Here is a 144,179-nt window from a genome sequence, read left to right on the forward strand (position 1 = left end):
TTCAAAGTGATGGATATTAAACACCGGACCTTCTAAAGCCATCTGTAGGAATTTTCAAATGGTTCAATTGCCTCTAAGCATTATTGGACTTAACATCTGAGGTCATCAGTCCCTTAGACTTAGAACTACTTAAACCTAACTAACCTAAGGATATGCTCGAGGCGGGATTCGAACCTGCGACAGTAGCAGCAGCGTAGTTCCGGACTGAAGCGCCTAGAACCGCTCGACCACAGCGGCCGGCTGTAAGAATTTTAGCTCAGCATTTGTAGGATTATATTCTGAGAGGAGTACACATTGCAGGTTATAGCGCCTTATACTCTGTTCACCTGGTGTTGGAATTACACAAAGTGAACTGAAAGTATCTGCACACTGTCTACAATGAGTGTCTGTGACACAGGTATGACAGGAAACACATTGTCGTAACACGCACTGATCTGGAGACAATAATTGGTAGCTACGCGAAAATCGCGGTTTTCAAGCACGGCCACGTATCAGTTGTTATCAGTGTAAGATGACGGTAGAGGGGATTCAACTGTCCCAAATATATCCATTTGGTCTCCGTCAAACGTGACGTGATGCATAATATAAATTCTGATTTCCTTAGAGAACTCGAAGGCTGTAACATGTCTGTAAACATTATGGCACCTCCTCACCAAATAATTCAGACTTTGTATTTATATACTCTTAAGATTATCAGTTTTACACATGAAAATCATTTTCAACATATTTACTTCCTGTAAACTGTACATCACAGAAAGTAAGCCACACTTCTCACTCAACCGTCAATCACGTAGTACAGAGGCTTGCTGAAAACCGATAGTGTTCATTTTACTGTGATGAATAAGTTTATGCACAGAGCTTTGGGGAATACCAAATGCAGGGCGTTACCAACCAACAAAACTCCTACAATAATAGTCATATGTTCCGTAGATCATTTGAGCGACATCTTTTATCGAAATGATGTGGAACTAAGCAGTTAACAGGATATGTATACGTGATTATTGTTAACACTAAGGAACATATTTAGTCCTATTCATGTAACTACGCTTAAAAACTAGATTCTTTTGCAGGCTATCAGTTTTTAAATAAATTTGGAAATTTGTGGTAAAGACTATGGGCCAGACTGTTGAGATCATCGTTCCCTACGCTTACACTCTACGTAATCTAACTTAAACTAACTTACGCTGAGGACAACACAAAACCCCCTTGCCCGCGGTAGGACTCGTACCTCCGACGGGGGGAGCCGAGCGAACCGTGGCAAAGCGCCCTGGAACCCACTGCTACCCCGCGCGGCTAGCTTTTAAATAAATATATGTTCTTGATGACGATGAATCATAAGGGCTCGGGTTCGATTCTCGGCTGGGTCGGATATTTTCTCCGCTCAGGGACTAGGTGTTGTGTTGACCTAATCACTATCATTTCATCCCCATCGACGCGCAAGTCGCCGAAGTGGGGTCAAATCGAAAGACTTGCACCCTGCGAACGGTCTACCCGACGGGAGGCCCTAGTCACACAATACGACGAATGACGATCTACATCTACATCTACATCCATACTCCGCAAGCCACCTGACGGTGTGTGGCGGAGGATACCTTCAGTACCTCTATCGGTTCTCCCTTCTATTCCAGTCTCGTATTGTTCGTGGAAAGAAGGAGTGTCGGTATGCCTCTGTGTGGGCTCTAATCTCTCTGATTTTATCCTCATGGTCTCTTCGCGAGATATACGTAGGAGGGAGCAATATACTGCTTGACTGTTCGGTAAAGGTATGTTCTCGAAACTTTGACAAAAGCCCGTACCGAGCTACTGAGCGTCTCTCCTGCAGAGTCTTCCACTGGAGTTTATCTATCATCTCCGTAACGCTTTCGCGATTACTAAATGATCCCGTAACGAAGCGCGCTGCTCTCCGTTGGATCTTCTCTATATCCTCTATCAACCCTATCTGGTACGGATCCCACACTGCTGAGCAGTATTCAAGCAGTGGGCGAACAAGCGTACTGTAACCTACTTCCTTTGTTTTCGGATTGCATTTCCTTAGGATTCTTCCAATGAATCTCAGTCTGGCATCTGCTTTACCGACGATCAACATTACATGATAATTCCATTTTAAATCACTCCTAATGCCCACTCCCAGATAATTTATGGTATTAACTGCTTCCAGCTGCTGATCTGCTATTTTGTAGCTAAATGACAAAGGATCTATCTTCCTGTGTATTCGCAGCACATTACACTTGTCTACATTGACATTCAATTGCCATTCCCTGCACCATGCGTCAATTCGCTGCAGATCCTCCTGCATTTCAGTACAATTTTCCATTGTTACAACCTCTCGATATACCACAGCATCATCTGCAAAAAGCCTCAGTGAACTTCCGATGTCATCCACAAGGTCATTTATGTATATTGTGAATAGCAACGGTCCTATGACACTCCCCTGCGGCACACCTGAAATCGTGTGTAGGTACGGGATAAAGACAAAAGAAAGAGAAGAAGAATGGAAAAACACAGTGGTTCTATTTTAGATGGCTTTGAGACATCGTTACTCTACGTGAAAATCTCGCTTCCTTTACCTTCATCCCATATTAGGGAGTTTGCTTTTTTCCTAATTTGTAAAAATTTATTTAACTCGAACATTAAATGGGGAATATGTTACACTGTTACTGAACGCCCCTCCGGCCGGAGGTTTGAGTCCTCCCTCTCGCATGGACCATGGACGTGTGTGTTGTTCTTAGCATAAGTTAAAGTAGTGTATAAGTCTAGGGACCGAAGACCTCAGCAGTTTGGTCCCTTAATCCACAAACATTTTTACTGAACCATCGTAAATTGTAGTAGGGGAGCCTGTGGCATGCTGACCAATGTTTCCTTTGACTTTTTCCAGCTTGTATTTTAAATGTTTGTGTTAATCTTTTTATGTGGAAACATTCATATATTGTTTCAGCACCTTCATAACTAAGTAATTACGTCGTCTCCCTGCTTGTCCGTTCATAAAAGATATTTGGTACAGTAATGCTACCTGGGCCAAGCTACCCCACCTACATGGCAAGCCGGCTCAGTTGTCGGGACTAATTGGCGGTGTCATTTTGTCATTTAATTTCGTTACGGCATTAGTTTTTTTAACTGAAAATATATCGAATTTAACTTTCAAAGTTTATTTTAATACAAATTCCTACAGTTTTATGACGAAAACTACAACCATAAATTGTGTTATAATCGTTATAATAAGAGATGAAAGTACGTCAAGACTAATTTTAGCAGTCTTCGCCTGAATGCGCAACAGGATTTTCAGAGTTAAAACATTCATAAAAAAGTTATTCAACGTCATTTCTAACGCCTGAATCCATACACACCTGTACTGGTGTGCGAAAGTGATTGAAGGCACCTACGTCACAGGGCATCCACATCCTCATCTTCTTCAGCTTGAAAAATCTTCTTAGGAAAGCCTACTTCCCTTCTGAGTTTCATTTGAGGAATCTTTTTTTTTTTTTACATCTGTATTTTTCTCTAAAATGCTTTCTTTCCTGTCTGTCTGTCAGCACTGTTGAAGTTCTTTTTCGTTTGTTTTTACCTTCCTTGCTATTTATCAAATGGTCTGACTTCTTCAGGTGCTGTTAGGCTCGGTTGGTCAGGTGATGTGACGTTTAACTGAAAAGGCAGTGTCACTGACAGTATAGGCACATCATCGTGTTCGTGAGCAGTTGAAGAGCCCGCATTAGGGTAAAGGTATCGGTGAAACTAAAAGAATTATAAAGTAGAGCGACGTAGGGTTACTGCTTTAAAATTAATGCAGGACACAATTTGCAGAAGTAAAAATTGTATGTGGTATGATCTAGACTTTGACGTTGGATAAATTGAAGTAAATAAGATTACTTACAAAGTACAGAGGGTCATGTTGGCCACGTGCAACAACCTGCTTCTACCTAAGTGTGCCGTTGTACCCCATCACCACACTGAAATTATTTTAGATCGTTTTCGGAAACGTTTTAAACATTCATCGCTGTATTAAGTGCCAAAATCATCCTTAATCTATGGACTTAAAGCCTTGTACTTACTTGTTAACTAACACCGTTGTCTTCTCATGCACTACGAAGTATCTTCCACTAACAAGAAAATATAGAATGCATGCCTTTCTTCGCTCGACATCTAACTGCACACATGGGTTTGCGGAAAGGCTATGGTGTCGTTGACGCCAGTTTAATGAAATAATACCACTTAGCCATCATGCACCTACGGCCAATATGTCCTGGTCTTCCATACTTCATATTTTATTCAAAGGATGTCATTACTTACAGTTTATGCACTAGTTCATTAAAATCATAATGTTCCATAATATGTCACATTGAAATAAGTACAACATGTTCCGTTTTACTCCCTATACTGAGAATACCACATTAGTGGGAACCGCGAATCCGTACCAACTGCAATCGTAAATTTTACGATGGTTTAGTAGTCTATGGTTACCTGAAGAACAGAAGTCATGTGCGCCATCTGTGTGAAATTCGTGTAAACATTTTTCTTAGCGTTATCATGTTATAACCATTGGGCTGTCGCATGTTACACGAATCGGAAATTTGCGACACATCAAAATTTCCGCACTGTCACCTTAGGAACAAAATACACGTATTCTTTTTCACGTACACATGTCACAGAACAAAATTTACACGGTTCACGCGACATTCACACCGCCGGTTAAGTCATTAGGTTAGATATCCAGCGAGGAGATCCTCATGGAAGCAGTAAATATAAAAAATGAATATATGAAACCTATTTACAACAAAAAGAAGAAATATATTATGTTCCTTTCACAGATCCCAAGTTAAATTGTGGTATATCACAAAAAATCTTAAATAAGAGGGTTGTCCAGAAAGTAAGTTCCGATCGGGAACGAAATGGACACCACAGTGAAAACCCGATGAAGCTTTGCACAGATGTATTGGACAGTGTCTCTAATATAACCGTCGATCGCATCAAGACGCTCTTTTCTGTTGTGAGCGCACTGTGAGCGAGTAAAGGTGCGTAGAACAACGATGTCTACGGCCAAGTTGGAGGGGCCGATGAGAGGTTTCGTCTCAATGAATGCAGCCCGCCTAACACAAGTGCCAAGCACTTTCTTCTTCATGGCAGTTCTCAGCCACACTCTGCAGGGGCAGTGAAGACCTTCCTGCAGCCTTTTCGATAGGAAGTGTTCGATCACCCACAACACAGCCCTAATTGGCTCGTCCTGAGTAACATCTCTGTTCACATGAAACGCTCGATACTACGACAACACTTGGGCGCAGACTACGCGCTTTATAACAGCGCAGAGAATTATTGGAAAGCACAGGCGCCTGCCTTCTATGACGATGGTGTTGGAAATTTGGTATAATGCTCCGACAAATGTCGAAGTCAGAGCGGCGACTATGTAGAGAAGTACCTGGAAGGTATAGCTAAATGAGCAAAGAAAATGTTTCTGATTTTCACTATGGTTTCCATTTAGCTACCGATCGGAACTTACTTTCTGGACAACCCTCGTATATTTACATTTAATAGGCGCACAAACCTTTTTACAGACGTAAATTTTACACACCTAGACACACAAGACAATTCTTAGGTTATTGTAGCCACAATCAACTACCGGAATATAGTTTATGACATTTTTACACTGATCAGATTACTGCATTAAGAGTGTGAAATAGTCATTTTTAATACCTCTCTTATTATATTAAATTATTAATAATAGATACATCAGTTGGTTCCACTAAGAAATTCGTCAACGGAGCAGGAAGAGTTGGCCACCAACAAATCCTATAGTGTCGTCTAAATTTTTTATGGCTGGTATCAAGTTGTTAAAAATTTCTGTTCCTGAATAACTGACATCTTCCTGGACTAAAGTGAGTGACTTAAAACCTCTAAGTAGATCATTCTTCCTTCAAGCATTTATTTAATGAACGAAGCTGTTGTTTCGAGAAAAAAATTATGACGAATTCCACCAAGGAATACATACTGAACACCAGTTACCTTTGGGTGCAACAGTGAATGCATCCAATCCAGACACAAATTTAAAATTAACTGTAAAACCGCGAACCAGCGGTTGCCAATCATTAGGGTTGCCACAGATAGCAAAATGGACAAGAACTTTAAAATGATTTTTCACTTTGCAGCGCAGTGTGCGTTGATTTGAAATACCCTGCAGCGTTAAAACTGTGTCGGCCGGGACTCGAGCACGGTTCCTATGTATTACCCAAGCAAGTGCGCTACCAATGAATTATCCAAGCACAACTCACACCCCAGATTCACAAATTTACTTCGGCCAATACCCCATCCCGGTCGTGCGTGGATAGCTCATTTGGTAGAGTGAAAGGTAAAGGTCCCTGGTTCGAAGGAAGAAAAGAAGATTACATGCCCCGGAGACAATGGAGTCATTAGAGACGGAGCTTCAATTTGGATTATGGAAGAATGGGAAAAGAAATCCTCTGTACCCTTTCAGAGAAACCATTGAGACATTTCCCTTAAGAGATATTTGGAAATGACGGAGAACCTGAATCTGTTTAGCTGGACGGGGGTTTGAACCGTCGTCTTCTAAATGTGAGTGCAGTGTGCTAAACACTGAGCCACCTCGATCGGTCCCACTTAAAGTCCCGGTCGGGAAAATAGTTTTAGTACATCAGGATGTTTCATACCAACTCTCACTTAGCTGCACGGCGAGAATCCATTCTGACAACAATTGCCTAAGCTACGATGTCACGCTCCGTAACACAGAAAAACAATAACGAGGATATAACAGGTTTACTGGACAAAAACGTCTGTTTCAACGGTATGGAGATAAAGGAAAAGAACACAATGTAAAGAGAAACACTATAGCTCCAAAAGTACTGGCACAGATACTGGGAAGCAAACTACCGATCCCAATAACGTCAGGCTGAGGTCAGTTGTCGGAGACTAAATTTCGCAGAGAAAATGGTGACGGAATGCTCCTTTCAGAGTTAAACACTGCCTGGAGCCAAGTAGTTTATGCACACTTTTTGAAAGCTACGTTCAGGAATGGTCACTGACTGTATGCTGAGTTCGTAGCCTGTAAGTATGAGCCCGAGAATGATTGTTGTTCTGGATTAGGTTCAATAAGATAGCATTTAGAGTTTGAGGTCGAAGGCAGAACACACTATTCAGAATAACGTCAATAATTATGAACACACTGTGCTGCCGCAGAAGCTAACATTCCTGTACATTAGCCCGCGTGAGAGTCCGGAAGAAGAACCGCCGATAACTTGGGTCCTTAAGGGTGGATCTCGATAGCAATCCTGTGCGAAGGGGAGAGTAGCACTCGTGGCTTGGGCCAGGAGAAGCTCCCGAATCCGATGTGACCGTGCTGTCACGGGGCCAGCTCATATAGCTACCTCCAGCGGAATACTGTTGGAAAGATTTCTGTCATGTAGGGCGTGGACGCGAATAGGTTCGTTGCTGGTGGCTACGTCTGCAGACACCGGTCTCGACGGCGTCGTGTCGTGTCGTACTTGCTATGCTGAGGCATACAGGTGCAATGTTGGCTACCCGCCTGATGTAGCTGCCGGAAGAGTTGCCGATGTATTAGGCGAGAGCCACCGACATGGCATAAGCCATGTCTGCGCATATTCTTTCTTGCAAGAATGCTAGTCTTGCAAGGCACGCAGGAGAACGTCTGTGAAGTTTTGAAAGTAGAAGATGATGTACTGGCGGAAATAGAGCTGTGAGGATAGGGTATGATTTATGCTTAGATGACTCGTCCATAGAGCACCTGCATGTGTAAAGCAAAAGTCCCAGGTTCGAGCACCGGTTCAATTCACTGTTTTAATGTGTCTGGACGTTTCAAGAATAGTAGTTCTGGTTAATTACAAGGGCTGCCTAAAAAGTTCTCGGCATCAACCATAGATTTCAGCATTACTCGTATGAATTTTCCCCCAGTTAATAGATACCACGTAAAATTGGAAGTCACTCCCAGCAGCAGTCAACTGTAGGCAGTTGTCTGAAGCAGTTGTGGTGCATGTGGTGTTGAAATGGAAAAAAGTGGTGACATCTAAAGTGATTAAATTCTTCGTAAAAGAAGGTTTAACAGTGAATTTCATTTGTCGCTTGTACATGTGGATGGCGACTCTTCACCTTCAATATCCAATTGGCGGTCCAGTTTTAATGTGGCTGTGAAAGAGTCCAAGATAATCCACACGAAGGACGTTCAAAACGCGCAAGCACACTGGAAATTATCGACAAAGTGCATGATATGATTTTGATCGGCGTGTAGAGGTGTGTGAAACTGATAATGCCCTAGGGATAGCAAAGGAACGTGTTGGTCTCATCTAGCACCGGGAACTGAGCATGGGAAAGCTTTGTGCAAGATGGATACCGTGTGTGCTCACTGTGGATCACAAACGCATTCGCACGATATTTGCGGAATATAATTTGTGCGTCGATGTTTTGAGGTGCAAAAGGAACTTTGTTGACAGACTATCTTAAAAAGGGTAAAACCATAACTGCAGAATACTACTCCCAATTTCTAACGAAACTTGATGCAATCATTCGTAAAAACAGACCTGGCTTAATGAAGAAAGAACCGTATTCCATCAGGACAATGCATCTGCCCACAGAAGTGTCTTGCTAATGGGAAAATTGAGGGTTTTGTACCATGGAGACTTGAACATCCACACTGTCCCCCCGATTTTTCTCCCTAGGAGTTCAATATATCCTCAAAACTGAAGAAATTCCTCACTGGTCTGCGCTTTTCGTCCAGTCAAGAAACCATTGTCCCTGTAGACGCACCACTTCCGGTGGAGCACTGTACAGATGGCGTAATACCATTGGAACACCGCTGGATGATATGTTTTGGTGTTAGAGGAAATTATGTGGAAAAATAAAATTCTTTGAAAGGATAAATTTTTCGTTTTCACTATGAGGCCGAAAACTGTTCCGTGGGTCCTTTCGCAAAGTACTGGATGAAAGATGCCAGTCTTTCAGTTTGAGACTCATAAATAAAGTTGCTGAAACATCGTCTGCCTCGCAGCTGTAATTGTTTTATCTCGGAAATAAAAAGAAACGAGCTATTCACGTGTGGATACGGACACGAGCAGAAGCGCTTTCGCCTAGAAATACGAATACTGTGCTAGCCAGTGACAAGTGCGCATGAATAAATGCAGCGCTGGAATCCCGCCGCTGTTGTGTGTGGCCTGGCGCGGCGAGCAGCGGCGATGGAAGCTGCTGGCGCCACACCACACGGCGCCCCGTGATGAATGCCCAGGCCGGCGCTCAAAGCCTCAGGGAGCCCACAACACACGACTGCAGCGGCAGGCCCGGCCTCTGCCACAGCTGGGTGGATCCATCACACGACGCACAGAGCCCCTGTTGTCATTCCACGCTGTAACGCATCAATATTATTGCACTTTTCTTTCTCACGTTCCGAAAAACAACTCTTCAACACCATCTGCTACAGCACCATCTGCTCAAAAGATTCATCCGATTCTACACGATTATATCTTATATACCACCTTTTGAAATATCTGTTATGGTTCTGGAGAAATGTAGGAACACACAAGCATACACTGACACTACACACACCAGGCGGCTACACGGGTAGCAGGGGTTGTGTGGCGTGGGCTGGGCGGTTTCTTAGGTTAGATGGCCTCGCGCAAGTACAGAAAGGGCAACGGCCTCAAAGGGTGCGGTGCAAAGTCAGGACATGCGGGGACCAAGCAGCAATCGGTATTGTAATTGTAAGCTGCGTTGGTAAAGTACCGCAACTTCAAGCGCTGTTAGAAACCACCGAAGCTGAAATCGTTATAGGTACAGAAAGCTGGCTGAAGCCAGAGATAAATTCTGTCGAAATTTTTACAAAGGCACAGACGGTGTTTAGAAAGGATAGATTACATGCAACCGGTGGTGGTGGTGTGCTTGTCACTGTTAGTAGTAATTTATCCTGTAGTGAAATATAAGTGGATAGTTCCTGTGAATTATTACCGAGCTAGGTTAATAATTGTCTCCTTTTACCGACCTCCCGACTCAACAGCATTAGTGGCAGAACAACTGAGAGAAAATCTGGAATGTATTTCACATAAATTTCCTCAGCATGTTATAGTCTTAGGTGGAGATTTCAATTTACCAGACATAGACTGGGACACTCAGATGCTTAGGACGGGTGGTAGAGACAGAGCATCGAGTGACATTATACTGAGTGCACTATCCGAAAATTACCTCGAGCAATTAAACAGAGAACCGATTAGTGGCTGGTTCAAATGGCTCTGAGCACTATGGGACTTAACGTCTATGGTCATCAGTCCCCTAGAACTTAGAACTACTTAAACCTAACTAACCTAAGGACAGCACACAACACCCAGCCATCACGAGGCAGAGAAAATCCCTGACCCCGCCGGGAATCGAACCCGGGAACCCGGGCGCGGGAAGCGACGAACCGATTAGTGGAGATAACATCTTGGACCTACTAATAACAAACAGACCCGAACTTTTCGACTCTGTAAGCGCAGAACAGGTAATCAGTGAACATAAGGCCGTTGCAGCATCCCTGAATATGGAAGTAAATAGGAATATTAAAAAAGTGAGGAAAGTTTATCTGTTTAGCAAGAGCAATAGGAGGCAGATTTCAGACTACCGAACAGATCAAAACGAAAATTTCTGTTCCGACACTGACAATGTTGAGAGTTTACCGAAAAAGTTCAAGGCAATCGTAAAATTCGTTTTAGGCAGGTACGTGCCTATTAAAACTGTGAGGGACGGGAAAAACCCACCGTGGTTCGACAACAAAGTTAGGAAACTACTGAAAAAGCAAAGAGAACTTCACTGCAAATTTAAACGCAGCCAAAACCTCTGAGACAAACAGAAGCTAAACGATGTCGTAAGGAGGGCTATGCGTGAAGCGTTCAATGAATTCGAAAATAAATTCTATGTGCCGACTTGACAGAAAATCCTAGGAAGTTCTGGTCTTACGTTAAATCAGTAAGTGGATTGAAACAGCATATCCGGTCACTCTGGGATGATAATGGCATTCAAACAGAGGATGACACGCGTAAAGCTGAAATACCAAACACCTTTTTTCAAAGCTGTTTCACAGAGGAAGACCGCACTGCAGTTACTTCTCTGAATCCTCGCACGAACGAAAAAATGGCTGACATTGAAATAAGTGTCCAAGGAATAGAAAATCAACTGAAATCACTCAACAGAGGAAAGTCCACTGGATCTGACGGGATACCAATTCGATTCTACACATATACGCGAAAGAACTTGCCCCCCTTCTAACAACCGTGTACCGCAAGTCTCTAGACGAACGGACGGTTCCAAATGATTGGAAAAGAGCACAGGTAGTTCCAGTTTTCAAGAAGGGTCGTCGAGCCGATTGCTCAAAACTATAGACCTATATCTCTGACATCGAGCTGTTGTAGAATTTTAGAACATGTTTTTTGCTCACGTATCACGTAATTTCTGGAAACCCAGAATCTACTCTGTAGGAATCAACATGGGTTCCGGAAACAGCGATCGTGTGAGACCCAACTCGCTTTATTTGTTCATGAAGCCCAGAAAATATTAGATACAGGCTCCCAGGTAGATGCCGTTTTCCTTGACTTCCGGAGGGCGTTCAATGCGGTTCCGCACTGTCGCCTGATACACAAAATTAGAGGCTACGGAATATCAGACCAGCTGTGTGGCTGGATTGAAGAGTTTTTAGCAAACAGAACACAGTATGTTGTTCTCAATGGAGAGACGTCTACAGACGTTGAAGTAACCTCTGGCGTGCCATAGAGGAGTGTTATAGGACCATTGATTTTCACAATATATATAAATGACCTAGTAGATAGTGTCGGACGTTCCATATGGTTTTCAGCGGATGATGCTGTAGTATACAGAGAAGTTGCAGCATAAGAAAATTGCAGCGAAATGCAGGAAGATCTGCAGCGGATAGGCACTTGGTGCAGGAAGTGGCAACTGACCCTTAACATAGACAAATATAATTATTGCAAACACATAGAATGAAGGATCCTTCATTGTATGATTATATAATAGCGGAAGAAAGACTGGTAGCAGTTACTTCTGTAAAATATCTGGGAGTATGCGTACGGAACGATTTGAAGTGGAATGATCATATAAAATTAACTGTTGGTAAGGCGGGTACCAGGTTGGGATTCATTGAGAGAGTCATTAGAAAATGTAGTCCATCAACAAAGGAGGTGGCTTACGAAACACTCGTTCGATCTATACTTGAGTATTGCTCATCAGTGTGGGATCCATACCAGGTCGGGTTGACAGAGGAGATAGAGAAGATCCAAAGAAGAGCGGCGCATTTCACCACAGGGATATTTGGTAAGCGTGACAGCGTTACGGAGATGTTTAGTAATCTCAAATGCTAGACTGTGCAAGAGAGGCGCTCTGCACCCAGGTTTCGAGAGGGTGCGTTTCTGCATGAGGTATCGAATATATTGCTTCCCCCTACTTATACCTCCAGAGAAGATCACGAATGTAAAATTAGAGAGATTCGAGCGCGCACGGAGGCTTTCCGGCAGTCGTTCTTCCCGCGAACCAAACGCGACTGGAACAGGAGAGGGAGGGAATGACAATGGCACGTAAAGTGCCCTCCGCCACACACCGGTGGGTGGCTTGCGGAGTATAAATGTAGATATAGATGTTGATGTAGACCTTATGACAACCTTAGAAGATAGGTTGAACAAAAGTAAACCTACGTTATAGCGTTTCTAATTTAGAGAAAGCTTTGGACAGTGTCGACTGGTCTAAACTTTTTGAAACACTGAATCTGGAAGGAATAAAATACAGGGAGCGAAAGGTTGTTTACCTCTATTACGGAACCTAAACTGCCGGACATGAAAGGGAAGCAGTGGTTGTAATGGGAGCTAAGACAGGCTTGTTGCCTATCCCCAGTGTTACCCTAATCTGTACCTGCGGCAAGCAGTAAAGAAAAACAAGAAGAAATTTGGAAATGGGAGAATAAATAAATACTTTCATATTTGTCGATGACAATGCAGTTCTATCAGAAAAGTCTAAGGACATGGGAAAGTAAGAGCGCAGTATCGACAGTGTATTGAAAAGAGACTACAAGTTGAACATCAATACGAGTAAAACAAGTGAAAGTCGTCGAATTAAACCAGGCGATCCAGAAGAAATTATTTTAGGTAATGACACGCTATAAGTGGTTGATCACTTTTTATATTTGGACAGAATACTAACTGATGGTGGCCAAAGTAAAAAGGAAGTGAAATGCAGACTAGCAACAGCAAGAACAGCGTTTCTCAATAATACTAATATAAATAAAAGTGTTAGGCAGTCTTTTCTGAAGATAATGTTCGCGAGTGTAATCTTCAAACAAGAATAGAACTGAAGTATGTGGTGAGAAAGGGGCTGTTCTATTTGCCATAACGATTTTCAGGAAGTTTTTGGGCATAAATGTGAATGAAGTTGCGATACTGATAAATGTACTCAACCTCTGTAGTATCGATATAACCACATTCTTTGTAGGTCTTTGTTTGAGGCGAGAGATGTCGGGCAGAGTAAGTCAGAGAGTGTGCTGTAACAGCGTGTGTTGGGCAGTCTGGAAATGTACTTGGTTTGAGAAGGCTGGAACCTGGCCTGCCATGTAGTGGAGGCAGTATTATTTAAAAAGAATTTTGTAATGATCTGTTTTGAGAAAAGATATTGAGGAAATAAAATTATATAAATGGAAGAGTGATAAAAGGCAACTTTTAACGTAATCTAAGTTTTCATATTTGTAACTGTGTAGCTTCTTATTGTTAGAACATAGTGTATAGTTGAAGTTTGCTACAGAAGTTTTATAATGCAACATAATTTTTTGTCTTATAGTTGAAACGAGTGTCAAGAAAGGCAGCTGTACACAGGAAATATTTTGCTAACTTGTCCAGGGGTGAGAACTTTATGAAAGGTGAACTGTTGTCATGGCTTAATAAACCATAGTTAAACTTGGAGTCTATGTTTTCGTTTAGCAGTCATTAAGATCAGTACCCCATTTTCATTTGCTTCCATGACTCTGTATGCACACTCATAATGCACATCGCGAGTTGTAAACTGAGAAGTATTTTTCATGAAAATTGGTAAGATACCGTCTTGCGTTGCACATCGCAAATATGGCTAGAGAAATTTGATTTTTGACATTAACACCATTATTCCTAATAACAACAAGTTGCAGGGCAGACGAGCATTAATAAACATTTATGTCCAATGTAAGGTACAGTGATTGTCAGAGTGTATTTGTAAAAATAATATCACCTCAGTTCAAACGCTTATTTGTGAATTTTCAATCAGTATTATCGTCAAGTCAGATGTGTTAATTCTTATGTTCATTTGCTGCGTAATTACAATGACAGTTCTGGTACTGTGATTGTTTGCGAGACTATAGATAAACGTTAGCAACATTGGGGGCCTACATTTTAAATTGAGTCATTTGTTTTTCAGTCAGATAGTATATGTAAATTTCACTGAAAACGGATTGCTTTCTGCGGACGATTTGTTTGATGTACTGGCTAGTCTGGATTTTGCATCGTGTTGTGTGACCTCCACATATTTCCCTTAAAAATTAAATTTTCACTTAGTTCTGTTGCGCTACACTGAGATTTATATATTTCGGTATCAGAATAAGTTTTACACGTTTCTCAGATACCAGCTACAAGAAACTACCACTTGGCGTCCCTGGCAGGATGGGTATTTTTATGGTAGTCTGCTGATTTTCCCACTCACATAAGTTTTCCTTTTGCAACGATATACATATTGAAATTTCAGTTGTAGCCTTTGACATTGCAGTTACTTTCAAGATTTGTGACGCAACGCTTGAAGTAATTATACACTGTGAGACCTGAGTTTCTCCTGACGTATACAACTTTCAAATAACTTCCGAGAATTCAGTCAGGTAACACTTCCAGCGAGAACGCCCCGCCATTTTCAAGGCAAACTGCAACGGACAGGCGACGTACATGCAAATTTGAAACGTCGGTTCTCGGACAGGTGCAGGAAAGATAACATACACACTGGACACTAGTGCCACCAAAGATGACCAAGTCAGATATCGATAGTGAGACTACGAACTCGCAGGTAAGGTAGCATTGACTCTGTCCCTCTGTATTTTGACAAGGGAGGGAGCCGGACTCAAAACAGAATTTAAACAAAAACCTCCATCCCTGTTGCTCGCTAATTTAATCTCAACTGCCTCCTTAATAACACTGTCCCAATAGCTGGACGTGCATGCCAATATCTCGGTGTTATTATATAACATGGGGTGACCAGTATCCAAGCAATGTTCGGCAATAGCAGATCTACTTGGCTGCTGTAATCGTGTGTGCCGCCTATGTAGTTTGCCTTTAAAGTGGCTGGGTGTTCTCCCGTCGAAATATCGGCGGTGGCTGAAAGTGTTACTTGGCTGAATTTCCGGAAGTTATTTGATAATTATACACTGTTTGTTTTCAAATTTATTACCAGTCAACACTGTTGATAAATTTTGTGCAGAACAGTTAAGGCTTGCTTGAGCATGAATACACTCTTGTGCATTTTCTGTAATTTTGAACTCCGACCTGTGACATATTTTACAGCGCGTAGTGCAACTCAGATTCTTTCCTTTTCGGGGATTAGTAGAGTTACAGATTGTGCTTAGAATAAATGATTTTGCTATTGATCTTTCCTATTGCTAATGATATATATTGTGTTTGCTGAGTCTTGAAATGTATGGTGAGAAAGATAGTGATGTTTTATGGTATATGCTACTTTGTGTCCTTTACTGAAGTGTATGTATTTCTTTGCACAATGACATTACCACAAGCTTGGATTAGAATTTATTCAATGAATTCTGTCAGTGGTAACTTAAATATTTTCCTGTTTTCATTAATATTCATCGGAAGTAATTTTAGTAGTTGTCTATGTAGTGTAGATGTTCTGTGTCTGAGAGATCTCTTTTCTATTTGCTGCTTCACTATAACTGCATTAAACGTTAAGAGCTAACAGAGCTAGGTCAAACGTTAGAGCTGTAGTTGATACAACTTATGATAATTCTGTGGACAGAGAAGGGACAGCTGAATAGGAATCCTTTCATAATACTGTTTTAACTGAAGCAAACAGGACAATGCGTGAAAGGAATGATCAGGGTACTTTTTCAATATCAAACATGGAACAAGAAAGTGCAGTTGGGGATTCTGCTTCGGATACTGAGCCTGTAGGACGTAATTTAATACAACAGTCAGCCCCTGTGGCGCAAGATTCAGGTTTTCCACCTACAGCTGATAATCAGACTGGGCTAGTCTCTAATCCTTGCGGCAGGACAACGATCTTTTCCAGACATTATTATCAGACTTTCAAAACATTATGGAAGACAATAAAGTTCTTAAAGAAGTGGTTAAAGAAAAGTTAGGGGATATTGCTAGCAATCTAGAACTGAGTAATAAAAAGTTTAGAGAGGAACTTTTGGCCAGTTTAAATGAGAAAAGTAAACAGGTTAAGCAAGATTTACGTGGGGACTTGAAACCCTGTAATAAATTATCTGAAGTCAAGAGTCGAACACGTTGAAATGGCCGAAATTTCACAGTTGAAACAGCGGTGCAGTCAGTTTGAAACCAAGATACAAGGTCTTGAAGAGGAATGTGCATCGCTTAAGGCTAAAGAGGCAGAGTTTGCTACACAAGAACAGTTAAATACAGTTACCAAACAGGTAGACGAACTTTCTGTATCTTTGACCCAACTGACCAGTAATGTAAACAAAAATTCTGATGTTATACACCCTGTTTCCCTTTGTAGAGTCGGAAGAATATCTTTCTCTTCATGTTTTTAAACCGAGACAGATGACCATTAATCAACAGCACAAGTCTGATGTAAGGAAACTAGATGATTGATCTTTACGAACTGAACGGAAAATTCGTCACGAGCATGATGATACCGATACCATAATTCGCGTTTTAATACTCCTGACAAACTTTCTAATTTGTGCCATGTAGGTGAACTGACATGCGAACGCAGTGCGTTTCGCATACAAGATAGTGCGGATGGTTCACAAAGCGCGAAAAGTAATTTGTCCTCCCACCAGAATGATTCATTTGATCACAAACATTTCCTCACTGTTCGAGAGTTTAAGGGTTTTCGAAATTCTCCCAATGACAAGCATCCCAGAGAGTGGGTACAACAATTCCCGTACTGTCTCCCATCTTCATGGCCAATTGGTCATAAACTTGAACATATCTGTGACTGTTCAGAAACCGAACCAGTCGCAAGAATGAGGAAACCACACAAGAATGACAAACGGAAGGTTAATTTTACCACACGTTCTTATCGGCAGACTGGTCTGAAGCAACTCAAGACAGAATCGAAAACAGTATACCATACTAAATAGTTTTTAACAAACATAATTTTCTAGCACGGCAGAGTATTTGTAGCATACGATACGCATACGAATTCGTACAGTCCTTTTTAATCAATAAGAATTTGTTTGACTCAACTACGATACGCTTATGACAAGCTATTTTGACAGGCCGCTGTAAACATGACATTGGGGCTTTTCAAAATTTATTGCAAATAATCGAAGTTGGCAAGGAGGAATTTTACTCGTGAAATTAAAACACAGACGGCAACAGACAAAATTTCCAATCACAACGAATCAGATGATGGGTGTTCTGCGAATCGGAACAAAAATTATGAACAGAATTATCAATTTTATAATAGCCGTGATCTGATCATAACAGGAATCAGTATAATAAAAGTAGTAGTAGCAATGCTTGAAAGACGAAACTTTAATTCAGATCGCGAAACTGAGGACAAGGGTTTCAGGGTATCTGACTATCATTACAATCAAAGTGAGATGGTTCGTGTGATCGTAACAATTACGATGAAAGAAATAATCAGGAGAGGCGAAATAGTAGAAACTTTATAGTGGAACACCGAAGGTACTGAGGTCAGATCACCAAATCCAAGTGACAATGGTAAGGGTGGTGGACCATCACAAAAACGACAGATGGCGCACACGGCAAACGACTCGTTTGCCGACATGGGGAGTCCCTATTCACACCATAAATTTTATATATTGTGATAGTATTAATAGCCGGAATGAGAAAGAGAGGAGGAATGTCTGTTAAAAAAGAGAAAAATCTTGCGAATATCGGGGCTTATGAGGTCAAAGTGCAGAACTTAAAAGAAATTAGTGTATTTCACTGAGTAACTAATTACATGCTTTGGTCAGATGATGACAGTGAATGCGAAACAGATGTGCTTCAGAAGCAATAGGGAACATAACAAATGATGTGGTAGTGAACTTTTGTGACAATTTCGTAGGAAAAACATTTTGTTAGATGAATTCAGAGGAGAGACTGATAAATTATGTTTGATAATATTAGAGACACCTTGTTGACGGAGAAGGTAGACAATCAAAACATCTTAAACTGCCCCATAGCGTCAGTTACTGTTGGAAAAGTTTCTTTATCAGCAATACTGTACTCAGGTAATCTTGTTCCGATTATCAGTGACGCAGCTTTCAGTAAATGCCAGGAATTAACTGTTTGTCCAAAATTTCCATTGCAATGAACCGACATTAAGTTAGTCATCCTGGAAAATTGTACAGGTGGGAAACCAAGCACGTTCGGGTTTCATCTGCCAAGGTCATCAGTTCTCTGCCAATTTCTTAATTGTGCTCCTTCTTACTACACAAATGATATTAGGCGTTGGTTTCTTGATAAATATAAGGCTATTCTAAACTTTAATGAGGCTGAACCGAAAGCTGAAGTCGATGGCAAGGTAGTCTGTTTGCAGTTCGAGGACTGGATTTCATAAGAGGAAGAAGACATCAAATGTTTGAAATTTTTATCTTCGTCAAAATCACGACCTTCCACTGGAGCTAATAGTCATTGATCAAGTACTTTTTAGGAAATGAAACAGTCTTTTGATATCTCTGAAATCACACGTCATAAAATAGACAGAAGATGCTTCTGAAATAGATAGGAAAGAGTTATTCGATATAGTATAGTCACATTCTGGAGTCTTTCTCAAGAAACCTGGTACCATACGAAATTTAAAGTCAAGGAACATATGACGTGAGAATTTGTGATCACGAAGTAGACCCAGTTAAGGAAATCTCCTACCTTGGAAGCAAAATAACCTCTGATGTACGAAGCAAGGAGGACAAAAATAGCAGACTAGCACAGGAAAAAAAAGGACATCCGCGGCCAAGAGAAGTCTACTGGAATCAAATACAGACCTTAATCTGAGGAACAAATAGCTGAGAACATACGTTTGGAGCACAGTACTGCATCATACTGAAGCATGGACGGTTGGAAAACAGGTAGAGAAGATAATCGAAGCGTTTTAGATGTGGTGCTGGAAAATAATGTTGATAAGTAAGTGGACTGATAAGATGCGGAATGAGGAGGTTCTCTGAGAAATCGGCGAAGAAAGGAACATATGGAAAACGCTGACGAGAGGAAGGGACAAGATGATAGGGCTTAGGTCAGGACATCTTGGAACACCCTCCATGTACTAGAGGGAACTGTAGAGGATAAAAACTTTTGGGGAAGGTAGAGATTGGAACAAATTAAACAAATACCTGTGGACGTATAGGTGCAAATACTACTCTAGACGAATAGTTTAACGCAAGAGAGAGGTTCGTAGCGGGCTGTACAAACCAGTCAGAACAATGGCGACTCAAAAAAAAAAATATATATATATATATATATATATATATATATATATATATATACTTGCATGCACAGAAAATCTTGAAGTCCTATTTACTATCACGTTTAAGATCAAAGTTCTCCTTAACTTTCCACAAATACTTATGACAATCATGAAAGGCTTGTGGTAATTGAATTTGTGTAGTTTCAAAGTCGCATGCCCACAAAAAAAAAAAACAAAGACACTCCTCTGGCACGACAAGTAAACTTCTTTGGACATCACACAAAACTCCATCGTATGCGCTTTAAGACATGAGCGAGAACATTGGGGGTACCTGCGGATTTCGCCATACAAAAACAATGAGTGCCTGAAACGGATGGAGTCATCGTAGAATCCGTCAATGACATGAATCGTTGACTTACAACTGGTACTAATGTGAACCCTTAGTTTCCATGCGTAACTCCAACGCCTCAGATCTTGCATCATGACTGTTTTGCTCTCAGTTTCTTTCACATATTTATGACACGGGACATCTAGCACATTTTTTTGGAATCAAACCTATTAGGATTCAACAAGAAATAATTTCATTTTTATATATTTTCATCAATGCAGTAGAAGGAAAGCCTATAACCATGAAGAAGTCTCTCATACTCCGGACCAAAAAAAAAACACCGTCCGAACAGGTCCAAAGGTACCGACCGGCCGCCGTGTCATCCTCACCCTTAGACGTCACTAGATGCGTATACGTAGGGGCATGTGGTCAGTACACCGCTCTCCCAGCCGTTGTCGCTTTTCGTGACCGGCATAGCTCAGACCGTCAGTTGCAAAATTCACTACGTGTATTTCAAGACTCATAATGAGAGTCATGAGAACCGCCTGGATGGCCGCGCTCGTTGTGTCGACGGGACGTTGATCCCTAATCTTACATCGTTCCTTCCTTGCTTCCTTTGCGCCCGTTATTCCGCCGCTTTCGTGTTTCCGTAAGATGCACCGGTCCTTGCTGCAGCCTGCCCACTGAATTAACGATGAGGGCTGGTCTGCTATTCGGTCTGGACGTAGTTTTTAAGCTGTTTTTCAAAACCGACCAGATAAACAACGGGCTGGCACCCACGTCCCGCCTCGCTCACACGATTCCCAAACATTTAGAAAACGCTCACATACTTTCGAATGGGATAACACTAGATACAAACAGACAGAGTACACAAATTCCTTCCGGAGAAACGGGAGGAAGAGCCACAGGAAGATACATGAATTAACGTGCTGACCACGTGAAGTTACGGGCTAAAAGGCAAAAGAAGAAAGAAAAGAAAAATGAAATTAAAGAATTAACAAAGCAGATAAACTAAGATATTTTGTAAATAGCTTCAACTACATCTACTTCTGGATGACTACTCTGCAGTTCACATTTAAGTGCTTGAAAGAGGGTTGATCGAGTCACCTTCTTACTATTTTCTACTATGGCACTCTCGAGAAACGAACACTTGGATCTTTCAGTGTGAGCTTCGATTTATCGCAATTTTTTGCGATGGTCATTCCTCCCTATGTAACTGAGTCCCAATATTCCTCGTAGCAACACTCCATAAGAGGACGAACAAGCGCAGTGTAAGCAGTCTCGTTAGTAGAAAATAAATAAAATTTCTGCTAATCATATGTTGCATTACAGAGCTCCAGCATAATATGTAAGCGCCGGTCTGTAACACAGTAGATCAGGTACTAATGACTGCTGTAGACGCTCTATAGAGAAATTCACTAACAGTTTTGATAACTGGAAGAGGAGGAAACGTTTTAGATACAATACATTGTCAAACCTTTTGTGAAACACTTATTTCAATCATGAACCTTTAGTCACAGATCAGGTCTCTCTAAAGTGTAACCGTCACTTTGGGCGCAATGAAGAAAAAGTCATTCTGAATTTTTCTTAGGTTATATGCTTGACACTTCAACGGGGAAGGAGAACGTTAAGCTCAAATTGATTTTAAAGGTATGGGATCAGTTTACGACTTTTCTGCAGCAGCTGACATATCTATCAACACGAAGTTAAACCGCCTGAGAAGAAACGTGAAGCACCCAGAAGACAAGGTCGGATGTCAAATTAACTTCGTACACGTACACACCATCGACGGGTATGTACATGATTAGAATTGTATTTCTCTTTGACTGGTAGAACGGCCACCAGAATACAGTAGTGTTGTTCATGGTTAAGGTTCTTACCAGACATTGTAGTGAATGAGCCGTGCGCGGCTCGTGTTCGGGCCGTTTATTGCTTGACATCTTGTCTTTGCAGTTCTGCCGTCCCGTTTCTTATTTGATTTACTGGCGTCACTAAGTTGCTGGGTACCTGTCTCACCTCAACTTACTTTTGGGCTACCTTCTCAGGCCGACCCTTGGACCAGTTCCGAGCACCATTAGAGCCATTCTATAATACAGGGTTATTACAAATGATTGAAGCGATTTCACAGCGCTACAATAACTTTATTATTTGAGATATTTTCACAATGCTTTGCACACACATACAAATACTCAAAAAGTTTTTTTAGGCATTCACAAATGTTCGATATGTGCCCCTTTAGTGATTCGGCAGACATCAAGCCGATAATCAAGTTCCTCCCACACTCGGCGCAGCATGTCCCCATCAATGAGTTCGATAGCATCGTTGATGCGAGCTCGCAGTTCTGGCACGTTTCTTGGTAGAGGAGGTTTAAACTCTGAATCTTTCACATAACCCCACAGAAAGAAATCGCATGGGGTTAAGTCGGGAGAGCGTGGAGGCCATGACATGAATTGCTGATCATGATCTCCACCACGACCGATCCATCGGTTTTCCAATCTCCTGTTTAAGAAATGCCGAACATCATGATGGAAGTACGGTGGAGCACCATCCTGTTGAAAGATGAAGTCGGCGCTGTCGGTCTCCATTTGTGGCATGAGCCAATTTTCCAGCATGTCCAGATACACGTGTCCTGTAACGTTTTTTTTCGCAGAAGAAAAAGGGGCCGTAAACTTTAAACCGTGAGATTGCACAAAACACGTTAACTTTTGGTTAATTGCGAATTTGCTGCACGAATGCGTGAGGATTCTCTACCGCCCAGATTCGCATATTGTGTCTGTTCACTTCACCTTTAAGAAAAAATGTTGCTTCATCACTGAAAACAAGTTTCGCACTGAACGCATCCTCTTCCATGAGCTGTTGCAGCCGCGCCGAATATTCAAAGCGTTTGACTTTGTCATCGGGTGTCAGGGCTTGTAGCAATTGTAAACGGTTAGGCTTCTGCTTTAGCCTTTTCCGTAAGATTTTCCAAACCGTCGGCTGTGGTACGTTTAGCTCCCTGCTTGCTTTATTCGTCGACTTCCGCGGGCTTCGCGTGAAACTTGCCCGCATGCGTTCAACCGTTTCTTCGCTCATTGCAGGCCGACCCGTTGATTTCCCCTTACAGAGGCATCCAGAAGCTTTAAACTGCGCATACCATCGCCGAGTAGAGTTAGCAGTTGAACTTCGTCCTGAAGTGTCGTTGCACTGTTATGACTGACTGATGTGAGTGCATTTCAAGCACGACATACGCTTTCTCGGCTCCTGTCGCCATTTTGTCTCACTGCGCTCTTGAGCGCTCTGGCGGCAGAAACCTGAAGTGCGGCTTCAGCCGAACAAAACTTTGAGTTTTTCTACATATCTGTAGTGTGTCGTGACCATATGTCAATGAATGGAGCTACAGTGAATTTACGAAATTGCTTCAATCATTTGCAATAGCCCTGTACAAGAGCACCATATTATACCCGAAACCACATCCGAGGCTATTTCAACGTAAATTGGCTTCCGAATGCCTCACTTGGCACCCATCGTATTGACTGTACAACTGCTGGCCACAGATTGCGTAATGAGCTCTTTCTCTTGTCGCCCATATTGACCGCTAAATCCACCTTTTCCCACGTGCCAAGCCCCTTTCGCAGTGGAGGGGGTTCCCTACACTTTTTCCTTTATATAATACAACTTCCCTAAGTATGGTTCAAATGGCTCTGAGCACTATGGGACGCACTGCTGTGGTCATCAGTCCCCTAGAACTTAGAACTACTTAAATCTAACTAACCTATGGACATCACACACATCCATGCCCGAGGCAGGATTCGAACCTGCGACCGTAGTGGTCGCGCGGTTCCAGACTGTAGTGCCTAGAACCGCTCGGCCACCCCGGCTGGCTATTCAAAGTACAATTTGTCTTTTACGAGCATACATATTTTATGAAGTTTCATTATTTTCAAACATTATTAAATCTTTACAATATATACATCATAAACTTCCACTTTTTCTCTGACAATTCAAAGATCTTAACTAGTACAGAACAATCATTCCATAGTTAAATACACATAATAACACTGTATAAACTACTTACAATCGGTAACGGTGTTACAAGTGGTCACAATAAATTATTTCAACTCATATTTATGTCACGATCAAATCTGTTCTAAGATATTTGTATCTTAAGTGAATTAACATATTGTCAAGGTACACTGCCAAGGTGGTAGTGCGCCATTCTATGACACTGTACAGTTTCGTAGACGTCTTACGGCTGAAAAACTCGGCGCAGAGCGCCAGCTGTGTGAAGGCTCCCAAGCTAACAAAACTCGGCCTGTCTTGGTAATGGGATTACAACTCCGGTGCCCCGTCGTCTGTCAGCATTGACGCGTCTTCGACCGGTAAACTCTTGGGCTGTCGTAATCTCGTCCACTCTTTTCCTCTTTTTCAACAGAGAGGCCTTTCCACAGCGAATACCATTCAAATATTCTTAAAATTTCGCTTATTTAGCGATACAGTCCACAAGGCAGATATGGTGACTACAGACTCGTACTGCGAAAATAAAAACATTGTCCGACTTCTTGCATTTAGTGAAACGGTTCTACAGCAGCACGTACGAGTTATCAGGCTAGCTAGTTGTAGGAACATCGAAGAGCAGACAATATAGTGGACACTGGAGACATAATAAGGAATAGTTACAGTAAGAGGATCTCTGCGCTAACACAGTTCGCTTTCTCCACTGTGTGCTAACCCTGAAGAAAGTTTGGTGCCCTCTCTACAATGACTGTCTGAGCACTGTGACAGGAATTTTCGCATGATTTTGGAGGGGAGGGAGGGGGTTCGGTCTCTAGTCTTCAGCACTAAATGCATCCAGTCATTTCATCGTAATTATTGTGCATTGGCGTATTCCCTGGCCATTCCTCGGGACTCACTTTTCTCCCTACAGCCAAAAATGGCGAAATAATTGACAACTCCTTAGCTTTTCTTCCTTTGAGAGATGTGGATAGTCCTGTACTCCTTCCTATCGTTATGCTTGTGGCCTGCTTAGGCATATTGCTGACCTCGCCACAGTGGCCAGCCCCTTAGGGGCCCGCAACATCATACGGCCTTTGCCTTTGAACGCAGGCGATTCTTGCGTGTAGGGCTGCCCTGGCTACTCGCTAAGCTCGAAGCGTATGCTGGGAGCTCTGTTGGTGGCCATGCGCTTCGAGATGAATTCTTGGCCGAGGTCATCGAATATCCACTAATTATTTCTTGTGAATAAAATGTACTTAAGGGCACGAATACATAGAGTATGGCATATGCAGATCTATATGATGCAGATACACGTCCTGACGAGAAAGCCGGAGATGGATGACTGTTTATCAACACATCGCTTCTCGCATTACCCTGTGGTGTCGCTCGCGGTTTTTAATACTGTAGCTGAGTAATGTGAATTTAGTTGAAATGAAGCAGATAAATTGCGATCGGTAAACATTCCGTGGCCTCACGTCAGAATGGTTCGTCTCATCCCAAACAGAAAACGGCTACGATGAGCGACCACCACAGTATGAGGTGACATCGACCTAACACACACCATGTAGAGCTTTTACTACATATCTCACGAAATGTTCACGACGAGAAAATTGGAGAAATTAGAGCTAATACAGAAGCTTACCGACAATCATTCTGCCCAACTGCCATTCGTGAATGGATCAGGGGAGGAGAGAATAACATAATGATGCCAGAAGTACCCTCTGCAAACACCGTCAGCTGCCTGGCTGACTACAGATGTAGATCACGAATGAACGATTTCCCTATTATTACTTATAAGAGAGGCAGAATTGAAAATACGATATACAGGGTGAGTCACCTAACGTTAACGCTGGATATATTTCGTAAACCACATCAAATACTGACGAATCGATTCCACAGACCGAACGTGAGGAGAGGGGCTAATGTAATTGGTTAATACAAACCATAAAAAAATGCACGGAGCATGTTTTTTAACACAAACCTACGTTTTTTTTAAATGGAACCCCGTTAGTTTTGTTAGCACATCTGAACATATAAACAAATACGTAATCAGTGCCGTTTGTTGCATTGTAAAATGTTAATTACATCCGGAGATATTGTAACCTAAAGTTGACGCTTGAGTATCACTCCTCCGCTGTTCGATCGTGTGTATCGGAGAGCACCGAATTACGTAGGGATCCAAAGGGAACGGTGATGGACCTTAGGTACAGAAGAGACTGGAACAGCACATTACGTCCACATACTAACACCTTTTTATTGGTCTTTTTCACTGACCCACATGTACATTACCACGAGGGGTGAGGCACACGTACTCACGTGGTTTCCGTTTTCAATTACGGAGTGGAATAGAGTGTGTCCCGACATGTCAGGCCAATAGATGTTCAATGTGGTGGCCATCATTTGCTGCACACAATTGCAATCTCTGGCGTAATGAATGTCGTACACGCCGCAGTACATCTGGTATAATGTCGCCGCAGGCTACCACAATACGTTGTTCCATGTCCTCTGGGGCTGTAGGCACATCACGGTACACGTTCTCGTTTAATGTACCCCACAGAAAGAAGTCCAGAGGTGTAAGATCAGGAGAACGGGCTGGCCAATTTATGTGTCCTCCACGTCCTGTCAAGGGTCAGCCTAGTGTTAATTGCGGAATGTGCAGGTGCACCATGATGCTGATACCACATACGTCGAAGCGTTTCCAGTGGGATATTTTCGAGCAACGTTGGCAGATCATTCTGTAGAAACGTGGTGTATGCTGCAGCTGTTTGGGCCCCTGCAATGAAATGAGGACCAATGAGGTGGTCGCCAATGATTCCGCACCATATGATGGCCACCACATTGAACATCTATTGGCCTGACATGTCGGGACACACACTATTCCACTCCGTAATTGAAAACGGAAACCACGTGTGTGCGTGTACCTCACCCCTCATGGTAATGTACATGTGCGTCAGTGAAAAAGACCAATAAAAAGGTGTTAGCATGTGGACGTAATGTGCTGTTCCAGTCTCTTCTGTACCTAAGGTCCATCACCGTTCCCTTTGGATCCCTACGTAATTCGGTGCTCTCCGATACACACGATCGAACAGCGGAGGAGCGGTACTCAACCGTCAACTTTAGGTTACAATATCTCTGGATGTAATTAACATTTTACAATGCAACAAACGGCACTGATTACGTATTTGTTTATATCGTCAGATGTGCTAACAAAACTAACGTGGTTCCTTTTAAAAAAACGTAGGTTTGTGTTAAAAAACATACTTCCGTGCATTTTTTTATGGTTTGTATAAAACAATTACACTAGCCCCTCTCCTCACGTTCGGTCTGTGGAATCGATTCGTCGGTATTTGATGTGGTTTACGAAATATATCCAGCGGTAATGTTAGGTTCAAATGGCTCTGAGCACTATGTGACTTAACTTCTGAGGTCATCAGTCGCCTAGAACTTAGAACTAATTAAACCGAACTAACTTAAGGACATCACACACATCCATGCCCGAGGCAGGATTCGAACCTGTGACCGTAGCAGTCCCGCGGTTCCGGACTGAGCGCCTAGAACCGCTAGACCACCGCGGCCGGCTAATGTTAGGTGACTCACCCTGTATAGTCTCTTAAAAATCTGTCTTTCTGTTGTGGCAGTGATACAAAAGAAATAAATGCAGACTGTCCTGACCTTGGGTGACGAATCATTTCGATAAACAAGGTGGGACTCAGTTACAGGCTTAAAACAAGCTCCATTACTGGTCGTTCACTTTCTGTCTGCCCCGTTTAATTTCTCTACATCTCCATCTGATATCTGAACCTAGACTCCGAATAGCACATCATCTCTGAGGTTACCTGTGATAGCATTATTACTTCCTTCGTCTCCTCTCCCATCCGCAAATAATGGGTGGTGAGAATCGCTGTCGGGAAGCCTCCATCTCAATTACAATTTGCCTCATATTACCGTCGTGCTTCTTTCACAAAAGTATATGGCAGTAAGTAATATGTCACCTCATTCGTATTGGAAAATACTCTCTTGTAACTGCAACCATAAACCTCTTTTCTTCTGTAGCATTAACTTATCTGTTTTACTCGTTGGTGAGCTCTGTGGCTGTGGATTATATTACCTTAAGAAATACAGCAACCAGAACTTTTTACATATTTTCATGTATTTAATGAAAATTACTCCACCTGGTGTCCGGTACTGGTTTCAAGTTTTACATTAGATCAATTTCAAGTGGTTCTGAAAACAATGGCGTTGTTTCTCAACAGCACAACTTTTTCGGGACCACTTGAAAATGACTTAATATAAAGGCTGAAACTGACAGTGTATTCAGTAGAGTTCTCAACAGCAACTCAGGTGGTTTTCCTTGATTGAAGGAATGATTGCCGATTCAGAAAATCCTCTGAACATGTAGAAACGAATATATTTTTATTTATACTAATACTCTTTTCGGACTTTCGTTCATCTTCGGTAGTGGAATGCATTTTTACATCTTCCATTGGCATAAATTTAAGAACATCGATTGCAATCTGGATGCTGCAGCAGCTCTGTGTAAACGATTTTATTAATCCTCTACACTTTGCAAGTTGTATATTTGCAATATATTACTTGTTAGATTTACTTATTTTCTGTTCCACTTGCCCCTATAGTGTATGCTGTCCTGCACGTCAAGCAAATTGTGTGGAAACAGTACCGGTCTGAAAAATCATCCTGCTTTGCAGGGCAGCCTATGTGTCAAGGGTTAAGAAACAATTTTCCATACCATGACATATAGGATGCCCTGCATGACGAATGTGCTGTTTTGCAGTAGTATCAGTCTGCCACATAGGTTTGCTTTGCTTGGCGGCCTGTACATCAGGGGCAAATAAATGATTTTCAAGCTCCTAATAAGGGGCATGTTGTGGGAGTAATGTTGGCCTGTGTTATCTAACTATATTGCTGGGACCACACATGCTGATGAGACTGCCCAGCGAACGGTTGACATGTACAGAGGAGAGGATGTACAGAGCTAGCAGTAGGATGAATTGGACTAAAAGAGAGGTGGAGGGGCAGATGCCTGAGACAAGTGGAAGGTGTAGAAGGGTAGTGGGCTGGTGGAAAAGAAAGAGAGGGAGGTGTAGATGAAAGGAGAGAGAAAGGGAGGAAGATATGGTTAGAGTGAGGGGGAAGAAGATATGGTCAGATGAAGAGGGTGGATGTAATGGACAAAAAGGGGAGTTAGGAGATGGAGAGAGTGGGGAGGAGAAGGCAGACAGATAGAGGTGGGAGAGTGAGGTGGACAGATAGAGGGAGGAGGAGACACTTGCAATATATGTGTCAAACACATACCTGGGTAACGCCACAGAGAAAAGGCTAATACAATACCAGTTAGATGCACTTACTTTTCATTCTCCTTGTTGTTGCTTTTATCTTTCGCATTCACAGGCGTGTATATGTATTACACCAAATGAAATGGACGATAGCTCGAAACATCTGTTGGTGTAAGCACATACATGAAAATGTTTCTGAACATTTGTGTTATGCTCACGCGCTCTTGATCGATTTCTTACCGAATCTCGATGCTCTTCTTTGGATATTCTCTGTTAATTATATCTAGTATTGGTCCTAGACTGACGAGTAATATTCGACAACCAGTCAAACGGAATTTTGAAGATTCTTGCAATGAATCTCATCCTGATTTTCCTACGCCTAGTGTTATGTCGTCGAGCTGAGAAGTTTCCTATGGATTGTTACTCCCGCAAGTTTTACAATTGCTTCTATTACCAGTAACAATGTGATGGAAAAGTGATAAATCCCCCCCCTCCCTCCATTTATGCTCAGTTTGCTACAGCTAATGGCATTGTGCGTTAGCTGCATGTCCCTGCACCAACTGTCGATCGTCTGAAGGTCATTGCTACCCTCTATAGTTTTCCAATGTAGCGATGCTTCAATACGCAAAGGCCTCGCGGAGCTATCGGTGTTATCCACCTGAGTATCTATAGATATCTTGTAAAGAGATCGCCCATAACAATTCCTCGTCATACTCCGTAAGTTGCATTTACATCTACAAATATCGCGCTCTTTAAACACGACATGATAGCTTCTACCTGCTATAACATTCTAAAAGCAGCCACAGTACTGGCCCTGTGTTGTAAAATCTAATATCTTCACTAGGTTACAGTGTGGAACTGTATCGAACGTCTTCCGGAAATCAAGGAACATAGCATCAACCTGGGAGCTGCTTCCTACAGCCTTCTTGATCTCAAGGACGAACAAAATGAGCTAAGATTCAAAAGATTTATGTTTGTGAAACACATATTGATTAATATACAGAGTGCTACTAAAAGGTACGGCCAAACTTTCAGGAAACATTTCTCACACACAAATAAAGAAAAGATGTTATGTGGACATTTCTCCGGAAACGCTTAATTTCCATGTTAGAGCTCATTTTAGTTTCATCAGTATGTACTATACTTCCTCGATTCACTGCCAGTTGGCCCAACTGAAGGAAGGTAATGTTGACTTCGGTGCTTGTGTTGACATGCGACTCATTCCTCTGCAGTACTAGCATCAAGCACATCAGTACGTAGCATCAACAGGTTATTGTTCATCACGAACGTGGTTTTGCAGTCAGTGCAATGTTTACAAATGCGGAGTTGGCAGATGCCCATTTTATGCATGGATTAGCACGGGGCAATAGCCGTGGCGCAAGACGTTGGTATCGAGAGGGATTTCCAGAACGAAGGTGTCCCGACAGGAAGACGTTCGAAGCAATTGATCGACGTCTTAGGGAGCATGGAACATTCCAGCCTATGACTCGCGACTGGGGAAGACCTAGAACGACGAGGACACTTGTAATGGACGAGGCAATTCTTCGTGCAGTTGACGATAACCCTAATGTCAGCGTCAGAGAAGTTGCTGCTGTACAAGGTAACGTTGACCACGTCACTGTACGGAGAGTGCTACGGGAGAACCAGTTGTTTCCGTATCATGTACAGCATGTGCACGCACTATCAGCAGCTGATTGGCCTCCACGGGTACACTTCAGCGAATGGTTCATCCAACAACGTGTCAATCCTCATTTCAGTGCAAATGTTCCCTTTACGGATGAGGCTTCATTCCAACGTGATCAAATTGTAAATTTTCACAATCAACATGTGTGGGGTCACGAGAATCCGCACGCAATTGTGCAATCACGTCATCAACACAGATTTTCTGTGAACGTTTGGGCAGGCATTGTTGATGTCTTGATTGTGCCCCATGTTCTTCCACCTACGCTCAATGGAGCACGTTATCATGATTTCATACGGGATACTCTACCTGTACTACTAGAACATGTGCCTTTACAAGTACGACTCAACATGTGGTTCATGCATGATGGGGCTCCTGCACATTTCAGTCGAAGTGTTCGTACGCTTCTCAACAACAAATTAGGTGACCGATTGATTGGTAGAGGCGGACCAATTCCATGGCCTCCACGCTCTCCTGACCTCAACCCTCTTGACTTTCATTTAGGGGCATTTTAAAGCTCTTGTCTACGCAACCCTGGTACCAAATGTAGAGACTTCGTGCTTGTATTGTGGACGGCTGTGATACAATACGCCATTCTCCAGTGCTGCATCAGCGCATCAGGGATTCCATGCGACGGGAGGTTGATGCATGTATCCTCGCTAACGGAGGACATTTTAAACATTTCCTGTAACAAAGTGTTTGAAGTCACGCTGGTACCTTCTGTTGCTGCGTATTTCCATTCCATGATTAATGTGATTTGAAGAGAAGTAATAAAATGAGCTCTAACATGGAAAGTAAGCGTTTCCGGACCCATGTCCAGATAACATATTTTGTTTCTTTCTTTATTTCCTGAAAGTTTGGCCGTACCTTTTTGTAACACCATGTAGAGAAGATATTCGTTCTCCAAAAATATTATTCTCAACAGGAGCGTCCATAACTGTAACAGTGGTATAATCATGTGCCCCCGTCCAGATGCCCTTCTTGAAAACAGAAGTAACTTACGCCTTTTTGTGCAGTCGCTTAGTACACTTCGTTATGCCTAGAACGGGAGGATAATCTCATTAATCATTTAACTGTGGGCATCCCAAGGGAACCGCTCCACTCGAGTCATCATGTATAAGTGCATACATTTGGTAGGCAAGGAGACAGTCCTTTTCTGGCACGTGTTTGGCAACCTGGGCATCCACATGTGCGCCGCCATGAGATGGTTCCGTTAAGTACAACGACATTGCGCTGCCTCCGTCCCACATGTTGCAGCAGATATATACTAGTGTGAGAAAATCCTCCGAATGCTTGTACAGAGCGGGAGCGGAAGCAGCGATGTCAACCCATGACATTGTGCAAGACTACTGCCATTTCTGTCTCAGTTATCTGGGGAGTTCAGTCTTACATTTTAAATCATTTTAACAAACGAGTAGTTTCGGCTCTACGTCTATCGCCACATGTATAGCACGCATTTAAACATGTCAGTTTGTATTTCCATGCAGTTAAATATCAATCTTTTGTTGTGTCCAGTAGATTACCATTACAGAGAATTTTCTTATATTATTTTACTAAGATGCTTATTATATGAAGACATGCGTGGAAAAACGGGATAACCCTCATATGTAAAACCTCAGAGGTAAGTGTTGACGTATGTTGTTGTGAACGGAAACTATCAAAACTGACATAGGTTTCACAACTAAATGATATTTAGCAATTACACCAATGTCAGTTTTGTAAAAATATTTTTGTTTATTTATAGAAAGAATCACATGTTTATGACACAGTTTATGACTGTGTCATAAACATGTGGTTGTGTCTATAAATAAAGAAAAAAATTTATTCTTTTGTGCACTCCATAGATAAAATAATGTTTTTTCCAATGTCAATTTTGATAGTTACCCTATCCAGCAGCAGATGGCAACACTTATCTCTAATCTTTTATATCTGAGGATTAGCCCTGTTTTCCGTGCCTCATATGAAGCTGATAAATGAATAAATCTTATTTCTGGCTGTATTTCCTGACATTTAGCTACTCTTTTCTTCCACCAGCGCATTTGGATCCAAGCTCTCTAACTGTTCACGATTATTTAAGTACTACGCGCCATGTTAATCATTTCAGTTTAACGCTACGCGTCCTGTGCGTCGCTGCCTTTTTTAAACAAATTAACTTGATATATTTTCCATGTTTATATAAGAAGTTCATTTTCATGTTTCAGTAATTCGTTTGTTTTATTTCTCCCTTCTCCATATGACGATAAATTCAAAATATAAATCGATAGTCAGTTTAAATGAATCTTAATGTGACCAGGCCAGTCAGTTCTTCAGTTTACGAGAAGGAAAATTTGTCAGTTGACTTGTGTAAACGCGAAAATAAAGAAATATATTTTTCTCACAAATACTTCGTGAGGATCAGATAATATTTCTACTCTTTGCAGTCTTTTGTCCCACTTATTTCGGAACAAATTTAGAATGGTAAAGAGAACTTATTGTCCATATCGTTGACATTCATAAATGCAAGAAAGGTGTCTACCGACTCCATGCTGAACTGTTTCTGCTAAGCTTTTCGTATACTCGAAGTTCTGTCTGGAGCGAGTCGGCACGGCGGGCGTGTATTATTCAATAGAAAAACGTCACTGATTGCCACCTGGGTGGAACTGCGCAAGCCAGTGGACGAAATGAGAGACGTGTTGTATAAGCAGCTCCCCAACAAAATTCCTTCAAACTTTGGGCGACCAATTGACGTGGGTCCGGGTGTCCTGCAGGAAGGAAGTTGGGAGCGCGGATTCATGATTCACGGCTGCGCGCTCATGTTATATTCACGGGCGCGCCCTAAACACTGGATCCGGGCAGGGCAGCGGTCTGCGCCTCTGCTACAGCAGCGACAAAGCGCCGCTGGCCGAGCACTCCCCGTCATCCTACCTGCCACCTGCTCAGTCTCGCCACAGCCCATGAGAGCTACTCTGTTACATGCCTTAACACTTACAGTCACAGTGATTCAGTCCGTCTCTATGAAACACAACAATAATGGAATAGTGTTTACAATTGGCAGAACAGGAAGGAGAAAGAGTACTTTCCAACGATTGACAGGAACCTTTCGGGCTGACGCTGATGGTCTATCGGGAAGATTTTGGTCTACTGACACACTGCGGAAAGCTTCCCATGAATACATCTAGTTGTTGCTTTCTATTTATTTATTTGTTGTTACAGCAGATCTTCTTTTCTTTTCATTTTAACTGACGAGGAAAGAATTTGCGTTCGAACGAACATATATATATGATAATTTTGGTTACAGGACCATTACGTATCTGTCAATGTGCTGGTGAGTGTCGCTTTTCTACGAGACTTTGCAGACGTGCTCCAGATGTCACTGAAGATGTTGTAGCAGCCAAACGCAGTGCAGATATCTTAACTATAGATGCAAAAGTGAGGACTTCCAATAAAATGCTGACAGCGTTATGAATGAGTGCAAACTGCACAGTGAAGAAAAATCAGTTGATCACATTGTACAATATCAGTGCTGAACGCAACGTCAGTGGCACTTTTGAAGTAGTCCACAGGTTCACCAATATTGCACCCGGCGTTCTGCACCACGTAACGAAGCGTTGGTCTTCAAACCCCAGCAGATACACTACTGGCCATTAAAATTGCTACACCACGAAGACGACGTGCTACAGACGCAAAATTTAACCTACAGAAAGAAGATGCTGTGATATGCAAATGATTAGCTTTTAAGAGCATTCACACAAGGTTGGCGCCGGTGTCGACGCCTACAACGTGCTGACACGAGGAAAGTTTCCAACCGATTTCTCGTACACAAACAGCAGTTCACCGGTGTTGCCGGGTGAAAAGTTGTGACGCCTCGTGTAAGGAGGAGAAATGCGTACCATCACGTTTCCTACTTTGATAAAGGTCGGATTGTAGTCAATCGCGATTGCTGTTTATCGTATCGCGACACTGCTGCCCGCGATGGTTGAGATCCACTGGCTGTTAGCAGAATATGGAATCGGTGGGTTCAAGAGGGTAATACGGAACGCCGTGCTGGATCCCAACGGCCTCGTATCACTAGCAGTCGAGATGACACGCATCTTATCCGCATCGCTCTAACGGATCGTGCAGCCACGTCTTGCTCCCTGAGTCAGCAGATGGGGACGTTTGCATGACAACAACCATCTGCACGAACAGTTCGACGTCGTTTGCAGTAGAATGGACTATCAGCTCGGAGACCATGGCTGCGGTTACCCTTGACGCTGCATCAGACAGGAGCGCCCGCGATAGTGTATTCAACGACGAACCTGGGTGCACGAATGGCAAAACGTCATTTTTTCGGATGAATCCAGGTTCTGTTTACAGCATCATGATGGTCGCATCCGTATTTGGCGACATCGCGGTGAACGCACATTGGAAGCGTATATTCGTCATCGCCATAATGGCATATCACCCGGCGTGATGGTGCCATTGGTTACACGTCTCGGTCACCTCTTGTTCGCATTGACGGCATTTTGAACAGTGGACGTTAAATTTCAGATGTGTTACAACCCGCGGCTCTACCCTTCATTCGATCCCTGCGAAACCCTACATTTCAGCAGGATAATGCACGACCGCATGTTGCAGGTCCTGTACGGGCCTTTCTGGATAGAGAAAATGTTCGACTGCTGGCCTGGCCAACCCATTCTCCAGACCTCTCACCACTTGAAAACGTCTGGTCAATGGTGGCCGAGCAACTGGCTCGTCACAATACGCCAGTCACTACTCTTGATGAACCGTGGTATCGTGTTGAAACTGCATGGGTAGCTGTACCTATACAGGCCATCTAAGCTCTGTTTGACTCAATGCCCTGGCGTATCAAGGCCGTTATTAAGGCCAGGGTTGGTTATTCTGGCTACTGATTTTTCAGGATCTGTGCACCCAAATTGCGTGAAAATGTAATCACATATAAGTTCTAGTATGATATATTTGTCCAATGAATACCCGTTTATCATCTGCATTTTTTCTTGGTGTAGCAATTTTAATAGCCAGTAGTGTAATTGACTGTAAATGATACAATGCATTTTGATGATACAGAATCTGTCACACAATTTTGTCTGCTTGCTTCTCGAACTTAGTTTAAGGAAATCTGTTATTCTCTTGGCATATATTATATTTTATATTGACGGAAGTAGTACACGTCCATGAGTTACACATGTTTTGCAGTATTACGTGTAACAATTTTAGAAACCACATCTTTTCGTCCAGAGGGTTCCAGCAGCACTTTTTTATCTTCATGTCCAGACCAGGAGTCAGAAATTACTAGTGGCTTTGTCGGTAAATGTGGAATAATAAAACATACAAAACGTCTTCAGGTGTTCGTTCGTCATCTTCCCGCTAACACTCTCACCTATCAAGACATTTGGAAGGTACCGTCTGTCTGTTTGCCTTGACACACGGGGTCCAAATTTTCCATCTAGTTCTAGGAAGCATATATATAGAGAGAGTTGATCTGCCAATCGACCGCCCGCTGATGTATCAGTTTTGATTCTGTAGCGGTGCGTTCCACATTTGATTGATTGCAACGTCGAGACAGCGTTTCTCTCCCCTTTGCAAATATATGATTACCTGGTTCGGTTGACTAGCAACCATCTTCAGTTCTGTGAAAACCGAAAAACATTGGAAATAGCAAAAAACTACCATGCTTAAACTATAACTGGTTCGAAGTATACTGTCAAAGCATGATTGTTTGTGTATACAAGAAGCACGAGACAAATCGCTGAATATGCTTGCCTGCGACCACCACGGTTTGCTAGTTAGAACTGACATACGGTGCACGGGGGCATACACTAACAATTTTGAAAAACTGAAAAGTTATTAACTTTATAATGACACATGTAACAGTGACCCACGTACAAAAACGTACATGAAATTAGTAGTGCTAATATAAAAACAACATTAAAAACACCGTCTCGAGATTACTTATGAACAGACATCAATTGTCAATCAGTAGCTATTAAAACAAAGTGTAAGCCAAAAGCTCGCATCTCGTGGTCGTGCGGTAGCGTTGTCGCTTTTCACGCCCGGGTTCCCGGGTTCGATTCCCGGCGGGGTCAGGGATTTTCTCTGCCTTGTGATGTCTGGGTGTTGCGTGCTGTCCTTAGGTTAGTTAGGTTTAAGTAGTTCTAAGTTCTAGGGGACTTATGACCACAGCAGTTGAGTCCCATAGTGCTCAGAGCCATTTGAACCATTTTTTTTTGTAAACCAAAAAATGGTCTATAATTCGAATAAATGAAAACTCAAGGACAGTGCTTGAATCTAATATTAAAACTGTTCTTGTATGCCAATGATTGTCCACCGTGACAAAGGTGTAGGTGTGTGTGGCAAAACCAAAGTCGAAGTACGAGCACAGTGGGCCATGGGAAGATGGAAAACCTGTGTCAGCAGTATTCCATGTAGAACACATTCCAGATTCGAAATTCCCTGTCTATCGGCACATTAATGGCATTAACACTGAATTTGTCCTATTTAAAGTAGGCCACTGAAAATACTGTATAAATACACTATAGGAGGAAAATTAGTACACCTGGAAAAAAGATCCGATGACGGTATATGCCACCTAGGGAGTAAAAAACGTACTGGTAATGGTTTCAGCGTCGTCCGGCAACTGCGTAGTGGCTTAGCTATCCTAGCGCCATCTGTGTCTATTCTTTAATAGGGAATTCTGACAGACAGAACATTGAGTATGGTGCAGTCTGGCCAACATCTATATATGTTGCGTATAATTAGGGATCAGAGGGTACCAGATTGTCTTAGGCTCCCATGCCCAACCATGAGACCATGAAACTGTAGCAGTTAGGTTGTAGATATTTAAATGGGTTTTCAGATTTTTGGGTTTATTTCCAGGAGGGATTTATTATGGAAGAAGATACTGTTTGAAATAGGTATTTTAGTTCTGTTTCTTGGGGTTAGGTGTTTGTGTTCCTCACACTAGTGTGTAATTGTGAACATAATATTTGAAGCCAGTTGTATTTGGTTACTCAAGGGTTTTGAGAGGAGGGGCTTTTCAGTTCTTGGAGACAGCCTGTCACAAATGATGTGGTTCACGTACAGTTGCTATGGGCCTGTAGTTAGCCTGTACCAGATTGGTTTCACTTTTACCATTAGGTTCTTATATCACGTATGCACCTTTGGCACACATCTATAAACAGTAATGAACATTTTTAGTTGGATTATGTCTGATATTTGACCCCCTTTGTTAAATTTATACCGAGGTACAGTGAGTTGTTTCAATGATTTGCTTTAAAAGGAATGAATCTTGCGTTTTTACATGTTCATTGCTTTTACATATAACGACAGCCGTGTGTTTTAGGTTTATACTGCGTTATGTCATACCGTAAATTCTTATTAATTCCTGTACTAGAGTCGAGATAAAAAGAGGTTTTAACATATACGCTCTATTGGTACTTCGTAGAATCTTACCTTAAAGTTACTTCAACTAATACATTAGAGTACCATTATTTTATATGCTCGCTGCTTTATGATTGTTTAATTTTCAAATATTGGCATTGTATTATTGTTCTTTGGTAAACAGGGCCTGAGGATGGCGGTAATGTGCCGCCAAAACTAGTCGTGTGATAAGATAAAGATACTCAGGATACAGCTGTAATGAAACTTTTTCTCATATACAGGGTGGTCCATTGATCATGAGTGGGCCAAATATCTCACGAAATAAGCGTCAAACGAAAAAACTACAAAGAACGAAAATTGTCTAGCTTGAAGGGGGAAACCAGATGGCGCTATGTTTGGCCCGCTAGATGTCGCTGCCATAAGTCGAACAAATATCAACTGCGTTTTTTAAAACAGGAACTCCTATTTTTTATTACGTATTCGTGTAGTACGTAAAGAAATATGAATGTTTTAGTTGGACCACCTTTTTCGCTTTGTGATAGATGGCGCTGTAATAGTCACAAACGTATAAGTACGTGGTATCACGTAACATTCCGCCAGTGCGGACGGTACTTGCTTCGTGATACATTACCCGTGCTAAAATGGACCGTTTACCAATTGCGGAAAAGGTCGATATCGTGTTGATGTATGGCTATTGCGATCAATATGCCCAACGGGCGTGTGCTATGTATGCTGCTCGGTATCCTGGACGACATCTACGAAATGTCCGGACAGTTCGCCGGATAGTTACGTTATTTACGGAAACAGGAAGTGTTCAGCCACATGTGAAACGTCAACCACGACCTGCAACAAATGATGATGCCCCAGTAAGTGTTTTAGCTACTGTCGCGGTTAATCCGCAAGTCAGTAGCAGACCAACTGCGCGAGAGTCGGGAATCTCAAAAACGTCGGTGTTGAGAATGCTAAATCAACATCAGTTGCACCTGTACCATATCTCTGTGCACTAGGAATTGCATGGCGATGACTTTGAACGTCGTGTACAGTTCTGCCACTGGGCACAAGGGAAATTACGGGACGATGACAGATTTTTTGCACGCGTTCTGTTTAGCGACAAAGCGTCATTCATCAACAGCGGTAACGTAAACCGGCATAATATGCACTATTGGGCAACGGAAAATCTACGTTGGCTGCGACAAGTGGAACATCAGCGACCTTGGTGGGTTAATGCATGGTGCGGCATTAGGGGAGGAGGAGTAATTGGCCCCCATTTTATCGATGGAAATGTAAATGGTGCAATATATGCCGATTTCCTACGTAATGTTCTACCGATGTCATCAAAAGATGTTTCACTGCTTGACAGAATGGCGATATCCTTCCAACATGATGGATGTCCATCAAATAGCTCGCGAGCGGTTGAAGCGGTATTGAATATCATATTTCATGCAGGTGGATTGGTCGTCGAAACACCATACCATGGCACGCACGTCCACCGGATCTGACGTCCCCGGATTTCTTTCTGTGGGGAAAGTTGAAGGATATTTGCTATTGTGATCCACCGACAACGCCTGAGAATGTGCGTCAGCGCATTGTCAATGCATGTGGGAACATTACCGAAGAAGGCGAACTACTCGCTGTTGAGAGGAATGTCGTTACACGAATTGCCAAATGCATTGAGATTGACGGACATCATTTTGAGTATTTATTGCATTAATGTGGCATTGTAAGTAGGCTGTTTAGGTTTTTATATTGGTAACGCCACGTAGCGCTCTGTATGAAAATCACTGGCTGTGCTGTGAGCAGTCTGTGGCTGGTTTGCATTTTTGGAATCTGCTATTGTAGTGTTAGGCAGCTGGCTGTTAACAGCGCATAGCGTTGCGCAGTTGGAGGTGAGCCACCAGCAGTGGTGGATGTGGGGAAGTGAGATGGCGGATTTTTGAGAGCGGATGATCTGGACGTGTGTCCCTCAGAAACAGTACATTTGTAAGAATGGATGTCATGTACCGCTATATACATTATGACTTCTGGACACTAATAAGGTAAATACATTGTTTGTTCTCTATCAAAATCTTTCATTTTCTAACTATGCCTATCAGTAGTTAGTGCCTTCAGTAGTTTGAATTTTTTATTTAGCTGGCAGTAGTGGCGCTCGCTGTATTGCAGTAGTTCGAGTAACGAAGATTTTTGTGAGGTAAGTGATTTGTGAAAGGTATAGGTTAATGTTAGTCAGGGCCATTCCTTTGTAGGGATTATTGAAAGTCAGATTGCGTTGCGGTAAAAATATTGTGTCAGTTTAGTGTTGATCAGAATAAGTAAAGAGAGTAATGTCTGAGTACGTCCAATTTTGTTCAGCAGTTTGAAAATCAAATAAAGTAAAGAGATTTATCAGCACAGTAATTCACCAATTTTTCTAAGGGGACGTTTCAGTATATACAGGTAATCACGCTGTAACACCATGCGTTCTCAGAAATTATAAGTTCACAAAGGTACATGTATCCCATTGGAACAACCGAAATAAAATGTTCAAACGTACCTACGTTCTGTGTTTTAATTTAAAAAACCTACCTGTTACCAAATGTTCGTCTAAAATTGTGAGTCATATGTTTGTGACTACTACAGCGCCATCTATCACAAAGGAAAAAAGTGATCCAATTAAAACATTCATATTTCTTTACGTACTACATGAATATGTAATAAAAATGGGGGTTCCTATTTAAAAAAACGCAGTTTATATCCATTTGACCTATGGCAGCGCCATCTAGCAGGCCAACCATAGCGCCATCTGGTTCCCCCCTTCAAGCTAGTCGAGTTTCGTTCTTTGTAGTTTTTTCGTTTGACGCTTATTTCGTGAGATATTTGGCCCGGTCACGATCAATGGGCCACCCTGTATATCATCAGGTGAAACCCCCCGTCCGTGCAATAGGATGAAATTAACTTCTTACATTGTATAGCATGTTGGCTCTGATAGCTCATAGTGTGTCGCAATTCTCTGCTGAAGAAGGCTTAATAATGGTTACAGTGACTACTTTATTGAGCCCTGACTGCATTAACTAGTGGGCGGTGCGAGAAACAGAGGCGACACCTCCGGCTGCTGACTGAGAGTTCCGCTGCTGGTCCGCTGATGCTGTGTAGACAGGTCCCCGTGTCACATGTTCGCAGTGAGTGTGGATGGCAGCGGCGACCGCAGGGCGTCGGGCTACGTCACTTTCATGGGCTGGGGGCGTAGTGGGATTCTGTTGGTATCCCGGCGAGGGAAGAGGTGGCTGGAAATTCAGTCGAAGCCCCGGAACGGGGGCAGAGCACGGAGCTACCCAATGGCGCCCAGAAGCTTAGGCGGCGGACTGCGAGGCTAGGGGCAAATTGAGACGCGTATAGCGCGTGTGGCGCGACGCAGCGCAGCGGGCGTTTTTGTTGCATCACAGATTCAAATGGGGCCGCGCAAATTGCGACGCGACGCGACTGGCACGCGACACGCGCCTACGCCAGGTCGCGCGGCGTTGTGGTTGAGGCTAGGCGCAAATTGAGAAGCGTACAGCACGTCTGACGTGGCACGACACTACAGCGCGACACGCACGTGCCGCACGGCTCCCGCGGGTGCAGCGCATATTGCGACGCGCACAGTGTACTTCGCACGCGCCGACTGGCGACGCTCTGCGCTGACTGAACCGAAGTGCGCGCAACCTCTTATCTTTCTCAAACGATTTTACAGAAACTATTCTCTGAAAATATGTGATTTTTGCCTTACTTGTACCGTTATATGTCAGCTTCGCGCCCATCACCTCGCTAATGACCATTCTTATTGTGATGTACATATTTTAGTAAGACATTACGCAAAATTCAAAAAGTTTGCAACGACAATTAGGGGCCGCTATGATTTTGCGTTTGGTGCGTATTATACCATATGTTGCTGCGTATGAAATTTAGCTAACATGCTGAACTTTTGTTTAGACTTGGGAGGAGACCTCTATCTGCCTCCGATCTCGAGAAAATGGATCCCATGTAGCGCGCTCACTTCCGATCTCACGCCGCGAGAGTGAAATACTCGCATCATCTCTCATATCTCCTAAACCGCTCGAGACATCGAAACGAAAGTTTGGCGAATGATAGCACACAAATAGGAGAGACTTTTGCCAATTATTAAACACACGGAACTTTCTTATCTATGGCGATATATCACTACTTATACTTCTTTTTTTATTCATTTCACTCCAGTGACTGTAATTTTTTAAGAGTTATCGACAGCTAGCGAAACAAGAGCTTCCTAGTATGAAAATAAACATGAAATTTCTTCTTTTATGTTACTGCAAACCGATACTATGAGGTTTTTCGTAAGGTATTGAGCTCTGTAATTGTCAATTACTTGTCTAATGAGGCCCTACGTTTCGGAATTCTGTCTCAATAGCTGCTGTGAGATGAGTTTGGCAAATTACATTGTGACAAAGAAGGAACAATTAAACCAGTCACCAAGAGAAATGTGGCATATACTCGTAAATGGTGATGCTTCTTCGAATGAGAAAAGGTTAACAACTCACACAAAAACAGATTGGCAACTCTGTTGAAATTTTGGTGGAATCCCCGTAACCCATCGTATTTTTAACACTGAGCGATGGGAACGGAAACTTACCAAAGGATTTTATTCCTTCTCTTGATCTGAGCAGTATTAAAATAATGACGAGCGTTCCTTCAGGCGGAATGATAGGTACATGCCAGATACTGTTTACTCTCCTAGGGCTTGCCAAACTGACAATGCGTGATCGCGAATAAAATAGTTGTTATTGAGAACAATAAACAATTGATCTGTCGCACAACACAATGGTCAGAGCATTGTCAGCAGCGAAGGATAATGTGCGCGACAGGAATGCACAAGTTGGCCAAGTGTGCCTTGTGAGATGGAGTTCGAAAAACATTGTCATCAAAGTAGATCTGCCTTTGTCAGCAGTGCATTTCAACAAATTGATTATATCTAATGATAACACTCTTTTAGGATATTCCTACTTTCGTAATAATACCAAACATTTTCTTCATTTGTATAGCCTGTTGTTGTATAATTAGTTTATTAATGCTGATAATGTACATGCAACAATTGAAATGCTTTTTCTCATCATGGCGAACCAATTAAAACATTGTTATTTGGGACTACTTTTCGACTGTTTCCAGTTTGCAGTGGAAATATGTTGTTCACATGCATGTAGTACAGTGTGTCGTATTACATTATTACATCCATATCAGAGTAATCACAGTGAAACTTCTATACTTCAGAACTTGGACGCTTTTTACCACAAGAACAAAGGGATCACACCTGTGGAGATTATCCCTTTCTAAATTTTTGTAACAGATCGTACAGATACGCTAGCTTACTAGGCAGCGAGAATATAACCTTGCTTTACTTTCCTGCCTTGATTCTTAATCACATGATTTTATAAGATTTTTGCTTCCTTATTCACTACCCTCTGTCCCTTCTTCCGATCTGAAAACATCACGGAGTCATATGGTGCAAATTCCAGCGTCCAATGCCTCATCAGTTACTGAAGTATACATTTTTCTTGACAGAAGAAAAACAAAACAAAACTATGCAGATATAAATAACAGAAAAGTATAACGTGCTAACGAAGAAAGCTGGAGCGTTTAAAAGGCGAAAAACGAAACACTACACAAAGGCAATAAAATTCAGTACACTGTAAGGCAAAATTTATCGTTTGGCAATACTACCACTGCTGATAAGCGTCGTTCCGATGTGAGCATATGGCTGGGCTACTTTTCCGCTCCTCTCCTCAAATTTCCCACGATGCTAGCGAGGCAAGCGCGACGCGCGGCGCGAGAAACTGTGCCTCAACCACAACGCCGCGCGACCTGGCGCAGGCGCGTGTCGCGTCCCAGTCGCGTCGCGTCGCAATTTGCGCGGCCCCATTTGAACCTGCGATGTTACAAAAACGCGCGCTGCGCTGCATCACGCCACACGCGCTATACGCGTCTCAATTTGCGCCTAGCCTGAGGCACAGTTTCTCGCGCCGCGCGTCGCGCTTGCCTTGCTAGCACCGTGGGACATTTGAGGAGGGGACCGGAAAAGTTCCCCGGCCATATGCTCACATCGGAACGGCGCATATCAGCAGTGGTAGTATTGCCAATAAGATAAATTTTGCCTTACTGTGTACTGAATTTTATTGCCCTAGGGTAGTGTTTCGTTTTTCGCCATTTAAACGCTCCAGCTTTCTTCGTTAACGTTATACTTTTCTGTTATTTATATCTGATAGTTTTGTTTTGTTTTTCTTCTGTCAAGAAAAATGTATACTTCAGTAACTGATGAGCCATTGGCCGCTGGAATTGCACCATATGCCTCCGCGATGTTTTCAGATCGCAAGAAGGGACAGAGGGTAGTGAATAAGGAAGCAAGGAATATTATAAAATCATGTGATTAAGAATCAAGGCAGGAAAGTAAAGCAAGGTTATATTCTCGCTGCCTAGTCAGCTAGCGTATCTGTACGATCTGTTAAATAAAAAGGGATAATATCCACAGGTGTGATCCCTTTGTTCTTGTGGTAAAAAGCATCCGAGATCTGAAGTATAGAAGTTTCACTGTGATTACTCTGATATGGATGTAATAATGTAATACGACACACTGTACTACATGCATGTGAACAACATATTTCCACTGCAAACTGGAAACAGTCGAAAAGCAGTACCAAATAACAATGTTTTAATTGGTTCGCTGTGATGAGAAAAAGCATTTCAATTGTTGCATGGACATTATCAGCATTAAAAAACTAGTTATACAACAACAGGCTATACAAATGAAGAAAATGTTTGGTATTATTACGAAAGTAGGAATATCCTAAAAGAGTGTTATCATTAGATATAATTAATTTGTTGAAATGCACTGCTGACAAAGGCAGATTTACTTTCATGACAATGTTTTTCGAACTCCATCTCACAAGGCACACTTGGCTAACTTGTGCATTCCTGTCGCGCGCATTATCCTTCGCTGCTGACAATACACTGACCATTGTGTTGTGCGACAGATCAATTGTTTATTTTTCTCAATAACAACTATTTTATTCGCGATCACGCATTGTCAGTTTGGAAAGCCCTAGGTGAGTAAACAGTATCTGGCATGTGCCTATCATTCCGCCTGAAGGAACGCTCGTCATTATTTTAATACTGCTCAGATCAAGAGAAGGAATAAAATCCTTTGGTAAGTTTCCATTCCTGTCGCTCAGTGTTAAAAATACGATGGGTTACGGGGATTCCACCAAAATTCCAACAGAATTGCCAATCTGCTTTTGTGTGAGTTGTTAACCTTTTCTCATTCGAAGAAGCATCACCATTTACGAGTATATGCCACATTTCTCTTGGTGACTGGTTTAATTGTTCCTTCTTTGTCACAATGTAATTTGCCAAACTCATCTCACAGCAGCTATTGAGACAGAATTCCGAAACGTAGGGCCTCATTAAACAAGTAATTGACAATTACAGAGCTCAATAGCTTACGAAAAACCTCATAGTATCGGTTTGCAGTAACATAAAAGAAGAAATTTCATGTTTATTTTCATACTAGGAAGCTCTTGTTTCGCTAGCTGTTGATAACTCTTACAAAATTACAGTCACTGGAGTGAAATGAATAAAAAAAGAAGTATAAGTAGTGATATATCGCCATAGATAAGAAAGTTCCGTGTGTTTAATAATTGGCAAAAGTCTCTCCTATTTGTGTGCTATCATTCGCCAAACTTTCGTTTCGATGTCTCGAGCGGTTTAGGAGATATGAGAGATGTTGCGAGTATTTCACTCTCGCGGCGTGAGATCGGAAGTGAGCGCGCTACATGGCATCGATTTTCTCGAGATCGGAGGCAGATAGAGGTCTCCTCCCAAGTCTAAACAAAAGTTCAGCATGTTAGCTAAATTTCATACGCAGCAACATATGGTGTATTAAGCACCAAACGCAAAATCATAGCGACCCCTAATTTTCGTTGCAAACTTTTTGAGTTTTGCTTAGTGTCATACTAAAATGTGTACATCATAATAAGAATGGTCATTAGCGAGGTGATGGGCACTTCACCACGAAGCTGACATGTAACGCTACAAGTAAGGCAAAAATCACATATTTTCAGAGAATAGTTTCTGTAAAATCGTTTGAGAAAGATAAGAGGTTGCGCGCGCTTCGGTTCAGTCAGCGCAGAGCGTCGCCAGTCGGGGCGTGCGAACTACGTGTGCGCGTCGCAATATGCGCTGGACCTGCGCGACCCGTGTGGCACGTGCGTGTCGCGCTGTAGTGTCGTGTCACGTCACACGTGCTATACGCTTGTCAATTTGCGCCTAGCCTAATTAGGCTAGTCGCAGATAAAACCGAAGCGCCTGCGTCACAGGCGCGGTGCGAAGTAGCACGTGTTCGACATCACATCACTGTCCAGATGTTCGAGCATGACGGGCTGGTTCGATCGTCTTTATAAACTGCTTCCCATTACTCATTTCTGCTGTTTAGTGCGGTTAGTGTGCCATGACGAACCGTCTGGAACGTGTCGGTGACCTACCAGCTGTTGTATCTGGGCTGCAGTACCCCCGCAGTCTGTCACGCGTTTGCGGCAAGTGTCGCCTGTCGTCACTGCAGTGTTGCGAAGTCACTGACCACGCAGCCCATTTGCCGGCTGCGACGGAATCCGTAGTGGCTTGGTTTCGTCATGATCCTCTTCTGTTGGTTCCAAGACTCGTTTACAGCTTTATCGCTCTACAGTACTGACTAACATGTGTTAAATGTTCGAATCAGTTTCTGGCCTTCCCATTTTTAGCCTCTACCAGTTCCCCTATTTCACTCTTGGGGTGAAGTCATCGAACTGTCACACGGGGCAGCAAGAAATGTGTGAGTGAAATGTGTGACTGGCACGTTGCAGAGAAATTAGTGTAGTATAAACTGTTCTTGGCCCACTTGTCGCGCTCATCATTTTAGCAACTGGGTGTCGCAGAGGTACCGGAATAACACAGATGATGGCGTCTGCGACCAGAGATTACATTATAGCTAACGATGAAGCGTCACTCGCAGCATGTTTGTTTCCGACGAGCACCATTGGACATAAGAATAGTCGCACTGCAGATATCGAGCAAGTCATCGAATTTACTCTGTATATTCATACATAAATTCACTTTTACATATACTGTTTTTGACTGAGACACAATGCCATCGAAATGAATTAATAATAATCTCCATACCCAAGCTCCGAGAAAGGTGAGACGTCCCCTTAGAAAAATTATGAATGACTGTGCTAGTAAACTACATTATTTGATTTTCAAACAGCTGAGCAAAACTCAACGTACTCAAACTGTTTTCTCATTACTTATTCTGATCATCACTAAATTGACACACAATATTTTTAGCGCAACGCAATCTGACTTTCAATAATCCCTACAAAAGAATGGCCCTGACTAACAATAACCTATAGCATACCTTTCATGAATTACTTAGCACACAAAAATCTTCGTTATTCGAACTACTGCAATACAGCGAGCGCCAATACTGCCTGCTAAATAAAAGATTCTAACTACTGAAGGCACTAACTACTGATCGGCATAGTTATGCAAATGAAAGATTTTGATAGGGCACAAACAACGTATTTACCTTAATAATGTTCAAAAGTTATATATATATATATAAATTCCTGACATCCATCTTCATAAATTTCCTTTTTCTGGCGGACACACGTCCAAATCGTCCGCTTGTAGGAACCTCTCAAAACTCTGGCATCTCTCTCCACATCCACCACTGCTGGTGGCTCACCTCCAACTGCACGACGCTACACGCTGCTCACATCCAACTGCCCAACACTACAATAGCGGATATTCCAACCAGCCACAGACTGCACACAGCACAGTCAGCGATTTTCATACAGAGCAATACGTGGCGTTACCAACATAAAAACCTAAACAGCCTACTCACAAAGGCTTTCGGGGTCCTTCGTTTGTTGTAACGATCTGAAGCTGGGATAATGTCCCAGATTAAATATATGGAAGCTTAATATACTTATAGATGTCTTTAGTATGTAGCGTACCGCATGTCGTGATGGAAACACACTGCGAGTATCGTTCCATTGTTGTAGCCAACGCAATCTCTGGTCACAGTGCACACTACTAAAGTTGTGTGATTCGGTATGACAACGCTTATCTCACAAGACTTTCTCCAAACTTGAATTCGTTTTGACGTCCCACGGAATATCGATAATCGATGCGGCAAACGCTATATTCATTGTGGCCCTTCTAGATATTTTGTATTATTACATGCAGTGTGCCGATCGGCGCAATGAAAATTTATCACAAACATGTCACCTATACATTAAACGTTCGTTAATATCCAATCAACGATATAAGCCTTCAAGAGACACTATCAAACCACGACAGGAGGTCACAATCACATGACCAAGGGCTATAGTAATGGATAAAAGTTGATAAATCTAGGTTCGCATTCTGCTACATGTTAATTTTTTTATCTTAGCGTTGCTAACACATTCTGGACCTTTCTTATGAATGTTATACAAGTACGTTCTGCTGTATTGGATGTTATCTGCATTTACGACTTGTAACACTAACGTATTTCACTCTGACGTGAAACACGCTAATGTTACCCTCTGAGAGGATTTCGAAAATTTACTGCGCGAGTGTCTAATGGACAAAGGTATCGGACTATAATTTTGAATTTGGTGAAATTAACAGAAAAATCAAACAGAGTTAATGAAAGTGGTAAAATCATAAATTAATGAAGAAGAAAATAATGAACGGTCATCCAATTAGGCGCATTAATTTCGAAATATATGTTTAAGAAAATTGAATATTAGATACTGAAGTTACTTTCTTTGAGATTTTCCTTTGAAGAGCAAACAGGATACAAACTGACACAGTGCACTCTGAACTGTGTGTACCAGCAGTTACCAATAACGCACACAACAGTAAATTATAGGACGTAATTTTGCAGCAAGTTCATAATAATGACAGCTACACTCATGAGCATTACTTAATAAAATACTGAAATGTTACTGCTTGTAGTGCAGAACTAAATTTGGACATGAAGAGCTTTTATCTTGACTTACTTAAAAAAAGCACACAAAGATGAATAATATAACAAATGCACTGTTAAACTCCTCTACGTATATTAGTTTTCCTTAGCAACAGTAATAGTTCAATTTTTTCCTAATGGGTGGAGAATATGATGGGAGCCCATAAACTAGTATAGTTTCACTAGTCGACGCTCTTTGATTATTACAGTAGAAAAGACTAATTCAAAAAGCTGATCATTCACTTCACTTGGAGTAGTTCATAATTTACTCTGCAAGACAATAAAATACAACACTGGGCTTAATTAACTTTAAAAAAAGGAACCATTCACGATAGACATCAAAATCACATTGATTTGAAAATGAGCGTAACTTATTTGCCTTGTTATCACCTGTAAAGCAGGTATTCTAGACAATAATATTTATACAATGTTGCACTGTAATCCCACAAAACTATATTTTGTAATAAACTGAGAATACTTATCAAAAACTTATCCAACTTCGCTTTTGTGGTTTTAGCTTTAACTTTTACTAAGCCTTTTACATTACACAAAAAATTATTTTTAAACATTTGAATGCAAGAATAGTTCATTTGAATCAGAATACTCGGTTTTAGTAGCACTTAGGTGAGGACCCTGCATAGGTTCGTGATCAGGAAAGAAAATATGGTTCCGGAAACGAAGATATGTTTTTGTGATTGGTACTGAAACAATACACAAATTAACTGGTCCACGCTCATATACATTACTGAATGTATGAAGTTAGAGAAGCAGTGGCGAAGATTGGTGGCAAGTGACATGGCAGCTTACTGTACTCGCGGCTCGTGATGTTTGAATGCTCTATAAAATCTCTACTTGTCGTCGGATTTTCAACATATTAGAGCTATTCCTTTATGCCGAGAATACCAAATAACAGCCAGATCCAAATCCGAGGCAAATCCTTTATAAAGCAGTTTCCAGTTGCCTCTCTTAGCATCGCCGAAGTGTACCGTGCTACAGCTAGCCACATACTGCGTGTCGTTCACACAAAGGAGCCGCCCAGTTCAACCACCAAACCCACATTTTATATCGCGCCATTTCACTTCCGCTGCAGGGGGACTTCCCTACAGCTTTTACATGTTACAAATACAAGTGCCCTCAGCATGAACCAGCTTTAAACAAACCTTTTCTTTCTATGCACATTCTCATACTATAATAATTTATTATTTTAACACATTCTTTTTCTTTTGTCATACATACATTACAAAACTCTAATTTCTTGCCATAGATCAAGGAGTTTAACTAACACAGAATACAAATTTCATAATTGCAAGTACACAGTTACATAATATAAACCTACTTCTAATCGATACAAGTGTTACAGACTTTTTAAGTAATGGAGGATGAGATAATATTTGGCAATTTCCCAGTATTTGGTTAGGCACGAACCTAAGAGGACACCTTTAATTGCGGCGACTGACTCAAGCAGCAATAAAATTCATAATCTCCCTTTCCAGAAATATTTGGCTCCTTATTTCCGAATAAGTGGCGATTTTCGAGTGTGTAGTTAGGCAGGAACCTAAGAGAACAGCTTATTTTTCTGAGATTGAAACGAAGAGTAATAGCATTCATATTCTTCCTTGTCAAAAAGTCGACAGCAGCTCCTACGGTTTTCGATGTTGTATACGACATCAAAACATTTGCAGAGAGTCTTTTGAGATGAGTGTTACACGATTCGATAACTTTCTTCGATAGTCACTTGTTTTCCTGAGAAAGACAACAATTGTTACTGAAGAAAACCGGTATTTCACAGAGAATTAACGCTGAAAGTGCTTCTAAAATTTGTTAACCATTTAGTCATGATAGATTTTGCGATTAAAGTAGTATGGCAAGTTGAGTATCATATCCAAGCGCTCATATCTCGTAGGACGTCAGGGTCCACGTCAACGTTTGTTTATATTTATCATAATCTTCAAGCTAATATCTATAGGTTAAAGAGTAAAAATAGGTGACAAGACTTGAAAGGAAAGAGACCGATCTTGTCTCGGAACTGAACTACTTATCTCGATTGCCGACAATCATAATAATTTGTGTCTTTTGGCTCAAATGGTTCAAATGGCTCTGAGTACTATGGGACTCAACTGCTGAGGTCATTAGTCCCCTAGAACTTAGAACTAGTTAAACCTAACTAACCTAAGGACATCACAAACATCCATGCCCGGGCAGGATTCGAACCTGCGACCGTAGCGGTCTTGCGGTTCCAGACTGCAGCGCCTTTAACCGCACGGCCACTTCGGCCGGCTGTCTTTTGGCACTTTGCACTCTCGTACAACTAAAAGATATTATTGTTTTAACTGGCATTCGTGTCCTACTGCGTCTAAGCTACAAGAACAAAATCAAATAGATGGAAAATCATTTATTACGGACGCTGCAACATTAGTGAAAGCAAGTGTTTACTTCCAGAAATCCGGAGTAGTACTTCACAAACGTTCCTTACAGATGACGTTAAGAAGGGGCAGTAAATTCATCGGTTTTCCTCAATTGTCAGTGTCTCCATTTCTCAAAGAGCAACCGGCTGTAAGAGACAAAGATATCTCACGGGATCTGTTTCGTCTCCCGCTCGAAAAGTTTTGAAGCATCCACTGCAGGTCAATGTAGAGCAGTTGGTAAAGTTTTACAATAACCGTCCTCTCTCTCGTGGCTCAATATATCACGACAGGAGCCCACTGACAGTTTTCAGTTTTCGCGCCACCTGTTGATGCATCAGACATTGAGAGGCGGTCGTGAAAAATGAGCTGTGCTCGCGGCGGAAACCGCAAGGGACACATCGAAGAGGGCCCGGAGTTTAACCCTTGTGTGAGGCGACCCGGATTTGTAATAGTCCTGCATATGTGCCATCAATGGCCAGAATAAAATCGATCCATGCCGCACAGGACTGCCGCTGGCTCAAACAGTGATGGGTTTTTGCGGTTTTGGTCATTGTTGCGCAGTAACGTAAGTCAAGTATCTACCTGATTTGTGGAAAATTTTATATTTTTCTTTTATCTATGTTTTCAGAATAGTCGTATATGTTCTGCTCATATGGATAAAGTTGCATTCTGTCACGTTATAAAAATTCTTTGTTTTGAAATGTTTATCCCCAAAGAAAAACAATCCGAAACTGGTGAATTTTTTAAGCAGTCCGGTCCTTCACTTCAAGATTTTAGAAATGAATGAATAAATGAATGAATTCAAAAGTTCTGCAATTTTCTTGAAATTGTTTCACGTACAGGATCTTCCAAACATAAAGTCAAAGATGGAAATATCGAGGAAGAATGGCACTAGACGACCAACCGTTAAAGGTATATGATAGTATGATTTAGCTAACTGTTTCGGTATATTAGCCCAAAGAGTTAGGTGCATTTTACATGAAGAGCTATGTAGAAGAAATTTTTGAGCAGGGTGGCTGTCGTCTTTCTTATTTGCACACGAGAACCAGAAGGTAAAATAAGCTTTTAGACAATGTGTCGATTGACTAAACATAAGTTCAACTAATTTTATCAGGCTAGTTGTTCCTGCCCCCATGAACCATGGACCTTGCCGTTGGTGGGGAGGCTTGCGTGCCTCACCGATACAGATAGCCGTACCGTAGGTGCAACCACAACGGAGGGGTGTCTGTTGAGAGGTCAGACAAACGTGTGGTTCCTGAAGAGAGGCAGCAGCCTTTTCAGTAGTTGCAGTGGCAACAGTCTGGATGATTGACTGACCTGGCCTTGTAACACTAACCAAAACGGCCTTGCTGTGCTGGTACTGCGAACGGCTGAAAGCAAGGGGAAACTACAGACGTAATTTTTCTCGAGGGCATGCAGCTTTACTGTATGGTTAAATGATGATGGCGTCCTCTTGGGTAAAATATACCGGAGGTAAAATAGTCCCCCATTCGGATCTCCGGGCGGGGACTACTCAAGAGGACGTCGTTATCAGGAGAAAGAAAACTGGCGTTCTATGGATCGGAGCGTGGAATGTCAGATTAATTATTCGGGCAGGTAGGTTAGAAAATTTAAAAAGGGAAATGCATAGGTTAAAGTTAGATATAGTGGGAATTAGTGAAGTTTGGTGGCAGGAGGAACAAGACTTTTGATCAGGTGAATACAGGGTTATAAATACAATATCAAACAGGGGTAATGCAGGAGTAGGTTTAATAATCAATAAAAAAATAGGAGTGCGGGTAAGCTACTACAAACAGCATGGTGAACGTATTATTGTGGCCAAGATAGACACGAATCCCACACCCACTACAGTAGTACAAGTTTATATGCCAACTATCTCTGCAGATGACGAAGAAATTGAAGAAATGTATGATGAGATAAAAGAAATTATTCAGGTAGTGAAGGGAGACGAAAATTTAATAGTCATGGGTGACTGGAATTCGAAAGTAGGAAAAGGGAGAAAAGGAAACATAGTGGGTGAATATGGATTGGGGTAAGAAATGAAAGAGGAAGCCGTCTGGTAGAATTTTGCACAGAGCACAACTTAATCATAGCTAACACTTGGTTCAAGAATCATAAAAGAAGGTTGTATACATGGAAGAATCCTGGAGATACTAAAAGGTATCAGATAGATTATATAATGGTAAGACAGAGATTTAGGAACTAGGTTTTAAATTGTAAGACATTTCCAGGGGCAGATGTGGACTCTGACCACAATCTATTGGTTATGAACTGTAGATTAAAACTGAAGAAATTGCAAAAAGGTGTGAATTTAACGGAGATGGGACCTGGATAAACTGACTAAACCAGAGGTTGTACAGAGTTTCAGGGAGAACATAAGGGAACAATTGACAGGAATGGGGGAAAGAAATACAGTAGCAGAAGAATGGGTAGCTCTGAGGGATGAAGTAGTGAAGGCAGCAGAGGATCAAGTAGGTAAAAAGACGAGGGCTAGTAGAAATCCTTGGGTAACATAACAAATAATGAATTTAATTGATGAAAGGAGAATATATAAAAATGCAGTAAATGAAGCAGGCAAAAAGGAATACAAATGTCTCAAAAATGAGATCGACAGGAAGTGCAAAATGGCTAAGCAGGCATGGCTAGAGGACAAATGTAAGGATGTAGAGGCTTATCTCACTAGGGGTAAGACAGATACTGCCTACAGGAAAATTAAAGATACCTTCGGAGAAAAGACAGCCACTTGTATGAATATCAAGAGCTCAGATGGAAACCCAGTTCTAAGCAAAGAAGGGAAAGCAGAAAGGTGGAAGGAGCATATAGAGGGTCTATATAAGGGCTATGTACTAGAGGACAATATTGTGGAAATGGAAGAGTATGTAGATGAAGATGAAATTGGAGATACGATACTGCGTGAAGAGTTTGACAGAGCACTGAAAGACCTCAGTCAAAACAAGGCCCATGGAGTAGACAACATTCCATTAGAACTACTGACGGCCTTGGGAGAGCCAGTCCTGACAATACTCTACCACGTGGTGAGCAAGTAGTATGAGACAGGCGAAATACCCTCAGACTTCAAGAAGAATATAATAATTCCAATCCCAAAGAAAGCAGGTGTTGACAGATGTGAAAATTACCGAACTATCAGTTTAATAAGTCACAGCTGCAAAATATTAACACGAATTCTTTACAGACGATTGGAAAAACTGGTAGAAGCCGACCTCGTGGAAGATCAGTTTGGATTCTGTAGAAATGTTGGAACACGTGAGCCAATACCGACCTTACGACTTATCTTAGAAGAAAGAGTAAGGAAAGGCAAACCTACGTTTCTAGCATTTGTAGACTTAGAGAAAGCTTTTGTCAATGTTGACTGGAATACTCTCTTTCAAATTCTGAAGGTGGCAGGGGTAAAATACAGGGAGCGAAAGGCTATTTACAATTTGTACAGAAAGCAGATGGCAGTTATAACAGTCGAGGGACATGAAAGGGAAGCAGCGGTTGGGAAGGGAGTGAGACAGGGTTGTAGCCTCTCCCCGATGTTATTCAATCTGTATATTGAGCAAGCTGTAAAGGAAACAAAAGAAAAATTTGGAGTAGGTAGTAAAAGAAATAAAAACTTTGAGGTTCGCCGATGACACTGTAATTCTGTCAGAGACAGCAAAGGACTTGGAAGAGCAGTTGAACGGAATTGACAGTGTCTTGAAAGGAGGATAATGAATAATGGAATGTAGTCGAATTAAGTCGGGTGATGCTGAGGGAATTAGATTAGGAAATAAGACACTTAAAGTAGTAAAGGAGTTTCGCTATTTGGGGAGCAAAATAACTGATGATGGTCGAAGTAGAGAGGATATAAAATATAGACTGACAATGGCAAGGAAAGCGTTTCTGAAGAAAAGAAATTTGTTAACATCGAGTATAGATTTAAGTGTCAGGAAGTTGTTTCTGAAAGTATTTGTATGGAGTGTAGCCAAGTATGGAAGTGAAACATGGACGATAAATAGTTTAGACAAGAAGAGAATTGAAGCTTTCGAAATGTGGTGCTACAGAAGAATGTTGAAGATTAGGTGGGTAGATCACGTAACGAATGAGGAGGTATTCAATAGAATTGGGGAGAAGAGACGTTTGTGGCACAACTTGACAAGAAGAACGGACCGGTTGCCAGGACATGTTTTGAGGCATTAGAGGATCACAAATTTTGCATTGGAGGGCAGCGTGGAGGATAAAAATCGTACAGGGAGACCAAGAGACGAATACACTAAGCAGATTCAGAAGGATGTAGGTTCCAGTAAGTACTGGGAGATGAAGAAGCTTGCACAGGATAGAGTAGCATGGAGAGATGCATCAAACCAGTCTCAGGACTGAAGACCGCAACAACAACAACAAGCTACACTGCAGCCAAGTACAGTCAGAAAGACTTTTCAAAGGTGAAATTTGTATTAATGTTCACATCACACGTGTCTTTTTCGGAAAAGCTTTCTTTCTGTTCCCAGTCTCCAGCCTCCTCTTTACTTCTGACAGTAATTACATTAGTTATGTAATGTAAAAGTAGAAATCGGAATTTGGTTGCAATAATTACACAATATTTTATTCAAAATAATCTCCATTGCTATTTATACACTTCCCCCGCAGCCTCTCCGGCAGGCTATTAATGCCACGCCAAGAAAACTGTTCCTCTTTTGAAAGAAACCAGCCAGCGAGCCATTTTAGTAAATTTTCATACAAATTGAAGTGTTATTCAGTGAGAGGGTGCCCCAGTGATGCAAACAGATGATAATCTGACGGAGCCAAGTCTAGAGAATAAGCCGCATGTCCTAGTAGTTCCCAACTGAACTCCCCGATCGTTTCCCTGACCCGTTTGGCTGTGTTTGGTGGAGCTTTATAATAGAGTCATATGACATTGTATCGTCTTTTTTCATATTCCGGTCGTTCTTCACGTAACACGTGACTTAAATCGATCTTTTACTGTTGGTGGCGATCAGTGTTAACGTTTTCACCAGGTTATAGCAGCTCATAATAGATGACACCCTTCTGATTCCAACAAACACAGAGCATTGTCTTCTTTCCAAAGCGATTTGGTCTGCAGTGGATGTTGATGTTTTGCCTGGATTTACCCACGATTTACGAAGCTTAGTATTCTCAAAATATATCCATTTTCATCACCTGTCACTATTCGATAGAGAAATGTCTTTCCTTTGTATCTGGTGCGCAGCATTTCACCAGTGGTCTTTCGACTTGCTTGCTGCCTTCATTCAGTTCATGCGGAACCCCTTTCCCACTTTTTGCACCTTTCACATAGCTTTCAACCGTCAAGAAGCGGCTTTCTGCGTCACATTCAATTGTTCTGCGAGTTCCTGCTGAGTTTGAGTGTCATCTTCATTCTATGAGATTTTGCTGCAGTTTTCTTCAAAGTCAACAGAAAACCTATGCTATCTGAAAATCGTAGTTCGTAGGTACAAAACTCGACTTGTTTACGCATTTGAAACATATATCGATGTATGGAACTTGGGTTATTGTGTGTTGACATTCGTCTTCAGCCGCTATAGGAATCAGATGACGCTGCAGACGCGGTTTCACGGGCTCTATACTGATGACTAGCACTATCTGTAGGGATATTCCGGTTTCATACTTCTACACCTGGTAATAAAGCAGTTCTACTATTTACAGTATTTCATTTCCTTATCTAATTCACCTTCTTTAATTCAATTATATTCCCCAGTAACAGGAAGAATACCCGGATTTATATTTAACGTGCCAGCGGCGACGTGGTCGTAACAGACAGATGTCTAGAAGGGAAATACAAAGTAACGAAACAGACATTTGTCTTCCACGAGTAAAAGGAAACGTGACAAATCCAAACCCAGCTGCCAGAACTGGAATTCGATCCCCGCGCCTCTAGAATGTGAGATTAGTGCCTCAACTACTGCACCATCTCTCTCTCACTTTATGAACAGTGATTAGCCCTACTGAAGCACTGATCAAAGTACTGGGAACTTTGTACTTGACTGCGATGACGATTTAGAAATAATAACTATTAAAATCCTGAACTGCCCACCATCCTCAAAAATTAACATTTTTCTTTTTTTCTTATTTTCGGAAGCTTGTACATGTCCCATCACACAATGCAGAAAACGTAGTATTCTGTAATCACAATATTATGAGTCATAATCAGAATAAATCAACTCACACAATTATTTGAGTATATGAATTTGTGAGAATATGAAATAGAACGATCACATAGGCTCAACAGTAGGTAAAGTAGGTGGCAGACTGATCCGCACTAGAGAAGGTATAGTCAGTGTACAGACGACAATGCTTACTCGTGCAACTTACCCAAGGATATTAAGTATATGAGATAAATACCAAACACCATACTAACAGGGTATATGGAACATATGCGAATAAGGGAAGCACAGCGGTCGCAAGTTTCACTGACCTGCTGAAGATCGACATGGAGATACTGAAAAACTTAAGTGGCAGACATTTGAAGATAGCTGTCAGTTATCCCATTGAAGCCCACTTACGAGGGTAATCCCAAAAGTAAGGTCTCCTATTTTTTATAAGTACATAGACCTGTTTATTTCTACAATGGTTTCCATCAGTTTACAGCTTGAACATTTAGCTATTTTTCGACATAATCACCATTTCTGTCGATGCATTTTTGTAGACGTTGTGGCAGTTTCTGTATGCCCATGTCATACTAGCTCGCCGCCATGCTGGTCAGAAAGTTATGAAACTCTTCTTTCACCTCGTTCATCAATGTTCAATTTCTGTGTTCTCAAATATTGTTATTCCTGAACTAAGATTTTAAGAAAATTCATTCAAGTTTCATCGGTCTCTAACTGAACCTCTAAGTGTTTTTTTTTTTTAATTATTCTTTGTGGAGGTTCTGTTAAAAGATACTGAACGGGCTTCCATGTTATTGTTTATTTTTGGTAAGTAAACTGACATTCAAAACATTTTTTTATTTAAATTGTGTCCAGCACCATTTCAGTCTAGTATCTAGCTACCTACCGTTTGGTTCAGATTGCAGTGGCTTACAAGCTTAAACTTTTTACATCGCAAAGGCACCGCAGACCTTAATATTAGCCAGGCACGCAGTTCACAGTTAGGGATGTAGATGTAGATGTAGAATACCATGACGTCATCAATTGCAAATTCCCCCAGCACTGCAGTCACCTCTACCGGTAAGTTCACTATCTCACTGTGTGTTCTCTTTAAATCTTGGTTACTAAGGGAGCAATCACTCTTCTTAAGGCTCACTGAGGTATCCATGGCTCATCATTAATCACAAGCCTACTGGATGGCATCCGAGAAGTCGTCTACTCTTCTTTTCCTTTCAAGGCGGCAAACAGTCACTAAATTGGTTGAGATTCATTCGTTGCAAATTCTAACCGAGAAAAACAGCAGAATAAAGATAAAGACTTAAGAGAAATTAGCATCAACTCGCCCACAAGCAATCGGTTTCCAATACTACAACCATTCATAATTGTCCGAAACTGTAAAGAGAGGACACAAGGGAGGAAAAATTGCGGCCGCAGATGCTTAATGTGGAATTCCACTGCGTATTATGTATACATATATATCTGGCGCTCGACAAAATTCCGCAATCCATGGCGGTGTATTCTATACAGAAAATTAATAACGGTGAATAACGACCGGGATTCATAATCGCTTCTGTGCAGATATTTATTTCCCTGCATTATTTGTGAAGCACGCTTAATAACCGGAGAGAAATTGTAGTATTTGTTTCATAGTCGGATGTTTCAGAGTATCTTTCAGATAAATTAGGTCCCAAACCAGGCCACCCTCTTAGGCGTCTACCTCAGCTGCGTACGCCCCGCTGCGACGTTTTACTCTCATTCCTTGTGAAGCGTTACAATAAATTATTTCGGTGCCAGATGTAATATTATGATCTCTGTGGGAAAAAAATGATCACACGCACGGCACAGCGGACACACCAGGAACCGCGTTGTTGGCCGTCGAATGGCGCTAGCTGCGCAGCATTTGTGCACCGCCGCCGTCAGTGTCAGCCAGTTTGCCGTGGCATACGGAGCACCATCGCAGTCTTTAACACTGGTAGCATGCCGCGACAGCGTGGACGTGAACCGTATGTGCAGTTGACGGACTTTGAGCGAGGGCGTATAGTGGGCATGCGGGAGGCCGGGTGGACGTACCGCCGAATTGCTCAACACGTGGGACGTGAGGTCTCCACAGTACATCGATGTTGTCGCCAGTGGTCGGCGGAAGGTGCACGTGCCCGTCGACCTGGGACCGGACCGCAGCGACGCACGGATGCACGCCAAGACCGTAGGATCCTACGCAGTGCCGTAGGGGACCGCACCGCCACTTCCCAGCAAATTAGGGACACTGTTGCTCCTGGGGTATCGGCGAGGACCATTCGCAACCGTCTCCATGAAGCTGGGCTACGGTCCCGCACACCGTTAGGCCGTCTTCCGCTCACGCCCCAACATCGTGCAGCCCGCCTCCAGTGATGTCGCGACAGGCGTGAATGGAGGGACGAATGGAGACGTGTCGTATTCAGCGATGAGAGTCGCTTCTGCCTTGGTGCCAATGATGGTCGTATGCGTGTTTGGCGCCGTGCAGGTGAGCGCCACAATCGGGACTGCATACGACCGAGGCACACAGGGCCAACACCCGGCATCATGCTGTGGGGAGCGATCTCCTACACTGGCCGTACACCACTGGTGATCGTCGAGGGGACACTGAATAGTGCACGGTACATCCAAACCGTCATCGAACCCATCGTTCTACCATTCCTAGACCGGCAAGGGAACTTGCTGTTCCAACAGGACAATGCACGTCCGCATGTATCCCGTGCCACCCAACGTGCTCTAGAAGGTGTAAGTCAACTACCCTGGCCAGCAAGATCTCCGGATCTGTCCCCCATTGAGCATGTTTGGGACTGGATGAAGCGTCGTCTCATGCGGTCTGCTCGTCCAGCACGAACGCTGGTCCAAGTGAGGCGCCAGGTGGAAATGGCATGGCAAGCCGTTCCACAGGACTACATCCAGCATCTCTACGATCGTCTCCAGGGGAGAATAGCAGCCTGCATTGCTGCGAAAGGTGGATATACACTGTACTAGTGCCGACATTGTGCATGCTCTGTTGCCTGTGTCTATGTGCCTGTGGTTCTGTCAGTGTGATCATGTGATGTATCTGACCCCAGGAATGTGTCAATAAAGTTTCCCCTTCCTGGGACGATGAATTCACGGTGTTCTTATTTCAATTTCCAGGAGTGTATTATCGCTGAGCAAATACACCAGTTTCGCCTTATACGACCGAAATAAAAACGTGAACTGCTGTACTTCCCAAAGACCTAGGCCACGAACTGATTAAGGTAGTGTACTCAAATTCGCGTTCAAATCCATGTCGGGACATCAAAATTAGGAATATCATGATGTCTTTAAATGACCTGAGGCGATTGCCGAGATGCATCCTTGAAGAGGTCACTTTGCTACACGAATTTCTACATTTATAATACGTCTATAATTTTACTGATATTTTTCAAGTGAATTACGCCAAAAGTGCAGAGCACGAGTAATTTCGAGAATTAGTGCACTCAAGCGCCATAGTACGGCTTGGTGCGCGGCGGTAGAAGGCAGTATATTACGTCCCGATAAATCTAAAGAAAAGCTGGTCCTGTTGTTGTTTAGCGATGCTGCCCCATATATGATGAAGGCCGGGAACGAAATTAAAACATTTTATCCTCACCTAAGGAATGTTACATGTTTATCCCATGCGCTGCTTGATGTAGCTGAAACATCACTTCTAAAATATGGCAATGTGAATAAACTGATATCCTCACAAGCAAAGTAAATAGACGCACAAAATACTAGGTTTAATAATTGTGGTAGCATTAATTATGTCGTAAGCTGACTTCTTTATTTATTTAAGGTATTCTTAAAAGTTTCTGTCAGTGTTGTCGCATTTAGAAATACACTGGCAGATTTAGTTTCGCCGCCAAAACCCATCTAACCAGATGGCGTAATTGAATAAATCCCGGCATATTTTCTATGATAATTAAATGAAGTTAAGGAATGTCGTAGCGAAGAAAACGCATTGTCATGCACACTTGTATAGAGAGGCGATACTAATTTACGAATATCCCCATAATTTTAACGTAAAGTAAGCTAGTGTACTGTAAAATATGAATACTGAGTTCGCGCTAGGAAAGAAATTCTTACGATCGATTACTTTTACTTGAAAATGATGCCTACCGCTCAGAGGTAAGATAGCACTTGGCATCACGTGACAAATGGTGGTCCTGTTATACGGCTAGTAATAATGTGATTCAGAGCCTCTTGAGCTTTTGATACAGTTGTCAGTTCTATTCCTGAAGATGTCTCCCGCAGATGGAGCGAAACGTCAGTAAATACTGTTATACATGCAGCCCCGAAGTTTTAGCAGAAGTAAATACCGGGCAATGCCTTCATTGCATTGTTAAGTACTAATAAAATTCACAGTTTAGTACACCTTCTTCCTGTTTCGATGCTTAATCTGTGTTCAGTTTTTGACGGGCTATCCACTAAATCGAAGAGGGGTGCGATGGGGAGTTTCCCTTATAATAAATTATGGATTCTGTTGACGTTCCAGGCGTGTCGATGTTGTGACGGCCCGAAATGAATATAGAGGGGCACGTAGGAAAAGTGTCTCACTACCTTACGTGCAGGATTAGGTAGAGATACAATACTACATTTTTTGTCGTATTTTGTTGATTTTGGTTATGTATATATCTTGTAGTGAGTTGTAAATATATTACAGAAGTTAACCAAGGTGAAAGATGTACCACGGTTTAATAAGTGGAGGTGATCTGGAGTAGGCGCCTAGACGCCAGAGAGATGAATGAATAAAATGAAATAAATAGTTCAGAGAAGCTACCCCTCTTCGAGAGCTACACAACAGCCGTATTTTCACTGTCACCCAATGTTAATAAAGGAGAATAATGCTGTTATTTTGCTTCTCCATAGTTATTACACAAGAAGGGATAATCATAGTTCAGATGTTTTTCAGTCCGCTTAGAGTTATCAATTGAAGACACGAAGTCTGTATCTATGTGATCAAGACGGACTTGTGAAAATAAAAGCGCTTAGTTGCCACTAAGGCCTCCCTTCGACGATCGATAATATTGCACAATAATATTGTCAACAATATTGTGCAATAATCCTGCGGTTCGAAATGAGGAACGATCAATACCCCGCCATTGTGATTGTTTCTATACTTTGTTGCATGATAGGAAAAAGTGGATGAAAAAATTCGTTGTAGGTGCGTCAAAGTTCACTCGCGAAAATTGACCGAAGTGAAGTTGAGCAAAAAGGAGATCATCACAACTTTTTGTGTGCTTATGGGTCAATACATACATTACTGGATACATTTGAAACATTACTGGTAACGTTTCTCCCCCCCTCAAACACAGGCATTTGATTTTGATTCCACGTAAACAGATATTACAATTGATGACTTGCGTATGTGTGGAAGGAGGCGCAATATCGGTGAGCAGATACAAAATATTGCTATGTTTCAGCGTAAGCGTGTAGATAACCGCGAGATTTATATTTTACGATATTTCGATTGCTGTAAAACCATAAAAAACCACTTCAGGACAGTGTATTATTGTTAGTTAAATCACTAAATTAACGACTACAAACGAAAGAAACAATAAATTAGACACTTAAGATGACAGTATATACGTAATAGAGATCGATCAAATTATCAAAAAATAAAAAGGTGAAATTAATCTGTTCATAAGGGAAATACGTTAGAAGTTACAAAAGTAACTTATACTGCAAGACCTCATAGGTAAAGAGTTATCTCTGAACGGAGCATAGTCTCGTTCAATTATCAAAGAGATCATTTAAAAGAAAAAGGGGGGGGCTGTCGCGATGTGGAAAAGTAACGCTGAACAATACGTGCGGCAAGAGAAAATTCATTAATTACTTATAATTCCATCTGCTACTGATTTGACGACGTTGGTAGTAGTATATTACGAATAGGGTTGGAATAAAAAGATATTATTCTATTATTATAAAACAACAAAGATTTGATCAGCCTGGTCGGAAAGTTTAAGTAAATCGCACATTATTGACTCCAGGTCAGACCACAATGCATAACAGCACACTTATAGTGTCGCTTTCTTCCAATACTCAATGGTAGTAATTTATCTGGTTTTGCAGAGTTGTGATAAACGGTGGCAACTTGTCATACCTATAGGTTGCTAAATCTTATCTGCAGTCTTCATCACTTTGCTTATGTTCAAATAGTTAATTAGCACCAGCCCAACACGGCGGAGAGTCACGATGTCCATTGATCGAACGCACTTGATTTTATTGCGGGATGCAGGAGGGAAATGAGAGTGGTTAGCCGGTACGCCCTCGTGTTGCTCCAGACATAACGCTCCTGCACTGACGGAGACTCCACTCCGTGAAACAAGTGGAAAAACTTTCCACCATACCTGCCGCCGAGCTTAGTTCCGGTACATCTGTAAAACTTTGCTCGGAGTGAAGCACGCAGTAAATTTTCCACAATCTCTCTGTCCCTGCAGCAGTTCGTGGCAGACAAAATTCAGTCACGAAGTTGTAATTTACTGTGAAACGACTAGTACTTGTTACGTGTGCATTTGAGAGAATTTATGTCTTACGGAGGAATGCTCCCTGCGTATAAAAGGCCAGGGACATGAAAGTATCTTAAAATCTCTACCTAATTTTTTTCCAGACTTCATGGAGTGAAAAATCTGTTACCTCAGCCACAGACTAAAACGATACTTCTGTTACAACAACGCTTTGTCGTTGACAAATCTCCACGCTGTTTAAGGAGTAAAAAATATGAGAATAATTCGTAATATTTCAGAGTATCGGAAGGCACGATATTCCAGGTGGTGAACTTCAGAGAAACGTGTTCTGTTAATCCTTATTGTAGGTTACCAAGTCACCATGAAACTTCCTGTTAACAACATATAAGCATATAATGTTTTATACTGTGAAGATGACCATTTCTAATCAAAGAGATAACAGTTGGTCATTAGTTGTTTATTATATAGGTCAATGTACATTTTTAAATTTGTTTATCCGGTAGCCTGATGAGAGTATTACCGCAATTTCCATTGTTGTCAACCATCTTTTTCCCTACAAAATTAGGAGCTCTTCATAATTCACACATAAGAGTTTTGTGGAGGTTACACGTTTGTATTACGTCATCCTTCAAATGGCAAGCCTCCAAGCCCGATTTTGATCGTTTATGGGTTCCTTCACATACTCAAAGCGAATTCCATGGTGTTTACTTCAACAAAGCGACATTGTAGTCGTTTGCAACTCATCGTCCGGCTACAGCTGAGCTTTACACGTTTTGTCGTATGCAGAGAGTACGCGCTGTTCTTTTTTTTAAGATTCCACTGTACCAATACTTCTATTGCACTGCAGACGTGATCTTTTACGATCAACGCTTACCGGAAAAATTATAATCTTTGTTGGCACCAGAGTTCTTTTATCTTTAGCTTCTTGCCTTATTACCTCACACGCAGATACAGGTAAATTGAAACTGAAACTGGTATGCTGGCGAAAAACAGTGACAACAGTAAAAGGAAAACATAGACATGTGTATTGAGCGATGAGGAGTAAAATACTGAGAAGAAATAAATAAGACTCCTGATCCAGGTTTTTAACTGACTGGAGGAGGAGGAGATTATTGTTTAACGTCCCGTCGACAACGAGGTCATTAGAGACGGAGCGCAAGCTCGGGTGAGGGAAGGATGGGGAAGGAAATCGGCCGTGCCCTTTCAAAGGAACCATCCCGGCATTTGCCTGAAGTGATTTAGGGAAATCACGGAAAACCTAAATCAGGATGGCCGGAGACGGGATTGAACCGTCGTCCTCCCGAATGCGAGTCCAGTGTGCTAACCACTGCGCCACCTCGCTCGGTTTTAAACTGACTGCTTCCTCAATATATACACCAGTATATAATATACCCTATGAATATTTTTGCACAGGAGTAGCGTGTACTACTGAGAATGGATCTTTAGGTTGCCTCTTTCAGTTACAAATTCTAACTGTGTTCTGCAGCCTTCTATTTTGAACTTCTGAAAGCTATGCAATTACGCATTTACGGGGGGGGGGGGGGGGGGGGAGGGGGGGGAGGGGAGAGTTGGAAAATAAGTTTCCACTGTCGACTGTAGTCATAGTTGTGTGATATGGGCGAAAGACGACACGGCGACATTGTGTTCAGCTTGGAACAGTCCGTGCGTTACCATGAATCTGGCAATGACCTCCTATTTCGGATTGTGACGGGGGGTGAAACGTGAGTCCACCATTACACGCCCGAATCGAAGGCCGCATCCATGGAGTGGAAACATCCGTCATCACATGTCCGAAAGAAGTTAAAAACCGCTCAGTCTGCAGGTAAAGTGCTACTCAGCGTTTTCTGGGACGCCAAAGGAGTTTTACTGCTGGACATTCTGGACGATGCAATACAGATATTTAGGAACCAGGTTTTAAATTGTAAGACATGTCCAGGGCAGAGGTGGTTCTGACAACAATTTATTGGTTATGAACTGCAGATGAAAACTGAAGAACCTGTAAAAAGACATGAATTCAAGGAGACGGGGCCTGGATAAACTGAAAGAATCAGAGGTTGTAGGGGGTTTCAGAGGGAGCATTAAGGAACGATTGACAAGAACAGAGTAAAGGAATATAGTAGAAGTACAATGTGTAGCTTTGAGAGATGAAGCAGTGTAGGAAGCAGAGCATCAAGTAGATAAAAAGACGAGAGTAAAAAGACGAGAGCTAGTAAAAATCCTTGGGTAACAAGGAGATACTGAATTTAATCGACGAAAAAAAAGAAAACATAAAAGTGCAATAAATGATCACTAACACCTAAAAAATGAGATCGACAGGAAGTGCAAAATGGCTAAGAAGGAATGGCTGCATGTAGGGATGTAGAAGCATGTGGTCACTAGCGGTAACACAGGCGTCGCCTACAGGAAAATTAAAGAGACCATTGAAGAGAAGAACATCAAGAACTCAAATGGAAAACCAGTCCTAAGCGAAGAAGGGAAAGCAGAAAGGTGGTAAGAGTATGTAGATGGTCTGTGTAAGGGAAACGGAGTTGAGGGCAATATTACGGAAAGGGAAGAGGATGTTGAGGATGATGAGAAGGAAGATATGAATCCGTGTCAAGTATTTGTCAAGGCAGAAAGACAGCAAAGCACTTGCAAGAACACTTGAATGGAACGGACAGTGTCTTAAAAGGAGGATATAAGATGAATATCAACAACAGCAAAGCGATGTTAATGGAATGCAGTCCAATTAACACAGGTGATGCTGAGGGAATTAGATTAGTAAATAAGACACTTAAAGTAGTAGATGAGTTTTGCTATTTGGGCTGAAAAATAACTAATGATAATCAGATTTACATACCCGTCCTGTTTCACAACAGCTGTCTTAAAAACTTCCGTTGCAAAATCCTGCAACGTCATTAGCAAAGAAACAATGTTCAAGAATCCTAAATAAATGTATACATCTGAATATGGGATCGCAGATACCTTAAAATATCACGGAAATACTCTATGTGATCAAAAATATCCAGAACCCCCAAAACATACTAATTCATATTAGGTGCATTCTAGTGTATAGTCATTAGACATCGTGAGAGAGCAGAGTGGGGCGCTCCGCGGAACACACGGACTTCGAACGTAGTCAGGTGATTGGGCGTCACTTGCGTCACACGTCTGTGCGCAAAATTTCCACAGTGCTAAACATACCTAGGTTCACTGTTTCCGTTGTGATAGTAAAGTGGAAACGAAAAGGGACACGTATAGCACATACGCGTACAGGCCGACCTTGTCTGTTGACTGACAGAGACCGCCGACAGTTGAAGAGGGCCATAATGTGTAATCTATCCAGACTATCACACAGGAATTCCAGACTGCATCAAGATCCACTGCAAGTACTGTGACAATTAGGCGGGAGGTGAGAAAACTTGGATTTCATGGTCAAGCGGCTGCTCATAAGCCACACATCACACCGGTAAATGCGAAACGACGCCTCACTTGGTGTAAGGAGCGTAAAGATTGGACGATTGAACAGTGAGAAAACGTTGTCTGGAGTGACAAATCACGGTACACAATGTGGCGATCCGACGGCAGGGTGTGGGTATGGAGAATGCCCGGTGAACCTCTTTAGTCAGCGTGTGTAGTGCCAACAGTAAAATTCGGATGTGCTCGTGTTTTTCATGGAGACGTTCCGCGGGCTGGCCTGCACAGAGTCCTCACCTGAATCCTATAGAACACCTAGTACCTCTTGCTTTGCGTGGCCTACATTGATGTTTTAAGCACCTTCTTGCTTCCCACTGTTGAAGAGCATTTCGGGGATGCCGATTCGATCTTTCAACACGATCGAGCACCTGTTCATAATGCGCGGCCTGTGGTTACATGACAATAACATCCCTATAATGGACTGGTCTGCACAGAGTACTGACCTGAATCCTATGGAAGACCTTTGGGATGTTTTGAAACGGCGACTTTGTGCCAGGCCTCACCGACCGACATCGATACCTCTCCTCAGTGCATCACTCCGTGAAGAATGGGTTGCCTTTCCCCAAGAAACATTCCAGCAACTGATTGAAGGTATGCCTGCGAGAGTGGAAGCTGTCATCAAGGCTAAGGGTGGAGCATTACCGATGGAGGGCGCCACTAACTTGTAAGCCATTTTCAGCCAGGTTTCCGGATACTTTCGATCATATAGTGTATAAGCGCCTATAAAAGCAACGGGTTGCAGCCAACTCATATAAAACGCATTGAGTTTCAGCAGTCGCAGTGTTGTAAGACATCCACAACGGACAATAATATTTACAAATGTTAATAATAGAAAGAACAGAAAGCTGTGTTTCGTAGATACGTCCCTTTTCACATTATATTCCGTCACAACTGATAGTGATTCGTTACACGGTAAGCAAATCGGTTTATTTTTTCTTTATGGTAATGCCATAGATTTTGGGAATAAACTCTGTAAATACGCTAGAAAACACTTACACGAAATTAATCCTACATTACTAAATCGTCGTAAAATTTACTACTGCGGTAGTTCATAAAACAGGACTATCGTACTTAATTTGGAATGTAATACACCATTGGGAATGTAATAATTGTAATTAACCAATGCATAACCTGTAAGTTATAACTTTCTTTGAATAAAATATAGAGTGGTAAACTTTAAGATGGTTTAGAGGCAATCATTTTCCTTCCTTTAATGTTATGAAAATCCTTAAAAGTTTCAGTGGATTGCGGTATGAACTGCAAACACGAGACGAGGCAGCATCGGCGGAAATATCCCAAAACGCGTCCTGGGCAGAGTACAACGCGTACGCCTCGTTCTCTCCCGGAGCTCCTTCCGCGCGCCGAACTGAAACCAATCGCGGCCCGCATCCGGTTGACCGCCCGTGATGTAGAAGATATTGCAGGATACCATACCCCCCACGGACTTTTTTTTTTAACTCGCTGGAACAAGTCGGGACCGGAGATTTAAAATAGCAGAAGTGTGTTAAATCGCAACGTAACTGTAATTTGCCGTTTCGCCAGCATCAGTGAATATGACAGTAGGTGACCAGCGTGATGCGATAGACGGGGGCAAAGGGTGCAGTACTGTGTGTGTGTGTGTGTGTGTGTGTGTGTGTGTTTGTGTGTGTGTGTACAGTATGCCCAAGGTAAGTTGAGCTTCGTTCCGATGTTGTGATAGGTACATATCGGTAACCTCGGCGACGATTGTCTTTTCCTTACGACTGCCTCAGACATCTAAAGTACAACCAAAATACGATGAGCATTACTCCAAAGTTGTGACCGGTACATATTGCCTTTAGTTTACGGCTGCCATCAACCTCTACGACCTAGGAGCCTGGCGATATCTTGTGTTAGGTATGGCAATCAGAAATAAATAACGTACGAAGTGTTGGAAGATGAGCGTTTGTATAATGTGCTTTCACGAAATCTAGTTTCTTCCGTGTCGTGATTTATGCCAAGCTGCTGATCAACTGCGAACACGGCGGGCACGTCTCTGAAATTTGGCGTCCTTTCGAGCCGATACGTGAACATCCTTCTCCTCGAACGTCCCTTTGACCGTGGCGCTCAATGTCTTTTCCTCTCTGCTTGCCCTGTAACGTTATTAGAACATAGATCGACTCTCACTCTGGGTATAAATTACTGCGATCCTACTGATTTTATCTCTTGTGCAGTTGTTTCCGCAGTATATCAGCTCAAATAAGTGATTAGGGGGTCCATAACAAGAAAATTTATCTTTGTAATGGTTAAATTATAAGACGACAAGCACCTGTCTTGCCAGAAATGTCTCTTACTGCATTCTGATGGAAGTGAGTGGATTGTGGCCAGTCAGTCATGATGGTCATATTGTGTGTTTACTGTTAAGAAATTACTTTTTAGAACATACTGAATTTTAACTGAGCTAAAAGTTACGAGCCACTAGTTTTCACTGAGTTCATACTTCAGAGGCTCAAGAAAGAAAGAAAAAAAATTAAATATCGCGAAATTACTTCAGACACAATCAAAAACGAACCGTCTGAGCTAAATTAAGAAAAGCATTTCTGCTATACAATATTGTCTTCATTATGCACTTTATCACTTCGTTATTTTTGACTGTGTATACAGTTCAGAATAATATCCCTACCCCAGGCAAGATTTTACAAGATGCACAGTTCACATTTAGCCACAGCAGGTCCAGGAAGTCTGATGCCCAATAAATAACAGTGCTGATGTAGACTGATGATGTCAGTGGTGTCACAGTTAAGTTCATAGCAGAAAAGTCGGTACTGTAAGCACCCCGATAGGTCGGGAGTACTTCATTGTCATTCGTCGCCAAATGCCTCATTAGTTGATACTAGGCATACGTCCTCCGAACACCAGCAGTGCAACTGTTTGATCACTGCGACTGGCAGCAGTTGAAAACATGACATCAAAGTGACGGAGACTACCAACTGGCGCCGGTATCCATCGAGCAGAAATAGTGAGTAAATGGACACTGCTACGGGGACAGACGAACGAGCCTGTTGTTCAAATTAAATCTTTTGGTTTTATTGTTTTCATTATTACAAATTATGAATTTCAGGACAGTATTTTATAGAAGATGATTTTTCATTGTAAGTTTCTAGAAATGGACACGTGATTTAAATGGATGGGTGGTTAGGGGGGGGGGGGGGGGGGAAGGTGGCGAGAAAGAGGAGAGGTTGTATGGTTGAAGAGGTGCGTTCCGCCACCTAAAATTGTAAAAACTAAGCAGTGAGATATGGCAATGCGAAATTGAGTGAATCTTTTTAAAATATTTGCTGATTCAATGTTGAGAAGGAAAAATGGGGCGCATCTCATTGATTCTCGCTTATTGGGGAGCTTTGTAAGTCTCCCTGATGATGCGCTTCGGTTTGATCGTCAATAGGTTACCTGTAATTCTATGAAGACACTCTCGCCTCGCCTTTTGTTCAGTTGTATCCATTGTTACATATTCCTGACGTTGTCAGTCTAAGGCCTACCTGCAGTGTGTGATAAGTGCACAAAACTTAACACACAATGGTCACTAAATGCTGGTACGCTTTTTACTGCATGACATGTTTTGAAAAAACTCTGCTGTCATCATTTGACCTTATGCTTTAAACTTTTACGACAGTGTTGCTAGTTGCTTCACATTGCCTATCCGTTGCCTACTAACTTGAAAATCACTACACACAGATATATCAGATATTGAAGTATTATGTACAAATTTCTCTTCTTCAGAAACGCTTTCCTTGTCATTGCCAGTCTCGATATAAAATGTAGACTGGCAATGGCAAGGTAAGCGTTTCTGAAGAAGAGAAATTTGTTAACATCGAGTATAGATTTAAGTGTCAGGAAGTCGTTCATGAAAGTATTTGTATGGAGTGTAGCCATGTATGGAAGTGAAACATCGAAGATAAATAGTTTGGACAAGAAGAGAATAGAAGCTTTTGAAATGTGGTGCTACAGAAGAATGCTGAAGATTAGATGGGTAGATCACATAACTAATGACGAGGTATTGAATAGAATTGGAGAGAAGAGAAATTTGTGGCACAACTTTTCTAGAAGAAGGGATCGGTTGGTAGAGCTTATTCTGAGGCATCAAGGGATCACCAATTTAGTATTGTAGGGCAGCGTGGAGGGTAAAAATCGTAGAGGGAGACCAAGAGATGACTACACTAAACAGATTCAGAAGGATGTAGGTTGCAGTAGGTACTGGGAGATGAAGAAGCTTGCACAGGATATAGTAGCATGGAGAGCTGCATCAAACCAGTCTCTCGACTGAAGACTACAACAACAACATGTACAAATATAAACGTAACTACACTGACGGAAAAAATCGCAACACCACAAAGTAACACAATGGAACAAAAAAAAATTTCTCCTGCATAAGTTTACGAAGTCTAATTAGATATATATGATGATGAAGTACTTAGCCTAAAAATTATTTTGTTTCAATAGACTCTGGTTCTCACGATAAACCATTCTACAAAAAATACCGTTTTTTACTAACCTATCCTCATTAACGTGTCTTTTTTGAAGTAAAGTAGCTGTACTCAGTACGGCTTGCGACTCACTTGTCAGTATGGCTTAGTGCCTTTGTCTTGATACAGGAATCCGACAGATGGCACCTCATGCGCATTTGGCAATCTACATTAATTATCTCTGCTTCTCACAGAGATTGCCGTCACAATCAGCAATTTCAAAGGTGAGGTTTTGTTTTTTGCCACTCAGACGTTGTTATTTTGTCCAGGTAAGCTTCTTTCGTTACTCATTCGTTACAATTTTTCTACAAATGTAGTACTGTGCCAGTTATTTCACGCAACTCTCTTGTTTGGACGCTTTTGTTACAGAAAGTGCGGACTCTTTACGGAAGTTTTGTTTCACTAACCCAGACAACTTCTGCTACATGTGTGGCAAATATTGTCAAGAAAAAGCAGCGAAGGAATATAAATGATTTTGTAACACAGAGTTAGCCGGCCGGAGTGGCCGAGCGGTTAAAGGCGCTACAGTCTGGAACCGCACGACCGCTACGGTCGCAGGTTCGAATCCTGCCTCGGGCATGGTTGTGTGTGATGTTCTTAGGTTAGTTAGGTTTAAGTAGTTCTAAGTTCTAGGGGACTTATGACCACAGCAGTTGAGTCCCATAGTGCTCAGAGCCATTTGAACCATTTTTTTAACACAGAGTTATCGGGCATATTTTGGAAAACAACTTAGACAACAAGATAAATCTTGGGCCCCACACAACGACTGTAAAACTTTCGTGGAGTAACTTCTATATTGGAGTCATGGGGGATGAAAGGGGCTTGCTTTTGGAATACCGATGTCATTGACTGAGCCAAGAAACAATCTCTATGACTGCTGCTTTTTTTTGGCTTTGGATGCAAAAGGCATGAATCGATACAAATGCGCTCTTGGCGTTACCCAAAAGTACAATCTTCTAAGTCAGCGATCTTGTATACTGAAGATTTAACAAAACCCGTATTTACTTCCATATCAGACGATTACTGCGATGATGTCGAAATGTTAGACAGTCAGAATAAAAGCGTTAGCGAAAATGAATTTCAAGGATGCATACACTGCAAGGCTTTTCTCAGGGTGAGCTAAATGACCTGATTCGATATTTAAACCAGCTGAGCTTCTTGCATCAACACTAAAAGAAAAACATTGCCTTCAGCCTGGCATACTATCGAACTAGAGAGCGTGACATTCTTCCATATTTTAACGAGACGAATGGCGTCGTATAATGCAGTGATAGTTCTGGGCTTTTAAATTTACCGAATCTTCCAGTACACCAACCAAAAGACTGGCGACTTTTCCTTGAGAGCTCAGAATTTTTTAAATGTGTGTTGCTGCATAACGGAAATAAATTGCCTTCGATTCCGATAGCTCATTCAACTACTCGTAAGGAAGAATATTAAAATGTTAAATTTGTTTTAGAGACAATTTCACTTCATCATCAGTGGTCACTGTGTGTATATTTAAAAATGGTGGCTCTTTTATTGGGTCAGCAAAGTCGATATACTATATATCCCTGTTTCCTTTGTCTGGGGGATATTTGTGCGAAAAATGAACATTGGAGCAGGAAAATCTGGTCGCTGAGAGTGAACCTGACTATAGTAAAAGATAACATGGTTCATGAACCGTTGGTCACTCAGGAAAAAATCATTCTTCCCCAACTACATATTAAAACTGGACTTATGAAACACTTTGTTAAAGCTTTAGATAGGAATGGTGATTGCTTCAAATGTATTTGTCAATATTTCCCAGTCTCAGTCTCAGTACAGAAAAATTAAAGCTGAAATTTTTGATGGGCCACAAATCCGTACTCTTACAAGTTAAACAATGATTATTTCACAAATCACATGATTCAAGTTGAATTGGAAGCATAGACTAGCTTTGTATCAGTCGCCAAAATTTTTTTGGGAATCACAAAGCTGGAGAATATTCCGAAATAGTAGACAAAATACTAGGAGCTAATATGAATGTCAAATTGCATTTTTTGGACAGTCATTTAGATAAATTTCTTGACAACTTGGGCGATTACAGCGAAGAATAAGAGGAACCTTTCCATCAGGACATCAGGATTATGGAATAATCATACCGTTTGGATTGCCTTATGATGGCAGACTACAGCTAGAACTTGCAGAGACACTCTCCGGACCAAAAACACCGAAGAAAATTTCATACAAAACAGTTTTTCTCCTTAGTCTTATTGATATGTTTTTTGTTATGATTAATTTTGTTATTGTTTGTATCATTTATAGCACTTTGTTTGAAATCTTTGCTAACTTTAAACGTTTTAAAAATGTTCTCTTATTTTTATAATTTAATTTCCTGTACAAAAAGATTGCTTTATCTCAAAAAGTACAGTTAACTCAACAAAATGTTATATTCGTATTCAGCATACCAAAATTACCTGAAATCGATTAATAAATCCTACGCCGCAGAATCAATGTTACCCTGTGTAATTACTGTATAGTAATGAAATTTCATGGATATATTTGTCTAGATAACATATTTAAGTGAATAACATTGCAAGATCACAGGTTAATGTAAGTGTGAGACCATCCTTTGCAAATGTAAAATTCTGGTATATTAATAACCGGTGTAACCGCCAGAATGTTGAATGCAAGCAAGCAAGCAAACATGCATGCATTGTGTTGTACAGGTGCCGGATGTCAGCTTTTGGGATGGAGTTCTACACCTGTTGCACTCGGTTTGTCAATACGGGGAGGGCTACTGCTGTTTGTGGATGACGCTGGAATTGTCGTCCGATGATGCCCTATGTCTACACGCTCGACTGGAGACAGGTCTGTTGATCGAACAGTCCAAGACAACATGTCCACACTGTGAAGAGCATGTTGGGTTATCAGCGGTATGTGAGCAAGCGTTATCCTGTTGAAAAACACTCCCTGGAATCCTGCTCATGAGTGGCAGCACAATAGGTCGAATCACCAGATTAATGTACAGTTTTGCAGTCAGAGTGTGTTGGATAACCACGAGACCTCCTTCTCTCATACGAAATCGCACCCAAGACCATAACTCCAGGTGAAGGTCCTGTGTGTCTAGCACGCAGACAACCTACACTGGCGCCGGCCGCGGTGGTCTAGCGGTTCTAGGCGCGCAGTCCGGAACCGCGCGACTGCTACGGTCGCAGGTTCGAATCATGCCTCGGGCATGGATGTGTGTGATGTCCTTAGGTTAGTTAGGTTTAAGTAGTTCTAAGTTCTAGGGGACTGATGACCACAGCAGTTAAGTCCCATAGTGCTCAGAGCCATTTTTTAACCTACAGTGGCATTGAAGAAGAACCAGTTTTCATCAGCAAACATAGCACACCGCCAGCCTGTCCTCGGACGAGATCTCGCTTGACACGACAGACGTCGCAATAGGTGGTGGTTTGGCTTCAGTGGAATGCACGCTGTGGGGAGTGTGGCTCGGATCTATCCTTGAAGTATCCCATTTGTAGATGTTCGTGTGTCACGGTGGCGCAAGCTGCTGCTCATACTGCTGCGGGAGATGCAGTACGATGCAACAGGAGCCGCGCAGGATTAGCCGAGCGGTCTAAGGCGCTGCAGTCACGGACTGTGCGGCTGGTCCCGGCGGAGGTTCGAGTCCTCCCTCGGGCATGGGTGTGTGTGTTTGTCCTTAGGATAATTTAGGTTAAGTAGTGTGTAAGCTTAGGGACTGATGACCTTAGCAGTTAAGTCCCATACGTTTTCACACACATTTGAACTCTTTTTTTTTTTTTTTTTTTTTTTTTTTCGACAGGAGCCGTACACAGAACACGGTGGTCTACACAGAACACGGTGGTCTTCCCTCGCTGTAGTGCCGCGTGAAAGTCCGGAGACCCCTGTTTTCGCGACCGTACGTTCGCGTGGCTACCGCTGCCATCAATCATGTACAGAGGTTACATTCTTGCCAAGCATTTCTGCAGTATCACAGGACGAACATCCAGCTTCTCGCAGCCCTTTTACATGACCTGGTTCAAACTCAGAGAGGTGCTGATAAAGGCGTCTTTGTCGCCTTAAACGCATTCTTGACCAGCATCAACTCACCACGTCCAATCTCAAAGGCACGTACCGCTCACGAGTGTTACAGCAGAAATTTAAAGCAAACCTGACCTGCATACCCACTGTGGCGCTCTTATGCGACTGGTGGGAGATCTGAGTACACACCACCTTTCAGATGTATGTAGAAACACGCCTACCCACTTTCGTTTATGCCGCACAACTTCTTCTTGGTAATGCGATTTCTTTTGTCAGTGTATATTGCCCCGATCACAAGTATTCGTTTCACCACCGGCTGGTGCCATTGTAAACCTTGCTGATATCTTAATTCCAATAAGTTTCCTTTAATTTACGTCTATGGTCACAATCTTTTCTGTTTAACGGATTATCGGTTTCGGTCTTTAATGACCATCATCAGATCTGTCTCATAAATTCAAAGTCCTAATGCACTGCAGCCATAGTGGCATAGTCAACTGTTAAATGCGGAATCAGCACCATCATCGTCAAATACATTTAAATTCTTTTGAATTCTGTCAAAAACTAACATTGTAGTAACTTTAGAGTAACATGAACCAGTCTTCCATTGTAGCGCCCGGCTTCTGCAGGTGCCTGGTCGCAACCAATCCATTACGGCGTGTTCTCGGCCCCGCGCACTCTGCCCGGACAGCACGGCGTAGCCTCGGGCTCGTCCTGAAGAACGGCCGGCACTCGTGCCTTCGCTCGCTGTTTAATGGCTCAATCGGCTGAGCGGCGCCGGCTAGCGGCTGACGCAGGCCGTGTTTTACGCGGGCCGACGTGGCGCGTATTACGCGTGATGTATAGCGGCGGCGGCCGGCATTAAACGCGATTAGCGCAGTAATGAAGGCTCCCTGCGACGGGCAAGGCTGATTGCGTCACGGACGCCATTACGACCTGTTAGCGCGTCCCCGCCGCCCGGCCCTGCTCTTTGCGAGCGCTCGGCTCAGCGCACAGGGCACCAACTGCCCGCTTTGCCGCCACTCGGCCTGCAAAGCGCCCTGCGAAACGGCGTCGCCAAAGGCGGGTTTTCAGGGATGATCAGCCACCGGCTGACTTGAAACTTGTTTTCACATATGATCGACCATCGACGAGGGGTAGCCGTAGAATTTTCATTATTATCTCCAAAAAGCAAGCTGCAGATGTGAAACTCGATGTATTAGATTGGTGCATGTTTTACGTATTGGTATTCCAGTTGCTGTGTGTTTACACTACTGGCCATTAAAATTGCTGCACCACGAAGATGACGTGCTACAGATGCGAAAGTTAACCGACAGGAAGAAGATGCTGTGACATGCAGATGATTAGCTTTTCAGAGCATTCACACAAGATTGGCGCCGGTGACGACACCTACAACGTGCTGACATGAGGAAAGTTTCCAACCGATTTCTCATACACAAACAGCAGTTGACCGGCGTTGCCTGGTGAAACGTTGTTGTGATGACTCGTGTAAGGAGGAGAAATGCGTGCCATCACGTTTCCAACTTTGATAAAGGTCGGATTGTAGGCTATCGCGATTGTGGTTTATCGTATCGCGACATTGCTCCTCGCGTTGGTCGAGACCCAATTACTGTTAGCAGAATATGGAATCGGTGGCTTCAGGAGGGTAATACGAAACGCCGTGCTGGATCCCAACGGTTTCGTATGAGTAGCTGTCGAGACGATACACATCTTATCCGCATGGCTGTAACGGATTGTGCAGCCACGTCTCGATCACTGAGTTAACAGATGGGGACGTTTCCAAGACAACAACCATCTGCACGAACAGTTCGACGACGTTTGCAGCAGCATGGACTATCGTCTCTGAGACCATGGCTGCGGTTGCCCTTGACGCTGCATCACAGTCAGGAGCGCCTGCGATGGTATACTCTACGACGAACCTGGGTGCACGAATGGCAAAACGTCATTTTTTTCGCATGAATCAAGGTTCTGTTTACAGCATCATGATGGTCGCATCCGTGTTTGACGACATCGCGGTGAACGCACGTTGGAAGCGTGTATTTGTCATCGCCATACTGGCGTATCACCCGGCGTGATAGTATGGGATCCCATTGGTTGCACGTCTCGGTCACCTCTGTTCGCATTGACGGCACTTAGAACAGTGGACGTTACATTTCACTTGTGTTACGCTCCGTAGCTCTAACCTTCATTCGATCCCTGCGAAACCCTACATTTCAGCAGGGTAATGCACGACCGCATGTTGCAGGTCACGTCAGTTTTAGTATAATATATTTGTCCCATGAATACCCGTTTATCATCTGCATTTCTTTTTGGTGTAGCAATTTTAATGGCCAGCAGTATGTTTAGCAATTGCCACTTTTTATTTGTAGTTCACTGTTGCAAACTGAGTTTTCATATCGTCATTTGGAGGTTGTGAGTGCAGCTGTGGACGCTATTAATGGGGTCCAACTGGAGAAATCGGAACACTTCTGACATGTTCTTTTGTTTGAGTTCAATTGAAGGGTGACAACAGCGAAGGCAGTCAGAAACTTTTACGCCATGCATGAGGATAATGGCACTGGACGCAGCACTGCAAGTAAATGGTTTTCTCGTTTTAAGGAGGATCGTTCTGACATTAGGGACTCTACAAGTCCAGTAAGCCCTTCGGGGTTTCATGAACATCGTTTACAAGCATTAATCCTCGAAGATCCACGTCAGTGTACTCGAGAACTGCCAAATGTGATGAACTGTGATCATTCCACCTTCGTGTGACATTTGCATGCAATCGGAAAGGTTCAAAAATCGGATGTATAGGTGTTACATGCCCTAAGCCAAACTCACAAAAATGAATGGGTGGCCTTATGTTCGTCTCTGATTGTTCACCATCAATTGCCTTGTGAATAACACCAACCGTTCTTATGCTATACTGTTACTGGTGACGAGAAATGGTGTCTTCACGCCAACGCAAGGAAATAAATGGAATGATCGAGCCAAACCAAAGCAGCAACTCCCATTACAAAGAATTGCGCGCATCCACAAAACAATGTTATGCATCTGGTATAACAGTGACAGTGTGGTGTACTCCGATTTGTTTCCCCTAGCTACAACCATCACTGCTGACGTTTGTTGTCAACAACTGAGAAGTCTTCTAGAGGTAATCCAGGAACAACGACCAGGAAGATTGCGTGAAACGATGCTCCTGCACGATAACAACCAACGGCATTCTGCTAGGCTGACAAAAAACTCAATAGAGGAGTTGGCTTATTCTGCTGATCATACGTCCTCAGATTTTCACCTTTTCCGCTCTCTATCGATCAACCTTCAAGGAATTTCCTTTTCGGACGAGAATGGCCGAAGATGGTTCGACGAGTTGTACGCCTCAAAATCACTTGATTTCTACGGTCGCGGATTCGAAAATTTCCCCATTGGTGGCAGACTGTTGTAAATACTGAAGGACAAAGTATTATTGACAAATTTTTGTACTTTCAACATTACAGCACAGTCAGAAATCGTGATAATATATAAGAAACTATTATTACCGCAATCGAGGCTGATAGTTTCTTATATATTACTGACAAAGTCTCTGTTATGTGTATCTGTTACGCTTAAAACGTAAGGAAAATCGCTACGAACGTATACATCAAGTCAATATACATGCAAACTAAAGTGATGAATGAAAATTTGTACCAAAGTCGAGATTCGAAACTGGATAACCCGTTCAGTGGACAGATGCCTTAACCATCACGCGACACTGGCACAGTGGCATTGCGCAACAGCACGGACTATCCTAGCATGCTTCCCTCCTCAATCCAAATTCCCATTCACGTCTCAGGTGGTCCTGCTACAAAATTTCCATTTGTTGCTTCAGTTTTTATATATATCTGGAACCATATACTTCCATTTGATTAAGGTACCTGTTTGGGTTTCAGGCAGGATCCTCCTGCCTGAACTGCTATTCGAATACAGCTGCAGAACCTCTGAAATGCTGTTCGATTGCAGGGGGAATACCAAATGGGCTGAGGCGCGAATGGGAATTTGGCTTGAGGAAGGAGGTATGCTAGGGTAGCTCATGCCCTTGCGCAAGGCCAGTGTGCCAGGGTGGCGTAGTGGTTAGTGCATCTGCTTCATGAGCCAGAGGCCTAGGTCCAGTCTTGGCTTTGGCACAAATCTTCATTCTTCATTTTAGTTTGCATATGTACATCATAGACGTCTGAGATTTGAGAAGCTACCTGGAACGTTATAGTTCCATTTGATGAAACGTGATGATTCTTGGGTCCTGTCTACATATTCAAAGTTTTTTCCAAATATGGTTGCCTTGAAGGAGACCTTGGTTGTAGAAAATGCTTTTGGCTCTTCAGGAAAAGTTCCACATAGAAAATCATTTCGTCGTCACCAGAATTTCGGAGAACTCATTTGCAGCTCACAGAAGGAAAAATAAGTCTGTCATTTTCGCGTCTGACATTTCAACTGCCGTTCTCCGCTTGTCTCTTGCGACGATGATAGAAGGAATCCTGCCTAATGTGACCTGAACGTACCGTCGTTTTCGTCTGAAATTCGAGAGAGATTTTCAGACGCCTGCGCACAAGACTGTCGTGGTACATGGACGGACAGTAACTTTCCACGACATCTGGAAATTCTTCTGGTCTCTTGTTATCGTGTAAATACACTACTCTGCAAAACTTAAAGACGGGATCAATAAAATTGGGTATTAACTACTCCGTCTAAATGAAGGAAATTGCGGGACCATCTTGGTCCAAGCCTCGTGCACTGGAAGTGTAAACAAGCAGCTACGATGCACTGTGGTTGTGGTCTTCATTACTACATGGACCGGCGACACTAGCTCCACAGGGGGAATATTCATCGGGAACCTGGAAAAAGGACAAAAAGTGTGACAAGTGTAGCACAGAAATGTTTCATGCGCATGCGGAGCATTTCGAACCACAGGCACTGCTGCCCGAAGGGAGCAACTACAGCAGCAGATGACCGCCATATTGTGTAACAGGTAAGAAGAGATGCTTGTCAGACAGCGGGTACAATCGCAACCCCTTTAACAGCACTACAAGGCACGCAATCTCACGCTCCACAGAGGTACGACCACTACATCTGGATGGTTTCGTTGCCCCAAGACGTGTTCTGTTGTCACCCACAAATCGGCAGCACCATTTCCGACATTGCCAAGAGCATAGGGACTGGACCAACAAGGAGTGGGGTTGCATGGTCTTCTCGGATGACAGCAGATTCAGTCTGAGTAATGATTCTGGACGTACCCTCATAGGGGAGGGGTGCAAACACGTGATACACCCAAGACCGTTATGGAACATGATTGTTTTGGAGGTCCAGGTGTTATGGTGTGGTATAAGGCAGCATGGAAGTACTGACCTCTAAAGCTCTAATCACGGTACAGGCAGCTTTGAAAGTCACTGTGATACTGTACTCCTCCCACATGTACGTCTTTTCACAGGTGCATGCCGTCTCATCTTCAGTTTTTTGGATGACAATGAGCGACTGCAACGCACAGCGCAGTTGGAGGGGCTTTTGGGACCACGGATATTCGCGAATGGCCTGACCTGCCCGTTCCCGACAGAAATCCCATCGCGCATGTGTGGAGCGCGTTGGGGAGTCGTTCTGCAGCACGCTCACATGACCAACGACAATCCAGCAGTTGTAAACCACGCTGGTGAAGGAATGGAACGCCCTACCACAAGAACTGATTACCATTCTTGTGCCCAGCATGGGCGCATGTTGCAGAGCAGGCACTACCATCCGTGGTGATTACACACCTTATTAAGAAGCATGTCCTACCATTTGTAGTGTCCATTGGCTCATCATGAATCGCTGTTACCTCAGTGTAATTGCTGTCCTTGAATAAATGCATCATTTCTGTTCGTCGTATTGTGTATTTCTTCCAGTTATATTCCATACTATACCCTTGAAGTTCTTTGTATGTATGGTCCAAGTTTCGTCTACCAATGATCCTTGGCAGTGACAACTCAGGCAAAAATTACTTTCGACCTTATGTTTTTCACACCAGCGCAAGAGTACTATTAGTAGAGTTTATAAAATCGCCAAGAGATCGCTTCATGTTCTGTTTGATTTCACGCCGTGTATTCGCATTTACCACTCTATAACCCTATATTATTGAACTGAATACGAATCCCTACAAAGCTGCTTACTGGCCTGAAATCAAAGCGACAGTCTTCGCTTTATCAAGGCGTATACCTGTGGTATGACTGCTGTGACGAGGAAGTCGTTTACGCTTCTGACACAAGCCACACAATCCTGGAGGTTGCCTCGACTTACCCAGTCAGTTGAATGTACATTGTTAGCTATATGCTTCGGTGCTTTTATCTATGACACTTATCTGACTATAATATGGACTCCAGCAAGAAATTGGTTACATCAGGAAATTTCATCTACTTTCCACGTTGCAGTATTTGACTGGACAGATGAGCCCAGGAAGGATTCGGTGACTGAGTACCACCTCGACGCTTCATAAATGTGTTTCCTGTCAGGCTGAAGTCTATGACAGAGTGAGTGTCATTTATGCTTCATCCACCTGGTAGTTGAAAAGGATCGTCTTAGCTCAAGTACCTTAAAAACTTACAAGGAAAGTATTTAGAGGTCGAAGGAGATTCTTGAGGATGTCTGAATGGGCCCAACTTTTATTTTCAGGTAGGCGGCATGCCCGTTACATTACTCACTGGTAAATATTGTCATCGTAATTGCTTTCAAGTACATGGTGACAGAAATGTGCCACTAGCTTAATTTATTGTATAGGTCCTTAATTCATTGACATTCCACCATAAAATAAGTTCATCTTCCTTTTATTACCCTTTACGCCCTGATTATATGCAGCCTATATTTATGAATTCGTGTAAATTGTAGGATATCCCTATCATTCAATCCATTCTCATAGCTTAAAATAACATCGCTATGAGATACTAGCAGCCTTTCCACAGTTTATTGCCAATTTCCTTCATCTACTTTTCATTCATTGCCTTCAGTTCTCACTTGATGTGCAGAGATAGGTTACGAGGACACATTGCTTATGTCAGTCACTAGTCGAGACAGAGGGACCACAGTAAGTTTTTGTTCTGGTCATAGACTAATTTCTGTGAGTGTACACTTGTACGTACTGATACGTCGTTGTGACGTCAGATAAGTTATTGTGGTTATATAAATCCTCTTTCATTTCATTTCATGAAGCAGGCAGAAAGGAATACAAACGTCTCAAAAATGAGATCGGCAGGAAGTGCAAAATGGCTAAGCAGGCATGGCTAGAGGACAAACGTAAGGATGTAGAGGCTTATCTCACTAGGGGTAAGATAGATACCGCCCACAGGAAAATTAAAGAGGCCTTTGGAGATACCACTTGCATGAACATCAAGAGCTCAGATGGAAACCCAGTTCTAAGCAAAGAAGGGAAAGCAGAAAGGTGGAAGGAGTATATAGAGGGTCTATACAAGGGCGATGTACTTGAGGACAATGTTATGGAAATGGAAGAGGATGTAGATGAAGATGAAATGGGAGATACGATACTGCATGAAGAGTTTTACAGAGCACTGAAAGACCTGAGTCGAAACAAGGCCCCCGGTGTAGACAACATTCCATTGGAACTACTGACGGCCTTGGGAGAGGCAGTCCTGACAAAACTCTACCATCTGGTGAGCAAGATGTATGAAACAGGCAAAATACCCTCAGACTTCGAGAAGAATATAATAATTCCAATCACAAAGAAAGGAGGTGTTGACAGATGTGAAAATTACCGAACTATCAGTTAAATAAGTCACAGCTGCAAAATACTAACGCGAATTCTTTACAGACGAATGGAAAAACTAGTAGAAGCCGACCTCGGGGAAGATCAGTTTGGATTCCGTAGAAATGTTGGGACACGTGAGGCAATACTGACCCTACGACATATCTTAGAAGCTAGATTAAGGAAGGGCAAACCTACGTTCCTAGCATCTGTAGACTTAGAGAAAGCTTTTGACAATGTTGACTGGAATACTCTCTTTCAAATTCTGAAGGTGGCAGGGGTAAAATACAGGGAGCGAAAGGCTATTTGCAATTTGTACAGAAAGCAGATGGCAGTTATAACAGTCGAGGGACATGAAAGGGAAGTAGTGGTTGGGAAGGGAGTGAGACAAGGTTGTAGTCTCTCCCCGATGTTATTCGATCTGTATATTGAGCAAGCAGTGAAGGAAACAAAAGAAAAATTCGGAGTAACTATTAAACTCCATGGAGAAGAAATAAAAACTTTGAGGTTCGCCGATGATATTGTAATTCTGTCAGAGACAGCAAAGGACTTGGAAGAGGAGTTGAACGGAATGGATAGTGTCTTAAAAGGAGGATATAAGATTAACATAAGCAAAAGCAAAACGAGGATAATGGAAGGTAGTCGAATTAAGTCGAGTGATGCTGAGGGAATTAGATTAGGAAATGAGACACTTAAAGTAGTAAAGGAGTTTTGATATTTGGGGAGCAAAATAACTGATGATCGAAGTAGAGAGGATATAAAAAGTAGACTGGCAATGGCAAGGAAAGCATTTCTGAAGAAGAGAAATTTGTTAACATCGAGTATAGATTTAAGTGTCAGGAAGTCATTTATGAAAGTATTTGTATGGAGTGTAGCCATGTATGGAAGTGAAACATGGACGATAAATAGTTTGGACAAGAAGAGAATAGAAGATTTTGAAATGTGGTGCTACAGAAGAATGCTGAAGATTAGATGGGTAGCTTACATAACTAATGAGGAAGTATTGAATAGGATTGGGGAGAAGAGAATTTTTTGGCACAACTTGACTAGAAGAAGGGATCGTTTGGTAGGGCATGTTCTGAGGCGTCAAGGGATCACAAATTTAGTGTTGTACGGCAGCGTGGAGGGTAAAAATCGTAGAGGGAGACCAAGAGATGAATACACAAAGCGGATTCAGAAGTATGTAGGTTGCGGTAGGTACTGGGAGATGAAGAAGCTTGCACAGGATAGAGTAGCATGGAGAGCTGTATCAAACCAGTCTCAGGACTGATGACCACAACATAAAAATGGTTCAAATGGCTCTGAGCACTATGGGACTCAACTGCTGAGGTCATTAGTCCCCTAGAACTTAGAACTAGTTAAACCTAACTAACCTAAGGACATCACAAACATCCATGCCCGAAGCAGGATTCGAACCTGCGACCGTAGCGGTCTTGCGGTTCCAGACTGCAGCGCCTTTAACCGCACGGCCACTTCGGCCGGCTGACCACAACATAAATCCTCTTTCTTCAACAGCACTGAAGTGTGATACAATTAACACTGGCGACGTCGTAAGCGTTTCCTTCTACATGTATTTCCAAATTTTTAATTTTCGATTTGAATATCTTTCTTTCCTCACTGTAAAGTCGACATTTCTGCTCTCAACTTGGCTTTGGCGATAACTGCAAGTTTGAGTAGATGTGTGCCGCGCTGCTTCTTCTCTGCCAGCTTAGTTCACACTTCATGATAACATGTCAACGTTGTATGGTCGCAACTGTGAATGTGTAGCTCCTCCAACGTTTGAGGAGGGAAATCTCTGGTTTAGACGTGTAAATCGTACCTTGATATATTGATGCACTACTCGTGTGCTGAACTTTAGTATGAAATCTGTAGTCTTTGCAGTTCCCAATAAGTTAGTTGCAACAGGGTCCACGGCCGTGACAAACTTCCTGAAAGAAAAAGTTGATGGCTTCGCTCTGTACTAATGTTTGTGTTGTAGCGAATATCATGGCTACAGTGAAACCGACAGACTGCCCATGAAATTATACGACTCTAAATAACCTAATAAATATGTAGCTAACGAGTTAATCATTTTTTAATTGGCCACAAGGCCTAAATATCGTGATAAAAATAAAATAGAAATGAATAATAGGCAATGCTGGAAACTTATTTATTTCCAGCTGCTATTAGGTTTTTTCTCACTTGCTTCACATCAACAGTAACTTTGCATCATCTTCATCTTTTACTTTGCTAACGTTCATCGTAATTATCGTCTTGCGATGACAACAATCTTTACGAACTGCGAGTAGTAAACATCAAATATTTTACTTGCTGTTCGCTTATTTCACCGATTTTGTGATACTACAATTCACTTTCGTACTTTGTAGATGATAGAAATAAACAACTGTTCAGACGTTTTTCCTATTTTTTATAATTACGAATGCGTTTTAAACGTCTGATATTAGCGTTATATTTGTGGTGTCTCTATAGTCTTATTTGGAGAGGTGTACGAGTTCTCTTGTTTGTGTACGTGTTTATGCTTTCTGACTGCCGAATCAAACCACGGGGAATATTTAAATTCGAATAGATGATCCAGCGAGAGAAAGAAAAAACAATGCGTCCAAGCAAATCTCCACATGACTGGATAAGCACAATATTACTGAGGTTCAGAAAGAAAGTTTCAGCTCCTCATCCATTCATCTTCTCACGTGTTCACTTCCTGAAATGTATGTGTGTATTTATCCAACATTGCCGCATTTGACACAGTAAGTGCAAGACATTCATTCTCTTCAATACAAACTAGTTGCCTGTAGTATCCAGCTGCGCTCAATAAATAATGACAACAGTTTACAGTGTTATGCAACTCGGACGTTGATCAGCTCCATATAGCGAACCCGAGGTTCATTAGCCACCGTAATGCTCACAAATAAGTCTTGAACAATGCCACAGGCGCAGTGAACGATAAAAACGTTCCTGCCCCAAAGTTTCTAAGCCTAGCTATATTTACAAGTCTTTTGATATACACAGAAATGCCGATAGGTTGAACTCTTCATGCATTATTCACTTTTTCACAAATGTATACAATATTTTTTGAACAAAATACAGAAACTGAGATACTGATAAATTTGATATCTTATACATTTTTATATAAACATCCACTTGTGTGCTAACTCTTTGTTCCTTTGAAAAACAAACGAAGGTAGCGAGTTCAGTGACGTTGTGGAACAGCCTCTGTTGTAAAAACCTTTAACGAGGTGTAGAAAAAGGGAAAGAGGGATTTCTGCTCCCGTGCTAAGAGATAGCTTATTGGGAAGCAAGACTGAAGTTAGAAAATTTCGTAACACACTCTCCCAATGCCACCAGTACAAGTAACTTCTAATTAACGGCAAAAAATTCCTGTAGCTGAAACCCAACAGTATTATGAAACACCGGATAACCACTCTGTTTTCCATGTGGGTCACGCGGAACATGTCATTATTAGGCGAGAATCTGAAAGACACGTTTTCTGCCACCGTAGTCGAAAACAAAAATGGTGCTGAGTTGGAGGACAATAGGTGTACCTACAGCACACCACCATACACGCCTAACGGGGAGAAATGAATGTACTGTAATGAATGTACGTCGCACTTGGGCATACAATTACTCGCGTGGTATAGTGAATGCATATTGCTGATCCATTCGTCAGTGCGGAAAATGTAATCAGGTCCTGCAACAAATAGTACAAGCAAATTGCTACTGCTGAAATAGCTCTCGTATTTTCCGGTAGCTGGGAGAAATTTGAAACGAAGCGACCATACCGTCCGTAACTGAAAACGACGAAAACTAATAATGATTCGTGTTCATTGCATCACTTCCTATTACGCTTTTTCATTTCGAATAGTATTCAATTTCTAGCAGACGACATTACATACTCATATATTACAGTTTACGGCAGTAAGATATTGCCTTTGCCGTAAGCGAGGTACACCCTGATACCACCCATAAAATAAGTCTGCGAGTGACAGTTAGGAACGGCATAATATTAACAGTCTCGTGAATGTAAAAGACCACAATCGAGACCATCACTGTCATAAATTGAAGTACGCCTTTACCTTATAAATGAGCAAATGTTTTCAACATTGAAAGCGTATCTGAAAGACCTTAGCGCGCTCGATCTATTTTCAAAGCTTCAGAGTAGCTTTCCACAACATTACAACATTTGATTGCAGTCATCGGGAACGTATAAAATGGATAAGTATACTGTTTCTGCCATCTTACACGAAGACAGTTAGCTTGAGTTTTAACATCTCCGTCAAAATCCAAGTTATGTAGGTAGTTCTGAGTTTTCTCGGTATGTGCCTGTTTCACGACATTCCATACCATGCAAAGCAGCAGCAAGAATAGCGCTGAAGAGGGTACTATTCAGAATGAGAATCTTGATTTTGATTAAATTAGTCATAGTTTAAAAAGCTATATTTCTCAGATCCAAATAACGTATATTCTTTCATAATTTCATTGTAATCTTTAGGAGAACCTGTGTTATAACTGATCATTGGCATTGATTCAGAATAGCCATACCTGACAAAAACATTATACATTGATCTTTGTACTTTCTCATTAATCGCATTCGTCTCGTTTAATTAATTTCTCATAACAATTTGTACAAAAAAAAAATGGTTCAAATGGCTCTGAGCACTATGGGACTTAACAGCTGTGGTCATCAGTCCCCTAGAACTTAGAACTACTTAAACCTAACTAACCTAAGGACATCACACACATCCATGCCCGAGGCAGGATTCGAACCTGCGACCGTAGCAGTCGCGCGGTTCCGGACTGCGCGCCTAGAACCGCGAGACCACCGCGGCCGGCACAATTTGTACAGTTCCAAATAACTACAACTACTGAATTCAATGCGCAATATTATAGTATTGGTGAAATGTATGGTGGGGTTCAGCGTACTGTGACTTTTGTTGTACATAAAGTGAGTTACATTAGATTTCAATGTTTATTGATTAAATCATGTACACTGCCCTTAGGTAGAACCAGCTACTTTTCTCGATATCTGCTAAATATCTTAAAGCGGAATGCGTTATTTTACTCAGCATCATTATATCGTAGCTCTCAGATACAGCTGAAATAGCGACAGAGAAAGGAGATTCAATGGAAGTGCAGTGGGAGCGTGTATTTTCCGAAAGTGGTACGGATGAAGAGAGTCACTAGTTGGTATTATTATTAAAGGAGGTTTAAGTGTAAGTAAAAATGAAAAATAAAATTATTGATAGCGAAGGAACCTTTGGTAGTAGGAGTAATGATAGATTGTTATAAAGATAACTTATTAGAAAATTAATAGTATTTATCCCAGATTGAACGTACTCTGGTGAAAATGTTGTAAACTTTAAACAAACGTACGCAAACTACTCAATAAAAAAGTCTTCTTACACTGCGTAGCGAAGATATGGCTCCAACTAAAGTAGGATAAACTGGACAGAAGTTCCACCGTACACAGGACACAGCTGCTTTTACTCATAAATGTCTCAGTATTTTATAACCTGTATGCGGAAGGTTTTTGTTTATTTTCTGTTGGCAATGAGGATAACATCTTGTGGTGCTTCATATGCAGCTTGGACCTGTTTGTAAATACAAAGCTGTTATATCAATCTCCAAAAGATGTTATCCAGATTTTCACACAAAATAATAAATGAAAACCTACTGGGGTATATCATAAAATGATGAAACTTCTATGGGTAAAACAAAACAAACAAGAAAAAGATGTACAGCCTGTGTCTTACGCAACGCTGAAATTAGTTACAAATGCGGAAAGTAAGAAAAACTATAACAGAGAAAAAATATTATAAAGAAGGATGTTTCGATTATATAGAAACGTCACATAATAACGAAATTATCTGAGACGAGTAAAATAAATCCTGCCAATACAAAACTATCCAAAAGGGACGAGCAGACATCAGTATCTCAGACACGAGAAAGAAAGAAAAGTAATATTTGCCAGACAGTCGAATTTTCATAATTTCTATGCATCGCGTGAAGTTTCTTAAAAAGCTACAGTAAGGTTGATGCTAGTCTCTAGGAAAACAGCATTGCGCTCATAAGAAAATTTATTTTATTTGCGGCGTTCTGAAAACCGGTCAGTCACGGAGAGGATCTTTTCACCATTAGAATGATTCTCTGGGTGAAGAAAATTGTAAACAGACAAAGAAGAGAGGGAGTAGGTTGTTTCATGTCTTAAGCAGGGGATACAATGATTTAACTGCGCACAGTGGTATATGAAAGGCTCAATTCGTGCTCAACTTCGGTGACGCATTGTCTCATGTGTCAGGCATCCAGCCCGTTTAGCCCGTCCTGCTTTCGAGTGTCACGCTACTGGCCATCCGAAGTTCGACATCCCAGTCGCGGGGCAAGAAGAATCGGTCCATTCACTGTGGCGATAGGCGCTGTCCCTACACAACACGGCAGCTGCCTCTTATTGCTCATGTCAGACTCTCAAACACCTGACAAGTTTCAGCGGCTTATTTCGAAATCACTATTCCAGACTACCTATTATTATTGAGGCTTGAGTTCATGGTTCGGATATCAAGTGCCAAGGGCTGTGACTCTGTTAGACTGGCTAATCCTAGAAGGTCACGATTTGGACTTTCACGCTCTTTTTCGTTTATATTTTGTTCTCATTGTTGTCATTGTAATTCAAAAAGACGCGAGAGCAAGGTCTCTAGGTCAATCACACTTACGTTGCTGAAGATTGTCCACCTAATAAACATTCATAACTAAGGTTATAACCAAAATGCTAGTAATTTCTTTACGTAGAGGGCTCTCTTGGTGACACATGCTGATCCAAACATAATGTTTGAATGAAATACGTTTATAGCCAATTTATGGAGTGGGGTGACCTTGGGGAGATGTAGTGCAGTACCCACTTAATATTTCTGAAGTGTGGAGGGAGAGGAGAGCTTCAGCAGCAGTTCTGAGAGAGCCGAAGTTGTGCTTAGAGATAGAACGGCATTAGTGTAGTCCTGGAAGGGGATGGATTAGAGTATTTGATGCAGTAGAGTAGTCCTGCGCAACTTGGAATGGAATTTGGAAATACTGAGCGTAGGCAAAAATAAGGTGCACATTTCAATGTAGATCCTGAATTAGTAGAAGACAATACCCGTCACACATAACGCAGACTGCAGATGCACTTATTACGTGACACCAGCAATTTTACATACAATATGTTGCATCCACTTTGAACGTTTCTAGACTTTGAAAGTTTCCAGCTTCCTAACTGGGCTTCGTAGAAATCTGATTAAACTGGCTTGTACGCAGTTGTATTACGTACATTAGCTACACGATACAAAAAAAATGTTCTATTTGCTAAGTCTTTCTGAAAAATAAACTACTTTTATAACTCCGCAAAAAGAGTAACGTCTCCTTCATGCACATATGCAAATAAATATCCCTTTCAGTTATTATCTGAAACATACAATAAATAAAAGCAAACTTTAATGAGATGCGCATTGAAAACTGCGATTCTCGACCGCTGTTTGTTAAATAGTGACTCATGACACTAGCATTTTATACAGCATTTTTACGTCTTCAGCAATTGTAAGAGGAGATGTTAGAAAAGTCAGGAACTAGTTTCACTACAGAAGTTTTATTTCTTGACCGGTTACGGGCAACTAGTACCCTTATTCAGAAGATTAGAATTATCGCATCATTAGTGAGCGTTGTTTATGACGCTCGCTAATAATGCGACAGTTCTAATCTTCTGAAGAAGGGCAGTAGTTGCCTAAAACTGGTCAAGAAATAAAATTTCCTTTGTGCAGCTGGTTGATGATTTTTTTTTTTAAACATCTTATTCTTTCATTAAATTCTTCTCTACTAAAGCAATACTTTCAGAAGATGAAGTGACAAATATGTCCTCAATATTTGCTTTCTTCAGTATCTTGTTGCTTACAGTAACGACCTGAGTCATATGTGGTGAAAACAGGAAAGGTAGTCAGCTGTAAGGATCTACCACGAATTACTTTAATACTGGCTCATTCCACAGCAGGAGAGATTTGTTATGCGATCTGACGACCTGAACGAAAACTTAGCGTTGCGTCGCTCACTATAAACAAAAAGGAAGGAAAGTTAGGGTTTAACGTTCCATTGACAAAGATCTCATTAAGAACTGAGTAGAAGCTCAATATGGAGTAATAAGGAAATGGATCGTATTCTTTTCAAACGAGCTTACCCAGCGTTTGGATCGAGCGATTTAGCGAAATCTGAGTCTGGGTAAATTATTTGTTTCAGTCTATAGTCCCTCTTTTCCTTTACTTTTGCCTGCTGGCTACTGGTTCGGTGCATAGTACTATCCTCAGGCCAAGCCCAGGCACGCAGTCGTTCTGATTGTTTCCCACGTAGGTGTGTCGAAAACATACCTTCTTGGGAAGCAGTCAGAGCGAGTACGTGTGAGAGGATGGCCTAAGGATGGTACTGTGAACAGAAGCTGGCAGCCAGTAGGCAATTATAAACATTGCGGCAATAGACTGAAACAAGTATATTTATCGCTGTTCCAGCCGACAGTACATCGGGGTGCCTACATCGGGATGTCTGCACGCGGATTCATCTCAATCCCTCCATAGACGATAACAAAATCAAAACAATTTGGAATATTATTACAAGGGAGACAGGGCAACCAAGAGTACAGGATGACGGCATCACCATCAAAGGGAATGGAAACTTTATAAACAACAAGCCGGAAGTCGAAAACATTTTGAATAATCATTTTTTTAAATGTTGTAGAGAAAATAGGATCCAAATGTTCATTAGAAGAAGCAATGCAGTTAATGGAAGCCTTACCCACACCATTTGATACAATTGAAATTCCACCCACCTCTCCTTCTGAAATTAGGAAAATAATAAACTCTCTCGAATATAAAGGCTCACATGGAATTGATGGCATTTCCAGCAGGATAATAAAAGCTTGTTCCCAAGAAATAAGTGAGATTCTTAACCACATCTGTAATAGCTCTGTGAAGCAGGGTATTTTCCCAGATAGACTGAAGTACGCCATTGTTAAACCACTGCATAAAAAAGGGGGTACGTCTGATGTCAACAACTACCGCCCAATCTCTCTTCTGACTGCCTTATCCAAAATTCTTGAAAAAGTAATGTATTGTAGAGTAGCTTCACACCTTTGTAAAAATAAAGTTTTAACAAAATGTCAGTTTGGTTTCCAGAAGAGTTTTTCAGCAGAAAATGCTATATATACTTTCACTAATGGAATATTAAATGCTCTGAGTAACAAGAAGTCACCCGATAGGATTTTTTGTGATCTGTCAAAGGCTTTTGGGTGTGTGAATCATGGAATACTTCTAGATAAGCTCAAGTACTGTGGTATGAATGGGACAGTGCTCAAATGGTTTAAATCATACCTAACTGGAAGTGTGCAGAAAGTTAAAATAAACAGTTCACATAATATGCAAAAAACTGGTGATTTCTCAAACAGGGGAACAATCAAGAATGGGGTGCCACAAGGTTCTTAATATATATTAATGACTTGCCATTCTATATTCACGAAGATGCAAAGGTGGTACTTTTTGCCGATGATCCAAGTAAAGCTATCACACCCAACAGACAAGAATTAACTGCTGAAATTGTAAACGAAGTTTCTCTGCAAGTGGTTCTCTGCAAATGGGCTCTCATTAAACTATGACAAAACGCAGTATATACAGTTCCACACAGTAGGTGGGATGACACCATTAATAAATATTGACTTCTATCAGAAATCGGTAGCTAAGGTAGAATATTCAAAATTTCTAGATGTATGCACTGATGAGGGGTTGAACTGGAAAAAACACACTGAGGATCTGTTGAAACGTTTGATTTCAGCTACTTATGCTATTAGGGTCATTGGACATTTTGGCGATATACATCCGAGTAACTTAGCTTACCACGCCTATTTTCATTCTCTGCTTTCGTATGGCATCATATTCTGGGGTAACTCATCATTGAGTAAGAGAGTGTTCATTGCACAAAAGCGTGTAATCAGAATAATTGCTGGAGCTCATCCAAGATCATCCTGCAGACACTTATTTAAAGAGCTAGAGATCATCACTGTACCCTCACAATATATATATTCACTTATGAAATTTGTTATTAACAATCCGAACGAATTCAAAAGTAATAGCAGTGTACATGGCTATAACACTAGGAGAGAGGATGATCTTCACTACTCAAGGTTAAATCTAACTTTGGCTCAGAAGGGGGTAAATTATGCTGCCACAAAAGTCTTTGGTCACTTACATAATAGCATCAAAAGTCTGACAGATAGCCATATAGCATTAAAAAGGAAATTAAAAGAATTTCTTAATGGCAACTCCTTCTACTCATTAGATGAATTCTTGGATATAGTAAGTGGGTAATTTCCCACCCCGCACCAAAAAACATTAAAAATATTAAGTGTCATGTAATATTTTGTGTAATGTAATATCTTGTATAGACACCTTTTATTAACCTGACACCATCCACATCATTACGAAGAGTCGTATTCATGATCTATTGAACAAGTACTAATCTAATCTAAACGATGAGGTCATTTGAGACGGAGCAGAAGTTCGGTTTGGGGAGGAACGGAGAAGAAAATCGGATGTGCCCTTCCACAGGAACCATCCAGGACTACATCTTTAGCGATTTAGAATAATCATGTACAACCTAGATCCTGATGGCTCAACGAGGATTTGAACCGTCGTTCTTCTGAATACAAAATTCGTGTCTTACCACTGTGCCCCTTCTCTCAGAATATGGCTGCTGTGTGCTCAACACTAGGCTAATTTGCTGGAGAACAGATTATTAGTAACTGGAAAAGAATCATAAAACATTCGCAAATTCAATATAATGGTAACCAAGAACTCATTGTCACCGGTGTCATCCTAAAAGAGGGCTTATACTGTCTACAGGGGAAAATAACATCGAAACTGAAGAAAAATCTCCGGTATTATGGACTTCTGCTTCCAAAATTATTTTCGAGTAATTTTTATGACTTAGTACAGCATAAGTAACCTTGCACTACAAACAGAAATATAGTAACAACATTCCTTTACAAATATACTAGCTGACAAAATCCGGCATTGCCCGGATATTCATTTTGCCAATTATTCTAATACAAACAAAAACAAAAAATGAATAGTGATTTCAGTATAACACTAAAAGAACTTCATTCAGTATATCCGTAAAATTACCTTTGAAATATGGAACAGCTGTACAAAGAAATTTGTATAATTTACAAATATACAGAGTGGTCCATTGGTCGTGACCGGGCAAAATATCTCAAGAAATAAGCGTCAAACGAAAAAAAACTACAAAGAACAAAACTTGTGTAGCTTGAAGGGGGAAAGCAGATGGCGCTATGGTTGGCCCGACAGATAGCGCTGCCATAGGTCAAACGGATATCACTTGCGTTTTTTAAAATAGTAACCCCCATTTTTTATTACATATTCGTGTAGTACGTAAAGAAATATGAATGTTTTAGTTGGACCACTTTTTTCGCTTTGTGATAGATAGCGCTATAATAGTCACAAAAACATGGCTCACAATTTTAGACGAACAGTTGGTAACAGGTAGGTTTTTTAAATTAAAATACAGAACGTAGGTACATTTGCACATTTTGTTTCGGTTGTTCCAACGTGATAGATGTACCTTTGTGAACTTATGATTTCTGAGAGCGCTTGCTCTTAGAGCGTGATTACCTGTAAATACCACATTAATGCAATAAATGCTCAAAATTATGTCCGTGAACCTGAATGCATTTGGCAATACGTGTAACGACATTCTTCTCAACAGCGGGTAGTTTGCCTTCGGTAATACTCGCACATGCATTGACAATGCACTGACGCATGTTGTCAGGCGTTCTCGGTGGATCACGATAGCAAATATCTCTCAACTTTCCCCACAGAAAGAAATCCGGGGACGTCAGATCCGGTGTACGTGCGGGCCATGGTATGGTGCTTCGACGACCAATCTATCTGTCATGAAATATGCTATTCAATAGCGCTTAGACCGCACACGCGCTATGTGCCGGACATCCATCATGTTGGAAGTACATCGACATTCTGTCATGCAGTGAAACATCTTGTGGAGACATCGGTAGAACATTAAGTAGGAAATCAGCATGCATTGCACCATTTAGATTGCCATCGATAAAATGGGGGCCAATTATCCTTCCTCCGCCGGCCGCAGTGGCTAAGCGGTTCTAGGCGCTTCAGTCCGGAGCCGCGTGACCGCTACGGTTCGGATCCTGCCTCGGGCATGGATGTGTGTGATGTCCTTAGGTTAGTTAGGTTTACTTAGTTCTAAGTTCTAGGGGATGCACCTCAGATGTTAAGTCCCATAGTGGTCAGAGCCATTTGAATTTTTTTTTTATCCAAGGTCGCTGATGTTCCGCTTGTCGCAGTCATCGTGGATTTTCCGTTGCCCAATAGCGCATATTATGCCGGTTTACGTTACCGCTGTTGGTGAACCACGCTTCGTCGCTAAATAGAACGCGTGCAAAAAATCTGTCATCGTCCCGTAATTTCCCTTGTTCCCAGTGGTAGTACTGTACACGGCGTTCAAAGTCTTCGCCATGCAATTCCTGGTGCATAGAAATATAGTACGGTTGCAGTCGATGTTGATGTAGCATTCTCAACACCGATTCTAGCGCAATTTGTCTGCTACTGATGTGCGGATTAACCGCGACAGCAGCTAAAACACCTACTTGGGCATCATCATTTGTTGCAGGTCGTGGTTGACGTTTCACGTGTGGCTGAACACTTCCTGTTACCGTAAATAACGTAACTATCCAGCGAACGGTCCGTACACTTGGATGATGTCGTCCAGGATACCGAACAGCATACAGAGCACACACCCGTTGGGCATTTTGATCACAATACCCATACATCAATACGATATCGACCTTTTCCGCAATTGGTAAACAGTCCATTTTAAAACGGGTAATGTATCACGAAGCAAATACCGTCCGCACTGGCGGAATGTTACGTGCTACCACGTACTTAAACGTTTGTGACTATTACAACGCCATCTATCACAAAGCGAAAAAAGTGGTCCAACTAAAACATTCATATTTCTTTACATACTGCAAGAATACGTAATAAAAATGGGGATTCTTATTTTTAGAAACGCAGTTTATATCCGTTTGACCTATGGCAGCGCCCTCTAGCGGGCCAACCATAACGCAATCTGATTTCCCCCTTCAAGCTAGACAAGTTTCGTTCCTTGAAGTTTTTTCGTTTGATGCTTATTTCGTGAGATATTTTGGCCCAGTCACTATCAATGGACCACCCTGTATAATGACAGCTACTTCGCTTGTCTACAACGCGATTTTGTAAACGTCTCTACGACATTGCCTCTTCATTGCTCTGTAGACTTATTTTCGCATATATCTGTATGCGCTTGGAAGTTAAAAGCTGTCCAAAACGCTGCCAAGTGTCAGAGATTTCCTTAAGTTGACTAGACTGACTGTCTTCGCAGTAAAAAACAAATATTAAAACTTCATGCATGATGAGGCGTTTTGCCACGTATCTCAGTATTTATGATGTTATTTCTCTTTAACTATGTGTCACATAATAATGTGTTTGCGTATGTACATTCAGAGGCATATGTGGATACTACCTGCAAAATTTTTTGTGAATAGAATTAGTAACAAAGGAATAATATTTCCTTTATTATAATTCCAGTCCACCCACAATGTTTATTTTTAATCAGGAAATTAATTTCTCTCGGTAATGACAATTTTCACATCTGAATACAAAAGTGTTCCACTAGACATATCCCGCCAATATATGTGATGGTGCAGTCAAAATCATGGCGTGATATGTATAATGCAACACGTTTCTACTCAGGTCTGAAAGTGGTTAATACCGATCGAAATCAATTGCCTTATTACACATATAAATTGTGATTCATGACTAGAATTATAAAAAAGCAAATACTTTCCTGAATCTCCGAGAACTTATTTATGACCATGTTACAACTTACAAAGAAGTAATAAATTTTAACATCATCCAGAATACTGCAGTTTTTCAAGAACTTCATTGTTTATGACGTAATGTCTCCTAAACTATGATAGGTAGGTGGTTCTTACTCCGATTGTTGCCTGGCAGTAACGGATATGTGTACCATGTTTGGTTGAAATCTGTCCAATGGTTTAGGAGGACACACACACACACACACACACGCTACTGGCCATTAAAATTGCTACACCACGAAGATGACGTGGTACAGACGTGACATTTAACCGACAGGAAGAAGATGCTGTGATACGCAAATGATTAACTTTTCAGAGTATTCACACAAGGTTGGCGCCGGTGGCGACACCTACAACGTGCTGACATGAGGAAAGTTCCCATCCGATTTCTCATACACAAACAGCAGTTCACCGGCGTTGCCTGGTGAAACGTTGTTGTGATTCCTCGTGTAAGGAGGAGAAATGCGTACCATCACGTTTCCGACTTTGATGAAGGTCGGATTGTAGCCTATCGTGATTGCGGTTTATCGTACCGCGACATTGCTGCTCGTGTTGGTCGAGATCCAATGACTGTTAGCAGAATATGGAATCGGTGGGTTCAGGAGGGCAATACGGAACGCCGTGCTGGATCCCAACGGCCTCGTATCACTAGCAGTCGAGATGAGAAGCATTTCATCCGCATGGCTGTAATGGATCGTGGAGCCACGTCTCGATCCCTGAGTCAACAGATGGGGACGTTTCCAAGACAACAATCATCTGCACGAACAGTTCGACGACGTTTGCAGCAGCATGGACTATCAGCTCGGGGACCATGGCTGCGGTTACCCTTGACGCTGCATCAAAGACAGGAGCGCCTCCAATGGTGTACTCAATGACGAACCTGGGTGCACGAATGGCAAAACGTCATTTTTTAGGATGAATCCAGGTTCTGTTTACAGCATCATGATGATCACGTCTATGTTTGGCGACATCGCGGTGAACGCACATTGGAAGCGTGTATTCGTCATCGCCATACTCGCGTTTCACCCGGCGTGATGATATGGGGTGCCATTGGTTACCCGTCTCGGTCACCTCTTGTTCGCATTGGCGGCACTTTGAACAGTGGACGTTACATTTCAGATGTGTTACGACCCGTGGCTCTACCCTTCATTCGATCCCTGCGAAACCCTACATTTCAGCAAGATAATGCACGATTGCACGTTGCATGGGCAGCTGTACCTGTACACGCCATCCAAGCTCTGTTTGACTCAATGCCCAGACGTATCAAGGCCGTTATTACGGCCAGAGGTGGTTGTTCTGGGTTCTGATTTCTCAGGATCTATACACCCAAATTGCGTGAAAATGTAATCACATGTCAGTTGTAGTACAATATATTTGTCCAATGAATACCCGTTTATCATCTGCATTGCTTCTTGGCTTTTCAATTGTAATGGTCGGTAATGCAGAGGTCGTCGAAAAGGCGCGACCTTCTGGGTTTCATCTCCACTAGGCGGGCTCTCCCTGCTTGATTCCCGAGACTAGTGTAATAATATCTTTTATTCTTGAAATAAGTAAAGATATCTGGCTTTCTCGCTCAGACAGTGATTACGATGTTCCCTATTGCGGCGGTACAAACACCTCTCTCGCGCACACAGTGTTGAGACCGTCCGTCGGGAGAACGTACAGCCTTGAAGTGCACAATAGTTGGCCGCGAGAGTTTAGCAGGCCGTCCCACACGCTCTTAGCACTTGCCGCCCCCGCGGCAGAGTGTCGCAGGTAACCTCGGCTGCCAGGACAATGCGCGACCGCCGGGCTGCGGTAAATTACGCGCGCGCCGCAGTATTTCACGGCCAGCCACGCACGACTCCGCTTAATTCTTCTCGCCAGCGGAGGTGTGGCCACCCTGCTAGTAGGTATTATCCGGCGTGGGTTTCATCTCCCTTTGCTGTCTCTTGAGCACAGTCTCAGGTGATTCTAACACGAGGTGACTGGCTGCGTTTGGGTAAAGACTACGCCCACACGTTTCTCTGACACGCAGGACCACATACTACCGCTTCTCCCTGTGAGGTAGGGACGTAGGCTACTAACCCGTCGCTTTATCAAAAATAGCTATTAATCTATTTAAAAAAAAAAAAAGTTGCAGGGAAAAGGGAAGTTCCGCGCTTCAGTCTTATGACCTGTGGAGGACTTTGAACAATGCCACAGACAAAAACGCTCACATTCAGGATGAAATCAAACGTCCTGTGTTGTCTCCTTGCGAGACAGAGTAGATAGGAACAATTTCAGCACTGCTGGCGGTGGTTTGCAAGTCACAGGGACCACATGTATTCAGCGTAGATAGGCTGTTTGTTGAGATATATTTACACCAGGCGCCTAACAAAAACTGATAATGCAGGGACTCATTCATAAGTATAGAAAATAACAACTTCCTTTTAGGTTAATGAGGATATTACCACCAAATCACATATTCTCTAAATAATTGAACTCCCATGTATAAAACTGCTTCAAATTACTGATTACAAATGACGTGATGTGTTAAATATTTTGGAAAAAAAGTTTGTAATTGTATATAAAATTTGTTGGAAATGGCTAAGCACTATCTTCAAAAACTACTGAAAGAGCTCCAGAACTACGAGCCGTACAATGATATAATTTTGCAAGTGCATTCAGTGGTATATATCGATGCTATCTGTGAAATGTGTTGCGAATCCAATCAGTAATAAAGAAGTGATAAATTAAAACGTCATGTCCGTTGCTGAATCTTTACTGCATGAACAGCGAAAATGTAGCAAGCAATAAACGTTTTTCCTTTCATCATTTTGTGCGGGAATTCAGCGAGGAAAAGTTTCTTGAAGATCTGAGATTATGTGTAATGTTTTCTGTAAGTCACCAAGCGCTCTCATCCTCAAATACTCGATGAATATAGTCCATGTCTTTGTGTGCAGTGAGTTATGCTGGCTCAAGATCTGTACAAAACGTCTAACTATAATACTTGTCTTGCTGTCTAAAATATTTAAACAAGATTATACCTGCTAATGAGTGGATTATGACAGGATTTTAAATATTTAAATTCTGTCAATTGTTATATTACATATCGCAAATCAAATTTTTGTTGTCTCTGGAAATCTTGAGATACACAACCTGAAACTAGGATCGTGCATCATGATCCATGAATTTTGTTAGCCGTTAACTAATATACGCGAAATAGTGGCAAGAAATGTCCTAAAGTGGTTCAGATGGTATCTTTATGATAGGAAACGAAGTGTGTCAGTAAGAAAGAGACTTACATTAAGCTACAAGTCATCATCCAACTGAAAACTAATTACATGTGGTGTCTCGCAACGTTACACGTGAGATCTTACCTTTTTTTGTCAGTATTTACGATCTTTCATCAGAAAAGTTGCAAGATATCAAGTTTGTTTTGTTTGCAGGCGATACAAACATTGCAATAAATAGCAAATGGAACATAGGTTTAGAATGAATGGTTAATGGAATTTTCACGGCCATTGACAAATGGTTCCCAGCCAATTCGTTAGAAGTAAACGTTGAAAAGACAAACCGTATGCAGCTCATAACTTCACAGTGTACGTCTAAAATATGACGACAAGGAGGTAGAAGAGGTAGACAGTGCTAAATTCTTTGGATTATAACTCAGATTCTATTGGGAGGAGCACACCTTAAAACTGCTGAAATGGCTAAACAAATCTTTATTTGTAGCGCGTGTGTTGTCAGATACAGCTATAAAAATAAGAAAATTGGCATATGTAGCTTACATCAATTGCAAAATGTCATTTTATGGAGAAGTTCATCAAGGCAGGCTAAAGTTTTCCGACTACAAAAGCGTGTAATATACAAAATGGCGTGAACTAAGGAACGTCCCACAGGAGACTGTTTAAGAGAATGGGGACACTAGCTACTGCTTCAAAGTATGTTTATTTGTTAACGAAATTTGTGGCAAATGCTACATCTCACGTTTTCAGTTCTTGGAATCAATACTAGAAAGAAGGAGGCTCTGCATAAAGATGAAAGTTACTTACTTTGGTACAAAAAGACGTCCATTATTCAGAAGCACTTATTCAACAACTTGTCAACAGTCACAAAACAGTGTCTTCAAACTTCAGTTGAAGAAGAGCCTAAATGATTTATTGGTGGCCAACTTCATTGATGAATATTATTAGAACTAATTATTATTAGAACTAATTGATACATTTTGTAAATAATATAACAGCGTAAATTTTATGTATTAGTGGTTCTCCATGTCTACAGCGCAGTAGTGTCATTCATGTAAATAGATGTTGATGACGCAGTCCTATAATAGCTTAAAAATTATCACATGTTTATATGCTTGTGATAATTTATGTATTAACCCTTAGATATAAATATTGATTTATTGCAAATTCATAAGTACCATTTCACTTATGAGCTATCCCAGGAATAATAGTTTACCTCTTTTCTGGGTAAATATACACTGCCAGAAAAAGTTAGTATACCCGCAAAGCTGACGTTTATTTGGATCCAATTACGGCATATGATAGGTATGGGGGATCGCAGATGAACTGATAATAGATTCAACGTGATTCTGCCAACAGATAGCGTAGTGGCATGGCTACCAGAGCCCCATCTTTTTCTATCCTTTAACAGGGAATGCTTACTTCCAGAATATGGTTCAGATGCGTGAAGCAAGCAGGTAGTAATGCCACTGAGACGCTTTCGTGCATCAAACAGCCAACTGAACGAGTTTGAAAGGGGTCAAACTATGGCACTCCGAGTGGTGGGATGGTTCTTTCGAAGAACTGCCACGGTAATTGGACATATTGCGTCAAGTTGTACGTGCTGTGACAGATGGGCAACGATACTGAAATCAGTGGTTCAAAAAAATGGCTCTGTGCACTATGGGACTTAACTTCTGAGGCCATCAGTCCCCTAGAACTACCTAAACCTAACTAACCTAAGGACTTCACACACATCCATGCCCGAGGTAGGATTCGAACATGCGACCGTAGCGGTCGCGCGGTCCAGACTGTAGCGCCTAGAACCGCTCGGCCACCCCGGCCAGCCAATCAGTGGTCACGTAAACATTCTCCCACCTGTAGACGAGGTTCTAGGCGCCCCCACAGCACCGACACCAAATAGGATCGTCACACTGTGAGGGCGGCAGTGGTAGATCGTATAGCTATCATACCATAGATAAGAGGACTTGTTAGCCCAGACGTAAACGAAATGTTGCGAACGGGTCATTAGCAGTGAGACAATGGGCAAGTACATCTCTAGCCCGTCTTCCACTAACGGCAGAGAATCGGCTTGGACGATGCGACTGGTGCCGTCAGGGAATCATTTGGACGATGAAATGACGCTCCGTGGTCTTCACCACTGGCAGGAGGTTCTGCCTGGACGCAGGTGATGGTAGTTTGCGTGTACGACGTAGACCTGGTGAGCGCTGTCTCGTAGAGCGCATTCGCTCAAAACACACTGGCCCAACCTCAGGCCCTACGGTTTCGGGTACGATAAGCTGCAAGTCTCAACTCTCGTTCACCTTTGGTGTTTCTCGAGGGGACACTAATCACTGTCCGGTACGTACAGAATGTTGTTAGACCCGTTCTTCTGCCTTTCTTACAACAAGAGGGTGATATGTTGTTCCAACAGGATAATGCTCAGCCACACACTGCCCTTGAAGCTCAACGTGCTCTGCATGACGTGCAGCAACGATCCTGGCCAGCATGATATCTGGGTTTGTTTCCAATCAAGTACGTGTGGGACACGATGGGACGAGAATTGACTCGTGCGACTCTTCAATTGCCAACTCTTACAACAGAAAAAAGCAATATTTTTACAACGTCGATGTTTATGAGGTAAGCAAGGTAGGGAATAAGAAATTCTGTTGTGTTTTAAATTTGTGTAGCAGTAAGAGCATTCTGAAGGTCATTGGGTATGTGACTGATCGACTGCATCATGTGAAGCTAAAAAATGGGGATGTGTTCAGCTATCATAGGCTAGGGATATTGAGCTAAATGTTTGTTTGCCTCAAGTTCTTCTAAAACGCGTATTTGTTTCCTCTGTTGGCTACATGTAGCACTTATGTGTGGATTTGGTATTTGTGTCTTTCCTTCAGCACAAGTTTGGCAAAGACGGTGCCTGACTCATATTATCTCTAGCTGCGTTCATGTTCAGTCATCCTAGTTGCTATAGCCCTCATTGTTTAACCAATATACAGCTTGTTGCGATCACTGGAGATGATTCAAAAGAATTACATCAAGTGACTCTATGTGGAGGAGGTGTACAGAACTATCTAGCAGCTTTGACGGACGAAAGGGATGTTGCTGATTCCTCTCAATTTCCTGCTGAGATGTCGAGATGTAGTACCAGTTTTTACTACGATTAAGTATCACATGAACTCCAGAGTGGCGAACAAGATAAAATATGGGTTTAAGATGACGGTTGTGAGAGAGAGCTTTCCCGATATGCGCCATAGGCAAGATGCGGTAGCCAGGGCAATGTTACACCTTTATCTGTACATGGTAGCCTCCTTAGCAGCTGAAGATTGTGACAGGGTAGACAGTGCCTCTTCATCCCTAACGGAGTGTGCCAGGAAGGAGGCCTCAGCATTCTTGTCTGTGAAGTTTCACGTTATGAGTAAGAAAGCACAGTAGGTGGAGAACACTCAACTGCTATTAAATTAAGTGGCAAGCAGTTTGAAGACACCATTTCGAAGATAGTCTGTAGCTGTCTCAACTTCACAATGACTCCTAGAAATGTGCCCACTTCAGGTTTCATCGGTGCAGTGGAACAAGCAGCCAACATGCTTCCTACTGGCATTAAAAGTGCTACACCACGAAGCAGACCGACAGTAAGAAGATGCTGTGATATGCAAATGATTAGCTTTTCACAGCATTCACACAAGGTTGGCGCCGGTGGCGACACCTAGAACGTGCTGACATGAGGGACGTTTCCAACCGATTTCTCATACACAAACAGCATCACAGGCAGGAGCGCCTGCGATGGTGTACTCAACGACGAACCTGGGTGTACGAATGGCAAAACGCCATTTTTTCAGATGAATCCAGGTTCTTTTTACATCATCATGATGGTCGCATCCGTGTTTGCTGACATCGCGGTGAACGCACGTTGGAAGCATGTATTCGTCATCGCCATACTGGCGTATCACCCGGTGTGATGGTATGGGGTGCCATTGATTACCCGTCTTGGTCACCTCTTGTTCGCATTGACGGCACTTTGAACAGTGGACGTTACATTTCAGATATCTTACGAGCCGTGGCTCTACCCTTCATTCGATCCCTGCGAAACCCTACATTTCAGCAGGATAATGCACGATCGCGTTTTGCAGGTCCTGTACGGGTCTTTCTGGATACAGAAAATGTTCGACTACTGACCTGACCAGCACATTCTCCAGACCTCTCACCAATTGAAAACGTTTGGTCAATGGTGTCCGAGCAACTGGCTCGTCACAATACGCCAGTCACTACTCTTGATGAACTGTGATATCGTGTTGAAGCTGCATGGGCAGCTGTACCTGTACATGCCATCCAAGCTCTGTTTGACTCAATGCCCAGGCGTATCAAAGCAGTTATTACGGCCAGAGGTGGTTGTTCTGGGTACTGATTTCTCAGGATCTATGCACCAAACTGCGTGGAAATGTAATCACTTGTCAGTCCTAGTATAATATATTTGTCCAATGAATACCCGTTTATCATCATTTCTTCTCGGTGTAGCAATTTTGATGGTCAGTATTGTAAGATTGCGTTTAACGTCCCGCCGAAATCGAGGTCATTGGAGATGGAGTACAAGCTCGGACTGTGTGAAGCATGGGAAAGGAAGTCGGCCGTGCCATTTGAAAGGCATCAACGCAGCATTTGCCTAGAGCGATTTAGGGAAATCAGGGAAAACCTAAATTTGGATGACCGGATGTGAGTTTGAACTGTTATCCTCCCGAATGCGAGTCCAGTGTGCTGAGTACTGCGCCACCTCCAGAACTGCGTGAACAGGTCGAGCAGGCGTGGAGTAATGTATCCCGGCATAGTATTCGCCATTTGTACGATCGAGTGGATGCCAGAGACAACGCTTGCATTGCCGCCAGTGGAGACCCTACAACGTACTAATATGAATGTTTCAGCATGGGTCGATACCTGAGAGTCGTCTGTGCTATTGATTTGTAAACGAAACAATTTAATCTCCCTATGCATTGCAACGATAAATCTTGAGTGAATTGGAAACCTCTAAAAGATGTACTAGTTTTTTCGGCATTCAAAAATGGTTCATATGGCTCTGAGCACTATGGGACTTAACATCTGAAGTCATCAGTCCCCTAGAACTTAGAACTACTTAAACCTAACTAACCTAAGGACATTACACACATCCATGCCCGAGGCAGGATTCGAACCCGCGACCGTAGCAGTCGCGCGGTTCCGGACGGAAGCGCCTAGAACCGCTCGGCCACCGAGGCCGGCCTTTTCCTGCATTGTATATAATGTATTCTTGGTTATTTTTTTTTTTTTTTTTACCTTTTCCTGTACATCGTTGACGAATTCCTCAGTACGGATTTATTGAACAAAAGGTACATGTACCTTAGTCCTATATAACTTAATGAATTAGTGACCCCTTCATCGAACTTCACATCCCACTAGAAACCACTTTGTCATCCACCCATTACCTCCTTTAAGGCTACTAAAGAACATTCGATTGCTGAAACCGCGAAAAACCTAAATGATTTATGCTACTGTAGTAGCCGGCCGGTGTGACCGAGCGGTTCTAGGCGCTTTAGTCAAGAACCGCGCGACCGCTACGGTCGCAGGTTCGAATCCTGCCTCGGGCATAGATGTCTGTGGTGTCCTTAGGTCAGTTGGGTTTAAATCGTTCTAAGTTCTAGGGGATTGATGACCTCAGATGTTAAGCCCCATGGTGTTCAGAGCCATTTGAGCCATCTACTATAGTAAAAACGGGAAAGGCGAAACTTACCTCTGTTCTGTTGGTCCCCGCCTGATTCGAGCAATGCAGCTTGATTCGAGCAATGTATCCTGATGGCATGTCATAGAAATGCTCTGTATTGGCTGACTGCGTGTCTTGAGTAGAAGGTGAACTAAATTCAAAGCCTGCCTATTCCTTAGTGACATCACAGAAAAGTTCTTTGTACCGCCTGCTAGATTTATTTTCATGAGTTGTAAATTTTCGCTTTGAAATTAACCAATAACTTTATGCCACCATCTTATTGAGCAGTTATACTCCGATCTATAGCAGACATCTTTTGTTGATAGTAGCTCGTTTAATGTAGATCTTGCCAATGACAAAGACATTTAATTTATATTTTTAAATTGTATGCTCACATATTACTTAAGTCTTATTGTTTCATGAAAGGACGGTTAGTTATCCACGCAGAAAAATTTGTATTTACTTTATTTGTGAGAAAAAATAATCGTTAGCAGCACAGTCGAAAACAGAATTTACGATTAATAAGTTAGAAATTAATTATTGTCGAGTAAACAGATGTAACATCTTTGAATTTATGGGTTCATTTGCACAAATTATAGAGCCCCACCGTACGCAACGTTATCCCTGGCTGGGTATACAAGCCGTCCGCCACGCAAATAATTGCTCTGCGTCGCTTCTCGAAACGTGATAAATCACTTTCCGCTATGGATTAAGCTTCGATCGCTACTACTAGTCTCTCTAATAACACGTTTCGCTTATTCATGTGTGTGTGTCTCTCCCGGGGCGAACAGATGAGCTAAATTTAATGAAACCGTCGTGTGTGACGCATCTTTCATTCTTTGCCATTGACGCTCAGGTATGCTTAAACAAAGCAAGTTCCTGATTGAAGAGGGTGGGGGAAACGGCATTTGTTTTTAGCAGGGGAACGGTTGGCAAGAGTTTAAGGGAAAAACCATTAACCGTTGCAGAGATACGCTATAGTTTATTTTTGCACCGACTAGTGAGAGAGAGCCAATTGGCACAAAATTAGTCGGGCCATCTGATGACGGGACAGAGAGACGGAAACGATTTACTATCGCCGCCAGAAGGTTCGCGACTGACAGTGGCGGCGGCAGTGACGCGTCATCAGATGCGGCCGTCACGAACACGCTTTGAGCGGCGTTGCGTGGCGAGTGCGTGCGCGATACGCCTAGGCGCGGCCACGCATCGACCGTTATCCCGCGCTCAATTTCCGGCGTCGGCATTTGTGACTGCGTAGAGCACGGCCGCCAAACGCTGCAAACACTGTGCCACACATTTGGGGCTGTGAACAGCTTGGGATACATACAAGGATCTCTTCTAACAACTTCTATAGCAACAATCTCTAAATAACTCACAGTAAATAGAGCAGAAAATGCGTGCAGAAAACATTCAAAGTTTTGATCGTACCATTATAGAACACACGTCAACAACAGCTGACTCCCTTGCAACACAGCCGGCCGGAGTGGCCGTGCGGTTCTGGGCGCTACAGTCTGGAACCGAGCGACGGCTACGGTCGCAGGTTCGAATCCTGCCTCGGGCATGGATGTGTGATGATGTGATGATGTTTTGGTTTGTAGGGCGCTCAACGGCGCGGTTATCAGCGCCCGTACAATTTCCCAACCTTTGCTCAGCCCAATTTCGCCACTTTCCTGGATGATGATGAAATGATGAGGACAACACAAACACCCAGTCATCTCGAGGCAGGTGAAAATTCCTGACCCCGCCGGGAATCGAACCCGGGACCCCGTGCTCGGGAAGCGAGAACGCAACCGCGAGACCACGAGCGGCGGACAGGATGTGTGTGATGTCCTTAGGTTAGTTAGGTTTAATTTGTTCTAAGTTCTAGGCGACTGATGACCTGGGAAGTTAAGTCGCCTAGTGCTCAGAGCCATTGAACCTTACAACACTATTTCAGTATCTGGGGGTCTGCGCCAGAACCCTTGTTTCATCATAGCTCAATTAATGATTGAATTCCCTACAGTGCTTTGCAATGGCTGACATAGTTTGCTGTCTTAGTCGGATGTGCCCCTTAAATCCTTTGAACGTGATGTTCACTGTCCTAGTTGTATGACTGATGTATGACATGCCACATTGGCAAAGTATGTTGTAAATTCCTAGTTTTTGTAGTCCCAGATATTGTTCCAGATTTCCCATTAGTCCCCTTATTTTGGTAGGTGAACAGTGGACCTAGTGCTTTCTGAGAATCCTGCTGTTTTTTCAGCAATAGATCGTGATCTTCTTCTACATCATATGACGGAATGTTTAGTTGAAGAGCGTTCTGAATCTGTTTCACTGTGTAACCATTACTGCAGGACAGTGATCATAGATGCTCAGATTCTATCACCAAACTGTCTGACAAGGGGTGTGCCCTCTGGGCCACTGCCTTCAGAACTCCATAATTCTGTGTTGGGTGATAACAGCCTCTGGCTTGTAGATATAATTCAGTGCGTGTAGGTTTGCGATACACACGTAGCCAAATAATCTATCTGTTCTCCTTTTGACAAGTACATCCAGAAACAGCAACTGGCCAGTCACAGAGCTATCATAAATAAGCGTATGGGTTTGTATCTAGCAATCTCTAATTACTCCTTCAAATCAGTCCATGAACATATTAGCAACCACTTGAGATAGACGGCTGCCCATAGTTACACCTTCCGTTTGCTCATGATATTGGCCCCCATATGCAATGCTGAAGTCAATAAAACCCTGAACAGGTCCAACAGAGAAATGTCAAATTACTCTGCAATAAGTTCATGGGCCTTTCAGTGGCACCCTAGTAAACAAGAATACCACATCAAAACCGACCATTATATCACATTCTGTGATATGTAATTGCTCGTGGTGTTGAAAGAAGTCCTCTGAGTTGCATATGTGGTGAATATAGTTGCCCACACATGGTAACAGTAGTTTCTTCAAGTTATTGGCTGTTGAGTATGTTAATGCGCCAATGTTGCTGACAACTGTGTTCAGTAGCACGCCCTGTTTTGTATTTTCAGGAGGATATATTTTATAGTGTTGATAGAACTGTCACTCTCGATCACTTTTGTCTGACGACCTTGCCAGGCATACCAGTGTCCCTCAACAAATCCCTGCCCTACTTGTCCACCTTTCCTGTAGGGTCATATGGAAGAAGTCTGTAATTAGGGTTGACACACTTGCTCATCATAATCAGCCTACTGCAAAACAACTATCTAGTTACCTTTGTCTACTGGTAACACCATGATGCTGTTATTTTCCCAGAGCGTCTTGATTGTAAGCCTCTCATCATTTGAGATGTTCTGTTTTGGAGGCTTTCTCTTGGTGAGAGACCTGCAGGTCTCCCAGCGAATTTGTTTTGCCACATTACGTGGAAGCATGTTGGCTGCTTGTTCCACTGCACCGATGAAACCTGAAGTGGGCACATTTCTAGGAGTCATTGTGAAGTTGAGACAGCTACAGACTATCTTCGAAATGGTGTCTTCAAACTGCTTGCCACTTAATTTAATTGCAGTTGAGTGTTCTCCACATACTGTGCTTTCTTACTCATAACGTGAAACTTCACAGACTAGAATGCTGAGGCCTCCTTCCTGGCACACTCCGTTAGGGATGAAGAGGCACTGTCTACCCTGTCACAATCTTCAGCTGCTAAGGAGGCTACCATGTACAGATAAAGGTGTAACACTTCCCTGGCTACCGCATCTTGCCTATGGCGCGTATCGGGAAAGCTCTCTCTCACAACCGTCATCTTAAACCCATATTTTATCTTGTTCGCCACTCTGGAGTTCATGTGATACTTAATCGTAGTAAAAACTGGTACTACATCTCGACATCTCAGCAGGAAATTGAGAGGAATCAGCATCATCCCTTTCGTCCGTCAAAGCTGCTAGATAGTTCTGTACACCTCCTCCACGTAGAGTCACTTGATGTAATCCTTTTGAATCATCTCCAGTGATCGCAACAAGCTGTATATTGGTTAAGCAATCAGGGCTATAGCAACTAGGATGACTGAACATGAACGCAGCTAGAGATAATATGAGTCAGGCACCTTCTTTGCCAAACTTGTGCTGAAGGAAAGACACAAATACCAAATCCACACATAAGTGCTACATGTAGCCAACAGAGGAAACAAATACGCGTTTTAGAAGAACTTGAGGCAAACAAACATTTAGCTCAATATCCCTAGTCTAAGATAGCTGAACGCATCTCCATTTTTAAACTTCACATGATGCAGTCGATCAGCCACGTACCCAATGACCTTCAGAATGCTCTTACTGCTACACAAATTTAAAACACAACAGAATTTCTTATTCCCTACCTTGCTTACCTCATAAACATCGACATTGTAAAAATATTGCTTTTTAAGACGCCTGGGAGGAAAGGGGGTAGATATTCAGTACTAATAAAAGCTAGCCTTTAGCACTCGAGACTGTACAACACTCTCTAGACACAGGAACGGGGCTGGATATTTAACGACCGTGTGGCTAAACATACGTACCTGGTCCTCCCCGAGGCGGTTGATCGGCTGCTCTCTGCACTGCCTGCTATGATGTGTCCTGTAATAACTATTGTGTAGCAGGGAGAGGAGCCACTCATACCAACCATACTAAGTTGATCTGGTAGAATTCACTGTATCCTGTTAAACACTCGCACAGGTTGGGCTGCACTGTTCGCAATTACTTTATTCCACAATGGAAGTGATCAGTATTTGTACTCCAAGTACATGTTCATTGTGACGTATAAGTTTGCTGTCTAAATTATGGCATCGAGTGATAAAACACGGTGCATAGAACACAAAATAATCACTGATCAACGGATGTTTTATCAGTCGACGATTGCCACAGTTCTTCCAAAAGTACTAAACAATTCAGTAGCTTATGACACGAGGTGCGAGTGACCGAATTGCGACGCGGATGCTCCAAAAATTATCGTGTACGATGTACGAACGAGAAAGTACCTGCGCTCGTGATATCCAGCCAGTCAAAACGATATGTGTTTCTTTCACGTAGAACTTGCAGTTAGGATTATAACAATCCACATTATTTTTCCGTAACCGTCGCGACACGGTTGATTGTTGATCTCCCGACACTAAACGTCGTGAAAACTGAGACAAAAGCAAAACTTACGTGGCAAATATTTTCAATTACTTCACCATAACTTGTAAGATACGTGCTGCAGCCACGGCATCAACACAACGCTTCGCCCACGCTCCACGGAAGCTACGCCACGACTCCCCACTGTTACTCTGCGCTCTACAGAGAGGCGACTATCGATAGTAAACGATGCAGTTCTTTGCCTATAACTTGTAATACTGTAATATTGTGTATTTTAAGAATGTACAGAGTTTAGTATTGTTGATTGAGTAAACTGTAATTACAATACAAGTTCACAACTTGAGTGACTAGTGCTCATTTAGACACGTCTCAGCCAATGTCACGACCTCACAAACTTTAGCATTATGACCATACAACCTGCAATACTATATTATTGAGAAGTTTAACTACTTATTGTACGTAATATTGTAACTAGCACAGAGTGTAATTTACAACGTTAAAAACAAGTTTGGTGCACAACATTCTGTGCAAGTGCATTGTATCTTTTCTTATAATGTTTGGCTACCTAAGAACTAGCGTCCCTTGCAGACACTAGTCAGTTTTCCTGAAGATTGACCAATACGCCAAAAACTAATTAGAAATAAACAAAAATTAGTACAACAAAAATACTGTACTTGTTATTCAACTTCAAACAATTCTTCATACTTTCATCACATTCCATTAACATCTTGAGATGTCGGGTATTCTGCTGGATATCAGCGTCGTTGTAGCATGATATTTCGACTACAACATGACTCGTTATCTTCATTCGCTGGTGCCTGAGACGGCTTGTCGAGTGGTTTTTCTTTTTGATGTGCCTTTCATTAGCATTCCTGAAGGGAATGGGTCGGCTGACAGACAGTTCTCTGACCCTTTGTGACCAATGCTCTATTTATACTGTTCTGTCACTGTTTAGTTTGGTATTTGGAAGGGGTGGCCTGATCGGCCCTTCTTCCTAATCAGGAATTTTGAGGAGGGCATTCTTGGGGACAGCTCTATGACTCGCGTTACAACCGCGCGGGGAAACCTCCGAAAACCCTGGCTACAGCTGCTGGTGTTACCTAATGCAAGGCGTTGAGACTGATTTCTTTAATATTCCTCTGGTTTTGTATGGTGATGTTCTTTTTTTTTAGTTCTTCAAGTTATTGAAGTCTAATCAGCATGTTGAACCAACTGAACACCTCTTTCATCTGCATTGCTCTGGATGTCATCACTGGGCGTTCCTCCCAGACAGCCGGCCGGTGTGGCCGTGCGGTTCTAAGCGCGTCAGTTTGGAACCGCGTGACCGCTACGGTCGCAGGTTCGAATCCTGCCTCGGGCATGGATGTGTGTGATGTCCTTAGGTTACTTAGGTTTAAGTAGCTCTAAGTTCTAGGGGACTGGTGACCTCAGTAGTTAAGTCCCATAGTGCTCAGAGCCATTTGAACCATTTTGAACCTCCCAGACATTTGGTGCAGTTTGCATCTCCGTTTTGGGAGGACGACACGACGATATGATGTACACTAGTTTGTGACGCTGGCGTTTCCGTTTGTGTTCGTGAGTGGTTTGCCGCCCTCAATAAGAGGCTGGCAGCTATCCATAGCCATGAGGAGCGTGTTATTAAGTCTGAACACGGCCTTTTCTATGTCGGCGTTGATTCTGGTGCGCCAGTCATCTCCCTTGCCACTGATTGTTGCGCCGTCTACTGCCACTGCCACGTCTTGAACGTCTCGACGTGCCGGCGCCGACTGCCTCGAGTCAGTGGGCAGCTGCTTTCACTCTCCACCTCTTGGACTGGTGGTGGGGCCTGCAGTCCTTCTGGTGGGGAGGCCGTTGCCGGCTCGCCACAGCGCGCCTCCGAGGGTGAGGCCGCTGTTTTACCACGTTCTTATCTTCTTCAGCGACGCGTCTTCTTACTTGAATCTGCATCCGTCGATTTCCTCTAAGCTGCACTGTGTGTCATCTTGGTGACCTGAGAATGCTTTGCTGCAATGACAGTTTGCGACATGTGCTCCACGACAGCAGGCACGGGTTGATCGGTGTTCTTTCTTCAGTGTCCTTGTCCGACTGATCCACATCACCAAACCCGGCTTTTAGTAAACCTCTGCAGACCATGTCTTCGACAGACAAAAAAAATGGCTCTGAGCACTATGGGACTTAACTTCTGAGGTCATCAGTCCTCTAGAACTTAGAACTACTTAAACCTAACTAACCTAAGAACATCACACACATCTATGCCCGAGGCAGGATTCGAACCTGCGACCGTAGGGGTCGCGCGGTTCCAGACTGTAGCGACTAGAACCGCTCGGCCACTTCAGCAGGCTTCGACAGACATCCACGACAATCCCGTTGTTAACACCTTTGCTGAAATCGTCTCTTTTTCCCCCCACAGGTTCACTGATGTGGCGACAATGAGAATGCTCCATATTGTGGTTTGAACCTGAAGCAGACTGTATTTGTCTGTAGACTTGATGTCTATATCATCAGATGCTGCATCCTCTAGTATGCTGAGGCGCTCCATCCTTCCTCAACTTGGATGTAGAAAGAGAGAGGAACAGTCAGCATATCAAGGTGGCTGGTGTTCTATGCTAAGTCCCTGAGCTTAGTTGGTGGCTGAAATTGTTCGTCGGTATTCCTGCCACTCTTTTGTTTCACACAATGTCAAAACGACAGTTTTGCTTGACGCTGTTAGAACAGCAACATACAAATTTTGCTTATCATGTGCGCACCCCCAGACGAACACCTGTCAACCTCCAGCGGCAGCAAGGCACTCAGCAAACTGGTGCAATCGCTGCAGCTGCTCAAATAGTACTAATTCGTCAAATGGAATTGGTCCAGAATTTATACTTATGGTCTCCCCTTCCATCATTGTTCCAGGCGTTCTGTCTCCCATCTGCTCCCACAAGCAGCGTCCAGTGCGTCCCCTCATCGGGCAGTGAACCTATCTGTCCGGTGACATTCCTTTTTCTAGGTTCTCACATTGCAGTCCGCTTCCTCTAGGAACGCTCTTAGGCATTCCTTCTTCGTTCTGGTGCGCCAGACCAAGAGCGGTGTTTCATCTTTGGTGAGGTGAACCTATCTGCACACTAGCGTTTCATTTTAGGTTCAGATCTCTGGACTCTGGCTACTCAGGAGGACGTCGTTATCAGGGGAAACAAAACTGTCGTTCTACAGATCGAAGTGCAATGTCAGATCTCTCATCGGGCAGGTAGGTTAGCAAATTTAAAAAGGGAAATGGACAGGTTAAAGTTAGACGCAGTAGGTATTAGTGAAGTTTGGTAGCAGGAGGAACAGGACCTCTGGTTAGTTGAAAACAGAGTTATAAATACAAAATCAAATAGGGATAATGCAGGAGTAGGTTTAGTAAAGAATCAAAAACAGAAACGTGGATAAGCTACTAGAACAGTATAATGAACACATTATTTAGCCAAGACAGACACGAAGCCCACGCCCTCCACAGTAGTGCAAGTTCATATGCCAACTAGATCCGCAATCGAGGAAATTTATGATGACATGAGAGACGAAAATTTAGTTGTCATGGGGGACTGGAATTCGATAGCAGGAAAAGGAAGAAAAGGAAAAGTAGTATGTGTATATGGACTGGGGGAAAGGAATGAAAGAGGAAGCTGCCTGGTAAAATTTTGCACAGAGTACAGTTTGATCATAGCAAACACTTGGTTTAAGAATGATGAAAATATGTTGTATACTTGGAAGAGACCTGGAGACACTGGAAGTTTCCAGATAGATTATGTAATGATAAGACAGAGATTTAGGAACCTGGTATTCAATTGTAAGACATTTCCAGGGGCAGTTGTCGACTCCCACCACAATTTATTGATTATGAACTGTAGACTAAAAGTGAAGAAACTGCAAAAGGGTAGGAATTTAAGGAGATGGGACGTGGATAAACTGAAAGAACGAGAACTTGTAAAGATATTCAGAGAGAGCATTAGGAAACGATTGACAACAGGGGAAAGGAATACAGTAGAAGAAGATTGGGTAGCTTTCAGAGATGAAATAGTGAAGGCAGCAAAGGATCAAGTAATTCTTTGGAGAAAAGAGAACCACCTGTAAGAATATCAAGAGCTGAGATGGGAAACCAGTCCTAAGCAAAGAAGGGAAAGCAGACAAATGGAAGAAGTATATAGAGGGTCTATACAAGGGACATGTACTTGAGGGCAGTAGTATGGTAATGGAAGAAGACGTAGATGAAGATGAGAAGGAGATATGATACTGCGTGATAAATCTGACAAAGCACTGAGACTTAAGTCGAAAAAAAGCTCCGGGAGTAGGCAACATTCCGTTGAGCTACTGATACTTAAGCTAGTGATAGCCTTGGCAGAGCCAGCCATGACAAAATGCTTCCATCTGGTGAGTAAGATGTATGAGAGAGGCGAAATACCCACAGAACTCAACAAGAATATAATAATGCCAATTCCAAAGAAAGCAGGTGCTGACGAGTGTGAAAATTACTTAACTATTTGTTTAATAAGTCACAGTTTTAAAATACAACATGAATCCTTACACAAGAATGGAAAAAGTGATAGAAGCCGACCTCGGGGAAGCTCAGTTTGGATTCTAAAGAAATGTGGAACACGCGAGGTAGTACTGACCCTACGATTTCTCATAGAAGATAGCGCAAGGAAAGGTGAACCTACGTTTATACTATTTGTAGACTTAGAGAAAGCTTTTGACAATGTTAACGGGAATACTCTCTTTCAAATTCTAAAGGTGTCAGGGGTAAAATATAGGGATTGAAAGCCTATGCATAATTTGTGTACAAACCAGATGGCAGTAAAAAGAGTCGAGGGGCACGGAAGGGAAGCAGTGGGTGGGAAGGGAGTGAGACAGGGTTTTGGTCTATCTCCGATGTTACTGAACCTGTATGTTGAACAAGCTGTAAAGGAAACAATATAAAAACTTGTAGGAATTAAAGTCCAGCTAGAAGAAATAAAAACTCCGAGGTTTGCCGATGACACTGTAATTCGGTCGGAGACAGCAAAGGACTTGGAAGAGTAACTGAACGGAATGAACAGTGTCTTAAAAGAAAGATGTGAGATGAACGTCAGGAACAGCAAGTCGATGGTAATGGAATGTAGTCGAACTAAATCGGGTGATGTTGAGGGAATAAGATTAGGAAATGAGACACATAAAGCTGTAGATTAGTTCAGCCATTTGGGAAGCAAAATAACTGATACGGTCGAAGTAGGGAGGAAATAAAATGTAGTCTGGCAATGGCAAGAAAAGCGTTTCTGAAGAAGACAAATTTGTTAATATTGAGTGTAGATTTAAGTGTCAGGAAGTCCGTTTTGAAAGTATTTGTTTGGAGTGTAGCCGTGCAGGGATGGACGATAAACTAATGAGTAGGTACTGAATATAATTGGGGACAAGGGAAATTTGTGACACAACCTGACTACAAAAGAGGATCGGCTGGTAGACACATTCTGAGGAATCAAGGTTGGTTGGCTCTGAGCACTATGCGACTTAACTTCTGAGGTCATCAGTCGCTTAGAACTTAGAACTAATTAAACCTAACTAACCTAAGGACATCACACACATCCATGCACGAGGTAGGATTCGAACCTGCGTCCGTAGCGGTCGCTCGGCTCCAGACTGTAGCACCCAGAACCGCACGGCCACTCCGGCCGGCGAGGAATCAAGGAATGACCAGTTTAGTACTGGAGTGAAGCGTGGGGGTAAAAATCGTCGAGGGGGACCAAGAGATGAATACAGTAAGCATATTCAGAAGGATGTGGGTTGCAGTGGTTACTCGGAGATGTAGAGGCTTGCACTAGATAGAGCAGTATGGAGAGTTTATCAAACCTGTCTTCGAACTGAAGACCACACCAAAACACGAGAATTCGTGCTGGATAGAGGACAAAATACCAGTGGGCTGAAGAGTAAACGCCTAATAATGTTGTAGTAGTAGCGAATGGCAGAGGCATCGCCTGGAACAGTATCGTACTGAAAACGAAATGTCAGCTCTCAGACACCTTTCCGCCTACCCTGAGGGAGGAGAGTGGGCTGTTAGAGTGCGTCTTGGAGGGTACCTTTCAGCTATGAGGTTACGTCTTTATTTTTACTACGACAACAATATCAATTACATTCTTAGGCCGTAAAAATTTTCATTAGGCTTTCATTTCTCTTGACATGTTAAAATGTTTGGTACGAATTCTGCGTCTTTCTAATATGGTATGTGGTATTCCTTCTCTTCTTGACGTCCAGAGTTTCTTCTGCCTCCGATTTGTTTCGCTGATTTTCTTGGTGCTGTCTTTCTCTTACAGCGAGTACTTCTTAGTTCACCAGCATGTTGTTTTTTCTGATTACCTCGTCAGTCTGCAGTATTTGGTTTTTTCAGTACCGGTTACAGCGCTCGCTTTGGCTGCATCATCCGTTCCTTAAGTCAGTCTGATTCAGTTACTTTCACCTTTCGGGCTGATCTGTTGACACCATCTTGGGCTCTTCGGCTGCAGCTTTGGTTCGTGTGCTTGGGCTGCCCCTTGCTGATTGTGGTCTTCAGTTTGTGTGGTGGTCGTCGTTGTTCTCGGCTGCGCTCTGGTTTGCCACGTGAGGTACCAAACTGAGTGAATTTCTTTCTTTGTTGATTTGAAGATTTCTGTATTCGCAACAGAAGCAGATCACCAGACTGATCTTATAGTTTCATTCATTAGAGTATTGTGACACGATTTTTATATAATTTAAAAAGAACTTTTTAAAATTTGTAAATTTCATCGTCTGTGGAAATGGTCAGGGGAGCGTATCAGTGGATTCTGGGGAAGGGGCGGATTGAGTGAAATGCACAAGGTGATGTGGGCGACAAAACAAGCAAATTGTGGGACTAGAGTGACAATTGACGATACTAAGGCAATTCGTTAAAGAACGAAAAATATTAAGTTGCATAAAATTTTCGTTAGTAAAAACCAATATGAGGTGCAGGCTGAGTTCTAGTTCGTATTGCATTCGTCTTGATGCGTAGCTGTTGCTTCATCATTACCTCTTAGCATACCGGGCTGGAAAGTCGGTTACTGCAGCCATACGCCAGACACTATGTAGGATGTAAAAATGTGCGTATACGATATTTTAGGTGTATAAAGTAGTTAAAAAAGCTCTCATTGTCTCCCAGCGGGGAACGGTCCATCCGTGACAATTTAGTCATATAAAAAAGTATTCTCTTTTACCTTGTCTAAACACTTCAAAATTTTATATACTAATTTTTTTTTTTTTTACTCCCGGCTACATGATGTGCGGATAGGACAAAATAGTACTGTTCCATGGTCAATAATTCAATAGAACAGACACTGCTGCTCATGATTTGGTACTATTTATCATTAACACTTTTCCCTACCAAAGCTGCGTCACTCATAATGCTACATGTTCTGAAAGCACTTTTGTTCTCACCTTCAATGTGTAGAAATTGTTTTTGCAAGAAACTCATTATAATGTATACGAACCGCAAGCACCCATCTGCCAATGGATTTTCTAAAAAGATCCTAATCGTTACAGAACAGTTTTGTTCCGATAAGAAATAGCTTCTTAGAGCATCGTACATCTGCCCTATCCTTTCAATGGCAGGTTCAAGTGACAACCATCCCGTTTTACAGTGAGACAAAACTGCCTTGTATTCTGTTCTTACAAACTCACAGAATTCCATTAACATCAGTAGTCTTGCAGTACAGATTGAAAAATCTGGAAGTTCTTCACGTGTGAATGCTTCCACATCGAAGTTTATAATATGATAGCCAGAGTTCCCGGTATTATGAAGAATATGACAAATAATAAACTGAAGCGATATGCAGGGTGTTCAAAAAGAGTGTCGAATACTTTGAGAGGTGGTAGTGCTAATCGAAACAAGAAAAATAAGTCGAATAAACATGGGGTCGGAAACGCATACTTTCCGAGATAAACACGTGTTTATAGAAAGGGTTGCGCGACGCACGGTTGCGGATATTAGGGGCGCAGCCCAGAATCCTCCCGACACCAGGTAGGTAAGCAGGTAGCAGGATCGAATCCTCCCAAACTGACACATTGAATTTTGTATTATAGACAATAACATAATTATCTCTGCCATGTTCCTTATCTCCTTCCCCTACCCTTCCCACGTTTTAAACAGTACGTATTGATTCACTTATGCACGCTTTTTGCGTGACCTTGAGCGGGACTTAGTCGCTGGCGCTGTGCCGGCTGGACTTTATCTTAATAAGATAAAAGATAAAACTTGTGAACATACAAAACACGCGAAATTTTTTTACATCTTCTACTGTAACTTCATATGCTTTCCTTTGCCTGCTTGGAATATTCATAACGTTTAGAACTGCTACCTGCTTCAAACGGGAGGATTAGGTGCCATCGTTTTTCAGACTCTTGCGGGCATGGGAGGATTCGGTACAATTTTTCTGACCGCGGGAGGATTCGGGACTGCGCCCGATGTTAGCACAGTCGTTGCATTGGTGCTCCGTCAAATGTGTCGGCTGGGTATTATAGTGTCTTACACGGTACCTACCATTAGGTGGTCTGCAGACAATTGTGTGTTTCGAGTCGTGTTGTAGGCTATGCTAGTGTTCGTCGTGTTTGTGTGCTTGTTGTGCAAAACTGTCAACAATAGGGACGCATCATGGTGTTTCAACTTGTTCTTCCGTTTGTACTTAGAAATACCGTAGCACATTTACATTTTCTTTCTTCCAACCCTTTTTAGCAACGGAAGCCTACTACTCGATAAGTGAAGTGGCGGATATGATGTTCTGAAACGGTTTAGCAAATGGACATAATCGGTGAGACCGTGCCCTCTATGCTGAAAAATATCCACAGCGCAGATTGCCCTCTGGTAAGTTGTCCTGCAGAGTTTCCAAGCGTCTGAACGACACAGGTAGCCTTGCACCTCGGAACACTGATAGCGGAAGGTCCCGCACAGTCCGTACGCGTGACGTGGAGGAGCGGTGCTACGTTCGGTGGACGACACCCCTGGAACCACTGTGCTACAATTAGCGGCAGCAGAAGATGTGTCTCAATCTCTTATCTGGGAGTTACATCACGAGAAATTGTTATAATCATACCATCTACAGTGCATTCGAGCCCTAAGGCCACATAATCATCATGGCAGATAGCGCTTCTGTCAATGGCTGTTGCTGAAGTGTGCCGGAGATCTACTGTTCACATCCAAAATTTTATTTCCGATAAGACATGGTTCACAGGAGATGGTGTTGTGAATTTCCATAATCAGCATGTATGGGCAGATATAAATCCCCAAGAACTTCAAGAAAGAGGACATTAACACCGATTCTCAATCAACGTATGGGAAGGCATAATTGACATAGGTTAAAAGGGCCACACGTGCTGCCGGAAAGATTAACTGTGCGCGCATTTTCTGTACTTTCTTAGCAATTTATTGCCTACCTTGCTGGAGGCTGTGCCATTGCAGCAACGAATATAAATGTGGTTCACGTGCGATGGCACACCAGCACACTTGCGTCACGACGTGAGCGAACATCTGACGCAGACTTTTCAGGACCGTGAGACTGGCTGGAGGAAGGAGGGGGGGGGGGGGGGGGGGAGAGGGAGAGAGTGAACGAGCACATCTTGGCCTGCTTGTTCCCCTAGACTTTGGTTATCGGGACACTTGAAGGAATTGATCTACCCAACACCAATCAATGATGTGCTACACTATAGCGTTGCGTTTCATTGCGTCCTAGCAGGTACAACAACCGGGTGTACGTATTTCAAAGGGTGCGTCATTCCTTACGCCAAAGGACAGAGGGGTGGATTGTCATGAATGGATGCCACGATGAACACCTCCTGTAAACACGTGTTTAGCGCAGAAATTATACATTTCCGTATCCGTGTTAATTGGATTTATTTTTCTTGTTTCGAGGATTGCTAGCACCTCTCAAACTTTTAGACAGTTCTTTTGAACATCTCTTATACATCATGGATGTTTGAAGACTGAAAAGGTCACTGGAACCATAAAGTTTCGTTTTATTCAATCATCTGTGCCTGGGTTTCAAGCTCTGTGCCTGGGTTTCAGGTAGAATCACTCGTTTCGTTCGATGTTGAGAAACTTTTCTAGTAGAGTTTGAGAGTCTCTGCAATGCTGTTCGAGTTTAGATGGAATACCAAGTGAGCCGAGGCGCGGATGGGAATTTAGATTGAGGATGGTGGCATACTGTGGTAGTCTATGCAGTTGTGCAAAGTCACTGTGTCAATGTAGCTTATTGATAAGAACATCTATCTAGTCAGCAACAGACCTGGGTTCGAGCTTCAGTCTTGGTAAAATTTTCATTCGTCAATTATGGTGTTTCGAAGTCTTTTTGTCAAACGCCTATGTCTGATAGACCACATCACGAGGCGTCCTTTTGTATTGGTTATGCCCCTGAGAAGCAGCAGGATGAAACACTGGACTTTAGGCAACGCACAAGGCAGACACACGCTGCAGAGTGTTTCTGCAGCATGTGTCTGCCTTGTGTGTTGGCGGAAATCCTGTCACCCGTCTGAAGCGGGATGGATCCAGCTAAATTACAGCTCCTGGTTCGTTTATAAAGCGTCGTTCTCCGCTTAGAGAAAGTCATTCTTAAGGTTTTCTTGTGAAAATCACTGCATCAGTCTACTGGGGTACGTTGTATGCAGTATACCTGGTTAGTAGGTCCAGATAGTCCAGTGAAATCTCGTCGTCCCAGGGCCAGCGAATACTTAAGGGCTCGTAGCGTCGCTGGTAAGTGTCAGTAAACATTTAGTCTCTAATAAAAGCTGTTCCCCATGACGCGACCTATCACCCACTGATGTTTGGTACAAGACTTTAACAATATCAATCTCCTAAAAGGGTATTACTCGTATGTCACTTTTTTCCGATATAAGAACTTTTATTCTGGGACGATTAACACAGCACGTGCGCTTAAAATAATGGTTGACCTCTCAAATACAATTACTAACAAATAAAATACCAAAGGTATTCACAACATAAGCCACTCCATGTATTTTGATAATACGTTACCAAGAATAAAACTTCCAACACCAACAACGACGCATCGCATCAGTGTTATTGTTAAAACATAGGTTGGACACTTGAAAGGGAAACAGCTACAAATTCTGTCAGCAGAAATGTTATTTTTAAAATTCCTATGTTGAAATCAGCAACAGAGATTATTAAAATATACTCTTCAATATGCAAACTTTTCGGTCATATATGACACAGCCTTGCAGCAAGATATGTAGGATCATTTCAGTTGAAATTAATTTAGTAGTAGTTATAGCGTGGAATTAAACAACGTCTACATCTTAGGGAATTAGTTTGAAGCATAACAATTTCTGGAAATGGCACTTTTAGTCGAATTGCTTCCACTCTGGTAAAACTTATTTGGGCTGAGATCTTCGGTTTACTCATTTTTGTTTTATTTAATAAAAAGTCTAAAATCCCATTTCCGCCCCCACCCCTTCCCACCCCCTCCATTATTGGTGCTCAGCTACAAATTCTTTCGATGTCAGGAAGAAAAGCCTCTATTCTTAATAGAGAAACGGACTGTAATATAATGTTCTCCATCTGAGCTGTAATGCACTTCTGTCTTTCTTTAATACTACATTCAGCCATTCAACATCCCATTTAATCAAGAGAGTGCGTTGGCGTTTTGTCGTCGCAGGATTAACGAAGCGACTTCTTTCTCTGAAAAAAAAGTCACTTGAGACACTTTTCTTTCCTCTTTTTAAAATAAAATTACATCCGCACTTCCTTTTGCTGCGAAAAATTATTGTGCGAGCTGTTTCAGAATGGTATGACAACAACGCAACAGAAAACCGCGAGTAATTTTCAAACTGCGCTCAGATAACGTTCGATAGTAAACTTATCTTTTTACGAGATTGGCATAAATCGAAATAAATTTGTATAAATATCAATTCATTTATACAGCTCAACATCCCTTTTCTACACACTATTAACTTCTACATAACTTACGTTAGACAGTATTTCTTGGCTGCCGATTTCAATGGAAGTTAACTGTACTTGACAATAAGCTTCGTATCTATTCATCATTTTATCGGCAACGTTATGTAGCGGAACAAAGAAAACTGTACTTTTCTTCCACTCTGGTAAATTTCAAGGAATTGCGAATTAGAGGAAAAGATCCAAATTAGGTTAGGGCATAAATCTGAATTAGCTAGGTATTTCGATGGTAGTGGGAGGCGCTGTACCCTTACGGAGACAATGTAAACAGCACTTCAGGGCACATCAATCTTTCTATAAAAGCGCCACGTCAGTTCACTGCCACATGCGATTGTTGTTGTTGTTGTTGTTGTTGTGGTCTTCAGTCCTGAGACTGGTTTGATGCAGCTCTCCATGCCACTCTATCCTGTGCAAGCTTCTTCATCTCCCAGTACGTACTGCGGCCTACATCCATTTGAATCAGCTTAGTGTATTCATCACTTGATCTCCTTCTACGATTTTTACCCTCCACGCTGCCCTCCAATACTAAATTGGTGATCCCTCGATGTCTCAGAACATGTCCTACCAACCGATCCCTTCTTCTAGTCAAGTTGTGCCACAAACTCCTCTTCTCCCCAACCCTATTCAGTAGCTCCTCATTAGTTATGTGATCTACCCATCTAATCTTCAGCGTTCTTCTGTAGCACCACATTTCGAAAGCTTCTATTCTCTTCTTGTCCAAACTATTTATCGTCCATGTTTCACTTCCATACAAATACTTTCAGAAACGACTTCCTGACACTTAAATCTATACTCGATGTTAACAAATTTCTCTTCTTCAGAAACGCTTTCCTTGCCATTGCCAGTCTACATTTTATATCGTCTCTACTTTGACCATCATCAGTTATTTTGTTCCCCAAATAGCAAAACTCATTAACTACTTTGTCTCATTTCCTAATTTAATACCCTCAGCATCACCCCACTTAATTCGACTACATTCCATTATCCTCGTTTTGCTTTTGTTGATGTTCGTCTTATATCCTCCTTTCAAGACACTCTCCATTCCGTTCAACTGCTCTTCCAAGTTCTTTGCTGTCCCTGACAGCATTACAATGTCAACATGAGATTATAATGAACATAAACTCAATTTGTACAGTCTTGAAAACTTTCACACGTTTTTTTTTTTTGGTCTAGTTTCTATGTTTACGAATACACTCCTCACTAGTTTGTCATATTAAGGATAATCTTAGCTTTTAGAATATCTTTAATTTTAAAAGTTGTTATTTTTCATTTTTATAATTAACCTACAAATTACGTAGTAGTAACGTCTAAATTTGGGCTAAGAGCAGATTTTGGAGCATTCGGTCTGTGTAATAAACCTGTGGCGTTTTCGTTCTAGAATCCTGAGGAACAAAGCCGTAACGTATCCCTCAGGGGAAGAAGGAACGAATAGAATAAAAAAAATATGACCAAGCGACTAGTGCAGTCAGAGCAGAGGCGCCCACAGTTTTTCACGTCATAGGGGCAAAACATTTTCCTCATACGAGTATACGTGAGTTAGAAATTTTGAGGACTTTGATTAATGTTCATAATATTCTCCCAGTATTTTCTATAGTGCACTTTTAGTACATGGTCAGCACCATAAACATAAACAATGTAACAACATAGTTTTAGTAAAATAATGGCTCTGAGCACTATGAGACTTAACATCTGAGGTCATCAGTGCCCTAGAACTTAGAACTACTTAAACCTAACTAACCTAAGGACATCACACACATCCATGCCCGAGGCAGGATTCGAACCTGCGACCGTAGTGGTCGCGCGGCTCCAGACTAGCGCCCAGAACCGCTTGTCCACAACGGCCGGCTAGTTTTAGTAAATCCAGTTTCTACATTCCCAGATTTTATGTTTTTCCAACGTTTACTTCATTTCTAGTTGATCACGTCGTAGGCCCTATTCTCTCATTTTGTTGTTTCCCACTAAAACTTTCGTGTGAATAACGTTTCGCACATATCGCGTTTTTGAACCATTACCACAAACTTCAATATCGATTTCACTTGAAACAAATCGTTCACAGTTACTACGTATCTCCATAGTAAAACACTATTGTTGTGGACGTTCATCGAAGCTTTCACTACAACAAACATATATTTGATCAACTTTACGTAGTTGTATGCAATGACCAGTTTTTTCCGAACTGTTAATTTTATTCCAATTTCTCGACACTGTACCATTTTGAAGTATGCGTGTCCTGTCTCAGACCATAACGCTCGCTCCTCCAGTCTGGACCCTTCCGACGATTGTTACAGGGCGTTTGCTCTGAACGTTTCACACCGTGTACGCCAACGACCATCCGACCGATGGCGCATAAAACTTGATTCATTTGCAAAGGCCACCTATCGTCACTCAATGGACCTCCATTTGCGGTACTGGGGTGCAAATTCCACCCTTAGTCGTCGACGAACAGCAGTCAGGAAGGGTGAATGACCAGGCACCTGCTGCAGAGGCCCAATCACAGCATTGTTCCCGGGACAGTCTTTAAGGAGATACTTTTGGTATCCATTTGGTGCGTCTGGGTTGTCAGCTGCACAACAGTTGCACGTCTATTCGGCCGTTCACATCACCGATGCCTTTCACCCATCAGCGGCCTATGGTGCGCCACAGTTGCCGCAGCGCCAATTTTGGATAGCACCATTTTGAAATGTGTGGCATACTTCAACCACGGCGGCACGCGAACGGATAACTGTAGTTTCGGAAATGCCTTGGCCCGAAAGCCAATGATCATGTCTTCTGCGGGGTAAGGCACGTGTCGCAACACTTCTCGGGAACGTGACGTCATTTTCATTCCACGCCCAATATCAACGAAAACATGATCGGCTATAGACAGTCTTTAGCGTTCGATACATGCCTCTCACAAGACTTCAAGCGCGCGCATCGGAGATTAACAAAAACACGTCATTCTTGAAATGATGTATTATAGGCTAATTATTGCTACAATAAAATGTTACATATTGAGTTACCGACGGTTACTGTCTCATATAAGAGCGCTCTCTCAGGAGTAAGTTATTATCGTAAGTAATTTAAAATTAAGCACGAAACACGCTCATCTTATAATTTCCAGTATGCCGTTTCCTGATAACGGAGCATTAAAGATACACTCCTGGAAATGGAAAAAAGAACACATTGACACCGGTGTGTCAGACCCACCATACTTGCTCCGGACACTGCGAGAGGGCTGTACAAGCAATGATCACACGCACGGCACAGCGGACACACCAGGAACCGCGGTGTTGGCCGTCGAATGGCGCTAGCTGCGCAGCATTTGTGCACCGCCGCCGTCAGTGTCAGCCAGTTTGCCGTGGCATACGGAGCTCCATCGCAGTCTTTAACACTGGTAGCATGCCGCGACAGCGTGGACGTGAAACGTATGTGCAGTTGACGGACTTTGAGCGAGGGCGTATAGTGGGCATGCGAGAGGCCGGGTGGACGTACCGCCGAATTGCTCAACACGTGGGGCGTGAGGTCTCCACAGTACATCGATGTTGTCGCCAGTGGTCGGCGGAAGGTGCACGTGCCCGTCGACCTGGGACCGGACCGCAGCGACGCACGGATGCACGCCAAGACCGTGCCGTAGGGGACCGCACCGCCACTTCCCAGCAAATTAGGGACGCTGTTGCTCCTGGGGTATCGGCGAGGGCCATTCGCAACCGTCTCCATGAAGCTGGGCTACGGTCCCGCACACCATTAGGCCGTCTTCCGCTCACGCCCCAACATCGTGCAGCCCGCCTCCAGTGGTATCGCGACAGGCGTGAATGGAGGGACGAATGGAGACGTGTCGTCTTCAGCGATGAGAGTCGCTTCTGCCTTGGTGCCAATGATGGTCGTATGCGTGTTTGGCGCCGTGCAGGTGAGCGCCACAATCAGGACTGCATACGACCAAGGCACACAGGGCCAACACCCGGCATCATGGTGTGGGGAGCGATCTCCTACACTGGCCGTACACCACTGGTGATCGTCGAGGGGACACTGAATAGTGCACGGTACATCCAAACCGTCATCGAACCCATCGTTCTACCATTCCTAGACCGGCAAGGGAACTTGCTGTTCCAACAGGACAATGCACGTCCGCATGTATCCCGTGCCACCCAACGTGCTCTAGAAGGTGTAAGTCAACTACCCTGGCCAGCAAGATCTCCGGATCTGTCCCCCATTGAGCATGTTTGGGACTGGATGAAGCGTCGTCTCACGCGGTCTGCACGTCCAGCACGAACGCTGGTCCAACTGAGGCGCCAGGTGGAAATGGCATGGCAAGCCGTTCCACAGGACTACATCCAGCATCTCTACGATCGTCTCCATGGGAGAATAGCAGCCTGCATTGCTGCGAAAGGTGGATATACACTGTACTAGTGCCGACATTGTGCATGCTCTGTTGCCTGTGTCTATGTGCCTGTGGTTCTGTCAGTGTGATCATGTGATGTATCTGACCCCAGGAATGTGTCAATAAAGTTTCCCCTTCCTGGGACAATGAATTCACGGTGTTCTTATTTCAATTTCCAGGAGTGTATATCACGAACGCGGCACCATTATCATCAGACGTCACTTAATAACGCATCAGCGATATAAACCCTCAATAGAGAATATGATAAACAAGGCAGGAGAAGAATACCAAATCATTAAGTGATGGATAACGTCGTGGTTTCTAGAGTGAAAATATGTGGGTTCGCATCCGGAAACAAGCTATTTCTTTTTTTTTTTTCTTTTTTTTTAAGCTGTTCTGGGATTTTCTTATGAATGTAATGCAAGTACAATCTGCAATAAGCGGTATTACTTACATTCCGCCTGATTTGAGAACGAAGGATGAAATAAATATTTAGCGATTTACGAGTGTGTGATGAGGCAGAAACGTATGAGGACAGCTTAAAGTGCTATGAGTTTAATGATGAGCAATAACATTTGTATACTTTCTTTTCACAAATATTTGGGTCTTTATTTATGAATGTGTGGCGATTTACGAGTATGTGGTTGGGCAGGAACATAAGAGGACAGCTTAAATTGCTGAGAGAGAATCAAGGGGCAATAGCATTCATATCCTTCCTTGTCACAAGGCCGGTAGCCTATCATGCGTTCGTAGATATTGTGCGTGACGACGAAATGACGTCACGTTCGAGGAAAGTTTTGCGAAACGAGCTGTACCCCCTTTTCTGGATGTTAGATAAATAGCATACTTTCCTTATTCCGACAATAACTGCAGTGTTTACATGTTCCCGACACGCTTTATATACCCTCCACTGCTGGTGCTGTACGTCTGTGAATGGTTATTGCACGATGACGTCGAATATAGCTGGTGGTCACACCAACGTGAATGGATCTCGTAATAACTTTCGATGTTGCAGCAAGCGAAAATATTCGATGACAGAAAATACTCATGGTTTATAGCAAAAAGCTTTGGAAGGTGCACTCATGAATAAAACTTTTATCCAGGTACCTTCACTTCTTGAGGGCATGTGTTTACATTTACGGAGGCGTTCGCAGAGCTAATTCAACATAAGAAAGGTATATTATATGAACTTTTCATTAGTATGAATTGTAGTTTCCAGTGAATGAAAATGGTTTTATTGCATCAGCCACTTTTGTGATAGAAGCTACGCATGTCATCAGGTGACTTTTCATTAAATTATGCTCCTTGGTTGATCTTACATGCTGCTCAAGCCTCCTGAATGACAATATGCATTTGATGGAAGAACACGGATACTAAAAAGAATAATGACTGCCACATTCGAAAACAATGTATTAGATAGGCACGATGTGAATGTGGCTCAGAGACGCATAGCACGCAATCGTAAATGATAATGAGCCAGTGAATGACACTGTTAACTCTTTTTCACAACAAACTTACATGTACTGACAAAACTATTATTAACAATATAAGAACGTAGGCTTCCGCGGCCGGTGTCATAGTGATTAAAATTCTTCTGGGTATTATGCCGCGTCATTGCTAAAAACTAACAATAATAATAAACTAAAACCGACGATTATTAACAAGTTAGGATGATATGAATAATAAGCAAAGAATAAATATGGTGTTGAATCTCCCACATTTGAAATGGCCCCTCAGCTATTCTCAGTGGTGCCGGCCGGTGTGGCCGTGCGGTTAAAGGCGCTTCAGTCTGGAACCGCATGACCGCTACGGTCGCAGGTTCGAATCCTGCCTCGGGCATGGATGTGTGTGGTGTCCTTAGGTTGGTTAGGTTTAATTAGTTCTAAGTTCTAGGCGACTGATGACTTCAGACGTTAAGTCGCATAGTGCTCAGAACCATTTGAACCATTCCCAGTGGCATCTTTGTGTAGAACTTTCTCGCTCTTCAAATCACGGCCCATTTAAACAGAAATCTGAGGTCTGAGGAAGAACAGCACAACGTTCGTTCATAGTAGATGAGTGACTGACTAGTTTAGCAACATATCGATAGCTATAAATCAACTGTTCTCTCAGCAAATACAGAATTGTTGCTTTGTGACGCAATACTCTACTAACGTAAAAAGGAAATTGTTGAAATGTGCGTGAAATCTTATGGGACTTAACAGCTAAGGTCATCAGTCCCTAAGCTTACACACTACTTAACCTAAATTATCCTAAGGACAAACACACACACCCATGCCCGAGGGAGGCCTCGAACCTCCGCCGGGACCAGCCGCACAGTCCACGACTACAGCGCCTTAGACCGCTCGTACTAACGTAAACAGAAAGTGAAAAAAAGTCCAGCTGCATCTATGATTTGAAATTAGTTGGAAAAGGAAGTGAAGCCACACTGCTCCGATTCGTCAATTCGAGAAAAAATATGGCTGCTGTTGGATGCAGGGGGGTTTGAGGAGCCATGTGAAGGGACCAGTGTGTCAGGCTCTCAGTGTCAGATACAGCCGTTAACGGCGAACTGCGCTGCAGCTGAGTGACACAGACCTACTTCGGCGCTGTTGAATTCCGCTCCTGAAGCTTCATCCCGCGCAAGTAGGTCCGGCACTGCGATCTAACGTCAAAGTTCATGTCTGACCTGCATCGGAACTGCTGTGATTAAAGTTTGACACGACTACAGAATATGTTCCCGCCAATAGGGCATAGGTTCTTCAATGATATGGCGTGACGTGTCCGTCTGTTGGTTCTGAATGATATGAAAGTTAGTATCTAATTTAAAACAAAAAATACTAGTAACCGAAATGTTACAGCATTTAAAAGATATATACATCATTTTTATGTGATGAGTGTACTGATTTCATTAACTGTTTTATTCACAGTGGCAACAAAAGTCATGGAATAGAGATATGCACATACACGATACAGTGACAAGAGTCATGGGATACTTCCATGTGTCGGGCCTCCTTTTGCTCAGCACAGTACAGCAACTCGTCGTGGATGGACTCAACAAGTCGTCGGAAGCCCCTGCAGAAGTACTGGTTATGGTCGGCTACTTGGAGACCATATGCAGCCATTCATGGACTTCATGTTCCCCAGCAACAATGGAATCTTTATGCATGACAATGCGCCATGTGACCGGACCACAATCTGTTCGCGATTGGTTTGAAGACCATTCTAGACAATTCCAGACAATGATTTGTCCACCCAGATCCCCCAAAATGAATCTCATCGAACATTTATGGGTCATAACCGAATGGTCAGTTCGTGCACAAAATCCTGCACCAGCAACACTTACGCAATTATGGACGGCTATAGAGTCAGCATCTCTCAGTATTTCTGCATGGGACTTCCAACGACTTGTTAGTCGATGCCACGTCGAGTTACTGCACTACACCGGTCAAAAGGAGGTCCGACACGATATTAGGAAGTGTTACTTTAGTGTAGGTTAATTAGTTTTCACCCTTCAAGCATCACAATAGCACTAAAAATGTTCATGTTGTTAGTTGGTTCTTAGCAACTGCAATTTAAGTGCAGTCCTCCGCATCCACTACAACAAAAAAAATTGAAGAGAAGTACTTCTGTTGAACAATTAAGTATATATTTCCATCACATGAAGTCAAAAAGCAAAATTATTCTGCGTCACTTGCCACCTCTGAAAATTACGTGTTATCACGTACCACGACTTGAGCAGTGACTCTTTGACAATCTGAGATACCAAAGTCGAACATATCTCATCAGTCCAAAAAGCTTCGATACTGGATTAATAAATTATACAGAAACCGTGCGACGATGGTTTTAATGCTTTATATGTTCTATATAGTTTACCTCTACTCGATTACAAGGCATAGAAAGTTCAATAACCGTATGAAACAGTCAGGAAAGTCTTTTTTTGGTTTGGTCTTCACCTCACGCATCATGTTGGGTCAGATTCCTGTTACGTTGTCAAAACGTTGACCCATCATATGCATTTGTGCCCTTCGTCGTTTTATATAGTAAGATCATACTGGTAACACCAAATCTCAGGTTGTATTTCAATGAAGTCGTCGTTTATGTTTGGGAGTCAACGTGTGCTGGGCAAGCTTTTCGCACACTTTTCTCTTCTTCGAAACATTCTGTAGAATGTTTGAACACATGATTTAGAGACTTGGGACACAACGATGATGACTCACTACGGCCGCACACGCACTCTAAATACGGCCTGCTCACAACTGACTGGTCGGATGCTCATCTGTTGCTTACAGTTGTTCGTTTAAACTGCACCGCCCATACAAAATCACTCTCGGAACTTTTCCGACGAACGTTGCACAATAATGAATTTGAATTGCTATTTATTTATCAGTAGGAAAGTCTTCGTGATTCTGGTTTAGCTATGGACAAGAATCTTGAGGAAGATGTTGTGTTTCGCTTCGACGGAAAAATTCTTGTGCAGGCACTACAGTAGAGGAACGTGACTGCGGCGGTAAATTTCTGTATTTAGCAAAAGTAGTCATCTTTCAAGTGGGACCTAATTAAGTCCAAACACGTCCGCATTATTACCTTTCTCTGATTAAAACATTTCCATACTGCTCCGCTAGAATTCGGATGTTTTTGCATTCTTATAGAGCTCAAGTTGTTTCTTTTTAGTCTCACTCTGACTGGTTTAATGCCGTCTGCCACGAACTCCTCTCCTGTTCTCCTGTATCAACCTTTTCATCTCAGCGTAGCACTTATAACCTACGTCCGCAGTTGTTTGCTGGATGTATTCCAATCTCCGTGTTCCTATACACCTTTTACACTCTGCAGCTCCCTCTAGTACCATGTAAGTTATTCCGTTACGTCGTAACAGATGTCCTACCATCCTGTCCTTTCTACTTGTCAGTGTTTTCCACATATTTCTGCCTTCGCCGAATCTCAGGAGAACCTCCTAATTTTCATTATCAGTCTACCTAATTTTCACCATTCTGCTCCATACCACATCTCAAATGCTTCTAATCTCTTCTTTTCTAGTTTTTTCACAGCCCATGTTTCACTACCCAATATTGTGCTCCAAACGTACCTTCTCAGAAATTTCTTCCTCAAATTAAGGCCTGTGTTTGATGATAGCAGACTTCTCTTGGCCAGTAATGCCATTTTTGTCAATGCTAGTCTGCTTTTTATGTCCTCCTTGCTCCGACAGCATGGATTATTTTGCTGCCTAGGTTGCAGAATTCATCAACTTCATTTAATTAGTGATAACCAATTATGATGTTAAGTTTCTCGCTGTTATTTCTGCTTTATCGCTGTTATATCACATTACTTCTCATTCCTTTCGTTTTCCTTCGATTTACTCTCAGTAGACTGTTCATTCCATTCATGAGATCCTGCAAATCTTCTTCACTTTCACTGAGGATAACAATGTCATCAGCGAATCTTATCATTGATATCCATGCACCTCGTATTTTAATCCCACTCCTGAGCCTTTCTTTTATTTCTATACTTCCTTCTTCGATATAGAGTCGGAACACTATGGACGAATGACTACACCCTGTCTTCCACCCCTTTTAATCCGAGCGCTTCTTTCATCGTGTCCCAGTTTTATTGTTCCCTCTTGCTTCTTGTACATATTGTATGTTATCCACCCTTCCATATAGTTTACCCATAATTTTCTGATTTTCCAACATCTTGCACCATTTTACATTGTCAATCTTTTATCCAGGTTGATAAATTCCACGAACAAGTCTTGATTTTTCTACAGTCTTGTTTCCGTTATCAGTCGCAACTTTAGAATTGCCTCTCTCGTGCCTTTATCTTTCCTAAAGCCAAACTGATCCTCATCTATCGCATCCTCAATCTCCTTTTCCATTCTTCTGTATATTACTCTTGTCAGAAACTGGGATATATGGGCTGTTAAGCTGATTGTGCGATAGTTCCCGCACTTGCTGGTTCCTACAACCTTCGGAATTATGTAGATGGAGTTTTTCAGAAAGTCATATTGCATATCGCCTCACTGATACATTTCGGCCACCAACGTGAGTAGTCGCTTTGTTCCCGCCTTCCCCAATGAATTTACGAGAAATTCTGATGGAGCGAGACCTATCCTTCCTGCCTTATTCGATCGTAAATCTTCCAAAGCTGTTTTAAATTCTAACACTGGATCCCCTATCTCTTCTCCTATCACGTCGTAAGTCAAGTCTTCCCCCTCATAGAGGCCTTCAATGTACTCTTTCCAACTATTCGCTACCTCCGCTACATTTAACAGTGGAATTCAAATTGCCCTCTTAATCTTTTAATGTTTGGAGCGGGCCAGAGTGGCCTTGCGTTTCTAGGCACTACAGTCTGAAGCCTAGCGACCGCTGTGGTCGCAGGTTCGAATCCTTCCTCTGCCATGGATGTGTGTGATGTCCTTAGGTTAGTTAGGTTTAATTAGTTCTAAGTTCTAGGCGACTGATGACCTCATAAGTTAAGTCGCATAGTGCTCAGAGCCATTTTTTAATGCTTGGAATTTCCTACACGCTGAGTAATTCCTTCCGACCGTCTCTTTCTTCAAATTTTCATGCAGTCATTTCACCTTAGTCTCCCTTCACTTTCTATTTATTTCGTTTCTAAGTTTCTTGAATTTCTGTGTATATGAATTTCCCTGAACATTTTTGAGCATTCTTCTTTCAGCGATCAACTGGAGTAATTCTTGTGTTACCCATGGTTTCTTCACAGTTACGTTCTGTGTACCTACGTCTTTCTACCCAACTTCCGAGATTGCCTTTTTAGATATGTCCGTTCCTCTTCAACTGAACTATCCACTGAGCTATTCCCTAACGCAATATTATAGCATCACAGCACTTCAAGCGTATCTCCTAATTCCTTAATATTACCGTATCCCATTTCCTTGGGCAATGATTTTTCCTGACTAGCCTCTTAAACTTCAGGTTACTCTTTATCACTAATAAATTGTGATCTGAGTCTATTATCTATTCCTGGGTACACTTCACGTTCCAATATCTGTTGTTGGAATGTGTGCTGATCATGATGTAATCTTCCTCATCCAAGTATATCTCTTCCTCTTGTGATTATTGGAGAGAGTATTCGCTATTACTAGCTGAAATTTATTGTTGAATTCAGTTAGTCTTCCTCCTCTGTCATTCCTAGTACCAAATCCATGTCTTCCTGTAACCGTTTTTTTTCTACACTTTCCCCCACAAATGAATTCCAATCCCCCATGATTTTCAGATTTTCATTTCCCTTTACAAACTGAATTACATGGTCAATATACACATACACTTTCTCCATTACTTCATCTTCGGCTTGCTGTCTAGGTTGATGATCAAAGTTCCCTGAGAAGAACCAGCCGCAACGAAAAATGCCATTTTTAAAGACTGCCACCCCACTTCACATATCGTATCCACGACACTCTTCCCTTATTTCCCAATAATACAAAACGAGCTCTCGTTGTTTGGACTTTTTCGAAGTCCTCCGTCAATCCTATCTAATGCGGACCCCTCGTCATGCAACAATACTCCAGAAGACAATGGACAAGTGTCGTGTACGCAGTAGCTTTAGTGGACCTGTTGCATTTTCTAAGTGTTCTGTCAATAAATCTCAATCTTTGATTTGACTTCCCTTCATTATTACCCATGTGATCGTACCAATTGAAGTCATTCGTAATTTTATCCCTATGTATTTAGTTGAATTGCACTGATTGACTGTTCCGTCAGTTCTTGGTAGAATATTTTATACATTATTAATGAAATACACGCAACACTCGTGTAATGTTCTACAATGTTTATTATTTGCTACACGAACCGGTTTTGCGGCTTTTACGCCATCGTCAGGTACAAAGATAAGTATGTGGTGCAGTGGAAATTTGTTGGATCAAAGATTTTAAACTAGCACATGTACAGGGTATCCCCACTTCCAGAGAGGAGAAAAGGTTAATGATAGAGTTAGGAATAAAATAAGCGGGACTATTTCAGTGTGTATGCGATGTATCTCTTCCTCTTGCGATTCTTGAACAGAGTATTCGCTATTACTAACTGAAATTTGCTGTTGAATTCAATTAGTCTTTCTCCTCTGTCATTCCTACTACCAAGTCCATATTCTCCCGTAACCATATTTTCTACACTTTCCCCCACAAATGCGTTCCACTCCCTCACGACTATCAGTTTTTCATCTCTCTTTACATACTGAATTATATGGTCAATATGTTCATATACTTTCTCCAAGTCTTCATCTTCGGCTTGCTATGTAGGTAGCAGAATCCCTCAACTTCATCTATTTCGTGACCGCCTATTCTGATTTTTAGTTTCTCGCTGTTCTAATTTCTGATTCTTTTCATTACTTTCAACTTTACTCTCAATCCATATTATTTAGTCATTAGACTGTTCACTCCGTTGAATAGATCCTTTAATTCTTCTTCACTTTCATTGAGAATAACAGTTTCATCAGCGTATCTTATTACTGATTCTTTACACTTTGAATTTTAAGTCCACTTGAGAACCTATCTTTTGTTTCCGTCAGTGCCTGTTCGATATTTAGATTCAACAGGATGTGTATCAGATTATTCCCAGTCTTATTGTTCCCTCTTGGTGCCTGTGTACATTGCATATTACTAGTCTATACTTTGAATATGATCCGTCTATTCATTGCCAATTACCCTTCTTTATGTGGAAAGCTAACCCCTATTTTTTTCAGAATTTAGAACATCTTGCTCCATTTTCTATCGTCTAGCGCGTTTTCCAGGTCGACAAACAGTATAAAAGTGTCTTGATTTTTCTTCAGTCTTGCTTCCATTATCAACCGCGACATTTGAACTTCCTCTGTGATGCTTTTACCTTCCCTAAAGCCAAACTGATCATTATCTAACAGATCCTTTTCATTCTTCTGCAAATTATTCTTGTCAGCAACTTGGATGCATGAGCTGAAAAAATGACCGTGCTATAATTCTCGCACTTGCTGGTTCTTGCGATCTTCCGAAAATCTGATGGTTTATCGCCAGTCTAGTAATTCAACACACAATATGAATAGTCGTTTGGCTACCACTTACTCCAATGATTTTAGGAACTCTGATAGAATGTTATTGATCCCTTGTGACTTATTTGGTTTTAAGTCTTCCGAAGTTCTTTTTAATTCTGATATAATACCTCTTCCCTATTGATTACTGTTTGTCCTTTTATCACGTTATCAGATAACTCCAACCCGCCCCCCATCGAATAGAGGCCTTCAGTGGCTTCTTCACACCTACCCTCTATCTGCTCCGTATTTAAAAGTAGAATACGCTTGTAACAAACAGTTAGCCTGGTGTCACGGGTTGATCAATTTTGATGTAACTTGTCACAGCAAATGGACACAAAAAATAAAGAACGCGCAGTAATACTTTATGAGAAATATTCCTTACTAATATGAGGGAATTAGATTAGGAAATGAGACACTTAAAGTAGTAAAGGAGTTTTGCTATTTGGGGAGCAAAATAACTGATGATGGTCGAAGTAGAGAGGATATAAAATGTAGACTGGCAATGGCAAGGAAAACGTTTCTGAAGAAGAGAAATTTGTTAACATCGAGTATAGATTTAAGTCTCAGGAAGTCGTTTCTGAAAGTATTTGTATGGAGTGTAGCCATGTATGGAAGTGAAACATGGACGATAAATAGTTTAGACAAGAAGAGAATAGAAGCTTTCGAAATGTGGTGCTACAGAAGAATGCTGAAGATTAGATGGGTAGATCACGTAACTAATGAGGAGGTATTGAATAGGATTGGTGAGAAGAGAAGTGTGTAGCATTGGAGAGCAGCGTGGAGGGTAAAAATCGTAGAGGGAGACCAAGAGATGAATACAGTAAACAGATTCAGAAGGTTTTAGGTTGCAGTAGGTACCGGGAGATGAAGGAGCCTGCACATGATGGATTAGCATGGAGAGCTGCATCAAACCAGTCTCAGGACTGAAGACCACAACAACAACAAAATAGGAGCAGTTTCGAAACTCTCTGGCGAATTAAAATTATATTGTAGACCGGGACGCTAACCCGAAGATTTATATTTCGCAGGCGAGGTTCTTACCGATTAGCTGTCCAGGTACGACTCGCGACACACCGAAGCCGTACATTCACCTCTACCAGTCTCCTACAATCAAAACATCACACAAGTTCGGCTGGCTACCTTACAGGGCTAATACTCCCGATTATTTCGGAGGAATGGCTTAGTCATACTGTATTCAGTATGAATAGTCTGCATATACTAATAAAAGAAACTGGAAGACGCATATGATGTACTCTTTCCGACCGAGTAAGGTGGAACACTCGCAATGGAACGGCACTAGCACTATTGAATCCGAGAGCAGGAGGATTCAGATCTCCACCCGGCCATCCAAATTTTAGTTTTTCGCAGTTTCCATAACCCGATCGATGCGAATGCCGGGATGGTTCCGAGGAAGGGGAGAAGATAGCCTTTTTTACTCCCAGTTCCTGCCCTTTCAGAGCTTTTGCTGCATCTCTAAGGTCACAGTCGCTGAAACCACTCGTAAACTTCTCACGCATATAAAGCTGGATAGATTTCATAGACAACGGAATAGGCAAGAAGAACAATAAAGGAACTTTATATAGTCAAGGAGACCTAAACAAGAAAACAACTTAAAGAGCACAAAATAATCTGAAGATTACGTGACGATGCATAGTAGTCTCCTGTTAACAAAAATTCTTTTTACGTGCTGCGTTATAGTACGATAAGCAAGCCAAAATGAAGGGTCGTAACGTACTGGAGTAACGTTACAGCACGCAGTATGCAGCACAAAATCAAATACATATAAATTCCAGAATGAGATTACTGGTGGAAGTAAAGCTGTGAGGACGGGGTGTGAGTCGTGCTTGGGTGGCTCAGTTGGTAGAGCACTTGCCCGCGAAAGGCAAAGGCCCCGAGTTCGAGTCTCGGTCCGGCACACAGTTTTAATCTTCCAGCTAGTTTTCATATCAGCGCACACTCCGCTGCAGAGTGAAAATGTCATTCTGGAAACGTCCCCCAGGTTGCGGCTTAGCCATGTCTCCGCAGTATCCTTTATTTCAGGAGTGCTAGTTCTGCAAGGTTCTCAGGAGAGCTTCTGTAAAGTTTGGTAGGAGGCGAGGTACTGGCGGAAATAAAGCTGTGAGGACGAGGCGTGAGGTGTGCTTTGGTAGCTCAGTTGGTAGAGCACTTGCCCGCGAAAAGCAAAAGTCCCGAGTTCGAGTCTCGCTCCGGCACACAGTTTTAATCTGCCAGGAAGTTTCATACATATAAATTGTCCTACACATCATAGCGTATGTTTTGATATGTATTTTTTGAGTAAGTTTTTTTTGCAGTACTATGATATCTTACTATTATTTACGTTTATTACTTTGGCATTTGGTGGATGCAATATTGGATATATATCATGTCCAAACTTTAAAATGTAAACAGATAATGTATGTAGCTTAGCTCAGAGTCTTGGTTGCGCTGTCTTATAGCAGGATGTCTTTGAATTCTAATTGTTTTGGTACTTTTACAAGCTGTAAACGTATGGATCATCATGACAGTGTTGAGAACTTAGGTATGTCAAGACATGCATTGTCTATACCTTGCGATCCTGGTGATGTCTGCTGATCCACCACTGTGTGGTAATACGATATTGCAGAGTCTGTGTTATTTTGAATTACGATGCCATGTTGCTTCCGACGTGCACTTTGCAACGGAATTCGGAATAACACAGCCACGGCAATATTGTATTTATCCGTTGACATCGGCCAACGAATTTCAAGTAAATTGTCTCCCCTGTACGTGAATATACACAATGGGTATACGAGTACGGGCTGTACATAGCTGACGACATACGTAAGTGAGTCGTGCTCGGATAACCAAATGGTAAGGCGACCGCTCATTATCGTCATTCCTTTATACTGCTCATAGTTGTCCGTATTCGCAACTGCGAATACATTTCATATATTTCATAACGGCTGCAGTCGCCGCAGTGCCTGTTCCTTCAAGGAACATTGCATAGTAATTGGGAATAACAAAGGCACTGTAATATTGCTACGGTCGCAGGTTCGAATCCTGCCTCGGGCATGGATGTTTGTGATGTCCTTAGGTTAGTTAGGTTTAACTAATTCTAAGTTCTAGGGGACTAATGACCGCAGCATTTGAGTCCCATAGTACTCAAAGCCATTTGAACCATTTTGAACCACTGTAATATTGTATTTATCCGCTGACTCCGGACAAGCGACTTTCAAGCAAAATGTCTACCCTGCACGGAAATATACAGGGTGTTACAAAAAGGTACGGCTAGACTTTCAGGAAACATTCCTCACACACAAATAAAGAAAAGATATGTGGACATGTGTCCGGAAACGCTTAATTTCCATGTTAGAGCTCATTTTAGTTTCGACCACCTACGACCAATGGAGCACGTTATCATGATTTCATACGGGATACTCTACCTGTGATGCTAGAACACGTGCCTTTACAAGTACGACGCAACATGTGGTTCATGCACGATTAAGCTCCTGCACATTTTAGTCGAAGTGGTCGTACGCTTCTCAACAACAGATTCAGTGACCGATGGATTGGTACAGGCGAACCAATTCCATGGCCTCCACGCTCTCCTGACCTGAACCCTCTTGACTTCCATTTATGGGGGCGTTTGAAAGCTCTTGTCTACGCAACCCTGGTACCAAATTTAGAGACTCTTCGTGCTCGTATTGTGGACGGCTGTGAGACAATACGCCATTCTCCAGGGCTGCATTAGCGCATCAGGGATTCCATGCGACGGAGGGTGGATGCATGTAACCTCGCTAACGGAGGACATTTTGAACATTTCCTGTAACAAAGTGTTTGAAGTCACGCTGGTACGTTCTGTTGCTGTGTGTTTCCATTCCATGATTAATGTGATTTGAAGAGAAGTAATAAAATGAGCTCTAACATGGAAAGTAAGCGTTTCCGGACACATGTCCACGTAACATATTTTCTTTCTTTGTGTGTGAGGAATGTTTCCTGAAAGTTTGGCCGTACCTTTTTGTAACACCCTGTACATAATGGACGAACAAGTACCGGTTGTAGACACATGGTTGACGACATGAGGAATTTTAGGTCTAGCCGCGATTCGCGCTCGGATAGCCCAAATGGCAAGGCTACCGCTCGCGATAAATGGGAATACTGGGTTCGAGTCCCGGTTCAGCACAAATTTTCAGTGTTGACATTCCATTACACAGTTGATCGTTGGCCATATTCGTTTCACGTATTTCATGTATCGTGTTGTAAGGCCGTTCATGCGAGATGAAGGTAGCTGCAATTAGGTAGCATTGGATACGGCAGGTGGTATTTAGAAGGAACGAAAAGGAAGGAGTAGTAAGTATCTATGACAGGATCGAAACTTTTAAAACTTTCGACAGGACTCTCATTCAAAGCTTATTGCCTTTTGAAACGGCCTTAAGGAATGTGACAGATAACCTCTATTGTAAAATGTTGTTATAATGTTGCCGTGTTTGAATAACTTAATGACGGTGCCTCTGTCCACTGAGTGATGGCAAAACTGGTTACTGTATTTGTCAGAGATGTTTGTATGTGCCTTATTTGAAATGAATTTCTGGTGCCGACTGCGATCTTAGTCGCATATTTCTTAAATTTATACAGTTTTTAATTTGTTTATTATGTTTGTTTTTATTCATTCTCAGAAGTTACCTATATTTCGTACTTTGTAGTATTTTCTTGCGAAATTTCTTGGTTGTACTTGCGTTAACTGAGAAATACTATTTAGTTTTTTAAACTGTGCCTGGAACTTTGGCTGAATTATTGACAATAACAGCGCTTGCAGCTGTGGCCATTCAGTATATAGCTTGCGATAACTGAGAAATACTATTTAGTTTTTTAAACTGTGCCTGGAACTTTGGCTAAATTATTGACAATAACAGCGCTTGCAGCTGTGGCCATTCAGTATATAGCTTGCGTTAACTGAGAAATACTATTTAGTTTTTTAAACTGTGCCTGGAACTTTGGCTGAATTATTGACAATAACAGCGCTTGCAGCTGTGGCCATTCAGTATATTACAAACTAGTGGTTGCTATCTCTCTTTAGTACGATTATGTCCAGAAAAAGCATTATTTATATTTGATTAGTTTTCTGTCGTGAACTTCATGTCTGATGGATATTGTCACTGTCTTTGTCTAATGGAAGGGTGCTGTCATTTATGAATCAGATTGTGTCATTGGTGTAACGGTGTTCGTTTATTACGATTTACTGGTTTGGTTCTATAATTTCACAGCACGTTACATTTCCAAAGCTACACTCCTGGAAATGGAAAAAAGAACACATTGACACCGGTGTGTCAGACCCACCATACTTGCTCCGGACACTGCGAGAGGGCTGTACAAGCAATGATCACACGCACGGCACAGCGGACACACCAGGAACCGCGGTGTTGGCCGTCGAATGGCGCTAGCTGCGCAGCATTTGTGCACCGCCGCCGTCAGTGTCAGCCAGTTTGCCGTGGCATACGGAGCTCCATCGCAGTCTTTAACACTGGTAGCATGCCGCGACAGCGTGAACGTGAACCGTATGTGCAGTTGACGGACTTTGAGCGAGGGCGCATAGTGGGCATGCGGGAGGCCGGGTGGACGTACCGCCGAATTGCTCAACACGTGGGGCGTGAGGTCTCCACAGTACATCGATGTTGTCGCCAGTGGTCGGCGGAAGGTGCACGTGCCCGTCGACCTGGGACCGGACCGCAGCGACGCACGGATGCACGCCAAGACCGTAGGATCCTACGCAGTGCCGTAGGGGACCGCACCGCCACTTCCCAGCAAATTAGGGACACTGTTGCTCCTGGGGTATCGGCGAGGACCATTCGCAACCGTCTCCATGAAGCTGGGCTACGGTCCCGCACACCGTTAGGCCGTCTTCCGCTCACGCCCCAACATCGTGCAGTCCGCCACCAGTGGTGTCGCGACAGGCGTGAATGGAGGGACGAATGGAGACGTGTCGTCTTCAGCGATGAGAGTCGCTTCTGCCTTGGTGCCAATGATGGTCGTATGCGTGTTTGGCGCCGTGCAGGTGAGCGCCACAATCAGGACTGCATACGACCGAGGCACACAGGGCCAACACCCAGCATCATGGTGTGGGGAGCGATCTCCTACACTGGCCGTACACCACTGGTGATCGTCGGGGGGACACTGAATAGTGCACGGTACATCCAAGCCGTCATCGAACCCATCGTTCTACCATTCCTAGACCGGCAAGGGAACTTGCTGTTCCAACAGGACAATGCACGTCCGCATGTATCCCGTGCCACCCAACGTGCTCTAGAAGGTGTAAGTCAACTACCCTGGCCAGCAAGATCTCCGGATCTGTCCCCCATTGAGCATGTTTGGGACTGGATGAAGCGTCGTGTCACGCGGTCTGCACGTCCAGCACGAACGCTGGTCCAACTGAGGCGCCAGGTGGAAATGGCATGGCAAGCCGTTCCACAGGACTACATCCAGCATCTCTACGATCGTCTCCATGGGAGAATAGCAGCCTGCATTGCTGCGAAAGGTGGATATACACTGTTCTAGTGCCGACATTGTGCATGCTCTGTTGCCTGTGTCTATGTGCCTGTGGTTCTGTCAGTGTGATCATGATATGTATCTGACCCCAGGAATGTGTCAATAAAGTTTCCCCTTCCTGGGACAATGAATTCACGGTGTTCTTATTTCAATTTCCAGGAGTGTATTTCGAAAACCTGTAGTCAAAAGGTTCCTGCTGTTGCAAGGAAATATTGCCGCACTTACATCTTCTAGCGGTTGATTATGTGACTATTTTCTGAAGAGATAGGAGGCTTTGCCTGACTGAGAGCAGTTCAGTTAAATTCGTCTGACGTGGCATATGTCGTGGAAGTATCTTCTTTATCGGCAGATGAAAGCGGGACGAAAGCACTTTGTTGATTGATGTGTGCTGCCAGTACGAGATTTATTTCCTTGAAATTGATTGTGAAATGAATCTGAATAAGATAGGCCACTGCTTATCAGTGTCATTGTAACAGAAGCCTGACCCAGTCCGGCCCCGGCCCAC

Source organism: Schistocerca serialis, chromosome 1, assembly GCF_023864345.2.
Source record: "Schistocerca serialis cubense isolate TAMUIC-IGC-003099 chromosome 1, iqSchSeri2.2, whole genome shotgun sequence".
NCBI classification, from domain to species: domain Eukaryota; kingdom Metazoa; phylum Arthropoda; class Insecta; order Orthoptera; family Acrididae; genus Schistocerca; species Schistocerca serialis.